The sequence below is a fragment of the Oncorhynchus keta genome, chromosome 1 (genome assembly GCF_023373465.1).
Source record: "Oncorhynchus keta strain PuntledgeMale-10-30-2019 chromosome 1, Oket_V2, whole genome shotgun sequence".
In the NCBI taxonomy this organism is placed as follows: domain Eukaryota; kingdom Metazoa; phylum Chordata; class Actinopteri; order Salmoniformes; family Salmonidae; genus Oncorhynchus; species Oncorhynchus keta.
In genome coordinates, this window is record NC_068421.1 from 29,989,263 (window position 1) to 30,119,262 (window position 130,000).

Consider the following 130,000-nt stretch of genomic DNA (forward strand, 5'->3'; position numbering starts at 1 on the left):
TGCTATCAAACCTCCAAACGAGCTTCAATGCCATACAGCACTCCTTCCGTGGCCTCCAACTGCTCTTAAACGCGAGTAAAACCAAATGCATGCTTTTCAACCGATCGCTGCCTGCACCCGCATGCCCGACTAGCATCACCACCCTGGATGGTTCCGACCTTGAATATGTGGACATCTATAAGTACCTAGGTGTCTGGCTAGACTGCAAACTCTCCTTCCAGACTCACATCAAACATCTCCAATCAAAAATCAAATCCAGAGTCGGCTTTCTATTCCGCAACAAAGCCTCCTTCACTCACGCTGCCAAGCTTACCCTAGTAAAACTGACTATCCTACCGATCCTCGACTTCGGCGATGTCATCTACAAAATGGCTTCCAACACTCTACTCAGCAAACTGGATGCAGTCTATCACAGTGCCATCCGTTTTGTCACTAAAGCACCTTATACCACCCACCACTGCGACTTGTATGCTCTAGTCGGCTGGCCCTCACTACATATTAGTTGGAGGCTTTTATCTCCCTCACCAATTTCAAACATCAACTATCCGAGCAGCTAACCGATCGCTGCAGCTGTACATAGTCTATAGGTAAATAGCTCACCCTTTTTCACCTACCTCATTCCCATACTGTTTTTATACTGTTTTTATTTATTTACTTTTCTGCTCTTTTGCACACCAATATCTCTACCTGTACATGCCCATCTGATCATTTATCACTCCAGTGTTAATCTGCAAAATTGTATTATTCGCCTACCTCCTCATGCCTTTTGCACACATTGTATATAGACTGCCCATTTTTTTCTACTGTGTTATTGACTTGCTAATTGTTTACTCCATGTGTAACTCTGTGTTGTCTGTTCACACTGCTATGCTTTATCATGGCCAGGTCGCAGTTGCAAATGAGAACTTGTTCTCAACTAGCCTACCTGGTTAAATAAAGGTGAAATAAAAAAAATAAAAAAATAAATAAATACGTCATTGAGAGCATACGTCATTGAGAGCATACGTCCATTGAGAGCATACGTCCATTGAGAGCATACGTCATTGAGAGCATACGTCATTGAGAGCATACGTCATTGACAGAAAAACATGATTTGATGCATCTTGTTGTTTTGTCCTCCGGTCGCTAGCTTACCAACTAGCTAAAATTGAACCTTTCCTAAATTAGCTATGGAGGGAGATAGGGATTTGGACTTGTGGTTTTACTTAATTCTCCATACTGGCCAATGATTATAATGACTAATAATTATAATTCTGATCCAACCATTATTTCATACACTTGTGTCCCCCTGGTCTGAGATGGAAGTTCACTATGTAGCTAGATGTAGAAGGCTAATGTTAACTAGCTAACGTTGCCCATGAATGGAAATTAGCAAGCATTTTAGCCAGGTAGCCTAATATAACAAAAAATACAAGTGTATACTGTATGACAGAATCATATACATTTTCGTCAACATGAAAGAAAATGAGGATGGCATTTGGCGTTTCTCTACAAGTAGGGTGAGTCAACATGTTTTCTACCTGAACCCCACAGAAAGAAATCAAAACCATGGACAGCCACATCATATTTAGCTTACATTGATTGGACTACATTTTGTTGGCTTCCCCAGTGATTTTACCCACGCACCGGTACTGCAAGCAGACCCAGATGCCAGCGAAAATGAAAAATCTGCTGTGGGGACTGTGGACTTTGACCGCTTGTCCTCGATGCAATTGGTGCATTTTCCCACAGCCATAGACAGCCGTGCCCTGGTGGAGATGACCACCAGGGCACGGGGGGCTGTAGGTCCTAAGGTAGTGCCAGCATGGAGTCGAAGACCTTACACGACATTTGCCCCGTACTCTCTACCACGCACTTAACCAAAAGGACAATCACAGTATATGTGCTGTGACAATGTTGTTGCCAATAAACGCGATCACTTTCCAAAGGGAAGCGCACAGATAAGAATGTATCCAAATCATCCGGTCACGCTGAGGCTAATGCCCAGAATTTGCGAACAAGCTGAAGGCATAGTAGGCTACTTCTAAATGGTGTTACAATGGCAACAGTGGTTACCTTTATAAAAGTGTGTAGCCTATGATTGTACCTGTCGACCATGCCATGGCAAAGCGGTTTGTATGCACCTGTGGGATCTAGATGAACCACACTTGATTACAATTGTCTGGTGCTGTGCGGATTGGCCCGTTGGTGTGATAGGCGAATCAGTAGGTCTGACTGAAACCTAATGTAATAGGCCTAACAATCCCAGTAGGCGACAGATGCTTTAGAGGTAGAATTTGCACAGGCAGCCCATTTCTGATCTTTTTTCACTAATTGGTATTTTGGTCCATCGGATCAGCTCTGAAAAGATCTGATGCAAAATGATCTGATGTGATTTGGCAATTAGTGGAAAACATATCAGAATTGGGCTGCCTGTGTAAATCTCTTATTGTTTTATGGTCAAGTCAACATGCATCTCTGGTTGTTATCAAGCATCTCACAAGTCATTCTAATAGGTCAAGGTTTACCCACCAAGCAGAGCAGAGCAAATAGGGGTGTATGTACTGGTACTGGCTCAAATGTTTTACCACAACAGAGAGATAATTCTCCTCACTAAAACTCCAGTCAAAGTACACATTTGAGGGATTAATTGTTGCACTTTCATATATAAATGGATAATACAGACTGATTAAATTGTACTGTTTATTTACACTGATCACAGGAACAATGTTAAAACAGTGCCAAAATGGAGACATAACTCAACTGATATATTCCTAACCTAATGGATTTTTATTTTACATTAATGGATATAAACAGGGTACTTTAGTGGTTGAGAAAATAGGTGTTTAAAAAACAAAAATAGTACACTTATAAAATAACTCACAACATTATTACTTTTAAATCAGCAAACCCATTCAAGTTCTTTGTGATTACAACACTCACTGTTTTCGGTATAAGAAATGCCAGACAAGTCCTTTGAGCACAGTGTCCTAATTTAAATTGAATTTAATTAAGTGGATCTTTAACATTACACTGACATGAACAACCTCTCAGACATTATGGCACACATGCAGTTAACAAAAATATATGGAAATGTCTGCTCAAAATTACAACCAACTAATTACAGCATTATCGCAAAAAATGGAAGAGCCAAGTGGAAGGGGGAGAAAGTGAGGAACATGTCTGTCGGCCCTGCATTAAAGACCAAAATTGGTTAAAGAAAATTGTGATGAATAAAAAAGTATACCAGTTTCATTTAAGTTGTGCCATATGGATTGGAAAGAGTAGTCACATGGTTTATGAACTGACACAAAACTACGCTGGATTCAAAACTTCGACTTTTCTATTTAAATTATTATACAAAATTCTTGCAACCAATAGAATTCTATATATATGGGGGATACAACCATCCCAGCTGTGCAGATTTTGTTTTTCGAAGAGACAGAATCATTAGATCATTTCTCTTGGTACTGTCCATATGTCGTTTTTGGTCGCAGGTTCAGGAATGGCTGAAGAATTGCAACATTTACCTGGATCAAACTCTGCAAATAGCACTGCTGGGTGATTAAAAAAAGTCATAGTCAATTGATCAATAATATAATAATTTTCTTAGTTTCATGATTAACTTTCATTTACAATATGCAGAAATTATGAGAATAGAAAGGTTCAGAACTTTTGTGAAACATCCCAGCACAGTTGAAAAATATATGTCAAATACGAATCAAAACGGGATGGTATTCAGAGATAGATGGGAGGTGTCGAGTAGAGCTGAAGGATGGGACTGAATGGTATTCAGAGACAGATGGGAGGTGTCGAGCAGAGCTGAAGGATGGGACTGGATGGTATTCAGAGATAGATGGGAGGTGTCGAGTAGAGCTGAAGGATGGGACTGGTTGGTATAGATGGGAGGTGTCGAGTAGAGCTGAAGGATGGGACTGGTTGGTATTCAGAGATAGATGGGAGGTGTCGAGTAGAGCTGAAGGATGGGACTGGATGGTATTCAGAGATAGATGGAAGGTGTCGAGTAGAGCTGAAGGATGGGACTGGTTGGTATTCAGAGATAGATGGGAGGTGTCGAGTAGAGCTGAAGGATGGGACTGGATGGTATTCAGAGATAGATGGGAGGTGTCGAGTAGAGCTGAAGGATGGGAATGGATGATATTCAGAGATAGATGGGAGGTGTCGAGTAGAGCTGAAGGATGGGACTGGATGGTATTCAGAGATAGATGGGAGGTGTCGAGTAGAGCTGAAGGATGGGACTGGATGGTATTCAGAGATAGATGGGAGGTGTCGAGTAGAGCTGAAGGATGGGACTGGATGGTATTCAGAGATAGATGGGAGGTGTCGAGTAGAGCTGAAGGATGGGACTGGATGATATTCAGAGATAGATGGGAGGTGTCGAGTAGAGCTGAAGGATGGGACTGGATGGTGTTCAGAGATAGATGCGAGGTGTCGAGTAGAGCTAAAGGATGGGACTGGATGATATTCAGAGATAGATGGGAGGTGTCGAGTAGAGCTGAAGGATGGGACTGGATGGTGTTCAGAGATAGATGGGAGGTGTCGAGTAGAGCTGAAGGATGAGACTGGTTGGTATTCAGAGATAGATGGGAGGTGTCGAGTAGAGCTGAAGGATGGGACTGGATGGTGTTCAGAGATAGATGGGAGGTGTCGAGTAGAGCTGAAGGATGGGACTGGATGGTATTCAGAGATAGATGGGAGGTGTCGAGTAGAGCTGAAGGATGGGACTGGATGATATTCAGAGATAGATGGGAGCTGTTGAGTAGAGCTGAAGGATGGGCCCAAAAACAAACAAAAGATAACTATTGTAAAATATACTGTGTCTGTGAAATGTATATAGTATGTATAAACTGGAAGTAGGAGCTTAAGTGTTGTTGTCTATTAGTATACTACAATTAGGGGAGGGCTGGTAGGGTTAGGGGAAAATAATAAAGGAAAATATATACAATAAAATGTATATTTTATATACAGTCAATAGTTTGGACACACCTACTCATTCAAGGGTTTTTCTTTATTGTTACTATTTTCTACATTGTAGAATAATAGTGAAGACATCAAACCTATTTATTTAAATTTCACCTTCATTAACCTAGGCAAGTCAGTTAAGAACATATTCTTATTTTCAATGACAGCCTTGGAACAGTGGGTTAACTGCATGTTCAGGGGCAGAATGACAGTTTTGTACCTTGTCAGCTCGGGGATTTGAACTTGCAACCTTTCGGTTACTAGTCCAACTCTCTAACCACTAGGCTACCCTGCCTCCCCATTAAATAACGCATATGGAATCATGTAGTAAACCATTTTTTTTAAAACAAATCCTAATTTTATATTTGAGATTTTTAAAAGTAGCCAGCCACCCTTTGCCTTGATGACAGCTTTGCACACTCTTGGCATTATCTCAACCAGCTTCGTGAGGTAGTCACCTGGAATGCATTTCAGTTAACAGGTGTGCATTGTTAAAAGTTAATTTGTGGAATTTCTTTCCTTAATGCGTTTGAGCCAATCAGTTGTGTTGTGACAAGGTATGGGATGGTATACAGAAGATAGCCCTGTTTGGTAAAAGACCAAGTCCATATTATGTCAAGAACAGCTCAAATAAGCAAAGAGAAACGACAGTCCATCATTACTTTAAGACAGGTCGGTCAATATGGAAAATTTCAAGAACATTGAAAGTTTCTTCAAGTGCAGTCACAAAAACCATCAAACACTTTGATGAAACTAGCTCCCATGGGGACCGCCACAGGATAGGAAGACCCAGAGGTACCTCTGCTGCAGAGGATAAGTTCATTAGAATTACCAGCCTCAGAAATTCCAGCCCAAGTTTCACAGAAGAAACTTGCTTAGGCCAAGAAAGACGAGCAATGGCCATTAGACTGGTGGAAATCTGTCCTTTGGTCTGATGAGTCCAAATTTTAGATGTTTGGTTCCAAATGTTCCAACTGTCTTTGTGGGATGCAGAGTAGGTGAACGAATGATCTCCGCATGTGTGGTTCCCACTGTGAAGCATGGAGGAGGTGTGATGGTGTGGGGGTGCTTTACTGGTGACACTGTTGGTGATTTTTTTAGAATTCAAGGAACACTTAACCAGCATGTCTACCACAGCATTCTGCAGCGATACGCCATGGTTGGCGCTTAGTGGTACTATAATTTGTTTTTCAACAGGACAATGACCCAACACACCTCCAGGCTGTGTAAGGTCTATTTGATCAAGAAGGAGATTGATGGAGTGCTGCATCAGATGACCTGGCCTCCACAATCACCCGACCACAACCCAATTGAGATGGTTTGGGATGAGTTGGACTGCAGAGTGAAGGAAAAGCAGCCAACAAGTGCTCAGCATATGTGGGAACTCTTTCAAGACTGTTGGAAAAGCATTCTGGGTGAAGCTGGTTGAGAGAATGCCAATAGTGTGCAAAGCTGTCATCAAGGAAAAGGGTGGCTACATTGATTTGTTTAACACTTCTTTGGTTACTACATGCGTTATTTCATTGTTTTGATATTTAACTAGGCATGTCAGTTAAGAACTAATTCTTATTTACAATGAAGGCCTAGGAACAGTGGGTTAACGGCCTTGTTTCAGGGGCAGAGTGACAGATTTTTACCTTGTCAGCTCGGGGATTCAATCTAGCAACCTTTCGATACTGGCACAACGCTCTAATCACTAGGCTACCTGCCGCCACAAATAGTGATGTCTTCACTTTTATTCTACAATGTGGAAAATAGTCCAAATAAATAAAAATCCTTGAGTAGTTGTGTCCAAACTTTTGACTGGTTCTGTATATATTTACATACAAATATCTGGGGGATTAGAAATGACATAGATGGAAACCACAATCTCTCTGCAATATTAAAGCTGATCAGCCCCCTATTCTTTTTTATATATATAACATGAAATATACACTACAATTCAAACATTTTGGGTCACAATTTTTTTCTGATAAAAATGATCAGAAATACAGTAACATTGTTAATTTTGTAAATTACTATTGTAGCTGGAAACTGCTGATTTTTTATGGAATATCTACATATGCGTACGGAGGCCGATTATCAGCAACCATCACTCCTGGGTTCCAATGGCACATTGTGTTAGCTAATCCAAGTTTATCATTTTAAAAGAATAATTGATCATTAGAAAACCCTTTTGCAATCATGTTAACACAGCTGAAAACTGTTGTTTTGATTAAATAAGCAATAAAACTGGCCTTCTTTAGACTAGTTGAGTATCTTGAAGCATCAGCATTTGTGGGTTCGATTACAGGCTCAAAATGGCCAGAAACAAATAATTTTCTTCTGAAACTCATCAGTCTATTCTTGTTCTGAGAAATGAAGGCTATTCCATGCAAGAAATTGCCAAGAAAGTGAAGATCTCGTACAACACTGTGTACTACCCTCTTCACAGAACAGCGCAATCTGGCTCTAATCAGAATAGATAGAGGAGTGGGAGGCCCCGGTGCACAACTGAGCAAGAGGACAAGTACATTAGAGTGTTTATTTTGAGAAACAGACGCCTCACAAGTCCTCAACTGGCAGCTTCATTAAATAGTACCCGCAAAACACCCGTCTCAACGTCAACAGTGAATAAGCAACTCCGGGTTGCTGAACTTCTAGGCAGAGTTGCAAAGAAAAAGCAGTATCTCAGACTGGCCAATAAAAATAAAATATTAAGATGGGCAAAAGAACACAGACACTGGACAGAGGAACTCTGCCTAGAAGACCAGCATCCCAGAATCACCTCTTCACTGTTGACGTTGAGATCCCTCCTCTGCTGTGCAGTTGGTGCATTTCCCTCCAGCGATCGACAGGCAGATGCCGACGATACTGGTCAGGACGGAGATGATGATCATGGCTCTGGCGGCCTGGAGATGCTGGGGTAGTGCCAGAATGGATTCGTAGACCGTACACTGCATCTGGCCCATGCTCTGCACCACACAGGTCATCCACATTCCCTCCCAGATGGTTTGTGCTGTGACAATGTTGGCTCCGATGAAGGCTGTGACCTTCCACATAGGCAGGGCACACACGATGATGACCGTCAAACAGTCGATCAACGACATGACTATTCCCATGACCGGGATCCCCTGGGAAACCATCTTGACTAAATAGTTCCTCTCACACACACACTGTCAACTGATTGTTCCTGACCTCACACACTCCAACCTGAGTACGGACAGATCCCGAGGAGTCCAGTTATTCCCAAAGAGTTCAAAGATGGTTCACACAAAAGAAAACAGTATTTTTAGAATTGTGTTGTAGAAAGTAGTTTGTAATGTGTTAAAAACAGAGATATGATGCAGGTATGTGTTACTAAAATTCCCTGCTCTGTTCCCATTTGCTGAGAGATGTTTATACACAAAGAGAACCCCAATAACCTCTAACAGTGCTGACCTAAGAGAAAAGAGCAGCTTCACAGTCATATAGCCACTTGACGCAAAAACAAAACAGCTATTCCTTCTGACTCACTACTATGTGACTGATATCAAATAATGACTTGGAAACTGACTATGGAGATTTAACAAGAAGGCTGTGAAGAAAGAGTTGGGTTATTAGGAAATGTGTTATTTGGAGGTGTTTAAAAAACTATCGTTTTTTTATGACTGCACACTGATGTACACTCCTATCAGGACACAGTGTTTTCACGGAGACTGCCAAAATACTAAATGAAGTGGGGTGTAGTTAGCAGTGATGGGGACCATGTAACTGAATGTTGTTTTTACTTCTTATGAGGATGTTCTATGTTTCTATTCCTATAGGGGGCATCATTGGACAATGAAGGTTTCTCAAGATGCTATGGGAACTTCAAAGGTGAGTCATCCTACTTGAAATTCTAGTGTAGACTAAAGTAACAGCCCCATTCCAAAGGCAAAGCATTTCTCAACCTCAGGTCTTATCTAGCCATCCATCCGTTTTTTCTTCCTCTTATGTACTTATGTTAAATGTACCAATTTTGGTGCTTGTTATCAAACTGGGCTATTGTAGGAAATGTTAGGCCTACATTTCAGCATTGCTAGAGGTTATATATGGTATATATTTAAAAGAGAATAGAGATGTTTACTCTTAAGGTGAAATTGTCTACTAAATAGTAGTCTAATCTATCTACTCTGTGATTTCTCAATGAAATAGTCTGTTTGACGGTTGGTGTGGGGTGTGGCTGAAGAGCTAAGAATAAGCATGACCGTGCTGAGGGGTAAAGATTTGTTCATTTGATATATGATCAAAGGTTGTTGCTCATGTTCAGTCAAAGAAAACATGAGACAGTGCATTTGAAGTTGAAAAAAAATATTTATAGTTTTATCACCATTGAAATTCACATTTTCTGAATCACACACATTTAAAAAATATATTTAGTCAAAATGTTAAATGAAATGTATGCATTCAATGCAAACGTTATGGGAAACCCATTCAGATCATTCTGAAATATTTTATACATGTTTTCAAATAATAGCTTTGGCTAGTTCTTATTCTGTGTATTGTGAATATACGTCAGAAGGGGTATTAGCTGACAATGTCCATCCACACCCTTTTCTGGGTGCGTTACATGCCATCATGTCATTTCTTACTTATACAAGTGCCACTGTCTGGAAGTCTTTCTTTAATGAAATACATTAGAATTTTGTCATTTAGCAGTGGAAACAAGCTGTGATATCATACAAACATGATTGAACAATCACAAAATCACAATGTGAGACAGTAAGGATCACACTGCACAGCACCTGTATAAATATACATAGTCTCGTTCTGTCTTTTATAATCTCTCTTACTTTTCTTTCTCTTCTTTCTCTCTCGGGCATTTCTCCCACTCAAACATAGTCCTTGGGTGCTGTGGACCTGGCAGCTGAGTACTTAGTGGGGTAATTGTCCTCTTTAGGGGGACAGTTGGCACAGAGGAATCCTCCTCCCATGATCATGAGGGCCGCGGCCCCCCATCCGATGTAGAGCGCAGCCCCCAGCTCCATCTTCTGAGAGCTCATCAGCATGGGGTTGTAAAAGTCCCTGATGATGGTGTTGGCCGACCAGCAGACAGGGATGAGACACAGGATGCCAGCGATGATGAAAACTACACCCGAGCCCAGGCCTATTCTGGATTTGGCCCTCTCATCCTCCACGCAGTTGGTGCACTTGCCCCCGGCCACGGCGAGCAGGATGCCCACCAGGCCCATCATGATAGAGATGATGATGAGAGCACGAGCGGCCTGGAGGTCCTGGGGTAGTGCCAGCATGGAGTCGTATACCTTACACTGCATCTGACCTGTACTCTGGACCACACAGTTCATCCAGATGCCTTGCCAAGTGGTTTGGGCTGTGATTATGTTCTCGCCGATGAAGGCTGTGACCTTCCATTGAGGAAGAGCACAGACCACGATGGCCCCGATCCAGCCAATGATGCCCAGGGCTATGCCCAACATCTGAAACCCAGCAGATGCCATCTTTTCTTCTTCTTTAAGTCCTGGAGGAGTCAATGAAGGAAATCTGCCAAAAATGAGTGTCTTCTTAGAAATCAGTTGCTTGGTGTGTCTTGCTTGAAAAATATCCAAGTGTCATTGTTTAAGCCATACTGGGAGCATGTGCTTTTATACACCTGACTTGGGAGGGGCTTGGCACACAAACATTCCAACACACCTTTGACATGACTTGCTGCTTCCCCCTCAAGGCATATGTCGTAATTCCGTTTTTTGTCTTCTCTTGTCAATTAAATGGTACAAGTGGAACAGTCTCATTGTGACTCACCATTGTTCAAACGGTTTTAGCCAAACTAAAGAGGAACCGTGTGTGCCAACACCCTTAAAATATAAACTCAGTATCATGGTATCAGTATTCTCTTCTCTCTTTGCCAGTTTTATGCTGACACTACACTCTGTGGAATGAAACTAATAGAAAAACATATGTTCATGTCTGAGAAAATCTGTGAATAAGGATTTTCTACTTTTACATCAAACTCAAATATCAAAATTAGACAGGTATAATTATAATCTGACATTTACACAATTATATTGAAATGAGTTCCAACCTCTTTCCTCTTAATATGAACAGAGCCCTTTAATTGCTCAAATGAAAGGGTTGGCTCTATATAGAGCTGAAGATTATAGAGGTTTAACAAAATGTTATTTTACTTTGGTTATCTATTACTTGACATTCACTCTTCACCTTTGAACGAATGGCTAACCTTTGCAGCTCTGGGACTCCCATCAGATCATATTGACTTGAAACAATGCCAGATTACACCAAGATATTCACTTATTTAGTTACGTGAAAAACCGATGTATCATCCTACAGATCCCCTTGAATACATAGGCCTACTGTAATTTATTATTTTCCTACTTGACTTTACAATCCCTCACATAGAATATCTTAGAAGACTGCAAGAACAGTAAATATGTAAGGTGCTCTTTGGTTTCCCAGGCTTGTGACATTGTCAAAAGAATGAAGACATGTTCCCTTTCCAAGAGATAATCTCTTTTCCCTTACAGAAACGGTACAACTACTAAAACTAAAGTTTCATTTCAGCAGGGGTGTAAGGGCTGCAGGAGCACAAGGAAGCAGAGCTCCCTCACTTTTTTCAATTTGAGAATACACGGAGCTAGTAAAAATATTTATTGAAAATTATTAAGTTGAATCAATTACTAGCCAGATCGCATAATGATGAATTAGTATTTTAAATAACATAACCGAATATAGTAGCATAGAATTGTAGGCCTTTAACACCTCCTCATTTGTAGTGAGATTTTAGGATGGTTAGCTGAAGCTGAATAATCACATTTCTTTTCTCATGCAGCCAAAAGTCAACAGTGGATGCCACTAGGCAGGATTTACAGTATGCTTTGATTGAAACAAAATGCAAGAAAGACTAATTGTTTGTTAACACCCTCTGTTCTAATTCACTCACAAAACAGTCATTCAAGAAAATGTAAATGCATATTCCAATGAAACTGATTGAGAGCTTGCAGATGCAGCTTGGACATTTCACCGGTAAAATGTGAAAAATGATCATTCATGATTGACAGTGATGATGGCCTATTTTGACATTAGGTAAGCCTAACTTGGTGTTTGAGGGTATAAAAAAATAAACATTTTCTTGTGTGTGGGCATAGGCAGACGTTGCATTTGGAGGATGCATTTTAGCATATTCTATAATAATATTCAATAGGCTACATCTGTCGGTACAAACGTTGATTTAGAAATGATGACGTAATTAAACATTTTGGGGGCGATCCCGCACCAAAAAAATTGCGTATTGAGTCAGTGAACGATTGTCCTGTTACTCTACTCATTCTCAAGAGAGAGAAAGTGAAGTCCCCTCCAGCCATGTCTGTTAAAGTATCAATCAACCAACCAATCAAATCATTCTTTATGTCACCTGAGCAGTTGATAGATTCACAGCTGGCAAGTCATTCAGTTCATCCACCATTTTGTAAAGAGGCAAGACAAAAAAAGAATACTTGAAAGCTGACCTTGCAAGGTGACGTCAGTCCTTGGGGGTTGGAGGGCTATAGACTGTCGTTCTTCCGTTCGCCTGGAGGACGTGTCTGCTTTGACGGACGAGGAGTTTGACTGGTTAGTTCTGTGGACGGGTCTCTCTTCAACGTGCCACAAACAACACCAAGGTGATCACAGTTGTCGGACTGTAAAGAAAATGGGGGGGAGAAAGAGAGAGAGAGAGAGATACAGATTGTTTCCATATATGAAAGATGCCACTGTTAGCGAGCTAAAATTACCTTTAGCAACAATGCCTCTATTTTACCCAGGCAGGTAGCATGTTAAAGATACCCTGGCATGGAGCAACCCAAGGAGATTGAGTACCACACTCAGGTACTACGCATTGAGGAGGAGAGATTGTTTTGGAGCATATCGCCTTCAAACTGAGATTATACTCCCAGCACTGGGAATCAGATAGGCCTATTTTAGGATCAGGAATCCTACACCAGATCATGTAGTCAAACACTCAAACATCAGCTGTACTGCTTCAAACAGCATACATCTGGTTCTATGGTGTAATGTTGATCTCATTGTTGTGGAACTAATAAAGAGGCAGCTGAAACAGAATAGTAGTATTTCCAGACATTGTCATTGTTGTTCTGGGTGTGACAAATAAAGGCTTGTTGAGACACATGCAGTTAAAATAATGGGCACACACTACTCCCAGGATCACATGATGTTGGTCACAAAGACACAAAAACAACTACTACTCTTGTCTAAACCAGGGTTGTTCAATGTCGGTCCTGGATGGCCAAAACACTTCTGGTTTCATCCTCTCCTTCTAATAAGAGACTAGTTAAGACCTGGGACACCAGGTGAGAGCAATTAACTACCAAAACAGAACTATTTCGGCCCTCCAGAACCGGAATTTAACAGCCCTGGTCTAACCTGTACCTTTAGTACCTTTCACACCACAGAAAGTGCTGAAAATGTGCTTGAAATTAAACTCATTTTGGCATGTGAAAATAGTTTTTGAGCTAAATTCCAGCGGTTTTTACAGCGATGTCGCAGATTAAGTAGAAAATTGACACTGTGAATGAAACAGTTTGGCACTAAAGCTAAGTTATTTCACATTACAGGTAGTTCAATCCACCTGTGCGTAAGTCTTGGGGGGAGGGGGAGGGGGGTAATACATGACAAGTGTCAACAGGAACAGAGGGCAGGCCGGGGCCTCATACCTGGGCCTCTCACACTCTAACGGATGCTGGCTTTGGAGTATAAAAGTACAACCAAGTAAACTGGCTGGGTCACTATGGCTGTGTTTACACAGGCAGCCCAATTCTGATATTTTTTCCCACAAATTGGTATTTTGACCAATCACATCAGATCTTTTCACATCAGATATTTTTCAGAACTGATCTGATTGGTCAAAAGACCAATTATAAAAAGATCAGACTTCGGCTGCCTGTGTAAACACAACCTAAGTGTAGTGCTCATAGAACTATAACTCCTGGGGTTGGATAGTCTAACATCGTTACTGTACCTTTTTGAATGAGTGATTCAGAGATCAAGGCTTATTTTATATAATACTAGGTGGTATCACCCAACCACACATTTTATAATTCTTAAAAGTGTGAATGAGCTTATATAGAGGCTCACAAGTACTATGTTTAGATATTGTTATTGTTGTGGATGTGAACTAAAGGTTAGAAGGCATGTTGCACCCCCCTGATGCTACTATGGGAGAATTTGGTATCAGTATAATGGTTGATAAAACTGGGATGTGTGATTTTCTCCTACAAATATGGATATCTGTGTGTGTATCTGTGTGGGTGGTTGGGCAGGAGTTAGGGGTAGGTTGTTGTGTGTTATCTATGATGTATTATTCCGTGCCCAAGAGTCATGCTCAAGGGGACGGAGTCACAGTTTCAGTGGATTAACCAAGCATGCAACAAAGATCTCACGTTACCTAGAAACCATTAGAAGCACGGGACATTCAATGACTCATGTGGTTCTGGATTGACATGCATCATAACATGCATCATGACATGTAAATTTAATCAAAGGGGATTCAGGTGTAATAAGAGTTGTTATAATACTTTATTTCTTATCATGAGAATTTTTACCATTCTCAGAAGATTTAGGTGACTATCCTCCAGACTCAGTCAACTCACAAGTTCCTTTAAACTCACATGCTGAATGTAACCCCCTGTAATTTCATATTTTTTAATAAGGGATCAATTTAGAGGCAGTGATCACTTTTTTCTTTTTTTTTTTAATGCTGAGAGATGTGCCGTAGTGTAGCACATCTCACCAACAGTTACAGCCTGGATTGTGCAAAGGTAGGGAGTGACAGGGAGAGAGAGGAATTCTGCCTCCAGGGATTTTCTGTTATTTATTTTCTGGAACCTTACCTTAACTGTGAATGTACTAGAGTACAGGAACGTCAGAGAAATACATTTCTCGCAAAGTTCTCTCTCTGTTTACTTTTGGTTGTTTCATTATTTCAGATACTAGAAGAAAAATAGTCACCAAATAAAGTTTAAAATTGAAGAATTTCCCTTCCTACACTCCCGACACTCTTCAGCTGTCCCCATAGGAGAACCCTTTGAAGAACCCTTTCCACAGAGGGCTCTACTTGGAACCCAAAAGAGTTCTACCTGGAACCAACAAGAATTATCCTATAGGGACAGCCAGAGAACCCTTGTGGAACCCTGTTTTCTAACAGTGTACCTTCCACCCTCCCTTCCTCCCGCTCGTAGTTCCCAGAAGGCTGTTCCCAGAAGGCGAGTCTCTACTTAAGCAATAAGGCCAGAGGAGGTGTGGTACATGGCCAATATACCACGGCCAAGAGCTGTTCTAATGCACGACGCAACGCGGAGTGCCTGGACACAGCCCTTAGCTGTGGTATATTGGCCATATATCACAAACCCCCTAGGTGCCTTATTGGTCACCAACGTAATTAGAACAGTAAAAATACATGTTTTGTCATACACATGGTATACAGTCTGATATACCACGGCTGTCAGCCAATCAGCATTCAGGGCTCGAACCATCCAGTTTATAATTGTTAGTTATTAATGTAAGGCAGGCACCTGCCTGGTGTGTATAGTGTAGTGTATCTGTACATGGGCAGGAGGTAGTGACGATCTAGCCAGGCACCTGCCTGGTGTGTATAGTGTAGTGTATCTGTACATGGGCAGGAGGTAGTGACGATCTAGCCAGGCACCTGCCTGGTGTGTATAGTGTAGTGTATCTGTACATGGGCAGGAGGTAGTGACGCTCCAGCCAGGCACCTGTAACCCTGGAAACCGGTCTAACCTGCTCCCGTTCCCATGGCAGGTGAACAACTGGGAAGGTGTTTGTGCTTGTTCCCTTCCCAGGGAGAACTCTTACCAAATACCTGCTTCAAACCTGATGACTCCCTAAATTATACAAATAGTAAACATTTAATTTCAACAGAAATAAATGTGTTGGTTAGTCGCACCTAAATGGTCAGAAAAGAACTTGTATCCTAGAGTACCGGATCTCAAACAACTGCATAGTCATAGTCAACAGCTAACTTCCTCCACCACATGGTGTCTCCTTCAGTTGCAGTCTGTTGGGGTAGGTTGCACCAACATGGATTAACTCCTAAACTGGGTTAAATCAAGGTTTATCTATGAATCTTGTTGCACCAAATGTTTAACCTAGTTCTAAATTAATCCTAGTTAAATTAAATCCTTCCTCTAATCTAAGTTTAATTTTCACTCTAAACCAAGATTACATTTAAGCCTGTTGCTCAATAAAAAAAAAAAAATGAAGATACATTTAGATTGGAATGTAATTCTAAACTGCCACTTGAGTTTGCTTAACTGATAAAATGGCAGCATATCTACTGTGCAGAGACGAAAGTGACAGAGTTGAATCCTATTGAGTTTTATGATAGTGAACAGTTTTCAAGGAGTTACCACTTCTCCAAGGACTCTGTAATGCAACTGGAAAGAAAGGCTGCGCCAACCTGTCACACCCTGGCCATAGAGAGGTTTTTATTCTCTATTTTGGTTAGACCAGGGTGTGACTAGGGTGGGCATTCTAGATTCTTTATTTCTATGTTGGTGTAGTTCCCAAGCAGCTGTCTATCATTGTCTCTGATTGGGGATCATATATAAGTTGTCCTTTTTCGTTTGGGTTTGGTGGGTAGTTGTTTTCTGTTTAGTGTCTGCACTTGACAGGACTGTTTCGGGCTTGTTTGTTTGTTTGTTTGTTTGTTTGTTTGTTTGTTTGTTTGTTTGTTTGTTTGTTTGTTTGTTTGTTTGTTTGTTTGTTTGTTTGTTTGTTTGAGTGTTTTGAGTATTAAATTTACCATGAACACTTACCACGCTGCGTTTTGGTCCACTCCTTCATACGATGATCTCAACACAACCATTAAGCATGGGAGTGACGGCTGAACCCTAACTACTTCAGCTCCAGATGGTGGATGGGGATCTTTGTTCTCCACAAGTAATTTTATAAGGAACATCAACTTTGTGGCCTCATTTGTCAAGTAGGCCAGCTACTTCGTTTCAACTCATGAAATACCTCTCATATTGGTGTACCATGTCACTAATCATAGTTTAAAAACGTTAATCATAGTTTTACTGATCCAGATTTAAAATGAAGTGGTGCAATACATCTCCAATTAATTATAGAACTAGATTTACAAAATCTAGATCAGCTCTAATCCTAGATTAATTTAACCATGTTGGTGCAACCCACACTTAGGTTTAACTTGGATTAATTTAAAACTAGGTTAAACATTTGGTGCAACAAGATTCATCGATAAACCTTGATTTAACCCAGTTTAGGAGTTAATCCATGTTGGTGCAACCTACCTAACAGACTGCAACTGAAGGAGACACCATGTGGTGGAGGAAGTTAGCTGTTGACTATGACTATGCAGTTGTTTGAGATCCGGTACTCTAGGATACAAGTTATTTTCTGACCATTTAGGTGCGACTAACCAACACATTTATTTCTGTTGAAATTAAATGTTTACTATTGGTATAATTTAGGCAGTCATCAGGTTTGAAGCAGGTATTTGGTAAGAGTTCTCCCTGGGAAGGGAACAAGCACAAACACTTCCCAGTTGTTCACCTGCCATGGGAACGGGAGCAGGTTAGACCAGTTTCCAGGAGGTGTTCTGTCTGTGGGGACCCTTCTCTAGCTGTTCCTGGACATGTTTTTTGTATTGTAATATGGGTCTAGAATTATAGCCAGTCTCCCTAACGCTACCACAGACTGGTACAGGGCTGCTGCCAATTGTTAGGAAAATAGGCATTTTGCAACAACGAAACTATGCATTTCTGATTCATTTTTAGTCACAAAGCTGCTCACACATATTTTGTTTGCGAATATTATAGTAACTACAGTAACAGGAGCTAATATATACAACATAATTATGTTGAACTTAATCGTAGCTTCAGTTTTCATGACAAGGCTTGTATTATTGAGGCTTATCCTCACACAGCACTGAAGGCTTCAGTAAACAGAGATCAATTGTCTATTTTTACCCCTCAGTTCCCCTTCGTATTAGGAAGTAACCACTGAGATCTTTGAATGTTTAGTTGACACTTTTTAAGTTATTTTTGTAGTTTGCATTTAACACCACATTTAATGAGCTTTATACAATGTGCTGGAGGCAAAACTGCAATAGGGTCAACCTGAGATCCGGTGTAAACCAGATCCTCTTTGGACCATTTCGACAGACAGACAGCTATTCAGTAAGACACTCACGGGATGATAATGTTCAGTACAGTTTAACTGTACCAGTACTTCACGTTGCTCCCTCTGGCTGTAAAAACATTATACACACCCATAAACAACTCTGGCTGCAACCTCCACGTTCTGATCTGAATAGGACATTCTGCATCTCACAAAAAACAGAGAGTTCATAAGGTATTTGGTAATTCAGTGATGATAATGTTCTAGCCTTCCAACAACCTGTAGTGGAGATCATCCAAGTGAGATGGTACGTGTTCTTGGGTGTTGATTTCACTATCAGGTGGGTGGTATGAGAAAGCAATGACCCCTGTTTTGACCTATGACCCCAATGATGACCCCTGTTAGTGAGACAATGGCCTATAATGGGCTATAGATCACATAGAGCTGCCCAAACTAGAGTTCCTGTTCAGGCCACATGTTTTTATGGTTTAAGACTAACTTTATTGAACAAAACATGCACATGTTCAGAGACACATGTTCAGTGCCAGGCCTGTTCTGAACAGAGCAGTTTTACCCAAGAGGTATAATGTGTCTGTCTAACTGACTGAACAAAGCCTGTAATTTTCTCTCGTTTGCATTCAGCGTTTGGTGTTATTTGAATGTAAACTGACTCCACCTTACAGTCTTCTTAGCAGTATAAAGAAAGGAATAATCGGTTTATCCCACTCTTCTTCTCTTTCCCCTCTCTCGATAACTGACTAAAGTATTATCCAGGACATTCTGAGCCAAGGAGATCTGATATCGTCTTTAGAGGGCTGTGCTCTGAGACACAGAGCACCTTCTATCCAGACCAGACCTGAGAGACCTAGGGATAGGGAGTGACTGCTGCAGCCCAACACCAACCCAGAGAACCAAGGGACCCAGAGAGACAACAGCCCAGCACCAGGGGACAAGGGGAGACTACGACAGCCCAGAATCAGGGACAGACCACTGCCCCAGATCAAAGCACCAAGGACAAAGAGAGACGACAGCCACAGACCAGCACCAGAGCACCTAGGGACAGGGAGAGACTAGTTCCAGAGATGGCCTCGGCCGGCCTGGAGATCCTGGGTATGATCCTTTGTGTGTCAGGCTGGCTAGGGGTCATGGTGGCTTGTGGCCTGCCAATGTGGAGAATAGCTGCCTACATTGGCCAGAACATCGTCATCTCTCAAGTGATCTGGGAGGGCCTGTGGATGAACTGTTCTGTCCAGAGCACGGGCCAGATGCACTGCAAAGTCCACGACTCCATGCTTGGACTCCCTGTGGACCTACAGGCGGCCCGTGCCCTGGTCATCGTCTCTATGGTGCTGTGCATCATGGGCATCGGCCTGTCTGTAGCCGGGGCCAAGTGCACCAACTGCAGCTCAGACACAGGCAGCAAGCCTCGCATGGTGCTGGGGGCCGGAGTGACCTTCATCGTGGCAGGGCTGTTGCTGCTGACGGCCGTATCGTGGACGGCTAACACCATCGTCTTGGATTTCTATGACCCAATGATGGAGGAGACAGGGAAGAGGGAGTTTGGGAACTCACTGTATTTTGGATGGGCTGCCTCCTGTCTGCTTCTCCTAGGGGGAGCTCTGCTCTGCTGCTCCTGTCCCCTGAAAGCACCCCAGGGTGTTAGCGGGGTTGGGTCTGGACCCAACAGGGTGATGAACTACTCTGCGGTCAAATACCCCATGTCTGTCAATGGATATGTGAGGAGGGACTATGTGTGAGAGAGAGTGTGTTCAATGGCTTTAGTATAGAGACAGCCCCTTGAGACTGATGGGACTAAGGGGATAACTAGTGTTATAGCGCCCCCCTTTCCTGACTGGGTTAGCGAAGAATAAATGCAGTATGAACGATTGGCGATTAATGCTAGATTGTGTTTTACATATATGATTTCTGTAGAGTTGGAGACATGCATTTATAGACAATTCAAGTAAATGTAGATGGTAGCATTAGAGAAATATCTTATTCATGTTTTGCTGTTCGGAAATAGTTTTTGTACTAGATTTCACATGAATGTTACTCAGTGATGACGATGTAGATCATGAAATGTTTTATTTAGTTAAAAAAATAAAAAATAACATTTCCATTTAACCTTAAGTCATTTTTGCACACTCAGAATTATCTTGCACATGGTGATACAAAATTAAGATAAGTTCACCCTTGATTTCATAATGTGAGGAAATCATGCATTGCGTTAACTAATGTTTGTATACAAGCAACTTCTTTTTCTTTGCTTAATTGGCTTATAGCAGGGCCATTCCCATCTGAAAGTAAGGTCTTATCACAGAGGATGTCACCACAGGAATGTTATGTGAGTGAGGAGAGGTAGCCTTGCCTACGTTTAAGGACAAATCTAGCTTAATAAGGTCAGGGTACCAACAGAACACTGAGACAGGACAGGACATCCCATCGAAGACACAGGGTCTAAAGAAATAGACCAAAATATGGGGCAGGAATGCCTGCAGGTCCATATCACCTGAAATCTAGAAAACTCAGCCCCTCTACCCCGCACAATGCGGTTTATGATTTCAATGCAAATGTGAGTAGCAACATTGACCCTTTTGTTTCATTTGGGAGAGTGAAACTGAGCACGACAAAAAGCAGCCATTTTGATAAGGAGGAGTGTAGGTAACCCACACTGTAATCATAGGGTGAACCAATTACTTTCACAATCCTCCCATTTATTAAAGATAAGACAATGGCTTTATTTACATTCTAGTCTAAGAACAAGATAAGGGAAACTACTTTTAAGACATTCTTATAGCATAGACTTAAAGTACTTCCTAGGGAAGTTTGAGTGTCGTACAAACAAACATAGCCTCCAATTGTGATAGTCAATCTGTTCACTTGTGGAGTATAAGTACTCATCTATAACCAAGTAAAGTGCCTGTGTGTGGAACTTCTTGTGCTGATAGACATGTTTCTAACTTTGATCCCTTCTCACTTTTTGTCATCAATCTTCAAATGGCAGTCAGAAACAAGATATCATTTACTATGAAATTCAGGCTTGTCTGTTTCCTGAATCATGGCAATGGGAAACAATGAGCAAATGCAGATTTGCATTAATTCATTGTGCAATGTCATCTCCAAAAATGATGTTATCTGGTACCAGAGAGAGCATTCATTGGCTCCTGACCCAGGTCAGTTCATTTTGAAAGAAACGGATTCAAGAAAGAGCCCTGCTGCTGGGGTTGGAAACCAGATGAAACAATATTAAGCAACCTTTTCTATAGGTCAATGGAAGTTTGTTTAAAAATATATTGATTATTAAAACCAATGCAATGCATCTTATGCCTTCATCAGGGTATTTGGGTTGGAAACTAGCCAATAGTGCTTGTATACAGTAGGCTGCCACAGATGTTCCTAGAGCAGCTCTCTCTCAGGGTTAGCAGTAAGACACAGAGGTTAACGCTCCATAGAGAGCTAAATATTTATTTTGACCTGAAAATAACTGTACACTGGTAGACACTTGTTGAATGAACACATTTGTAAATGTTATTCCCAATTCCTCCACGTGTAACTATTAACTTGTCTATTCTTAACCTGTTCGTTATCCTTTAACTATTTAGTATTGGTACTTTGGCCATTTATTGACCTTCCCCCTCAGCCCAAACAGTGGGGGAACAACCATGGCTCAACCATTCAATCATTAATCTGTGCAGCCAGGCCATTCACATGGGGTTTGTTGAGAAGAAAGAAAAGAAAAGACATTTGAAAACCTCCTTAGCCAATGCCCATGAGACTCTACCTTCTGTTTGTGGAGTGCTATAAAGATAGCTCTGAGTATACAGACGGTGAGAATTCCAAAGCAGAACCCAGACAGTGAAACCCTTTTGTGTGTGAAGTTGAGACAGTTAAGAGAGTGAAGACACATGTAGACTTACTTACAAAGGAAGGTAAAACAACAAAATGGCTGTGTTGGGACTAGAGATCTTGGGAATGATCCTGGCTGTCCTGGGTTGGATATTAAGCATCGTGTCCTGCGCCCTGCCCATGTGGAGGGTGTCTGCTTTCATCGGGGTCAACATCATCACAGCTCAGACCATGTGGGAGGGCATCTGGATGACCTGTGTGGTGCAGAGCACGGGCCAAATGCAGTGTAAGGTCTACGACTCCATGCTAGCCCTCAGCTCCGACCTGCAGGCAGCCCGAGCCCTCACAATCATCTCTATAGTTGTGGGCATCATGGGGGTGCTGGTGGCCGTGGTGGGGGCTAAGTGTACCAACTGTGTTGAGGACGAGACGGCCAAGGCCCAGGTGATGATCGCAGCCAGGGTGGCCTTCATCGTAGCATCCCTGACCCAGCTGATCCCTGTGTCCTGGTCAGCCAACAGAATCATCATGGATTTCTATAGTCCCATCACTCCTGAGGCTCAGAAAAGGGAGATTGGAGGGGCTCTCTACCTGGGCTGGGCAGCAGCCGCATTACTCCTCATCGGGGGGGGGGATCCTGTGCTGTAGTTGCCCCCCACAGCCTGAGAAGAGGTATGCAGGGCCACCCTCACGGATGGTGTACTCCCCAATCAGGTCTGTGGCCCCCAGCGGCTATGACAAAAGAGACAATGTCTGAACTGACCTGCGTATCTGGCAGCAGCTTTCTGCTCACGTTTTTCCCACAGTCGATGAAGGACATCTGATACCAACTTTTGAATTCCAGAACATATCAAATGGGGGTGATTTCTACTGAAACTATTTTGTTATATGTTTTGACATGAAGAAAATACTGCTTTTTAGTGGATCATTTTTGATGGTGCTCTGTTGAAGAGAAACAACATCAAACTGGACTTGATGTACTTGGATTTCATACTGTATGTCTATTTAAAACATACATAGGTGTTGTAAATATTGTTTTGGAATCTTACTATTGAAATGAGTTTAATTAAAACCATCTGCATTGTTAGATTTTATATTCTATAGACTGAATGAATAACAGCTTATCTTGTGCATATGTTGGATAACAATGTGCCAAATTCTGACAGTTTAGCATCTTTCGTTAAGTGTGAAAATATGAATGATTTTGATGTTTAAAGTGTGTCAATTTCACAATAAAAACTGTTTCATAATACTTGCATTTTTTCTTAAAATATTTTAATACGATGACAGAAAAATACATTGTTGCAATAAGTTACTTTATACAGTACATTTAATTAACATTAGTAAATGCTTTGCTACATGAGAAGTGCCACTAAGTCCTGTGGTACTAGCTATGCAGTTTATAAGAAAAAATATGTTTGAATCTGCTGCCAAAAAAAGACGTAGGCTAAGGCTAACTGCCTCTGTGTCATTCATTCTGCCCAGATCAGGATATAACAGGCATTTTCCTTCACTGATCCTTGGGTATCTATGGTAATGATGTGTTGAGTTGGATTGTCTTTCATAGCTGCTATCTACCTTGGCTGACTCTCATATCTGTTGGCCCTTAGATAACAAGAAGCCTTGCTTTGTCAGCCCCCCACTATTCAGCCATTCCAAAATGGCCCCCAGAACAATGGGTCCGTTTCATAGCACGATGGAGGTCAGAGTGAGTTATCACTGGGGCATGAAATGTTGGGGGGAAAGACTTATTATCCCAGTTTCTGGGGCATAATTAGGCATAAACCACCACCCATAATTAGACACTCCAGTTGTAAGGAATTCAAGGGCACTGGAGTCAGTGACAGACAGACATGGCCGTTAGACCACATCAAATAGAGTGAACAAGATAGCTTATTGCAAAGGAACTGAGGTCAGGCATTCTTCTTTTACAAGCTGCTTCAAATAATGTTGTGAGAGAGTGATTGATCTGAGGAGACTAGATTAGGGCTAATCTATTAATGAGTAAAGGGCAATTCCACCACTCTTCAACCTCATTTTCATTATGTCCAGCACATTATGTAAAAACTGTGCATTTATTTAAAAGGTTAATCGGTTCTACCCAATGACAACATCATCAAAACTTAAAACATTTTAAAAACAGTGATTTTCAAACACTATGAGATTTGCAGTGATGTGGGGAGCAAGATAATACCCTCCCTCTGGCTAGAAAACTCCCTGCAGGTTTTGAAAATCACTATTGTTTTTTTACTTTTAATCCCACACTGTGATGTCACAGATAAGCATTTTTGGGGGGATCTTCCAGGGCTCCTCCCTTCAGCTGATCTGGGATATAAAGGATACCAGAACATCACACATCACACACTCACAGGTACTCAGGCTAAATCAATTGGTGTTATTGTCTCTGGCTCTGTCTGGTCTCCTTCTTTCTCACAGATCCTCTGACAGATCCTCTCAGGTCTCTCAGGTGTGACGGAACACGGAGCACTGAAAGGAACACAGAAGGAGCTCCAGCAACAACAGAATTACCACCATGTCTGCAGGGTTGGAGTTAGTGGGGATCGCTCTGTGCGTATTAGGATGGATCATTGCCATCGTGTCCTGCACCCTGCCCATGTGGCGAGTAACAGCCTTCATCGGCAGCAACATCGTCACGGCTCAGATCATCTGGGAGGGTCTGTGGATGACCTGTGTGGTCCAGAGCACAGGCCAGATGCAGTGTAAGGTCTATGACTCCATGCTGGCTCTCTCCCAGGACCTCCAGGCCGCCAGGGCTCTCACAGTCATCTCCATCCTCCTGGCCATCCTGGCCGTGCTCATCGCCATCGCCGGCGCCAAGTGCACCAACTGCATCGAGGACGAGGCATCCAAAGCTAAAGTCATGATAATCTCTGGGGTGTTCTTCATCGTGTCAGGAGTCATGCAGCTGATCCCAGTGTCCTGGTCGGCCAACACTATCATCCGGGACTTTTACAACCCGCTGCTGACTGATGCACAGCGCAGAGAGCTAGGGGCAGCGCTCTACATTGGCTGGGGGGCCTCAGCCCTCATGATCCTCGGGGGAAGCCTCCTCTGCTACTCCTGTCCCCCTAGGAAGTACAAGCCCTCACAGATGGCATACTCTGCCCCAGGCTCTGCCCCAGGTGGGCCTGGGTTCCAGAGAAAATACTATGTGTGATGGGACAATGGATGGGACAAGGACTATTTATGTAACAACCAAAAATGTTATTCTACACCTGTTTCTAATGGTGTGTCTAAGAAAGGGCTTCATGAATGAAGGAGACTCCGTGATGAAGGGATGTGTTTTATCATTGTTTTGTTGGATTTGTCTATGTGTGTACAGTATTTGTCTCTGTATTATCTCTTCTGAAAGGAAAGCATAGAAGTTCTGTCTGTGTCAGAAAACATTTGAGAAGGATCATGTACTTTCCATTTGGGTTTAGTGAGAACAAAGGAAATTAAGAATAAGATCAGTAGTTATTAAATGTTTTAAGTATTAAAAAGTTTTAAGTGTTGAATTATTGGTGAGCTATGCATATTCATTGAAATTATATCAAGCTCATTTAAAAACATTCACAAGCCTCATATAAATATTTACATAATGTTTGTACTTTAATGAATATTTGTCTCTAAGATGTTAGTCATTGAGTCCATTTATATATTAAATCACTAACACTGAATTATTTTCCTAGCTTCAGGCAACTACGCTACATCAAATAATACCTTGTAGAATATTCATTCATTATCTTCTCATTGACATTTCTCTATGTTTTTGGCTCATATAAATGAGGCACTGCTTAGGCTTCAGAAACTAAGGAACACTGTTAAAAAGACAACATTTGACTGATGCTTTCACAAAAGATAGGTTTTTCTTTTACTGCAAGAATACAGTAGAGTACAAAATCAGTATGTACACATCGTTTTTTAAGGAGCTATGTTTGTTTTTATGTAGGATTTTTTTTATGTTGGGAAATGTTGTACATTTTTTCCCAAATAATTTGTGAGTGAGATGCATTCGTTTGATGGTGATGTTCTATCATCAGTGTTAAGGGTGTGATTGTGTGATGTACTCAACTGTTTGGACCCCAGCAAGAGTAGCGGCTGCCTAGGCAGCAGCTAATTGGGATCCAAATAAAATACTAAATACTACTAACATACAGAGTACTGTATCTGTACTGAATTCTGTCACCTGAACTCCCGACAGATGACAGATGTATTAAACAGAGTGTGGCTAGCAGTGCACAGAGGGAATGGGGAACAGTTTGGGAGCAGACAAACTGAAGGCCTCTGTGTTTTGGGGCAATGAGGAGTAATGGGGGCATTGGAGTATATGTCATCTTCAATTAAGGAAATAGACATTTGCAATTGTTTCTATAAGTAATGTCAAGTCTGTTTCCTGCATTCTGGCTGTGACTTTAAGACTTCCAGTCTCATGTTTAAAACACATCTTGTAGCACCTTACAAAAGCCTCTATGTGAAATATTGATTAGGATCTCATAGTAAATATGGGAGAGAAAAGTTCCTGGAGACTGGAGTCTCACCTTACCAGCACTTTATCAACCAACTGTTGAGTCTCTTCCTCTACATATCAATATGACTCTAACAAAAGATCTATAAAATCATTTGACATGTAGCCACCAAGACTGGATCCATTGATATTAACTACTGTACAGTTTCAGCTAGCATACAGTCCATTGTTCAGATTATTTCCTCCAAATAGGGGGATAAAATGTACATTAAAAGCTAAGATATTCATATGAATAGAATAAGCATCTCTATGGTTATTGATGCATGGTGTTCATACATTTTTCAGTTGACTATTCAATTTACTTTTTCAACTGAGTCAAATGCAGCCTTTTGAAATTGCAACAAGCGTTCAACATTTCAGTACAGTTGAAAAACAAAACCACTGTATTTGTAATTTGTGTTGTTTTGGTTGGCTGACTGATGGTCCTACTAAATGAAAGTTAGGATAATGGGATATAATTTATATTTCTAAGAGGGTTGGATATCTTGGAAGTGTGATGCCCAAAAGCTTCAGTTTCACCATATGTAGAGCTGGCGAGAGACTATTATTAAACTGACCATGTTCAGTGATACCTGCTACATATGAAGTTCAGATGGCTTTCCCTTTATAAGACAGGCAGTATAGTGTGTTTGAAGGGTGTTAATCGTTGATCCCACCTCAGGGTTATTTCAGCAGTATTACCATGGAGGAATGGAGATCTCTATGCCTCATAAAGTACATTTGGTTTGGGGGTTATACAGCAGTTAGTGCAACATATTACATTGAAAGGACTAAGGAAAGTAATGTTGACATGGTAAACAAGGCACAAGTCATAAAATTGGAGTTCAGAGGTGGCGAGAGACTATTATTAGACCGATCACGTTTAGTGGTACCTGCTGTGTTACATATGCAGTTTAGATGTCTCTCTCTCTCTCTCTCTCTCTCTGCTGGCTCTGGACAGCGAAACCCTGGCTGATCACATGACCGATACTGAGCTATGTGAAGGATGGAACAGAGAGAGAAGTTGCTAGTCTGCAGGAGTTGTCAGGGAAAAGGCCTTCCTTTATCTAGGTCCGTCCACACACAGCCAATCATTCTAGATCTATTTTGTGGTGGTTTCACAAATGTCTTAAAGGTCCAATCAGCAGTTGAAACAATACTAAAGAGTACTCCCTGCCATTGTTTCGGGAAAAAGCTGAGGGATGGTCCACTCTCAAATTCATAGACAGAGCTATGGATGCAAGGACTGACCATCCATGATATAAAAATGATAGTTTTAACCATGTTTTGAGGCCATAAAGTGTTTGTTAATATTTACTTTGTTTACAAACATTGGAGTGAAAAAAGCTTATATTTTGGGTTCTGATGGGGTACGACAGTTAAACTAAGCTCACAAGGCATTTACAAGTTATATTCTTCAAGAATCAATGGGTACATATAATTCAATAATATTGCTGATTGCCCCTTTAGGTCCACTCCTGGGGAGTTGATATCCAAGCAGACCCTCTGCCAATAGCCTCACCTAAGGACGGTCAGAGACAGAGAGCACGGCCTGTACCTGACACCCATCTTTAATAAACAACAGTTGCCACATATCAGTGGTTTTCTTGTTGCTATTAACCTCCCTACATTCCTGTGTTCTGTCTTCCAACTGACTTAATCTATGAAAATAGCAAACAAGGCCTGAGATTGAAGCCCAACCACACAGCCAGAATTTTACTGCCTATCATGTTCCTGTCTAAACACCTCGTTATTCTGAGAGAGATGCCCCATTAGCTGCATACCAGAACATTGAAGCTACACTCTAAAAATAAAAAGTTCCTGGAGTATCCTTTAAGGGTTCTTCCAATTGAAACTGTGAGAGAACCCCTATAAGTTCTTTGAAGAACCCTTTAAAAGGATCCTTGAGTAACCTTTTGTGGTTCATTTTTGAACTACACCCACTCCATTATTATTATAAATGTTTTAGTTGTCAGTGTTTATGATTTTAGTGACAAAGCAGAATAAAAAAAATCCAAATATGAGGTAAGCTCCCAGCAGAGCCCCAAGTCCATTGGGTATATCCTCTGGCGTGTTGATGTTAATGTGTTGATGTTCTCTGTATCCATAGCCAGAATGATTTTGCAGTGCATAGTGATCAAACAGGTTTCCTGTTATATTCATCAGAGGTGTAGGGAGGGGGAAGTCTGTGAATTAAAAAAAAAAGTACTTATACAGATGATTAACAAAAAATGCACATGACAGTATTCATACCTTGTTTTCTGTGGTGAATGTGAATGAAAAACACTCTTTTGATAATGGTTTTCTTCCACATACCTTGTCCATAATGTAGAGGCCTATGGGATATTCATTGACGAGGTAAGGGAGGAGGATGGTAAATGTGATCTGCATAACATCTGCAAAAATGGGAACTGCATTTGTATGCCTCCTCAATCTGTACACCTGCAGACACAGACACAAAAGTGAGCAGCTCAGTCATCTGCACCCAATACAGCTCGTCTTCAAAATATTCTTATAGCCTACATATTCTTATCTCTTTGTTGATTGATATCCATTGAATTTTGTTCATTTTCTGTTTTAGAAAGATTTGCACAAATATGAAAAGATAGATGGTATCATCATAAAAAACTATACATTTAGATCATACAAGGGACAACCCTTATCTTAAATTGAGACCTTTGCATTTATCAGTTATGTGCCTGCACCTGCTGTCCTTTCAAATTCAAATCTAAATGTTTCAGTTGGTTAGCTAGGTTCCTGCAAGAACCCCCACCAACTAAGGAGGTTCCTCGAATAACATTTTGAGGGCAATTTTCAGTGCCTTGAACCTTAAGGTTCTTCAAAGAACCCTTGGTGAACCCCACATTTTTTGAATGTATAGTCTGCGATTCGAAAAACAACCCAACAACATCCCCGAGACATGTTTTGGTATTCAGCTGAGGGATGGTGCTGGAGAAATGTTTAACGCCTTTCAAATTCTTTAGGTTGTGATGAAGACATGTGTGCTAACCTCATAAGGCATTCCTAAGTCATTTTCTTCAAGAATCAACAGGTAAATATCAAGAATTGAAATGACCATTGAACAGATTCCCAGATCCCAGACTATTTCAGGTGAAACTGTGAACAATATGAAATCTGTTGTAAGGATCAGTGGTGGTGTCGGAACAGAATAGAACAAGACTTATAGATCCAGATAGTTTGGCACTGGCAAACCAAGCGTAATACACACCCTTATTATGAGCCTGGCCAGGCCAGAGGGGTATAATTCAAAGCAGGATCAAGAATTAGCCAGCCAACTTTTATAAGCAACCAGAAATAACTATTGATTTTCTGGGTCATTAAGAAAGTTAAACTTAGATATATGTTTTTGGTTGTTGAGTCAATTAGACCATGCTCACTTCAAGTTTATCTTCCCAAAAAAGTTATTTCAGAATATTTAGCAGATGGGTCTTACCGGTATGCAGTGCCGATGAAATAAAAAACTTCCAAATCTGAATACTTCTACAGTACATTTCTTACATATAGCAGATATAGTTTTGAGAAAATCGAATGTGTTACAATATTATGTTTTAAAATGTATTCTTGATCTTTCAAGTTTGACCTGAAATGATTGAATGTTTTTTCAAGGTGAAGATGCTTCTATATGGAGTTAATGTGGATAACCAGCTTTATCTTGTAGGCCTATGTGATGTATGCAACAAAGTATTTTATGCAAACTATCAATCAAAGGCATTAGCATATTAAGTACTGTATGAAACATGACTTTATTTTCAGTGTAAAGGACATTCTGTGTTCACTAATTAAAAAAAAAAATTTAAGTATAGATTTTTTGTTTATTTAACTAGGCAAGTCACTTACTATTTACATAAACACCATCTACATACAGAATACATAAACTACATACATGATGATACACAACAACATGCATGGACTTTGATAACATTCATATATTACAACAATAAGTCATATGAATCTAGACGTTTCAGTCATTCAAATCAACATTGTCCTGTGTTTTTTACTAAATCAAATCATCTGAGGACATTCTGATTCTGTCAATAAAAACATAAATTAAAATAAACAATTAGCAAATGTTGATGAACAACAGGACCAACTTACATCATGTATTGACAGCCTATTGCATGCATTCGGTCCATTGGATTATTCTGGTACTTTGATCAAAATACCTTATATGACCTTATATGACCTGACCATCCTAGTTAGAGTTGATCTATATCGTTGATCTATATTGATCTATATTGCACCCTCCCCCCAAAATGTCCCCTTCAGTAGTGTGGCAAAAACTAAGGCACATAAGGTAAGAATGCAATGCAAGAAATGCATTTTGGACATATTTCATAATGTATCTAGTTCCCACAACATTTCATGACATTCTGTAGATGATTGGTTTATTTATGAGCACCAATTCTGTATTTGGTTATGTTCTACTAAGGCCTGTTTTCTATGAATACATAATGGGAAACATTTTGCATCGACAGCAGGCAACATTTAATCTTATTACATCTTTTGAAAAGACTGTAGTGAGTGGAATATCACTTAGATCTGGATCCTCTGTGTTTCTAAAAACCTAAATATTTACAACATTCATTATGTGTTATGATTGGAGTCCAGTCACTCTATCAACTTGCTTGGATGAAATAATTAGTCTGAGCAAATACTGTCAGTATTCTTTCAAACATTGACATTCACACATACATTTACAATCTCGAGCATCAATGACTTCATTATAAGGCAGAAGACGGGCACAACTTCTAAACATCTTTCGTTGTCGTAACTCACCATCCTAGTGTGTGACTCCCTGGCCATGCTAGCAGTTACTATCCTAGTGTGTGACTCCCTGGCCATGCTAGCAGTTACTATCCTAGTGTGTGACTCCCTGGCCATGCTAGCAGTTACTATCCTAGTGTGTGACTCCCTGGCCATGCTAGCAGTTACTATCCTAGTGTGTGACTCCCTGGCCATGCTAGCAGTTACTATCCTAGTGTGTGACTCCCTGGCCATGCTAGCAGTTACTATCCTAGTGTGTGACTGGCCATTGTAGTTACTATCCTAGTGTGTGACTCCCTGGTCAGTAGTTACTATCCTAGTGTGTGACTCCCTGGTCATGCTAGCAGTTACTATCCTAGTGTGTGACTCCCTGGCCATGCTAGCAATTACTATCCTAGTGTGTGACTCCCTGGCCATGCTAGCAATTACTATCCTAGTGTGTGACTCCCTGGCCATGCTAGCAGTTACTATCCTAGTGTGTGACTCCCTGGCCATGCTAGCAATTACTATCTTAGTGTGTGACTCCCTGGCCATGCTAGCAATTACTATCCTAGTGTGTGACTCCCTGGCCATGCTAGCAATTACTATCCTAGTGTGTGACTCCCTGGCCATTCTAGCATTTACCATGCTAGAGGCTTTTTAACCTGCTCTAACATGCTTTGAATGTTATTAGGTTATTTTCAGTGACAGTGGGGAAACTACTGTCTACTTACTGAGAACTCTTTGTCCATTAGGGCTCTTATCTGGTCCTTGTTTCCAACACACCATGGTCTTGAATTCTAATACTCTACTGAAGTCTACTATATAACATTACTGAGTGTTCAGCCTGTCCTGTTTTGCTTGGTACTCTTATCTACCAAGACTGATAGACTGATAGTTCTTGCCTTGATGACTCAACTCGCCTTCTTCAATGGCCAGCTGGTCAAGACATTTCTGTGCTATGTGCCAGTCCTCCAAGGTGAAGCAACAGACATTCCAGCATACTATTTGCCTGGCTGTGTCGCCTTGCCCCGTCGAAGCCAGTTTCTCCAGGGGGACTGGGGCTTCTCTTGCCCAGCTTCTGAGGTCCAGGAAGCGGGGAAGGAGGAGGGCCGGCGGGGCCTGGTGGAGGAAGCTGTGCTGGGTCTCCTCCAGAAGGACATGGGGTTAGAGGCAGGCTTCTTCTCGACCTGCTCCAACTGCTGCTGGGTCCTCAGCTGCTGGTTGATGATGATCTGGATATCGTCCTGTAGAAAATAAGTAAGAACATTACACCTCTGTTGATAATTTGTATTTATTTATTTCACCTTTATTTAACCAGGTAGGCTAGTTGAGAATAAGTTCTCATTTGCAACTGCGACCTGGCCAAGATAAAGCGTAGCAATTCGACACATACAACAACATAGTTACACATGGAATAAACAAAACATACAGTCAATAAATAATACAGTAGAACAAAAGAGCCTGATTACACTTTACATACATTTTAAATGCAAAAGCTGGATATAACAAGAGATTAAATACGATTCTAATAGCATGAGGTTGAAATTGTGGGAAAGTTTCAATCGTCTTTATTGAACTGGTCAGTTACAGTGAATGTGTTGCCATGTCTTCATATGACCACTAGAGGGAAGTAGTCACCAAGCAGATGGCCTGGCACTAGCACCATGACTCAGCAGTAGACTAGAGTAGTAGAGGGACTCTTCTAGTCTTGGCCACCTGTCGTTTTGTTCAGATCCCTTCACTCCAACTTAGAGGGCTGTTTAAAGGTTGCTGTGTCCCTAACATCAGTGAGGATACTACAGTTAAAGAGCAGTCTCTATGGAACACTAGAGTTCTGACTCTGTGACCAGCGATTAGATTACATTGAGACTATAGGAGGTGCCCTAAAGATAATAGGCTTAATAATATTTTCACAGAGCTTATGAAAGTGCCCTAATGTGTTACGAGAGTGCAAGAGAAGAGCAGAGGAAGGGAGAGACAGAAATAGGATAAAGAGAAATCCAGAGATGGAGAGAGAGAGAAAGAGAGACAGAGAGAGAGTGGGGGGGTGACAGAAACAGAGACAGACAGAGAGGCCGTGGAAACCCACCTGCCAGGCCTCTAGCTCCTGAGACAGCTCCAACTTGCGTTGTATAGCCTCCAGCAACTGGTTGTTCAGACACATCATGTCATTCTTACTCCTCACCAGCTCCGCCTCCATCAGGTTCTTCCTGCCATGATGTAACAGTGGGACAAACACATGTTAGGTCACAGTGACATCATCATAGATTCATAGCAAACAAATATGGCAATTTTCCAACGACAACCCAGCACAGGGACATATCTTACACTTACACATAAAATAGCATGAACTACGTATAAATGCAACATGTCATTTTAAGAATGACAAATGCTGTGTGAAAGTTACATTGACGGAAATTACAAAGAGTGAAAATAATTCAATGATAAAGACAGAAAATAACTAAACGATAAAGGCAAAACCACACCTACTTAGCTATGGCTTCATCTCTATCTCTGATGGCCTGTTGGGCCACCTCTTCTTCATCCTGTCTGTTTCCGAGCCTCAGCCTCAGCTCAGCATTCTCTTCCTGGAGCTGGGAGATTTTAAAGGAGGGGAGAGGACAAGAGAGAATATAGTGAACTGAAACCAGAGTCCAATATAAGCAACTCCAATGTCTTGGGTTCAACTCCTGCTGTATCAAGAACTCATAACCAAAATGACCACAAGGTGGTGCACAAACCACACACACTGAGATGAGCCAATGTAAGCACGACTAAAACAGAGTATTCAGTGTCTGTGGTACTTATTTATGTCCAAATTAGGTTAACATTACATTAGAGGGCATAGTTTCTAGCCTGGGGTGTTCTATTGACCTGCCACTCTATGAGTGAACACACAGGACAGGTGGGTGTTGTGTTATAAAACAGAAGCTCATGGTATTTATTGGACAGTCAGAACTGTAGACTGACTGTCATTGTACCGAAAACCCCCTCTCACTCTCACTCCAGCCCAGTCCCCAGCTCCTAGAGCCCCACACAAATAGTCCAGCAACACAGAAACTCATTTCAATCAGTGGTGGAAAAAGTTCCTAATTGTTATGCTTATACCTTAATAGAAAATGATCCAAGTATAAGTGAGTCACCCAGTAAAATACTACTTGAGTAAAAGTCTAAAAGTATTTGGTTTAAAATATACTTAAGTATCAAAAGTAAATGTAATTGCTCAAATATACTTAAGTATCAAAAGCAAACGTAAAAGTATAAATGAATTAATTACTTATATTAAGCAAAACAGGCGGCACAATTTCTTGTTTTTGTTATTTATCGATAACCAGCGGGACACTCCAACACTCAGACATGATTTAAAAACAAGCATTTGTGTTTAGTGAGTCCACCAGATCAGAGGCAGTATAGAAGACCAGGGATGTTCTCTTGATAAGTGCATGAATTGGACCATTTTCCTGTCCTGCTAAGCATTCAAAATGTAACGAGCACTTTTGGGTGTCAGGGAAATTGTATGGCGTAAAAAGTACATTATTTTCTTTATGAATGTCAAAAATATAAATAAAGTACAGTACAGATAAAAAAACTACTTAAGTAGTCCTTTCAAGTATTTTTACTTAAGTACTTTACACCACTGCTTTTATTGTGTCTAAATCTAAATCTCCATGGAACGCAGGCTTGACTGATACCTGATCTCTGTGTTAATGTCTCTGTCTCCGAGGGGATGAATCAGGACTTTGTTGTCAGGGCCGGCAATCCATGTGAGAAGCCAGGCACTGCACTGAGGACTCTGAACAATGAGCCCTCGTGTGCTGGGCTGAGCAGACTGTAAGAGGTGGAGGTGATTTAGTATTATCTATGTATCAGTGTTGACCTCGTTGCTGTACCTGTTGTCCATCTCAAATTCAGCTCAGTTCTCCTGTAGATGATGTTCATTTTCATCTTCTGTTAGTGCTTTTCGTTTCATCCTTTGGTTATTTTCCTTTTTTGTCTGATATTAGCATGATTTCACCAGTCTCGTTTCCCTTTCCCTCTCTATGACCAGTGTAGGCACTAAAACTAGGGGAAACAACACTTGCATTGTTTTGACAGGCACTTTCCTGGAAAAGTGGGGTTCCCAGTGGGAATAATAAACCTGCTGTGATCTGTGAAGCATTCAACATTCCAAACCACTCCTCTCCCAGATCGCAGCCACAGGCTTCTAACAACAATGTCTCAACAGAGACGCAAACCAAAAACCACAGCACTGACATAACTCCAACGTCATCTGTCCTTATACCGGTTGGTCCATAGTATTGTATGACACAAACACAATAGCACCTTACAGGTAAGGTAGACTGTGGTGTTTCTGTCTTTCAACGTAGAATGCGTAGAATGTATGCACACATGACTGACTGTAAGTCGCTTTGGATAAAAGCGTCTGCTAAATGGCATATATTATATATTATATATTATATATTATTATATATTATATTATATATTTCAACCTCTAACAACAGAGCATATATTAATTAAGTGGGGAAATGAATAAAGGCTTTGCATTTAGGCCAGAAAGTGTATTTCTTTGCTGTGTATTTTTGCAGTGCCTTGTTGCAGTGCCTTGTTGCAGTGCCTTGTTGCATACAGGATGTTTTGGACTATTTGTATTCTTCTTTGCACTCTGTTATTCTGGTCATTATTGCAAAGTCACTAAACTGAGGATGGATCAACAACATTGTTCTCCCATCACAGCCATTGGACTCTGTTTTAAAATCACCAATGACATCATGTTGACATCACTGAGCAGTTTCCTTCTTGTCCTGCAGCTCAGTTCAGAAAGATGACTAACGTTGATGTGTCTGGGTGGTTTAATACATCATCCAGAGCATAATTATTAACTTGACCATGCTTAAATAGTTATTCAATGTCTGATTTGCTATTGTTACCCATCTACCAATTACTGCCTTTCTTTATGAGGCATTTGAAAAGCTCCCTGGTCTTTGCAGTTGAATCTTACAATTCTATACTTGACTGGGGACCTTACTGATGTTGTATGTATGGGGGACAGAGGAAGGAGCAGTTATTCAAAAATAAAGTCAACCCCTACTACTTGCATGAGATTTTTTTAAATGTATTTATTTTTTAACTTTATTTAACCAGGCAAGTCAGTTAAGAACATATTCTTATTTTCAATGACGGCCTGGGAACAGTGGGTTAACTGCCTGTTCAGGGGCAGAACGACAGATTTGTACCTTGTCAGCTCGGGGGTTTGAACTCGCAACCTTCTGGTTACTAGTCCAACTCACTAACCACTAGGCTACGCTGCTGCCGCCCCCTGCGTATTGTATTAATGGTTCTTGTATTGCTTCTTGTATCCCCCCCAAATGGATTTGAATGGATGGGACGGTAGGCACAGATCGACAAGAGCTTTTGATGCAGTTTTAGCACATTTGGGGATTTTAAGCATAACAACCTTTAGACAACAGCTTTTTTTATTCTATTAAAAAAAGCTACCCTGCCTACGAGGGCTGCACATCACTGGCCTATTGTTAGAGTTAGTTAGCTTGCCCTGGTTAGTGGCTTGGTTTCAAGGAAGACATCTCACCTGTGGGATGTGGGTGTGGTTGGCCAGTTTCTGAGCTAAACCCTTTAACTGTAGGAGCATGGCCTGCAGATCTCCTTCCTCCTGACCTATAAACTCTGACCTCTCTGGAGTCTTCACTACCCGGGTCAGGGGTCGCAGGAGCTCCAGGATGGACAGAACCTCCTGGGTCATCTATTGGAGAGAGAACAGAGAGAAAGAGAGAGCGAAACAGAGAGATGAGATTCAAATTTAAACTAAATCAAATTGTATTGGATAGCGTTTACAACAAAAACATTTTAACCCAGGTAAACCGGCCTAAACCTGTCCGCCTATAACAAGCAGTAGCACCGTGGCAAGGAGAAAACGCATGTGAAAGATAATAAGACTAATGATGTGACTATGGTGTGTTAGGTCAATAAGTTCGGTGTTATTTTAACACTACAGTATGAATGTGTAGCTCAAGACCACTGCATTATGTTCAGCCTAAATTATGACTAGTCTTCTTTCCTTTCAAAAGTGTCAAACTCATTCCTGAGGAGAAAAGGTAAAAGAATAGTAAAAGTGGGTTAACAATATTAAAAAGTTGGTGATCCCATTTTCTTGAAATGTACACTTCTTAGGCTTAGATGACATCAGAGGAAGGAACATTGTTCAGGGCTGTGTTAATTATTTATATAACACAATGGTTGAGTCATATACAGTGCCTTCGGAAAGAATTAAGATCCCTTGACTTTTTCCACATTTTGTTACGTTACATACTTATTCTAAAATTGATTACATTTTTTAAAAAATCCTCAGCAATCTATACACAATACCCCTTAATGACAAAGCCAAAATTGATTTATATAATTTTTTTGCAAAACAAAAAATAAATACTTTATTTACATAAATATGACATTCAAAAAATTTAGCTCAGGTGCATCCTGTTTCCATTGATCATTCTTGAGATGTTTCTACAACTAGATTGGAGTCCACCTATGGTACATTCAACTGATTCGACATGATTTTGTCTATATAACGTCCCACAGTTGAAAGTGCATGTCAGAGCAAAAACCAAGCCATGAGGTTGACAGAATTGTCCGTAGAGATGCGAAACAGCATTGTGTCGAGGCACCGATCTGGGGAAGGGTACCAAAACAATTCTGCAGCATTGAAGGTCCTCAAGAACACAGTGGCCTCCATCATTCTTAAATTCTTAGAGCTGGTCGCCAGGCCAAACAGAGCAATCGGTGGAGTAGGGCCTTGGTCAGGGAAGTGACCAAGAACCCGATGGTCACTCTGACAGAGCTCTCTGTCAGAGAGCTTCGGGACAAGTCTGTGAATGTCCTTGAGTGGCCCAGCCAGAGCCCAGACTTGAACCTGAACATCTCTGGAGAGACCTGAAAATAGCTGTGCAGCCACGCTCCCCATCCAACTTGACAGCGCTTGAGAGGATGTGCAGAGAAGAATGGGAGAAATTCCCCAAATACAACGCTTGTAGTCTCGTACACAACAAGTATCGATGCTGTAATCACTGCCAAAGGTGCTACAACAAAGTACTTAGTAAAGGGTATGAATACTTCAGTAAATGCAATATTTTCGTTTTTTATTGTTTATAAATTAGCAAAAACAATTAAATGTTTTTTTGCTTCGTCATTATGGGTTATTGTGTGTAGATTGATGAGTTGGGAAAAACAAACAATTTAATCAATTATAGAAAAAGGCTGTAACAACAAAATGTGGAAAAGGTAAAGGGGTCTGAATACTTTCCGAAGGCACTACACCTCACCTCACTACCTAATCGCGCTTTTATGAGTCTAAGATCACAGTTTCTTTCTTTGAGACTACTGAGTTCTATAGGAAAAAACCTTCCATGGGTATAACCCCTTTAACACAAAACCTGACTGAATGTGTGTGCTCTCTGACAGTAAGCGGTGGAAAGATCCATCTAGCTTATGTGGTTCAACTAAACAGGAAATGTAGGCTAGCGAATGACTCATGGGTGCACTAAAACATCAGTTTCCTGGTATGGAACAAAACAAATTGAAATAATGACAGAATCAGGCAGGCAAAATGTGGTATAATTTGTCTCTTTCTTTCTTACCTTTTATGCTTGGTTTCAAGCATTCATTATCACAATGTTTTCTACTAATTGTACCCTGTACTCAGGAGCTGTATTACACCTCAGTAGCTAGCGGCAAAGCTCTTGCAAGAGGTAGGTACTGTACCATCACACAGAGTCACCAAGAACATAGCCAGAATGTTATGTTGCTATGTATCATTCTTCCATTACAGTGTAGTGGGAATATTTAAGTGATCAACACAAAATAATTTGCATAGAGATTCTGTAATACACGTAATTTCCAGTGTTCAATTTGTGACACTCAAGGTGCAGACTGACGGTCACTAGACTTGATGCTGAATATTATGGATTATTCTCATATCTGTCGATAGTGATTGACGCCAGACTGGAGGTACAAGGGCAGAGGACACACGGATTGTTCACTATTGTATTGATGACATTCTATGGACACTGTGCGATTCTGTAGAAGCTGACAAAGTTACTGCCTTTTTGTTTTGACTTCCTACAATTAGGATATAAAGAGCCTGTGTCCAAGAGGCTGGTGTTTAAAGAACATTTGGTGCTGTCTGTCTGATGAGGATATAAAGGCCAGTTAGACATGTTCTCTGCTTCTGTGCTGGTTGGTGTCCTTCTGTAGCATCTTGTAATCAACCAGATAGATTTTTGAAAGACTGCTATCCTTTTTGTTCACCTGGAAATTCCTTTTACATACTGTGAATGGACTTTGACTCTCTTTATCTTTCTAACACCTCATACTGTATACACTTTTTAGAAAAAAAAGGGTTCCAAAAGGGTTCTTTGTCTGTCCCCAAAGGAGAACCCTTTTGGGTTCCATGTTAACCCTCTGTGGAAAGGGTTCCACATGGAACCTAAAAGGGTTTAACCTGGAACCAAAAAGGGTTCTCCTATATGTACCAAGTCTATGTATGTACCAAGAGTATTAACCCAGGATAAGTGTACTAAATCTTGCCTTTGTCCTAGGCACCCCGTCTCTTATGTCCGAAGAACTCTTTTAGGTTCTAGATAGCACCTTTTTTTCTAAGAGTGTATAGATACATATCATAACAATCTAGACATCTAACTCTGATACAGTGGGGCAAAAAAAGTATTTAGTCAGCCACCAATTGTGCAAGTTCTCCCACTTAAAAAGATGAGAGAGGCCTGTAATATTCATCATAGGTACACTTCAACTATGACAGACAAAATGAGAAAAAAAATCCAGAAAATCGCATTGTAGGATTTTTTATGAATTTATTTGCAAATTATGGTGGAAAATATGTATTTGGTCACCTACAAACAAGCAAGATTTCTGGCTCTCACAGACCTGTAACTTCTTCTTTAAGAGGCTCCTCTGTCCTCCACTCGTTACCTGTATTAATGGCACCTGTTTGAACTTGTTATCAGTATAAAACACACCTGTCCACAACCTCAAACAGTCACACTCCAAACTCCACTATGGCCAAGACCAAAGAGCTGTCAAAGGACACCAGAAACAAAATTGTAGACCTGCACCAGGCTGGGAAGACTGAATCTGCAATAGGTAAGCAGCTTGGTTTGAAGAAATCAACTGTGGGAGCGATTATTAGGAAATGGAAGACATACAAGACCACTGATAATCTCCCTCGATCTGGGGCTCCACTCACCCCGTGGGGTCAAAATGATCACAAGAACGGTGAGCAGAAATCCAAGAACCACACGGGGGGACCTAGTGAATGACCTGCAGAGAGCTGGGACCAAAGTAACAAAGCTTACCATCAGTAACACACTACGCCGCCAGGGACTCAAATCCTGCAGTGCCAGAGGTGTCCCCCTGCTTAAGCCAGTACATGGCCAGGCCCGTCTGAAGTTTGCTAGAGAGCATTTGGATGATCCAGAAGAAGATTGGGAGAATGTCATATGGTCAGATGAAACCAAAATATAACTTTTTGGTAAAAACTCAACTCGTCGTGTTTGGAGGACAAAGAATGCTGAGTTGTATCCAAAGAACACCATACCTACTGTGAAGCATGGGGGTGGAAACATCATGCTTTGGGGCTGTTTTTCTGCAAAGGGACCAGGACGACTGATCCGTTTAAAGGAAAGAATGAATGGGGCCATGTATTGTGAGATTTTGAGTGAAAACCTCCTTCCATCAGCAAGGGCATTGAAGATGAAACGTGGCTGGGTCTTTCAGCATGACAATGATCCCAAACACACCGCCCGGGCAACAAAGGAGTGGCTTCGTAAGAAGCATTTCAAGGTCCTGGAGTGGCCGAGCCAGTCTCCAGATCTCAACCCCATAGAAAATCTTTGGAGGGAGTTGAAAGTCCGTGTTGCCCAGCAACAGCCCCAAAACATCACTGCTCTAGAGGAGATCTGCATTGAGGAATGGGCCAAAATACCAGCAACAGTGTGTGACAACCTTGTGAAGACTTACAGAAAACGTTTGACCTCTGTCATTGCCAACAAAGGGTATATAACAAAGTATTCAGATAAACTTTTGTTATTGACCAAATACTTATTTTCCACCATAATTTGCAAATAAATTCATTAAAAATCTTACAATGTGATTTTCTGGATTTTTTTTTCTCATTTTGTCTGTCATAGTTGTAGTGTACCTATGATGAAAAGTACAGGCCTCTCTCATCTTTTTAAGTGGGAGAACTTGCACAATTGGTGGCTGACTAAATACTTTTTTGCCCAACTGTTTGTACTAAGATTATGTATGCACCAAAGGGTATTAAACCCAGGATAAGTGTGCTAACCATTGCCTTTGTCTTATGTCTCTTATGTCCTATGCCCCCTGTCTCTTATATCCGTGGTCCTCTGTCTCTTATGCCCCAGGTCCCATGTCTCCTAGTTTCAATAGTGTTACCTGTTCTCTGTCATGGCCCAAGCCCATGGTGTCCAGACTGGTCTCCAGCTCAGACAGTAGGGATGTGTTTCCATGGCTACTCCTGTACTGCAGAGAGACCTCCTCCTGCAGCTCCTCCACCTGGACCTGAAGCTGCTGGGAACGCCCCCTCGCAGCCGCAGCCTCCTGCCATGCCTCGGTCAGCTACCCACACACAGAGAGGGGCACACACACACACACACACAGAAAAACACACAGAGGGAAACACACACAAAGAGAGATACATAAGGTCTGGTCAGTGTGATCTAAAATCAACCACATTATTCAAACACAATGAGATTCAGACCCCATCAGTCTGAGTATTGCAAAGCAGATCTAGCTCTAGAAACACATAAGTATACATAACATGCAAATGTCATCCATAAATCACATATTAGACAACATGTGCACAATATCAACATACAGTGCTATTGTAAAGTTGTGTAAACTGACATGCCAGAGTCCAGCCTGGTGCAGAAACTCCACTATGGCCCGTGTGGAATCCAGCATTGCAAGTTGAAATGACATGTGACAATGGGAGGGATGAGTCTATTGTAAAGCAAAGTTTTCCGTAGATCAGAGGTTCCCAAACTTTTTATCCCCGGCCCCCCTTTCGTGCACCACGTCTATTTCAAAGGCACAAGCACTGTTCATGACACAAACTGTTCACACCCCTCTTGTGGGCAGAGAGAACATTTTGCAGGTTTAAAACTTATTTACTGCAATTCTACACATTTTGTCATGGGGTGCAAAGAAAATGTTGCCGTTTTAAAGCAAATGTTCTTGTAATTTTACACATCTTTTACACATCACTCTGTTGTTAAACCCCAATTACCAACAGTGTATCCCAGGGTCACAGTCACTTAGACAAGTGTGCACAAAGATACCAAAACTAAATTATGTGTGTATACCTGTTGGCTCTGCTGCTGGTTTTGTTGGTCCTGTAGAGCGGAGTGTGTGTGTAGGGAGGCCAGTCTGTCCCGTAGGTCTGCGTTCTCCTGACACACACTCTCCAGCTGCTCCTCTAGAGACTGACCCCTCTGGGACAGACGCACCACCTGGACACACACAAGGAGCGAGACAAAGTGTGTGTGTGTGTGTGTGTGTGTGTGTGTGTGTGTGTGTGTGTGTGTGTGTGTGTGTGTGTGTGTGTGTGTGTGTGTGTGTGTGTGTGTGTGTGTGTGTGTGTGTGTGTGTGTGTGTGTGTGTGTGTGTGTGTGTGTGTGTTTTTGTTTAACAATCCTTGTGGAGACCAGAAGTCTAGAGAAAATAGGATTTTGGATGGGAATCAATTATTTGGCTCTGCAAAACTGTGTGTGTACGTGTGTGCGTGTGCGTAGCCTACCTGCTCACTCATGGCACTGAGCAGCTCCTCATCCTGTGGTCTGTTATGGTGGCCTCTCTGACGGAGCTCCAGTTTCATGGTCTGCAGTTGACTGGTCATTGCCCTCTCCACCTCCATCGCCTAGACCGCAGCACAGACAGACACCAGAGACAGGTATTAGATATACATAGAGAGACAGGGGAGGCAAGAGAAACAGGCACCAGGTTTAGGAGACATGAGATACCTGAGACTAAAATAGTATACATTTAAGTCACTAGATATTAGATCCAGAGATAAATATCTAAAATATAGACATAATACGAGGAAGTGCAATTTTAAATAAGTTAATCTGTATTATTGGTTGCTGTTAGCTACGCTGCAAATGGAAAACTAAGATCACATACTACAGTCAAAGGAATGGTTCTTGCCTCCAGCACATGTGCTTATGTTTTTGTTATAACAAAATAACTATAAACATCTCTCTGTGGGACCAGTGTTCCATTAACTACCAGATGGCATAGTAAGCTATTATTGACATATGCCTAAACAAAAGGTACTATCTAGATTCTAGAACCTAAAACTGTACTTTGGTTGTCCCCATAGGGGAACCCTTTGAATAACCATTTTTGGATTCAGGTAGAACCCTTTTGAGTTCCATGCAGATCCCTTAACATAGATGGTTCAAAATGGAACCCAAAATAGTTCTACCTGGAACCAAAAAGAAGAATAACCCTTTTGGAACCCTATTTTCTAAGAGTGTACCAAGAAAAGTGTACCAAGAGAGTTGAGGAAAGTAAAAGTTCTCCTTTGTAAAAAGGTTATATGCCATAGGTTCCAGTGTAGAACTCATTTTGTGTAGTTGAATGAGCACCGACGGACAGAAACAAAAACAGGGGACATGTAGACACACACTATAGGGGGAGTGGCAAGGATGCATGCTTGTGTCAGTCAGCCCCAGAGTCCCGTCAGCGGCTTATCTTGGAACGAATACGGACAATGGGGCAAGCGGCCCACTAGGAATCCACAGAGGGATGCTCCATTTTTTAGGGACACAAAATCAAATACAATACCCCCTACTGAGCTACAAGACTTGGCCTTCCCTTGTCTAAACTATGATGCACATAGAAGCTGATTCCTACTGCAGTAGTAGACCCCCAAGAGCCCTCTCAGAGTGGTGGGACAAAGCATTCCCCTGGGATGGGAGGACTCATAGATAACATTAGCACACGCATCATGGGAGTAAACCCCTCAATGGAAAGAGTGATATATGTATATCTTCTCCAATGATAGATCTTCCTGGCGCTTCCCTCTCTACACGGCGTGACGCTGTCTGAGTCAAAGGTCAAAAAAGGGGGCCTCAAATTGCGTGTCTAATTCTACATAAACGTAAATCAGGAGTGAGGGATATAACAGGTGCCATCACTATGGAAATCAAAGTATATCCTGTTGGCAAAATCCCAAAGAAAAGTGCAGGTGTTTCAGGTTACAGAATAATTTTATTGGTGTCTAAATCTAAAGTTGAAAACCTTCGCTAAACCCTTTTAGGTTGAATGTCTTTTTCACCTGTAGAATGGCATGATTCATCACACCAGTGATCAAAAGTAATCTTATTCACTTCCTTGTTTGAGACATGTGCATTTGTTTCTTTCCTTATGTTGGTAAAAATAAATGATTTCCTTGAAGGCCTTTTCCTGTAAGTTAGATTGGACAATAACGTCATTTCTGAAAAGGTACTAACAAACAGAGATATTTAATCAACCAAGAGTTGTTCTCATTTCCAGCTTATCAAACCGCAAACATACTCCCTTCAGAGTAACGTGTTCCTTCACCAAACGTATGTGTACATCATGTTATTTCAATGCAAGTGTTTGACTTGAGCTTCCACAGAACATCTGTATGAAGTACACTAGAACCAACAGAAGTGAATGCTACACTCTGAGTGAAGCATTGTTCACAGAGGAATACGGATTAGGTATTCTGTGGAACAGTGAGGCCAAGATCCATCAATACTTTTGTATCATGTCCATGTTCACATTCAAAACTGCTGACAGGATAGAGAATGTAAAAAAAACAATGACACTGCCAGGCAGTCACAGATGTCTAAATACTAATTTCCTCTCACACTCAAATGTTTGAATAACCTTCATAGATGCAGCAAAACCTGATAACGAACCAGTTTCTGACTGGCAAAGATCAACATAGTTTTCGCACTTCCTTTACAACTGAGGTGAACAGCAACAGTAAGCATATCTAGTGGTCTCTAGAGATAATTATTAGCTGAAAGGGATTTCTGTTTTCCTGGTAGTGTGACCATCGGTTGTTTTATGGATGTTAGTTTAATACCTGGTAGTCAAGGTGATATATCGAAGCTCTTTGAGTGGTAACCTCCCTCCCCCTGATTCCTGTCATGCTCTGTCTAATTTCTCACACTACAGTTACTACAAACCACCATTCAGATATTAAACACATCGATGCCACCCCCCTCTCTCTCTCACATACACACTCACCGTGCCAGGCAGTGCTGCACACCTGGAGAGAGGGGCACCACCACCGTTCACTACCACGTCCGGTAAGAAGACGTCAGCGACCGGACCGAGAGAAACACTCTTCAAACCTTTCCTCTTCACAACAACAGCTTCTGAAGTACTACTCTCTAGCTGTTCTTTCACTTTAAAATGTCCAGAGAACTCAGAGTCATCCATGGTGGAAGCCAGTCAGCAGAATGAACCCACTTCTCTCCACGTCCTCCTCCTCCAGAACCCAGATAGAGAGCTCCTGCAAATATAACGTTTTCTGCCCCTTTTGGAATTCTGGAAGGCTGTGAGTGATAAATAGAAAATACGTCCTCTACATCTTCTGACCACAGGGTGGTGACGATCATGGTTCCTCTATCTGAACTGAAGAATACTGAGCAGACAAAGGGAGGTTGTGCTTTTTTCCATTGACTTATGTCCATGCACTGGAATGAAGTTAGATATTCAACTTCCACACTTAAGACAAGCACAGAGTCCAGGTGGTTAGTCATGTGTTTCACTAACTGTAAGTTTACGTCACAATCATAAAATTAAACGATGCCAAACAACATCCTTGTTGTTAGTTGGCAGAGAACTAGTCTAGCGGCCCACTCAAGGTTGCTAGCCTAGTACACAATTGCCTGTTATTTAGCCAATCAGTTCTTCTACTGTACCTACAAAACTGATAAGAGACTATAAAATACCTAATTGACTGCAACGAAAAGCTTCCAGTCTTAGGTATTATGGTTTTCACCTACACAGCATTTATAGGGATAACCCAGGACCTCACCTTTACAAAACAAAAGTGTTGTAGGGTTAGTATTAGGTATCATTGTGGATATAGTTATAATAAAGTAAACATGAGTCACATTGAAGCATGAGTACACAGCCTGACAGCTGTGGTTTTCCAATCACGTGGTCTAGGTCTTCTACAGCTCAGAGCCACATGGCTCAGTATACAATTAATTCCAGTGATGACAGATACAACTCATAGACCAATTTCAGATATGAGACTTTTCCCAAGGTCCACTGATGTCTCCCTGCTCTGAAGACCTAGACCACATTCAAATTGAGCTGATATTCTTTCAGTCCCACTCCCTACTCCTCTTTATAAAATGTTGGCATCCACTCCAATAGCCTCCCATCTAGATGGGTTGCCTTTAGACAATGTACCTTAATGACATTCATGTAGTAAGATCCTGACCTATCACCAGATCCTGAACTGTTGAAGTGGTTTCACTTAATCACAGGTTCATTTTTTATCTACATTTTATTGCTTATATGTACAGTCTGTGTATTACTTAGCTACTACTACTATGTATTACCTCATATCTGTGGCCTTGCTTTATACAGCGGTAGTCTTAGTACAGTACATTTATTTTCAGTAGGTAGATTGGGTAACACCCCACCTGATCGCTGTTGGCTCTATCCCCAGGCATAGAGTGGTTAGGTTTCACTAAGGTTAATGTGTTACTACAATGACTGGCTTTTATTTACTTTAATAGAGAAATATTTTCACATGTCACTTTATATGACCAAAATAATAAAGGGTCTTATATACAGCATTCTTTCTTTTATTTAACCTTTATTTAACTAGGCATGTCAGTTAAGAACAGATTTGTATTTACGATGACGGCCTACCAAAAGGCAAAAGGCCTCCTGCGGGGATGGGGGCTGGGGTAAAAAAAAAATATATATATATAGGACAAAACACACATCACAATAAGAGAGACAACACTACATAAAAAGAGACCTAAGACAACAACATAGCATGGCAGCAACACAACATGACAACAACATGGTAGCAGCACAAAAAATGGTACAAACATTATTGGGCACAGACAACAGCACATAGGGCAAAAAGGTTGAGGCAGTAATACATCACACAAAGCAGCCACAACTGTCAGTAAGAGTGTCCATGATTGAGACTTTGAATTAAGAGATTGAGATAAAAGGTTAGCCTTCCTTGCTGGGCTTATTGCTAGCGAATGAAATAAATGTAGTTTCAGTCTGTTTACGTCCATTTGGTGCTTAATGAACATGACCCAGGTGTGAAGGGGTGGTAGGTACTCACGATGCTGAGCTGTTCTCTGAGGCGCTGGGTGTGTTCTGCGTCTTCCTCCTGGGCCCTGGTCTTGTCCCTCTCTGCGTCGGTCAGGGCCTGGGTCAGCCTGGCCACCTGGCCACTCAGATCCCTCATGTCTCTCTCCAGGTCCCCAACCTGGCTCACCCACCCAGACTGGCAACCCTCCAGCTTCAACCGCAGATCATGCCTGCTCTGCTCCAACTCCTATGGGCAACACATAACAAACAGATGGGCACAGTGAATGCGTGCCAATGGGGGTCTCTTTGGTCTGTGATTAGGAGACTGATACCACTGCTATTTCATTCTAATCCATGATATTACTGAAAGAGAACATTAAGAGTATTTGTACAGTAGCTATTGCTGTGTTATTACTGTGTACTTATTGAAGATAGGTGATGCATAATTGGTATTTCAAAAGTCTGGTACACCTCTGTTATCTTTTTATTGTACCTATAAACTCTACAGAGCTCACAGCATTGAAGACCAGACATGACATAATGACAAGTGTGTAATATACTTTCTGTAATAGAAACTATAATTATTTCATAATAGTAAACCAATAAATCAGTTTGGTGACTGGTCTATATAATATTCCATGTTTTTGCCCCTCTGATGCCTAGACAGCCCTACATTAGATCTATCCATCCACACAGACAGCAGTAAAACTGTCTCTGAAACATCTCCTAATGTGGATTCATCCCTGGCTGTTAAAGACACGTATTGGATCTAGGAAAGCTACAGCCCTCTCTGGGAAGCTTATAAAATTCCAGCATTGCAGTAAGAGAAACATTGTAAATCTGAGAGACTGGGTGACAACCGTAACTACATTACTTCATGGGGGGGGGGCAATTGTTATTTTTCCACTCATACAGGAGCAATAAAGGCCTAGTTCACAAATTTTGTGATTATTATGACTTATTTTATTTAGATTTATCAGGGGGTGCCGCAGCAGCCTCAGCACCCCTACTTCCCACGGCTATTTATGAATTAATACTCTCCAGATACAGACAGGGCATCATATGTTTCCGGTGGTGTTTACTACATGGTCAGGCCTAATGGGAATGAGGGTGCAACAAACTGCAGATGGCTCGAACTAGATCTGTCAAGGACTCAACAAGTACAGAAGGTGCACAAACAACAGAATGTGCTTGTTTTGTTCCTGAGAAGCTAGACAGACATTTGAGGAAGATGCAGACTGCAGGTCTAACACCTTTCCCTACCTGATGTTGGATTCAAGTTATATGCTTTTCCTCACATGGAGTGAGCAATTTATTGAATAAATCTCTGTGCTGTTTTAATGAGATGTCCATATTAATTAGCAACCCAGTGAGGGGGAAATGGTGTGTGGAACTCAGGCTTATCACACAAACACAAAAGAGCTATTCAGAGAGCAGAGAAAGAGTGCAGTGTTATAACATTGGCCTTTGTTTTACGGGGAAGCTCAGACTCAGTACATTCTTATGACATCTCCTTTGAAGAGGGAAGTGCTAGCCTCCTTAGAGGATGGTCTTATTGGCTGTAGACCCCTAAGAATACTAGATCCATCCATCCACATTTTGTGAATATTTTCAAAGGCCTTCCTAAAAACCTTTCATTCCTTCTCAAGCCACAGGTGAACCCGAAGTTTAATAATTTGGGTGAAATTGCGCTGCTTTATAATTGCCTATTTATACATTGTATTATAAAGACTTGCATGATGTAAAGACTGTGAGGGAAAATGTTACATTTGTGCTTTTCTAATAACCAATTCGATTGGGTTTATGCAAGTGACTGATTGATCGTGCCTGGGAGGAATTTTCACTATTGTAAAAGTAATTTGGCAGTACGCCCAGAACATTGCTTTGAGAAACGAAAGGGGTATCTCAGTTTCAAGGTCTCAGCTTGGAGAGAAGAAGTCTTGAGGTATTGGTCGGTCACAGACAGGAACCAAACGTTAACGGTGAATTAATGATGAATAAGGAATAATGTAAATCACGCAAATATAACTTGTCCGTGTAAGCAGTATATAAGAGAACTAACTGAACTGCCCCGGCAGAGCTCCCGACCGACGTGTACTATGGTGCATTAAGATTGTTGGAACCTCTCCAGCATGCTGATAATAAATAATTATTCATTTAAGACTGACTTCAGGTGTCCCTGCTGGTAATTTCCACAACTATTTGTTTGTTGTTGTTTACCTTGAATGATATGTCAACACATAGCAAATAAAATACAATTTTATTGGCCATGTACACTCTTAGAAAAAGGGGTTCCAAAACTGTTCTCCGGCTGTCCCTATAGGAGAACCCTTTTTGGTTCCAGGTTGAACCCTTTTGGGTTCCATGTAGAACAATCTGTGAGAAAGGGGTTCTACCTGACACCAAAAAGGATTCTTCAAAGTTTTTTTATTTTATTTTTTCATTTCACCTTTATTTAACCAGGTAGGCCAGTTGAGAACAAGTTCTCATTTACAACTGCGACCTGGCCAAGATAAAGCAAAGCAGTGCACAAAAACAATGACACAGATTTACACATGGGATTAACAAAGATACAGTCAACAACACAATAGAAAAATCTGTATACATTGTGTGCAAATTAAGTAAGGGGGTAAGGCAATAAATAGGCCAATAGTGGCGAAGTAATTACAATTTACACTGGAGTGATATATGTGCAGATGAGGATGTGCAAGTAGAAATACTGGTGTGCAAAAGAGCAGAAAAGCTAAAACAAATATGTGGATGAGGTAGGTAGTTGGTTGGATGGGCTATTTACAGATGGGCTGTGTACAGCTGCAGTGACCAGTAAACGGCTCTGACAGTTGACGCTTGAAGTTATTGAGGGAGATATAAGTCTTCAACTTCAGTATTTTTTAAAATTCGTTCCAGTCATTGGCAGCAGAGAGGAGAACCCTTTGAACCCCCTCTTCAAATGGTTCTCCTGAGGAGACAGCCGAAGAACCCTTTTAGGTTCTAGATAGGGTATTTTTTTCAAAGAATGTACACATATTTTGCAGCTGTTGTAGTGTAACTGATGTGAAACGGCTAGCTAGTTAGCGGTGGTGCACGCTAAATAGAGTTTCAATCGGTGACGTCACTTGCTCTGAGACCTTGAAGTAGTGGTTCGCCGCGCCATGCTTCGAGGGTGATTGTTGACGTGTGCAGAGCGAGGGGACCGACGAGGGGACGGATGTAAAGTCTATACTGTTACAGGTTCAGCGAAATGCACATTCTATCAATGGCTGTTAACATAGTCAAAACATTGGTTGATACTCTGCCTGGAATGGTTAGGGAAGGTAGAAACCAGTATCCTACTTAACTATTATGTTATATTTCTCCCAGTGATGAATTACATTTGTTGTCACATAGTCGGATGAGAAATGTAAATAAAAATGAGTAAAAAAACCTACCCTAAATATTGTTTTTAATAAACCCTATCAAAATAAATATTGAACAATAGTTTATAAATTGACTCATTTCATAGGCCTACTTTTCAAGATCTAAATTAAGATGCGCTTTGTGAATCATGTTTTCATTAAATTTAAGATACGAACAAGCGCGCATATTACACTTTCACTGGAGCGACCACAACAACCTTCATCATCTCGTACAACACATAGGGCTGCTTTTAACACTTCTCTCTTACCTCAAGTTTGTATGCATACTGTTCATTAAGTTTGTCGCTTTGTTCTTTCAACTGCCGATTTTCCAAAAGCAATGCATTTCCCAGCTGGGCCGCCAAAAGGACTTCTTCCTCCTTTTGTTTCAAAGCAGCTAAAAGTTGATTGGGGTCTTGATAATCAGATATTTCTCCCGCATCATAATCAAAATAAAAACCATCCTCCAATTCCACTTTCATCTTCTTCGGTTTGAAACTCCATTCACCAAGTCGATCCATAGCTCCTGATTTAATGGAAATAGCCACATAATAATATATTACATTTCAAATCTAAAAAACTAAAATGGTGGCATATTTGTCAACTCAGTCATTCAGATCCATTCCAATAACTATTTAGCAGTTACCTATGCCCCAGTGCGCAGCCTGTGCGCGAATGAACCTGACAAGGCGGTCTCCAATATGATGCGAGTGAAAGTAGGCTGGTCCCCAGAGAATCCATTGCACCTACTTAAACCTGTGCGTCTGATGCGTCGCTGTGCAACAGTTACCTCCCCGAAGTCTGTTTGTACCACCCTAAACATATACATTTGACAATTAAAATCAGTTACTGCCCCTTGCAATAAAAGTGCGCTAGCCTAACATCTTCCTCCAAATTAGAAAATGGTTTATTATTGTTCAATGACTGACTAAATCAAATTGCTGTTCAATTGGCCTAACTGTGGAAGAGTAGCCTATTAGATACAGAGTATTAGATATTTGTTGACCTTCCCTCTCCCACTTCTTCATGCCTCTGTCTTATGTATGTTCTCTTTCATGCCAGTGAGGCAGTCCTTGAACAAATGGCACCCTGTGTGGACAGATCCAGAGTCCCAGCCTAGGCTGGGTTGCAGCCCTGCCTGTGTCTGCATGTGGAATGTGTCCCGTTCCTTTGTATAGGCGCTACCCTTGGGTAGCCACAAGGCTGCAATAGCCACAAGGCTTCAGGGAACAGGGGCCAGCAGCACCACAATAAAAGACACAGCATCCTGAAGTATTGGAACTGCCATTGTTCCAGGGCATCTGTATATATGGCAGGGCTCCTAAAGGGGGTGTGCCGAAAGCATGACAGGATGCCACACATGGGCCCTAAGCACTAAATTTGGGGACTCAAGAACTAGGCTATACAGAGAGGTATCACAATATGAGGTCAACAAGGACACACTTATCCTTGCCTACTCAGAGTCAATGGTCTCTATAATAGACAGCACAATCACATTGTTTTTTTAATCCATTACTTTAACGTTAATTTAAAAGCTAATGCATCTCTGTGGGGTCTCTGATAATTGCTGATTGCTGATCAGTCTAACTAGGCGGCAGGGTAGCCTAGTGGTTAGAGAGTTGGACTAGTAACCGGAAGGTTGCAAGTTCAAACCCCCGAGCTGACAAGGTACAAATCTGTCGTTCTGTCCCCTCTAGATCAATACATTATAAAAATGTAATTGTGGAACCAATACAAATACTCACTTCCTACCAATAGCCTACCTGATAACCTCAGTTAACCATAAGCATAAAAAACATCTGTAAACATTCCCATTTCAAATGTGAAACTAATTACAGTCAGCTCCACCCAGCCTGGTCTAATACACTAGACGTTCGTAATTACATAGTAAACGGTTGTGTGTTCTCATCTCATCATGGACAACTTTCGTATTTGAGCTAATTAGCAACTTTAACCTCCTAACATTAACCCCTCGCCTAGCTAAAGTTAGCATTAGCCACCTCGCCACAACAAATTGCAATTCGTAACATATCACACGAACTGGAATTCATAACATATCATACAAAATGGATGATGAACATCCACTAATTAATATACCATAAGAAACATAACATATCATACTAGTTTGAGTATCTCAGATGTACATTTTCTATGTTATGTCTACACCTGAGTCCAGGTTGCTCCACCACCAACTCTTCCACCACCATTAGGATTCAATGCTTTATTTAATTGACTTAAAAACAAATATTGGCCTATGTAGGCTAGAATAAATAAATTAATATGCTAATGCTAATAATAATAATACTTCTTCCATGTCAAGTCTTTGACATTGAAAATACAAATGCACTGTTAACTCCCCACCAAAAAGTTTCACACTTGCATAAACGGAAATTCAATGTCCAAGGGCAACATCTCGTGGAAAGATAGAAAAACTGCATTTCCAGAACTTCACTGGGCACTGGAGATTAGATTTTTTTCAGCACTCGAAAATTTAATATGCTAAACCACAAAATATATATCAGAGAATACTTAGCGTCATGAGCTAGCCTTACATACGTAACGTTTTTTTTGGCACGGAGTCATGATTATGAAAGGCTACATATTACAACAGATTACAAAAGATTCACCGGAAGTTACACGTACAAAATATGACGTGACACTTAGAAACTTCCGGAACAGCAGTCCTTTTTAGTCCTACGAAGGTCGATTAGACACAGACACATTAGCTACTGTACTGAGTTGCTTTCTTCAAATACGAAGTACTTTTCTTGTTATATTTGACTAGCTCGCTATCTTTATAAAAAATGCCAAGAGGAAGTAGAAGCCGGACGTCAAGGATGGCCCCTCCAGCCCGGTATGAAAATTGACAAAGTCATGACATTAACAACGCATTGCCAGCTAGCTAACGTGATGCTAAATTTACTAACGCTAGTTGCCTGATTTTACTTGCTCGCAAGGCTTGTATAATTTCCCTAGTCTATATTTCATGTGGTGTCTGTATTTCAAATGTGTTATAATAGTCATCTAACGTTAGCAAGATAACAAATATAGTAGTTAGATATAAATATGGTATTTTGGGCTAGCTAGCTAGGCAGCTGGCACAACTACTAGCTAGCTTGCTAGACACTGCTGGTGACGTTAGGTGAAACTGATAATAATAATACGACAAGTAACTAAATGTACTGAATAAATATCTGGTAGGCTAATGTTTACACTACCCTAATTTAATTTGATCTATGTTACTGAATTGGCCCAGAATAATTTACTGAGGTTGATGCTGTTCATGGACTTAATTCAAGTTCTTCAGTGAGTGTTGTCACTTGATTGCTCATGTAATGAACGCACTCTCTTAAAAAACAGGATGGCTCCACCGCCACCCCCCATGGCCAGGGCTGCACCACCATCCTACGCCCCAGCGCCTGCCCATGCCCCCCCGTCCGCCATGGCTGCCCCAGCCGCTGTTGCCCCCCGGCAGCCAGGCATGTTTGCGCAGATGGCCACCACAGCCGCTGGGGTAGCCGTTGGCTCAGCCGCAGGGCACATGATCGGCCACGCAATGACTGGAGGAATGGGTGGGGGCGGAGGAAGCCAAGAGGCTGCCAAGCCTGATGTCACCTACCAGGTAGGTGATCACTGCTTAGTCACTGTGAGTGACAGGGCCATGGGATTGAAGTGGCTTTGTGTCATGTAGCCCAGTTAGTAGTGATGAGTATGAGTGAGTCAGAGAGAGGATAAGCCATTTAGGATTATACCCTGTGCCAGGCCTTAAAGAGCATCTAAATAGTTGAGAATAACATCAACACTAACCTCCAATGCTTTGTTTCTCAGGAGCAGCCCCAGCAGTACCAGCAGCAGTACCAACAGCCAACTCCCATGTACCAGCCAGCCCAGTATCAGCAGCAGCCCCAGTCCATGTTCCAGCAGGAGCCTGCACCACAGCATGGATCCTGCTCATATGAGCTCAAGCAGTTTATTGAGTGTGCTCAGAACCAGAGCGACCTGAAACTCTGTGAGGGCTTCAGCGAGGTGCTCAAGCAGTGCAAGTTCTCAAATGGTGAGTCTAAAAGTGTGTGTTAATACAATCTTAGCTGTTACTGGACATATTTGTGAAAAAGAGGGTGCTTTTATATATCCCTGAAAGTTTTAAATAGTGATGTTCTATCATGACCATTTTATGCATTCATTAGATTTGATCAACTGACTTGTTGCCTATTGCTTGCCTTACCTGGTGTCACTGTCACCTTTTGGAATAGGATTAATAAACTCAGCAAAAAAATAAACATCCCTTTTTCAGGACCCCGTCTTTCAAAGATAATTGGTAAAATTCCAAAACTTCACAGATCTTCATTGTAAAGGATTTAAACCATGTTTCCCATGTTTGTTCAATGAACCATAAACAATTAATGAACATGCACCTGTGGAACAGCTTACATACAGTAGGCAATTAAGGTCACAGTTATGAAAACTAGGACACTAAAGAGGCCTTTCTACGGACTCAGAAAAACATCAAAATAAAGATGCCCAGGGTCCCTGCTCATCTGCGTGAACGTGCCTTAGGCATGCTGCAAGGAGGCATGAGGACTGCAGATGTGGCCAGGGTAATAAATTGAAATGTCTGTACTGTGAGACGCCTAAGACAGGACAGACAGCTGATCGTCCTCGCAGTGGCAGACCACGTGTAACAACACCTGCACAGGATGGGGACATCCGAACATCACACCTGTGGTACAGGTACAGGATGGGAACAACAACTGCCCTAGTTACACCAGGAACGCACAATCCCTCCATCAGTGCTCAGCCTGTCCGCAGTAGGCTGAGAGAGGCTGGACTGACGGCTTCTAGACCTGTTGTAAGGCAGGTCCTCACCAGACATCACCGGCAAAAATGTCACTTATGGGCACAAACCCACCGTCGCTGGACCAGACAGGACTGGAAAAAGTGCTCTTCACTGACGAGTCGCGTTATTTTTCTCACCAGGGGTTATGGTCGGATTTGCGTTTATCGTCGAAGGAATGAGTGTTACACTGAGGCCTGTTCTCTGGAGTGGGATTGATTTGGAGGTGGAGGGTCCGTCATGGTCTGGGGTGTTGTGTCACAGCATCATCGGACTGAGCTTGTCATTGCAGGCAATCTCAACACTGTTACAGGGAAGACATCCTCCTCCCTCAATTGGTACCCTTCCTGCAGGCTCATCCTTACATGACCCTCCAGCATGACAATGCCACCAGCCATACTGCTCGTTCTGTGTGTGATTTCCTGCAAGACGGGAATGTCAGTGTTCTGCCATGGGCAGCTAAGAGCTCGGATCTTAATCCCATTGAGCACATCTGGGACCTGTTGGCTTGGAGGGTGAGGGCTAGGGCCATTCCCCCCCAGAAATGTCCAGGAACTTTCAGGTGCCTTGGTGGAAGAGTGGGGTAACATCTCACAGCAAGAACTGGCAAATCTGGTGCAGTCCATGAGGAGGAGATGCGCTTGAAAGTACTTAATGTTACTTTTGATTTTGACCCACCACCCCCTTTGTTCAGGGACAAATTGTTCCATTTCTGTTAGTCACATGTCTGTGGAACTTGTTCAGTTTGTCTGTTGTTGAATCTTATGTAAATACAAATATTTAGTTTGCTGAAAATAAATGCAGTTGACAGTGAGGATGTTTCTTTTTTTGCTGAATTTATAAAGTTATGGCAGCGACTGTTCTTTATCGAGGAACCAGACTAGTGTTCTGTAGGTGTCAGGTATTCATTTTATTAAGACTGACTTGAGTCAACTGACCTCATTTGTTGAACACCACTCAAACTGTACCTAGGCCCACTAATGTATTTTGTCATAGTTACAAGGTCCCACTTAATATTCTTGGCCCAAGAGCTTTAACCACAAATATATGCAATACACTGAGTGGCCACAGGGTGATGCAGAACTATGGGACATTAAATCATGAAATGTGTAGGTGCTCATGCCAGGCTCTCACATTTGATTTCACTGTGAGTAAGGACTGTCCTCCATTCCCAGTTAGGGAGTTACTATTTATTTCACAATTTTTCTTTAATGTTGATCTTGGTTGTGCTTCTGCCATGCATTGCCTCTGGAATCCTCTTATCAATAAAAATGACAATGTACAATTTCCCTAATGTAATTTTGTATTTTTCCTCCACAGGGATGTCCTGAGAGACAAACAACCCCAGCAACGCTGGACATACACACACAATACTATTAAAGAAGTAATTTACAAACACTTGATAGACTTTGCTTTGTTTTGGCACTTGATCAAATAACTGTTAATCATATATGGACAATTTAAAAACATTCTTCTAGGGTTGATGCTGAAGCTTGTAAGTCATTTCAAATGAAAACATGCAAAAAAATAAACTACACGTTTGATTGTCTTTAATGCTTAAACATGGGGTGTATTCATTGCGTATTGTAACAAACTGTTTACCTTTATGAACCAACCAGAGCAAACGGAATGTAACGGGACCTACCTGAATTTATCTAATAGAAACTTGTTTTCGTTGCAAAACGTTTTCCTTTGGGAGTAAACGCTTTTGGTTGTAAAACGTTTTGTAACCGACCATGTTTTGCTACAGAATCGTAATGAATACACACGCCTGTTGTCAATAAGTCTGGTCCCTAGTCTCAGCCGGCTGGGGACAAGATTAGTTGTAAAATCTACCTGATGTATTTTAACAGTAATATTCCCTCATAGCCTGGTTAAAGCAGACTGAAAGTAGTGTGTGAAATCCGTTCGGATGCCAGGCTAACTCCCTCACAGATCACAATGTAAACTTAATTGTTGGTAGATATTCCCTTGGTCCACCCATTTCCTTATCTGGATTAGGGTTGTACAGTCGCAATTTGCTTGTAACAAGTTTAGGATCTAATAAAGCTCTTCACATTAAAGACACTTCTGAATCACATTCTCCTATCCCTGATAATGTGATGCAGTGTTAAATAAATTGGATCATCAATCATTGTGGAACATTTGTCTTAAGTAACGCTAGGCTACAGCAAGAAGAACATGCAGTTATTTTTATTGGAGGTTTACTACTACAGTACGTCTATTTATGTGCCAGTTGGTATGCCCAGTTTTATACGATTGTTGCATGCAAACTGAAGGGGATCGAGCAGAGAGGAATCTTTTTTGGGGGGGGGGGGGCTGTCACAGGTGAGAATGTAAACCCGTGTGTTATTTCATCAAGAAGATGTGTACACGCGTTGAGTGCCTTTGCTCTTGATACGGTAAGTGTTGATCGTAAGAATGTCGTGTTTGTTCAACTTGACAAGATTGCTATTTAAAATGGCAAATGTTGATAGGAGCCAAATGTAAGACAGCAATTATGGCTGATTTGTTTCTCCAAAATGACTTGATGTTCAGTCGGTTAGCCTAATTTCTATCAACGTGTGACAAAGACTGACGATGCTCACTGACGGAACAATATTGTCTCGTCGTGTATCCCACAGAATGCAACGCTCGCTTGCATGATGACAACTCCTATCTACTAATGGTTACATTTATCAGTCCATATAATATATTACAAATATTATTTCTGAAATATATTGGACACTTTTGGAATATTTTTAACTAACATGTAATCATTATATAATGCCGATTTAATTCACGTGCTAGTCGGAACTAAGAAATTCAGACATGTCCGACTTGTTAACTGGTTTAAGCGACACGTGTATAACTGCAACCAGTTTAGCTAGTCGAACATTACCAGTATCCTAGTTTCGGCATAACGCGTGAACGAAATCAATGTTTATTTTTTATATTGTCATGGGTTTATGAATTACCTAGTGTGAAATAGCATAGATATGTCTACATTCTGTCACACGTTCTTTCCCTCTTCATGGCTACCCGCGGGGGGCGCTTCGAAATGTCAGTACATAGACAGCATTTACACCAGTTCAACATGGCATCTGCATCTCTATCCCGGGTCTCCAACCTAGCTATTGTTTATTAGACCTATATCCAGACCCAATCATTAAAGGGTCCATTTGACGTTTGCAAATGCCTCCTGTGTGTTTATTTTATACAACCATTGTTTTCAAAACAATAGGGCTACTGTCATCAAAAACCTACATCAAATTGTCTCCTATGTGCTTACTTATATTGCTGTTAAAGAGTTCGGAATGGAATTATTTTTGGGGAATTACATTTTTACTTAATGTTAAACATTTCACTTTGTTAGCTTTGATAAATGTATTACATGTTTTGTTAAAAGGGCAAACAACTTCACACATGCAGCTCAGTTCAATGATAAAGTGACTTTGCCCTGTATATTACCTGCTGTGTTTTTTCTTCAGCTTGTGGGCAGCAGCATCAGTACAGTAGTCTAGTAGCCCTAGATAACCAGTCACGCCAACATGACCAAAGAGGACGAGATCCCGGATCTGGTGGGAGCTCAGGAGTTCTATGGCAAATATGAACCCAATGAGATCCGGGAAGGTATGGTATCATTTGTATGTCATATGGGATTGTTGACATGAACCTCGCAGGAGGTAAAAAGAGCATGAACCCATTTTCTATTCATTCACTGCATAGAAATAGCCTGGCTCCAGATCTGTTTGTGTTGCACACCCGTAACAAACTTGCATGTCAACTCAACAATGTTTGGCAATGCATCACAATGACCATATTATCTGGGACCAGACTAGAACATAAATAATCTCCACAGAAATGAAACTCTAAACAAAATAACCAATTCAATGAGATGTCCAACTCTAAACACACACTAACCTCACCTCAGTCTAGACTGGTTATGGAAGAGAGTTTGGGGTTCTGTGAACTCACTAGTAAAGCCTGTCATCAGTGACATCCTTTATGTCACTGTGTGCAGTTTGTTAGTCGAGCGGTATGCCATTACGTAACTAAACTGCATTGTTGAGCCGGGCAGTGTTCATTTGAACATGTTTTAGGACCAAGGTCTTGGCACTGAACACTACCAGTCATTGGTCAGCTAGTAGAGACATGTCATCCCACTCGGATTCACACAACAATTCACAAAAATGTAACAAAGACAGGACAGATCAGAGGAGACAATTCATTGTAGTGTTATGTACATAAAAAAACACATGCAGTATGTGGGCCACATGGGAATAAAACACACCATAACCCTGGTGTTGCCAACACCATACTCCAACGAACCGAGCCATTCTACCCATGTCAGCACAAGCTAACCATTTGCCTTTACGAAAACCTTGATGATAAACCTCAAATCCAGATCCCATCACGAGATAATGTATTATAGTATGTACAGTACTCCAACCTAGCTATTGTATGTGCACTTTATGTCCTTAGAGTGTTGTTTTGAAGTGGACACACCCCCTAACCATGGGTGTGTGTGAATAAGTTAGCCATTACTCCTGGTGACACACTATACCACTGTTCTGATTGGGCCAGTGGGCTCTGACATGGTCACACAAAAGCGCACCGTATAGTATTGCATAACATACACATCCCTTGTATTATCATGTCAGTTTCCTGCACACTGAGAGAACACCTGCATTTCAATATGCTGAGAGGTATTTGCTTTTGTGGCCTAATGCAGCTTTGTCATTATATGGTGTAGGCCTACATTAGAAGAGGTTTCTCAAAAAGAAAATGGTAAGGATGAACATGTTGTAGAGGCTACCTTAATATATAAAGCTGTGCTTCAAATATTTAAATATCTATCTGACAGGGATAGACAATCAGTCTCAGCCTTGTGAGATTTTAGCTCAAGTAAATGTTCTGCATTAGATACACATTGTGTCCTGTATTGGTTTACTTAGGTTTGTATTACGTCCTATATAATCTCGTGGACAGATGCTACTACCATGTGTTATGTGCATCTGTCGACAGACTGGAATTCGACGACTAATGAGAACTTGGTTCTGGTACGCAGATTATTTGTCGCTTATCATTTGGACAAATCATGATTTTGCATTTTTGAAATTCGGGAAGGGGACATTTTGCCTATAGACTGGCCCAAAACTGACAGAGTATCAATTTAGAGAGATTGAGACTTCGCTAGTTTCGTCAGTACATTTTCTAACACGTTTACCCTCTAATTATAGTACCTCCATGCTCCCCCCAGAATTTAATAGTGACTGACGCAATTACACAAGATTTTAGTTCTGGGTGTCTGAGATTACATCCTATAAAGTGAATAGAGTGATGATCAGAGGGTTGTCGGTTCAAATCCCTGGAGGGGCACATTGCCATTGTTTCTTTGTTCTGGAACACATCTAATAAGTGCAGTTCCACTTAAGTATTCATCTGTACAAATAAAATCAGAACGTGAAATATGAGTGATGTAACTTACTACCTTTAGATAAGATTCTGTTTGTTGACGTTTGTTTTTCCTGTCCTTGAGCCTCAGGACTATGCAGTCAAGATCATCGACATCACTCCTTCTGACAAGATCTCGGCTGCAGAGATCGAGGAGATCAAAGTGGCCACAGTGAAGGAGATTGATATTCTCAAAAGACGTCTATGGAATGGACAACATCAGTAAGCAAAATAACACCATAATACAAACATTATTGTCCCTTTAATGGACTTAAGATACAGTTGAAGTCGGAAGTTTACATACACTTAGGTTAGTCATTAAAACTCGCTTTTAAACCACTCCACAAATTTCTTGTTAATTAACAAACTATAGTTTTGGCAAGTTGGTTAGGGCATCTTCTTTGTGCATGACACAAGTAATTTTTCCAACAATTGTTTAGACATTATTTCACTGTATCACAATTCCAGTGGGTCAGAAGTTTACATACACTAAGTTGACTGTGCCTTTAAACAGCTTGGAAAATTCCAGGAAATGGTGTCATGGCATTAGAAGCTTCTGATAGGCTAATTGACATCATTTGAGTCAATTGGAGGTGTACCTGTGGATGTTTTTCAAGGCCTAACTTCAAACTCAGTGCCTCTTTGCTTGACATCATGGGAAAATCAATATAAATCAGCAAAGACCCCAGAAAAAAAATTGTAGACCTCCACAAGGTTGGTTCATCCTTGGGAGCAATTTCAAAACGCCTGAAGGTACCACATTCATCTGTACAGACAATAGTACGCAAGTACAAACACCATGGGACCACGCAGCCATCATACCGCTCAGAAATGATAGTCTGTCTCCTAGAGATGAATGTACTTTGGTACGAAAAGTGCAAATCAATCCCAGAACAGCAAAGAACCTTGTGAAGATGCTGGCGGAAACCGGTACAAAAGTATCTATATCCACAGTAAAACAAATCCTATATCAACATAACCTGAATGTCCGCTCAGCAAGGAAGAAACCACTGCTCCAAAACAGTCATAAAAAAGCCAGACTACGGTTTGCAACTGCACATGGGGACAAAGATCGTACTCTTTGGAGAAATGTCCTCTGGTCTGATGAAACAAAAATAGAACTGTTTGGCCATAATGACCATTGTTATGTTTGGAGCAAAAAGGGGGAGGCTGGGTCTGAAAATCCATGCCAATGGATTGCAGCTATTTGTCGCTTGACTGGTATGTCTTTAAAACCAGTGGTTCTTAAACCTCTCCTTGGGGACTCTAAGCAGTTTCATATATTTGATCTATTCCAGAGCTTGCACACCTGATTCAATTCATCACTAATCATCAATGCCTTATATAGGTGAATCAGGTGAGCTAGTTTAGAGCTACAACAAAATTGTTAAACTTCTGGGCATCCCAGAGTAGAGGTTTGAGAACCACCATTTTAAACAATAGATTAATTATAACGAAGACGTGAGAAATGTCCTAGAACTATAACCTCCAAGACCTGCACTGAGGAATATTGGTCCGCTGTGTTTAGTACAGAGCAAGTAGCTAGATAACATCCACAGTGAAATATCCATTTATAGCAATCACTTATACCCTCAACTCTGGACCTCAAAGCCAGTGATACTGCATTGATAAAGAATGGTGTCCATTCTATTATATAGATTTCTGTGTTCTGAAATATTGCACCCTACTGAATTATTCCGAGATGGGAAGTGTGTTCTTTCTTCTTCTCAGCAATTCAACCATGAAGGCCTGATTCCTGCAGTCTCCTAATTGAACTCTGAAACATTTGAGGTGCAGTTAACTAATAAACTTATCCTCTGCAGCAGAGGTAACTCTGGATCTTCCTTTCCGGTCCTCATGAGAGCCAGTTTCATCATAGCGCCTAATGGTTTTTGCAACTGCACTTGAAGAAATTTTCCAGACTGACCAGGTCTTAAAGTAATGATGGAATGTTGTTTCTCTTTGACTATTTTAGCTGTTCTTTACATATGGACTTTGCCCTATTTGGTAAAAGACCAACTTCTGTTTACCCCCCTACCTTGTCAGAACACAACTGATTGGCTCCAATGCATAAAGAGATTTCATCAATTAACTTAAGGCACACCTGTTAATTGAATTACATTCCAGGTCATGAAGCTGGTTGAGTGCGCAACTCTGTCAAGGCAAAGCGTGGCTACTTTGAAGAATCTCAAATGGAAAATATATTTGGATTTGTTTACGTTACTTCATAGTTTGAGGTCTTCACTATTCTATAATGTAGAAATAAAGAAACTTGACTGGTACTGTACATTGTAGGTTATACTGCAAACTGCTTAAGGGAGTGTTAGAACACTTAAATTGTGTGCTAATTTTTGGATGAATTTTATTTATTATAAATCTGAAATTGATGCATCCTAAATTGTGCAAATGTATGACTAAATAGACGGATTATAATGAGCTGCAAACTCAACATCACAGAGCCAAGCTACAGGTTTATTACATACTAAGAGTGGGGTTTATACACATTCTTGGTATGATCCATAGCAAAAAACAAAACAAGAACACATTTTTGGGTGGGAAATTAACTCATTTGTGGGATGAAATGGAGTGTCCATGTATAATATGACAGAAGGGACATATCAACAAGCAGGGGAACAAGAGCATTCTCCATTCATCACCTATGAGAACCTAATACTGGTCCATTTATTCCCCTAGTTATTCTACGAGGCTGCTCTAATAACTAGAATCTTAAGCGGTGGTCATCCACAAGAGGTCATCGGTTCTGACCTTAGCCCTTCAGGGATGACATGCCTGCTCTCATGATCTCATCCACCAACAGGATGTTGCTGGCTATTACCGTGCTGTGTACAGAAAAAAAAAAAAAAAGTTTAATCCAAAGGGTCATTGATTCTTAAATCTACAGGGTAATACTGATTTGAGACTTTAAAAGGGTGTGTTCTGCTTACCATGAATGAAGGAGTTGTTTCTTTACACTGTAGTTATCCCAAACCCCAGCTTCTGAAGCGACCATTGGTTCACCTAAAGAAAGGTAATGCGTCAATTTTAATAGTTTTTTTTTATTTGACATAGGAAATGGGTATGATGTGAAATAAAGCCATATATACACCCAATTTGAGCTTTTAGGGAAAAAAAACATTCCATACCAGAGCTCAGGTCCACTCCAACCAGCTGACCACTCTCTTTGTACTCAGTCTGGAGTTTGACCAGGGTCTCCATTGGATCATACCCAGAGTTCTGGGCTAGTACCTGGAGAGAAAGAAACAGTCGATTAGCAGTAGACAGCAAGACTTTTCTTAAAGGGTTACTTCAGGATTTTGTCACTGAGGCCCTTATGTACTTCCCCAGAGCCAGATGAACTCGTGGATACCATTTTTGTCTCGGTGTCCAGTATGAAGGAAGTTAAGAGGTAGTTTCACAATCCAATGCTTGCTAACACTACTTAACAATTGCGCTAGCTACCAACTTTCTTCAAACTGCACGCAGAAACATAAGTTCATCAGACTCTTGGGAAGTAGATAAAGGGTCTAATTGTCAAAATCCTAAAGCATCCCTTAATCTAAAAGCTAGATATCCTTAATTGCCAGTGTTTTATCAATAGAATGTCAAAGCATGGAAGGCATTGACAAAGAAAACTTTAAACCTTTGTTTTAAGACTCATTACATACCTTAGGGATGATGAGGAGGGCATCCGCGAAAGCCTGCACACCCAGCTGAGCCCGGCCCTTCACTAACAGTTTATGCTTTATCAGAGCATCATGCACAGCTACCTCAAAGGCCCCAGCCCCTGACACCACGCAGCCTGCAAAGTCAACACTGGGGTCAGTCTCTGAACAACAGCTGATAAGCAGTACTGAAGAGCTCAGTCAGACACATAGACAAACACAATAAAGTGATTTGAGGCTAAGTTTGAAGATGTGAATGGATGCTATCTGACCAGACTAATCAACATTCTTTTGGGTCTTGACAGTGGGACATAACCTGAAATTTGTGTATGCACTAAAACTAGCTACTTCGAGAGCATAGGACTATAAGGTTCTATCTGCAAAAATATGACTGAGATAATTGGCTTTAAAGTTCCGAACCCTCATTGGTTTGAATGGTATCAGCAATTCCTATCTTGTATTCTTTTGAACTTAACCACATGAATTGAGGTATTTAAAGTATATACATAAGTAGAGAACATTGAACAGAACAAGGCTATGGCAATAAAATAAGTTAGAACCTTATAGTCCCAAGCTTGACTTGTATTCACTCCTCTATTGAGTAGGTGAGGCACAGGACAGCACTCACTCTTAGTAAAGAAATGAAAGGATGCTTTTGCATGGTGTCTGACTGCATCCACTACTGACAGAGTGACACAGAATTCATCCATGCCTACAAATCTATTTCAGCAATCATCATTTACAGAATCAGCCACATCTTGATAAAATCAAAGACTCCCCCACTCAATCTATCATCTTATGGTAAAGCCTAAAGGAGCAGGATTAAAATAGTTTCGGATTAATCCTGCCCGGAGTGCCAGATGAACAGGGTTTGAACTTCCATTGCAGCGTTACGTACCGTCCTCGATGGCGTTCTTGACGGCCCTGAGCCCATCCCTGACTGCGTCTTTGATCTGGGTCAGGGTGTGTTTGTTGGGTCCCTTTACCAGCAGGGTCACTGACCGGGGGTTCCCACACTTCTCTATGAATGTGTACTTCTCCTCACCCTGTATGGGGGAGAAACCACTACATATTTAACTTCATGATAATCCACAACATTACATCTTTCACCACCATGATATCTTATACACATTTTTACAAAATCATAGATTTTCATAGTATTGGAAAGAAGGGACAAGGCAAGCTGATAGGCCCCTTTAGTATCCTTACTCAGTGTGGTGAATTTGGACAGTGATTCCACACACAACAGGAGGAATTCTGTACCAACTGTTTGGGAAGCAGACTGGTATAGATTATTTATGACTACTTGTTCTGGTCATGAGGTAAAGAACCAGCATGTTAACTCACCAGTGTGTGTTCATAGACCAGACCAGCCTGGCCCAGGCATTCTGGAGTGAGGTCTTCAAAAGAGTTCATGGCGATACCTCCACAGGCCAGGGTGAGTCTGAGGGGAGGGGAAGAGACCGGGGGCAGACAGGTCAACAAAAAGTAAATAATTCAAAAGTAGTAACAGACATATTGTATTCACTCCTCCACTGAGTAGGTGAGGCACAGGACTGCACTCACATTTAGTAAAGTAGCAGTGAAAATATGCTTTTGCATTGTATCGGACTGATTTTACCACTGACAAGAGTAACATAATTAATTGGTCCAAGCCTAAGAAGTGTACCTCAGCAAAATGCACTGTTTAAGCTTGTAAACAAACAAAGGAGGCGGGCTATATTTATTTTACCTTTCCATGTTCCTCCTCTTGGTCCTACGCAGAGCTACAATGCCCTCTTTAGCCAGAGCATCCAGGGAATATGGGTCAATTCCCTGTGAGGAAAATACAGTTGGGTTCATTAAATATCAAAAATATAATTCCAATCAATACAACTTTAATATGGTGCAACACTGAATGCATTTGTCTGCTGAATACATGTGAAGGAGAATGCAGCTCAAAGAAAGCACACAGGGATGTTCATTGTACCGATGTGAGTCTTCAAATAATTTCCTTGAAAGATCACAGTCCACATTTCCAAAATAATTTCTTCACTGGTGAAAAAAGCAACTTCCTGGTCATACCTTCTGGTTGAGGACCACAAAGCCTTTGTTGTTATCAGCACACACTGCATTCTTGAGCTCGATTATCTTCTTCACGCGCTCCTCAATGAACTTCCTCTCAGCAGCCACCAGCTTCTCCCTCTCACCAGCACTCTTGTAGAAGAAGCCAGAGTTCACCTCGCTGAAAGTAAAGCAGGGGTTTATGTGAATTGACAGTTTATAAACTCATGCATGTTCTTTTCACAAACTGCTGAGGACACTCCATTGGGAAAGTATACAACATAGGCGGACACACCACAAGCCCCCTTATTGTAGTAGGTACATCCTATAAATAGTGACTTTCCAATTACCAAAATTCACTGCTGCTTAAAAAGAGTGTTGCCTCATCTCTTAAATTAACTCAACTGCTGTACTTGTATTAACTTCTCCATGCAGTAGGTGAGGCACAAGACAGCACTCACCTTAGTAAAGATGTGAAAGGATGCTTTTGCATGTTGTCTGAATGCATCTACTACTGAGAGTAACACAGAATGTGCCCATGCCTACAAATATATTCCAGGTAGTAAAAGGCAAAGCTAGCTGCGCCAACATTATACTGACGTTTTCTCATATTCCAAAGAGGCGTTGCAAGTGAGCACAAAGGCATCCTCCACCCGTTTCTTCATGTCAGGATGACGGGCACCGTGGTCCAACACCAGGCCTCGTATCAGCCTAGGGAGGGGACACAAAAGTCACAATGTTGGACAGAATTTGAATGTACTCCGTGTCAGTGACTGTCATGTGAGTGTGTATGAGAGAGATGTACACTCACTGTGTGTCGCTGTCAGTCTTATGCTTCATCTCCATGATCTCCACCATGAACAGGTCAATAGGCTCGTTGGGTCTGTGGATAGCCAGTACAGCATCCACCACAGCCTGCAAAATATCCACAAAGTGAGGGGGTGAAGTTAGATGTACTTATCATTCAATCAGATGACAAGTACATCAATTACAGTATTGCTTGATTGAGCTTGTCCAGAGTGTAAATGTAAAAATCGCAACATAAAAAGTGGCCTAGCCCTAGCGTCATGCCCGGACGCTTGTTCACGTTTGCTAAACGTTCTCCAAAAACATGTCACTGAAATTCACACTTCTACTCAATACAACACACACATTGAATGGGAGGAAGGAATATACATCAGTGGAGGCTGCTGAAGGGAGGATGGCTCATAATAATGGCTGGAACGGCACAAATGGAAAGGCATCAAACACATAGAAACTAAAGATGCACGATATATCGGTGAACATATCGAAATCGGACGATATTAGCTAAAAATGCCAACATCGGTATCGGCCCGATGTCTAGTTTAATGACGATGTGCAAAACCGATGTCAAAGTTGATGTGCATACCTATATAATGTACGCAAATGACGTAATGACGCTACGGAAAATTTTGCGCAACACGGCATTCCTAACCTAACCCACAATTTCTGCTGTGTGGATCGAGCAGTCATTTGAAAGAAAATTTCCGCGAGACAACTCAAAAGGCGAAATCCATAAAAAAACAGCAAGATAATAGAATTCATTGCCCTTAACAAGCAACCGTTTTCTGTCGTGGGTGATGTTGGCTTTCGCGACTGGTCGAGCACCGGTACACACTAACGTTATCAAGTGCGTTATTTTCCAGATGTTGCCCTATCGGAGTACCACAGTAATAGCATCACTGCTATTAGCTTCACAACATACTATGGAACGCCGTTTGGGTCTGCGTGTCAAATTATACACGTCAAACACTATTTGACGCATTAAATAGGTGGTTAATTTGACATGTCAAATGACAGTTCTATTCTAGAATGTTGTGTGTTCTGAATTTGCACATGCAAGCCAAGCGCCACCACTACCATCAGTAGCACTGCCATACACAAGGTCTTGTGGCATTTTTTGGTTAAACTATCCCCAATTCAATCGAATTGCAACCCTCTGCATGCACAGTGCATTCTTCCATCACACGTGCAGTGCACCCTTACATCACATGTACAGGTGATTCTCAAGATCTTGTACACTAATGAGATGCTATTGAACCCACACTACTACACTGTCTGAGCCAAGGACTGCATGCTCTCTGGTATGTTTTGATTACAATAAAAACTGGGTGGGGAGAAAATATTTTATGACATACATGATTTTTTTGTTGACTAGTAAATAGAAGCCTACAGCAAAGTGTGTTTAAATCATTTCTAACTTGTTAACCATTTCTGCTAGTTAGTTTTTGCTACCAAATGGGTTTTTAGCTTGCTTGAACCTGCTAACTGGGGTGTGTTAATTCACCTTTACCATACATGTTTCATTTTAAAACATGTATCTTAATTTTTACAGGAAAATGCCACGGGCATTATCTGATGCGTGGTACATTTCACTGCAGCTAATGTAGAAGGAAAAGTTGTGTACATTTGCAAATACTGTGCCAAATTATATGTGAAGAATGCAACAAAGATGCAGAATCATCTGGCCAAGTGCATAATGTTCCCTCGGTGCTCACAAGAAGCAATCTCTGACAAAAGTCCCTCTACTTCTATTTGAGGTGAAAACTATAAATCAGACACATTATCGATAGCAACAGCTCATGGTTCTCCTGGAATCAGAATGTTTTTTGACCAAATGGAGGAACGTAGTCAGAAATGCTGATGAATGTCTTGCTCGAGCTGTGTATGCAACTTGTTCACCTCTGATGATCACAGGCACTGTGTATTGGAAGAGATTTATGAATGTTCTTCGCCCAGCATACACTCCCAACAAGACATGCTTTATCTACTCATTTGCTGGATGCAGAGTTCAAGTGAAGGTCACGCAAATAATCTCTGATGGGTGGTCGCATGTTCGTGGGCAAGGAATAATTAGCTACATCATCTCCACCCCTCAACCAGTATTCTACAACAGCACAGACAAGGGAAAACAGACACACCGGTCTCTACATTGCAGATGAGTTGAAGGCAGCCATCAATGACCTTGGACACAGAAGGTATTTGCACTAGTGACAGACAATGCTGCATACATGAAGGCTGCTTGGTTTAAAGTGGAGGAGTCCTACCCTCACATCACACCCATTGGCTGTGCGGCTCATGCATTGAATCTGCTCCTCAAGGACATCATGGCACTGAAAACAATGGACACTACAAGAAAGCCAAGGAAATGGTTAGGTATGTGAATGGTCATCAAGTTATAGCAGCAACCTACCTCACCAGGAAAAGTGAGAAGAATAAGAAGACCACATAGAAGCTGCCCAGCAACACCCTTTTGGGGTGTTGACAGTCTCCTGGAGAGGAAGGAGACTCTCCGAGAAATGGCCATATCACAGTTTGCCGATGTGGACAGCCCCATCAAGAGGATCCTCATGGATGATATATTTGGGAGAGTGGTAAGCAGCCAGAAACCTATAGCAGTAGACATTGCATGGATTGAGGAAGACAATGCCATCCTGTCTGATGTTTAGACTCTGCTTGCAGATGTAAGAGAAGAAATCCGTACTGCCCTGCCCACTAACTGTTGCTCCAAGCAGAGGAAACTGCAGTTCTGAAATATATCAAAAAGCATGAAGACGTCTGCCTGAAGCCCATACATGCCGCAGCGTACATGTTGGACCCCAAGCATGCTGGCAAGAGCAGCCTGTATGGTGCAGAGATCAATTTGAGGCTTTTTGAGCTTGACAACGATCCATCCTCAACAAGGTTGGAAAGTGACAGTGAAGATGAGGCCTCAGCATCTGAGGTTCAATAGGTGGACATTGAAGAGGTTCAGTGAGAAGGCATGAAAGCCTGTGAGGAAGACAACCAAAACTTTAGTTTCTGGACTATCATTTTACTCACGTTCAAAACATTTTTGGGAGATGCGATGGATCATTGGGGATCATTCAATATTCCCTTTATGTTGTTCCATAAAATCATCCCATGTGAAGAGTGAACTAATTTAATTAAAACTAAATTGTTTTTATTTCTATTGGAAGGATTTAATCATTTGCAATTATGTCTACGTATGATAAGGTAAAAAGGTTTATGTTTGTCTCCATATGATAAATATATCCAATGCAAAAAACATTATATTTAAATGGTATTAATATTAATTTGCATACATTTGTTAATTCCCATGGAAAGTTTCCACGTCTGAATAATCCCCAAAATGTGCAGCCCTACCAACCACCATTAATCAGATAAGAACAGTCTTCTAAATTAGGGTTATTTTAGATGATACCTACCTATATAGTTAGCTAGCTAACTATATACAGTGGGGCAAAAAAGTATTTAGTCAGCCACCAATTGTACAAGTTCTCCCACTTAAAAATATGAGGCCCTTAATTTTCATCATAGGTACACTTCAACTATGACAGACAAAATGAGGAAAAAGAATCCAGAAATCATATTGTAGTATTTTTAATGAATTTATTTGCAAATTATGGTGGGAAAAAAGTATCTCAATACTTTGTTATATACCCTTTGTTGGCAATGACAGAGGTCAAACGTTTTCTGTAAGTCTTCACAAGGTTCACACACTGTTGCTGGTATTTTGGCCCATTCCTCCATGCAGATCTCCTCTAGAGCAGTGATGTTTTGGGGCTGTTGCTGGGAAACACGGACTTTCAACACCCTCCAAAGATTTTCTATGGGATTGAGACCTGGAGACTGGCTAGGCCACTCCAGGACCTTGAAATGCTTCTTACGAAGCCACTCCTTCGTTGCCCGGGCGGTGTGTTTGGGATCATTGTCATGCTGAAAGACCCAGCCACGTTTCATCTTCAATGCCCTTGCTGATGGAAGGAGGTTTTTACTCTAAATCTCACGATACATGGCCCCATTCATTCTTTCCTTTACACGGATCAGTCGTCCTGTTCCCTTTGCAGAAAAACAGCCCCAAAGCATGATGTTTCCACCCCCATGCTTCACAGTAGGTATGGTGTTCTTTGGATACAACTCAGCATTCTTTGTCCTCCAAACACAACGAGTTGAGTTTACCAAAAAGTTATATTTTGGTTTCATCTGACCATATGACATTCTCCCAATCTTCTTCTGGATCATCCAAATGCTCTCTAGCAAACTTCAGACGGGCCTGGCCATGTACTGGCTTAAGCAGGGGGACACGTCTGGCACTGCAGGATTTGAGTCCCTGGCGGCGTAGTGTGTTACTGATGGTAGGCTTTGTTACTTTGGTCCCAGCTCTCTGCAGGTCATTCACTAGGTCCCCCCGTGTGGTTCTGGGATTTTTGCTCACCGTTCTTGTGATCATTTTGACCCCACGGGGTGAGATCTTGCGTGGAGCCCCAGATCGAGGGAGATTATCAGTGGTCTTGTATGTCTTCCATTTCCTAATAATTGCTCCCACAGTTGATTTCTTCAAACCAAGCTGCTTACCTATTGCAGATTCAGTCTTCCCAGCCTGTTGCAGGTCTACAATTGTTTCTGGTGTCCTTTGACAGCTCTTTGGTCTTGGCCATAGTGGAGTTTGGAGTGTGACTGTTTGTGGACAGGTGTCTTTTATACTGATAACAAGTTCAAACAGGTACCATTAAAACAGGTAACAAGTGGAGGACAGAGGAGCCTCTTAACCTCTTGAAGCTATGGGGGCGCTATATCATTATTGGATAAAAAAACATGCCCGTTTTAAGCGCAATATTTTGTCACAAAAAGATGCTCGACTATGCATATAATTGCCAGCGTTGGAAAGAAAACACTGACGTTTTCAAAACTGCAAAGATATTATCTGTGAGTGCCCCAGAACTGATCTTACAGGCGAAACCAAGATGAAACTTCAAACAGGAAATGATCAGGATTTTTGACGCTCTGTTTTACTAACGTCTCCTTATATGGCTGTGAATATGCTGTGAACGAGCTTATGCGCTCTGCAGTTCGTCCAAGATGTCTGCAACATTGTGACGTATTTGTAGGCATATCATTGGAAGATTGGCCATAAGAGACTACATTTGCCAGGGGGCCGTCCGGTGTCCTTTGTCTAAGTCGGTGCGTAATTCCCAGTGGCAATCCTTGTACCATGCGATACAGAAGGAGACTCATACTTCCAGGAACGATACACACCTTGAGGATTGGTTCTAAACAACGTGTGCCATGTTTCAGTCGATATTATGGAGTTAATTTGGAAAAAAGTTTGGCGTTTGGATAACTGAATTTTCGTTTTTTTTTTGGTAGCCAAAACGTGACGCACCAAACGGACCGATTTCTCCTGCACAAAAAATCTTTCAGGAAAAACTGAACATTTGCTATCTAACTGAGAGTTTCCTCATTGAAAACATCAGAAGTTCTTCAAAGGTAAATGATTTATTGAATGTTTTTACTGGTTTTTGTGAAAATGTTGCCTGCTAAAGCTAACGCTAAATGCTAATGCTAAATACTAACGCTAAATGCTAGTTTGCTATGGTAGAGAAGCATATTTTTGAAAATCTGAGATGACAGTGTTGTTAACAAAAGGCTAAGCTTGAGAGCTAGCATATTAATTTCATTTCATTTGCGATTTTCATGAATAGTTAACGTTGCGTTATGGTATTGAGCTTGAGGCTATGATTACGCTACCGGATCCGGCATGGCTCGACGCAAGAAGTTAAAGAAGAAGTTACAGGTCTGTGAGAGCCAGAAATCTTGCTTGTTTGTAGGCGACCAAATACTTATTTTCCACCATAATTTGCAAATAAATTCATTAAAAAAAATCCTACAATGTGACTTTCTGCATTTTTTTCTCATTTTGTCTTTTATAGTTGAAGCGTACCTATGATGAAAATTACAGGCCTCATCTTTTTAAGTGGGAGAACTTGCACAATTGGTGGCTGACAATACTTTTTTGCCCCACTGTTGCTACTGAAACAGATGTCGTTTTGCTATGTTTTTGGGGAAGAACATTGTTTGCATCCATGAGCAAGCTAGCTTTTTTATTTTATTTTTATGACTAGCACTGTAGGTGCGCGAGACAACTCTACCAGCATCATAGCATACGTATTGATGAATGAATCGTTGTGACATGAAATATGATTGATAGTTATTACACATTGATTACGCTATGTAAAAGATGTATGAACGTGTTAAATTATTATGTGATGTGCAGTCATATTCGGGTCCTGATTGCGTGTCAAATAACACTATTTGACCAAAGACCCAAACTGCATTTTATAGAAATCCTGGTGGAGAATGAAACGACAAAATTAACAACGAAACAGCACAGTGAAAGAAATCTGTTTTGATTATGTTTTATTGGTAATGGGTACATATGGTAATGGGGACATATGTAAATGCCAACAAAATAACTTTTTGGTCATCTTTATTTAACTAGACAAGTTAGTTAAGAACAAAATCTTATTTACAATGATGGCCAAACCCAGACGACGCTGGGCCAATTGTGCGCCGCCCTATGGGACTCCCAATCAAGGCCGGATGTGATGCAGCCTGGATTCGAACCAAGGACTGTAGTGACGCCTATTGCACTGAGTTGCAGTGCCTTAGACCGCTGCGTCCATGTGTGTGTGATAAGCATTCTAGTACAGTTAAGTGGTTAAAAGGTCGCAAAATCAGCGCATCACTAATAGAAACCATGTGTTTGACACCAATCCACCAAATGCGCTCCAGCCATTACCACGAGCCCGTCCTCCCCTGATAAAGCTGCCACCAACCGCCTGTGATATACATGCATAATGATCTGCATGTCATTGTGTCAGTAAGGGGAAAACACTGCATGAAACCTTCACTATTCAGTTAACATGCACTCTTAAACACACACCACTCTCCCACAAACACACATACTCCCAACTTTTAAAACATTACATGCCGTCTAGACCGGGCACAGAACTTATGCAGCAGGCAAAGCCCCCGAGGACTAACTTCAGATTTTTTTTTCTTCTTTTTTGCCTCTGACCGTTCCCTCTGTTGTCTTTGCCAAGGGATATTTGATAGGGACCATTTTACAGTTCCTACCACTTCCACTGGATGTCACCAGTCTTTGGAATTTGGTTGATGTTATTCATTTGTGCAAAGAAGAAGAAGCACATCCTGGAACAAGCACATCCTGTTACCCTATTGAGAGTTGCGCAAGATGTAAAAAGGAGCATGGTTTGTGCAGCGAGTCGGAGTCAGAGGCCGAGTCTTCTCTGGTCTCTACTCCTCCCATTACGGGGTCTGAGACGCCGAAGCTTCCCACCATTAGCTCGGACAAATTGAAAACTCTAGTCATTGGCGACTCCATGACCTGCAGTTTTAGACTTAAAACGAATCATCCAGCGATCATACACTGTTTACCAGGGGGCAGGGCTACCGACGTTAAGGCTAATCTGAAGATGATGCTGGCTAAAGCTAAAACTGGCGAGTGTAGAGAGTATAGAGATATTGAGATATCGGCCAACAAGGCAGAGTTCATCTCAGCCTATGCCTCCCTCCAGTCCCTCGACTTCTTGGCACTGACGGAAACATGGATCACCACAGATAACACTGCTACTCCTACTGCTCTCTCTTCGTCCGCCCACGTGTTCTCGCACACCCCGAGAGCTTCTGGTCAGCGGGGTGGTGGCACCGGGATCCTCATCTCTCCCAAGTGGTCATTCTCTCTTTCTCCCCTTACCCATCTGTCTATCGCCTCCTTTGAATTCCATGCTGTCACATTTACCAGCCCTTTCAAGCTTAACATCCTTATCATTTATCGCCCTGCAGGTTCCTCGGAGAGTTCATCAATGAGCTTGATGCCTTGATAAGCTCCTTTCCTGAGGACGGCTCACCTCTCACAGTTCTGGGCGACTTTAACCTCCCCACGTCTACCTTTGACTCATTCCTCTCTGCCTCCTTTCCACTCCTCTCCTCTTTTGACCTCACCCTCTCACCTTCCCCCTACTCACAAGGTAGGCAATACGCTCGACCTCATCTTTACTAGATGCTGTTCTTCCACTAACCTCATTGCAACTCCTCCAAGTCTCCGACCACTACCTTGTATCCTTTTCCCTCTCGCTCTCATCCAACACTTCCCACACTGCCCCTACTCGGATGGTATCGCGCCGTCCCAACCTTCGCTCTCTCTCCCCCGCTACTCTCTCCTCTTCCATCCTATCATCTCTTCCCTCTGCTCAAACCTTCTCCAACCTATCTCCTGATTCTGCCTCCTCAACCCTCCTCTCCTCCCTTTCTGCATCCTTTGACTCTCTATGTCCCCCATCCTCCAGGCCGGCTCGGCCCTCCCCTCCCGCTCCGTGGCTCGACGACTCATTGCGAGCTCACAGAACAGGGCTCCGGGCAGCAGAGCGGAAATGGAGGAAAACTCGCCTCCCTGCGGACCTGGCATCCTTTCACTCCCTCCTCTCTACATTTTCCTCCTCTGTCTCTGCTGCTAAAGCCACTTTCTACCACTCTAAATTCCAAGCATCTGCCTCTAACCCTAGGAAGCTCTTTGCCACCTTCTCCTCCCTCCTGAATCCTCCTCCCCCCTCCTCCCTCTCTGCAGATGACTTCGTCAACCATTTTGAAAAGAAGGTCGACGACATCCGATCCTTGTTTGCTAAGTCAAACGACACCGCTGGTTCTGCTCACACTGCCCTACCCTGTGCTCTGACCTCTTTCTCCCCTCTCTCTCCAGATGAAATCTCGCGTCTTGTGACGGCCGGCCGCCCAACAACCTGCCCGCTTCACCCTATCCCCTCCTCTCTTCTCCAGACCATTTCCGGAGACCTTCTCCCTTACCTCACCCCGCTCATCAACTCATCCCTGACCGCTGGCTACGTCCCTTCCGTCTTCAAGAGAGTGAGAGTTGCACCCCTTCTGAAAAAACCTACACTCGATCCCTCCGATGTCAACAACTACAGACCAGTATCCCTTCTTTCTTTTCTCTCCAAAACTCTTGAACGTGCCGTCCTTGGCCAGCTCTCCCGCTCTCTCTCTCAGAATGACCTTCTTGATCCAAATCAGTCAGGTTTCAAGACTAGTCATTCAACTGAGACTGCTCTTCTCTGTATCACGGAGGCGCTCCGCACTGCTAAAGCTAACTCTCTCTCCTCTGCTCTCATCCTTCTAGACCTATCGGCTGCCTTCGATACTGTGAACCATCAGATCCTCCTCTCCACCCTCTCCGAGTTGGGCATCTCCGGCGCGGCCCACGCTTGGATTGCGTCCTACCTGACAGGTCGCTCCTACCAGGTGGCGTGGCGAGAATCTGTCTCCTCACCACGCGCTCTCACCACTGATGTCCCCCAGGGCTCTGTTCTAGGCCCTCTCCTATTCTCGCTATACACCAAGTCACTTGGCTCTGTCATAACCTCACATGGTCTCTCCTATCATTGCTATGCAGACGACACACAATTAATCTTCTCCTTTCCCCCTTCTGATGACCAGGTGGCGAATCGCATCTCTGCATGTCTGGCAGACATATCAGTGTGGATGACGGATCACCACCTCAAGCTGAACCTCGGCAAGACGGAGCTGCTCTTCCTCCCGGGGAAGGACTGCCCGTTCCATGATCTCGCCATCACGGTTGACAACTCCATTGTGTCCTCCTCCCAGAGCGCTAAGAACCTTGGCGTGATCCTGGACAACACCCTGTCATTCTCAACTAACATCAAGGCGGTGGCCCGTTCCTGTAGGTTCATGCTCTACAACATCCGCAGAGTACGACGCTGCCTCACACAGGAAGCGGCGCAGGTCCTAATCCAGGCACTTGTCATCTCCCGTCTGGATTACTGCAACTCGCTGGGCTCCCTGCCTGTGCCATTAAACCCCTACAACTCATCCAGAACGCCGCAGCCCGTCTGGTGTTCAACCTTCCCAAGTTCTCTCACGTCACCCCGCTCCTCCGCTCCCTCCACTGGCTTCCAGTTGAAGCTCGCATCCGCTACAAGACCATGGTGCTTGCCTACGGAGCTGTGAGGGGAACGGCACCTCAGTACCTCCAGGCTCTGATCAGGCCCTACACCCAAACAAGGGCACTGCGTTCATCCACCTCTGGCCTGCTCGCCTCCCTACCACTGAGGAAGTACAGTTCCCGCTCAGCCCAGTCAAAACTGTTCGCTGCTCTGGCCCCCCAATGGTGGAACAAACTCCCTCACGACGCCAGGACAGCGGAGTCAATCACCACCTTCCGGAGACACCTGAAACCCCACCTCTTTAAGGAATACCTAGGATAGGATAAAGTCATCCTTCTCACCCCCCCCCCCCTTAAAAGATTTAGATGCACTATTGTAAAGTGGCTGTTCAACTGGATGTCATAAGGTGAATGCACCAATTTGTAAGTCGCTCTGGATAAGAGCGTCTGCTAAATGACTTAAATGTAAATGTTATCCACGTCGGCACCAACGATGTTAGGATGAAACAGTCAGAGATCACCAAGCGCAACATAGCTTCTGCGTGTAAATCAGCTAGAAAGATGTGTTGGCATCAAGTAATTGTCTCTGGCCCCCTCCCAATTAAGGGGAGTGATGAGCTCTACAGCAGAGTCTCACAACTCAATCGCTGGTTGAAAACTGTTTTCTGCCCCTCCCAAAAGATAGAATTTGTAGATAATTGGCCCTCTTTCTGGGACTCACCCACAAACAGGACTAAGCCTGACTTGCTGAGGAGTGACGGACTCCATCCTAGCTGGAGGGGTGCTCTCATCTTATCTACCAACATAGACATGGCTCTAACTCCTCTAGTTCCACAATGAAATAGGGTGCAGGCCAAGCAGCAGGCTGTTAGCCAGCCTGCCAGCATAGTAGAGTCTGCCACTAGCACAGTCACAGTCACACAGTGTAGTCAGCTCAGCTATCACCATTGAGACCGTGTCTGTGCCTCGACCTAGGTTGGGCAAAACTAAACATGGCGGTGTTCGCCTTAGCAATCTCACTAGGATAAAGACCACCTCCATTCCTGTCATTATTGAAAGAGATCATGATACCTCACATCTCAAAATAGGGCTACTTAATGTTAGATCCCTTACTTCAAAGGCAATTATAGTCAATGAACTAATTACTGATCATAATCTTGATGTGATTGGCCTGACTGAAACATGGCTTAAGCCTGATGAATTTACTGTGTTAAATGAGGCCTCACCTCCTGGCTACACGAGTGACCATATCCCCCGTGCATCTAGCAAAGGTCTGAGGTTTTGCTAACATTTACGATAGCTAATTTCAATTTACAAAAAAAAAGAAGACGTTTTCGTCTTTTGAGCTTCTAGTCTTGAAATCTATGCAGCCTACTCAATCACTATTTACAGCTACTGTTTACAGGCCTCCTGGGCCATATACAGTGTTCCTCACTGAGTTCCTATCGGACCTTGTAGTCATAGCAGATAATATTCTAATCTTTGGTGACTTTAATATTCACATGGAAATGTCCACAGACCCACTCCAAAAGGCTTTCGGAGCCATCATCGACTCAGTGGGTTTTGTCCAACATGTCTCTGGACCCACTCACTGTCACAGTCATACGCTGGACCTAGTTTTGTCCCATGGAATAAATGTTGTGGATCTTAATGTTTTTCCTCATAATCCTGGACTATCGGACCACCATTTTATTACGTTTGCAATTGCAACAAATAATCTGCTCAGACCCCAACCAAGGAACATCAAAAGTCGTGCTATAAATTCACAGACAACACAAAGATTCCTTGATGTCCTTCCAGATTCCCTCTGTCTACCCAAGGACGCCAGAGGACAAAAATCAGTTAACCACCTAACTGAGGAACTCAATTTAACCTTGCGCAATACCCTAGATGCAGTTGCACCCCTAAAAACTAAAAACATTTCTCATGAGAAACTAGCTCCCTGGTACACAGAAAATACCCGAGCTCTGAAGCAAGCTTCCAGAAAATTGGAACGGGAATGGTGCCACACCAAACTGGAAGTCTTCCGACTAGCTTGGCAAGACAGTACCGAAGAGCCCTTACTGCTGCTCGATCATCCTATTTTTCTAACTTAATTGAGGAAAATAAGAACAATCCGAAATTCCTTTTTGATACTGTCGCAAAGCGAACTAAAAAGCAGCATTCCCCAAGAGAGGATGACTTTCACTTTAGCAGTGATAAATTCATGAACTTCTTTGAGGAAAAGATTATCATTATTAGAAAGCAAATTACAGACTCCTCTTTAAATCTGCGTATTCCTTCAAAGCTCAGTTGTCCTGAGTCTGCACAACTCTGCCAGGACCTAGGATCAAGAGAGACGCTCAAGTGTTTTAGTACTATATCTCTTGACACAATGATGAAAATAATCATGGCCTCTAAACCTTCAAGCTGCATACTGGACCCTATTCCAACTAAACTACTGAAAGAGCTGCTTCCTGTGCTTGGCCCTCCTATGTTGAACATAATAAAATGGCTCTCTATCCACCGGATGTGTACCAAACTCACTAAAAGTGGCAGTAATAAAGCCTCTCTTGAAAAAGCCAAACCTTGACCCAGAAAATATGAAAAACTATCGGCCTATATCGAATCTTCCATTCCTCTCAATTTTTAGAAAAGGCTGTTGCGCAGCAACTCACTGCCTTCCTGAAGACAATCAATGTATACGAAATGGTTCAGTCTGGTTTTAGACCCCATCATAGCACTGAGACTGCACTTGTGAAGGTGGTAAATTACATTTTAATGGCATCGGACCGAGGCTCTGCATCTGTCCTCGTGCTCCTAGACCTTAGTGCTGCTTTTGATACCATCGATCACCACATTCTTTTGGAGAGATTGGAAACCCAAATTGGTCTACACGGACAAGTTCTGGCCTGGTTTAGATCTTATCTGTCGGAAAGATATGTTTGTCTCTGTGAATGGTTTGTCCTCTGACAAATCAACTGTACATGTCGGTGTTCCTCAAGGGTCCGTTTTAGGACCACTATTGTTTTCACTATATATTTTACCTCTTGGGGATGTCATTCGAAAACATGTTAACTTTCACTGCTATGCGGATGACACACAGCTGTACATTTCAATGAAACATGGTGAAGCCCCAAAATTGCCCTTGCTAGAAGCATGCGTTTCAGACATAAGGAAGTGGATGGCTGCAAACTTTCTACTTTTAAATCCGGACAAAACAGAGATGCTTGTTCTAGGTCCCAAGAAACAAAGAGATCTTCTGTTGAATCTGACAATTAATCTTAATGGTTGTACAGTCGTCTCAAATAAAACTGAAGGACCTCGCCGTTACTCTGGACCCTGATCTCTCTTTTGAAGAACATATCAAGACCATTTCAAGGACAGCTTTTTTCCCATCTACTTAACATTGGAAAAATCAGAAACTTTGTCCAAAAATTATGCAGAAAAATTAATCCATGCTTTTGTTACTTCTAGGTTAGACTACTGCAATGCTCTACTGTCCGGCTACCCGGAGAAAGCACTAAATAAACTTCAGTTAGTGCTAAATACGGCTGCTAGAATCCTGACTAGAACCAAAAAATTTGATCATATTACTCCAGTGCTAGCCTCTCTACACTGGCTTCCTGTCAAAGCAAGGGCTGATTTCAAGGTTTTACTGCTAACCTACAAAGCATTACATGGGCTTGCTCCTACCTATCTCTGATTTGGTCCTGCCGTACATACCTACACGTACGCTACGGTCACAAGACGCAGGCCTCCTAATTGTCCCTAGAATTTCTAAGCAAACAGCTGGAGGCAGGGCTTTCTCCTATAGAGCTCAATTTTTATGGAACGGTCTGCCTACCCATGTCAGAGACGCAAACTCGGTCTCAACCTTTAAGTCTTTACTGAAGACTCATCTCTTCAGTGGGTCATATGATTGAGTGTAGTCTGGCCCAGGAGTGGGAAGGTGAACGGAAAGGCTCTGGAGCAACGAACCGCCCTTGCTGTCTCTGCCTGGCCGGTTCCCCTCTTTCCACTGGGATTCTCTGCCTCTAACCCTATTACAGGGGCTGAGTCACTGGCTTGCTGGGGCTCTCTCATGCCGTCCCTGGAAGGGGTGCGTCACCTGAGTGGGTTGATTCACTGATGTGGTCATCCTGTCTGGGTTGGCGCCCCCCCTTGGGTTGTGCAATGGCGGAGATCTTTGTGGGCTATACTCAGCCTCGTCTCAGGATAGTAAGTTGGTGGTTGAAGATATCCCTCTAGTGGTGTGGGGGCTGTGCTTTGGAAAAGTGGGTGGGGTTATATCCTTCCTGTTTGGCCCTGTCCGGGGGTGTCCTCGGATGGGGCCACAGTGTCTCCTGACCCCTCCTGTCTCAGCCTCCAGTATTTATGCTGCAGTAGTTTACGTGTCGGGGGGCTGGGGTCAGTTTGTTATATCTGGAGTACTTCTCCTGTCCTATTCGGTGTCCTGTGTGAATCTAAGTGTGCGTTCTCTAATTCTCTCCTTCATTCTCTCTTTCTCAGAGGACCTGAGCCCTGTGACCATGCCCCAGGACTACCTGACATTGCTGTCCCCTTGCTGTCCCCAGTCCACCTGACCGTGCTGCTGCTCCAGTTTCAACTGTTCTGCCTTATTATTATTCGACCATGCTGGTCATTTATGAACATTTGAACATCTTGGCCATGTTCTGTTATAATCTCCACCCGGCACAGCCAGAAGAGGACTGGCCACCCCACACAGCCTGGTTCCTCTCTAGGTTTCGGCCTGTCTAAGGAGTTTTTCCTAGCCACCGTGCTTCTACACCTGCATTGCTTGCTGTTTGGGGTTTTAGGCTGGGTTTCTGTACAGCACTTTGAGATATCAGCTGATGTACAAAGGTCTATATAAATAAAATTGATTTGATTGATTTGATTTGTTTGCTTGCTGTATTGAATACAGATTGCCCCATCTTCAATTTGATCGATTATTAACGTTTAAAAATACCTAAAGTTGTATTACAAAAGTAGTTTGAAATATTTTGGCAAAGTTTATAGGCAACTTTCGAAATGTTTTATAGTGATGTTCTGTTTTTGTAAGCTGTTTTTTTCTGGATCAAACGTGCTTTATAAATGGACATTTTGGGTATATATGGACGGAATTAATCGAGAAAAAAAAGGACCAATTGTGATGTTTATGGGACATATTGAGGTGCCAACAAAAGAAGCTCGTCAAAGGTAATGCATGTTTTATATTTTATTTCAGCGTTTTGTGTAGCGCCTGTAGGTTTGAAATATGCTACCCTCTTTATTGACAGTGCTATCATCAGATAATAACTTCTTAATGCTTTCGCCGCAAAGCTTTTTAAAATCCGACATGTTGGCTGGATTCACAACGAGTGTAGCTTTAATTGAGTATCTTACATGTGTGATTTAATGAATGTTTGATTTTATATCCTTTTTTGAATTTGCCGCGCTGCATTTCCCCTGTTTTTTCCCCCAAGTGAGACGCAAGCGTGCCCTATACCATAAGTTAAATTCACCTATATTTAAACAAAACTGACTTTATAAACATTTTGTCAACAGTTGCCATCAGGGTCTTTAGAACGGTAGGGCTAAAAAAGTAAATAGTATCATATGAAACGTTACTACGGTATTCTAAAATGTTGGTATCATAAGCATTATGACGTTTTGGTACTGGTAGACAGTGCAACAGCACCTGACTCAAGTAAATCATCTAAAATGAATATCATGATGATGATGTTGGGGAAGAAGTGTGACATCACTCCGTCCCCCACGGACTGGAGTTACCCATCCCTGCTCGAAGTATTTGAAAGATTTCAAATCGTTTGAACACAGATCCAGACAAGTGCTTGCTTGACAAGCAATAAAGTAATGTAAGCCAGATTAATGAACTCTCCAACCCACCACTCACAACAAACAGTCAAACACACACTCCTACCTCTGTGAGGAGATCAGCCAGCTCAGCATGGACCTTGGTTCTGAGGGAGGTGCGGGCCACGTGGATGAGGGTCTCTCTGTCCATCTCTCTGGTCACCTTCATCTCCTCCAGCACCTCCAGAGCCTTATCCTTGGCTGCCTCAAAACCTTCTGCTATTATCCGTGGGTGGAGACCCTTTTTGGTGGGGGAAAAAAATCACAAAACCGGTTAGGGGAAAAAAACACAGGAATAGGGGGTTAACCAATGGTACTGGGATGCAGATTCTGCAATCTGCTTTAGTTACACCGATTCTACATGTATCAATTAACTATCACACAACCTTGCTAAAAATTTAATTCTTCATCAAAATACCTTCTTTCAACAATGAAACTACCAGTGTTGAAAAGGGTATTTCAATGACATGTTGGAGGCTTCTCCCAAGCCAAATCTCACCTCTGACACATACAGGTCTGCTTGTTTCAGGAGCTCCCCAATGATGAGCACATTGGATGTTGTACCGTCACCTGTGATGTCATCCTGTGCCGTAGCCACTTTGGCAATCAAGGATGCCGTCGGATGCTGGATTTGCTGATTGAAGAAAAGACATAAGTGTCAAAGCAAGAATATAAAGCAATCTATCTCACACTTAGTAAGGTTACAGCTGTTAGATGAAATGTACTAGTCTGTTGAATACATGTGGAGGAGAATGCAACTCCTCCAATAGAGGTTACAGACCAAACTTTACTCTAGCACTGAGTAAAATCCAGGGGAGATAAAAAAATAAGCAGACACGGGTGTTCACTGTGCATCAAACTCATGGGAACATTTTTCTTACCATTTCGTGCAACAAGACATTACCATCTTTGGTCAACTTTATGTCACCAGCCCCTGATACAAGCCTGCAAGTAAGCACACAAAAATCATTTGTTAGAGAGTCATGTTTGCATATTTAATACATTACTAGATGCATTGTAGGCTTATGTCTCTAATCATGTGAGTATAGCTAGAAGGCAATAAGACTAGTTGTATATAAACTATGATACAGTCAGCTTTTAAGTTAGTCTCTAAAGTAGAAGTCGACCGATTATGATTTTTCACCGCCGATACCGATTATTGGAGGACCAAAAAAAACTGATACCGATTAAATCAACCATTTTTTTTATTTGTAATAATGACAATTACAACAATACTGAATGAACACTTATTTTAACTTAATACATCAATAAATCAATTTAGCCTCAAGTAAATAATGAAACATGTTAAATTTGGTTTAAATAAGTTTTGGAGAAGAAAGAAAAAGTGCAATATGTGCAATGTAAGAAAGCTAACGTTTGAGTTCCTTGCTCAGAACATGAGAACATATGAAAGCTGGTGGTTCCTTTTAACATGAGTTTTCAATATTCCCAGGTAAGAAGTTTTAGGTTGTAGTTATTATTATAGGACTATTTCTCTCTATACCATTTGTATTTCATTAACCTTTGACTATTGGATGTTCTTATAGGCACTTTAGTATTGCCAGTGTAACAGTATAGCTTCCATCCCTCTCCTCACTCCTCCCTCGCCTCGAACCAGCAATACAACGACAATTAGCGGGCGCTAACTAGCTGGCCATTTCACTTCGGTTACACAAGCCTCATCTCGGGAGTTGAAAGGCTTGAAGTCATAAAAAGCGCAATGCTTGACGCACAACGAAGAGCTGCTGGCAAAACGCACTAAAGTGCTGTTTGAATGAATGTTTACGCGCCTGCTTCTGCCTACCAGTCAGATAGCTAGATACTCAGTCAGATACTTAGATACTTGTATGCTCAGTCAGATTATATGCAACGCAGGACACGCTAGATAATATCTAGTAATATCATCAACCATGTGTAGTTAACTAGTGATTATAATTGTTGTTTATAAAATAAGTTTAACCTGTTAAGTCGAACCCTCTACTTTTTCGAACATTCTGTTAAAAATCGCGCAACATTTCAGCACCCTGCCACTCAGGCCAGGAATATAGTATATGCATATGATTAGTATGTGTGGATAGAAAACACTCAGACGTTTATAGAACTGGTTAAATCACGGCTGTGACTATAACAGAACGTGCGTTTCATCGAAAAGTGCAGGAAAATCTGATCACTGAAAATGGAAATAAATATCCATGCGCGACTTCAAGGAATTGTTCAAAGTGAACCGAATTAAATGAGGCCGAGGTTGCAGTGCCTACAGCTTCCACACGTTGTCTAGAGTCTTGTCATTTGATTCAGCTTTGATTCTTGGTCATACCGAATCAAGGGAACCGATTCCCTCCGGTCTCCGACCGGATGTTTTGGTCGAGCTCTCTCCAGACATTTTTTTGAGACAGACACCTATAGAATTGACATCGCCTCCTGATGAATTTTATCGCTTATTAACGTGTACTAATACCTAAAGTTGCATTACAAAAGTATTTTGAAGTGTTTTGTGAAAGTTTATCGTCGACTTTTTGAATTTTAAAAAATGACGTTACGTTATGAAACGCTATTTTTTTCCGTTTATCACACAGTCTTCATAGATCGATATCTAGGCTATATATGGACCGATTTAATCGGAAAAAAAGACCCAATAGTGATTATGGGACGTCTAGGAGTGCCAACAAAGAAGATGGTCAAAGGTAATGAATGTTTTATATTTTAAATGTGCGGTTTGTGTAGCGACGACTATGCTAATTATTTTGTTTACGTCCCCTGCGGGTCTTTTGGGGTGTTACATGCTATCAGATAATAGCTTCTCATGCTTTCGCCGAAAGGCATTTTAAAAATCTGACTTGTTGCCTGGATTCACAACGAGTGTAGCTTTAATTCAATACCCTGCATGTGTATTTTAATGAACGTTTGAGTTTTAACTAATACTATTAGCATTTAGCGTAGCGCATTTGCATTTCCAGAGCTCTAGATGGGACGCCTGCGTGCCAGGTAGGAGCAAGAGGTTAATGCTAGCTAGCAACTTACCTTGGCTTACTGCATTCGCCTAACAAGCAGTCTCCTTGTGGAGTGCAACGAGAGAGAGGCAGGTCGTTATTGCGTTGGTCTAGTAACTGTAAGGTTACCCCCGAGCTGACAAGGTGAAAATCTGTCATTCTGCCTCTGAACAAGGCAGTTAACCCACCGTTCCTAGGCTGTCATTGAAAATAAGTACGTGTTCTTAACCGACTTGCCTAGTTAAATAAAGGTATAACAAATTATAACAATAAAATTCATATAAATATATATTTTATTATTATTCATTTTTTTTATTTTTTTTTTTTAATCGGCAAATCAACGCCCAAAAATATCTATTTCCAATTGTTATAAAAACTTGAAATCGGCCCTAATTAATCGGCCATTCCGATTAATCGGTCCACCTCTAATTGTGATGTTGAACAATAAACTGGGATTAGAACGTTCGGAAGGCGAGTTGATGCCACAGTGCTCAACAGAACTAATAGGAGCTGGCAGGGTGAAAAAATGCCCTAAAATAAGGCCGTTTTTTTCATGATTACTTAAACTATGGCAGGCAGCTGGGCCATATGGTAATACTATGAAACTGGGCTCCAGCACAGATGCAATGAACTAGTTTTTATTAGAGAAAAGCGTTACAAATGTCATGTGTCCAGCCTACTAGGGGTTAGATTATGGTTAAAGATAAACTTCATCCATTTTTTATGTTATATTGTTTTTGTGCATCTGAGCGATGTTCTATCGATTCCCAGGGTCATTTCATGTTTTCATGTGTATCTGAGTTATTGGAGTTCAAGCAGGCAGAAATCCAGCCAGTATGTAGCATTGTGATAAGAGTTTGCAAAGCTGTCATGAAGGCAAAGGGTGGCTACTTGTAAGAACCTCAAAATATATTTTGATTTGTTACTACACGATTCCATGTGTCATTTCATAGTTTGTCTTCACTCCATTTCTACAATGTAGAAAATAATAAAAAAAATATTTTTTAAACCATGGAATGAGTAGGTGCCCAAACTTTCGACTGGTACCGTGTGTGTGATATATATATATATTTTTAAATAGTTCCCGCGGCTATGCTCAGACTTTTAGTGACTGTTCTAATGCTAGTGCATTGTTCAATTGTGCTAGTTAGCAACTTCCTTCAAACTGCACGCAGAGACAAACATGGTATCCACGAGTTTAACGTTACCCAAATTTGGAGAAGTATATTAAGGCCCTCATTACCAAAATCCTGAAGTATCCCTGTAAGAAGTACTACTGTACTAGTAACGGTAGGTTCCTATTAGTACATATTCGGCTAGCTAAATCAAAGCTAACTAACAGTAACGTTAGTTAAAACAAGTATTTTGGTGTTGGCTAGGAAATCCACTATCTAGCCAGATGAGTTTCTTAGAAACTACTGCCTACAATGGATCTGACAAAAGAAACATGTTTCATACCATAAATGGCCTACTGGCTGCCAGGCTACCACGATGCTAGCTAAAGCTAGCAGCAGTAGTAGTAGCATGCTAGCTAGCATGACCAGTCGCACTCACATTTTCATTGTTCCTTTTGGTCCCAAATTACTTTTGAGCACATCCTGAAGACCACGCGCAGCGCTGATATTTACTGCAAGCGCGGCTTGAGCACGGGCCACCTCAGCTTTCGGGTTTAATGCCTTTATTGCAGTCATGGTGTAAGCATGAGCTATTCAGTTAATCCACACCGTATAATTTACAGTAACGGCTAAACTAACAGAGGCCGGTTTCTGGAACTTTCTGGGCTTCACGTGCGGAAATTGACAGTGGTCCCGCCTTACTGTATTTCATTGGCCAGCTGTTAGACGGAAATCCAAATTACCCTGATTGGTGGAACAACAGCTCACTCAAATATCGAAAGAAAGGAGTCAAACCTGTTTGTTCACGAGATTCAATTTGGCGCTGAACGGGACATAATAAAAATAAAAATCTGTTCAAACTGGGCTGTTTATAAAATGTATGTGATTTATAAATCAATTACAAAGTGCACTCACTGCGCCTTTCTAAGCTCTACCATCATGAGCAACAACTTTGTATTGCACATGTGTAAAATGAAATGCTATGAGTATGAACATAAAAAGCAAATGTAGATGCAAAAAGAGATGTCATTGGTCACACTGTCAAAAAGACGACGCAATTGGAGGCGCTATACCGATCGTGGCATTAGGCCACCACTGCGTAGTGGGTGAACTGACGTTTACGTAAAAGGAAAAAGTAGTGGGCGGTCTCACGTACCGGCTTTCATTTGATTCGCGCAGCTTTCTCTTCCTCACCAGTGAACCTATTGAATGCATCTGGGAAGTCGGGCGATACTGAAACCGGGGACAGTGCTATATCAACACTTTAGCAACCAAGAACATTTTACACAAAATTGTTTTCTTATTGAATAAATTAGACTTAGCTTGCAGGTCCAGCACATGCCAAAAGATACATGAAGAGTACCATTTAACACCATTAAGGACACTTTGTACAGGTAATGCAGATTCATAAATTGATACATTATGTAACGCATTGCATGATTTCAAATGAACTATTGTTTTGCTCTGTGATGCCAACCGTGCACAAATGTATTGCACTGAAAACGCAATCTGGCAATGGCATTCATTACCTTTTGCGCGCATGCAATTCATTTTTCTCGAGGAGAGTGTTACACAACAGTTCAATTGCGGGATAGTTTTCTCCAGGGGCAGGGTGCTGTTGTGCTCTTTGTTTCTACTGCCAGCGCCTAGAACTAAACGTTGCACCAACAGACTTGGTTATTTCGATGAAATTTTTAACTATAGAAAATGAAAGGTAAAGTTGTTAAATTCAGTGGTTGAAAAAGTACCCAATTGTCATACTTGAGTAAAAGTAAAGATACCTTATTAGAAAAGGACTCAAGTAAATGTCACACAGTACAATCCTGGTTGAGTAAAAGTCTAAACGTATTTGGTTTTAAATATACTTAAGTATCATAAATGAAAATGTAATTGCTAAAATATACTTAAGTGTCAATTAAAAGTTTAAATAAATTTCAAATTCCTTATATTAAGCAAAACCAGGCGGCACCATTTTTTTTAAAATATATTTTTATTTTCGGATAGCCCAGGGCACGCTTCAACGCTCATAATTTACAAACGAAGCATGTGCTTGAATCCGCCAGATTAGAAGCAGTAGGGATGACCAGGGATGTTCTCTTGATAAATGTGTGAATTAGACCATTTCTGTCCTGCTAAGCATTCAAAATGTAACGAGTACTTTTGGGTGTCAGGAAAAATGTAGGTAGTAAAAAGTACATACTATTCTTCAGGAATATAGTGAAGTAGAAATGGTAAAGTAATGTACAGATACTCCCCCAAAAAACTAATTAAGTAGTACTTTCAAGTATTTTTACACCACTGGTTAAATCATCAGATTGTTGCACTGCATCTGTTGATCAATCATGTATGGTACAGATACTATGGCATGCTTGAGCTGATCACATCATTTTATTTTTCATGTTGTCGCCAAATGTTCAGCCTGGTCGCATAGACATAACATGGTAAATGCAAACTCTGGACACTGAAATCAGTACGGTATGTTATGTTTGGTATGGTTACAAAAGACAGAAGGTTACTTAAGGCAAAAACGAAAGGAGGGGGATTGGTCGGGATGGGTGGGCATTTTAATGCGAATGTCTAGCAACTCAACAGTTGTGTGTTTGAATCTCATCACAGACAATATTAGCTAATTAGCAACTATATTGAACAAAAATATGAACGCCAAGTGTTGGTCCCATGTTTACTTAGCTGAAATGAATCTTACAGGTAGCTAAACACTAACCAACTAGGTTCAAAGTTAGCTAACATTAGGCTACAACTAGCAACGCAAATGGCTCTGAGATACGAATACCATTTTTTTTTTTACAAAATTAGAAATGCAGAATATCTGAAAATGTAGCTAGCTAGACTCTCTTACCTGAATACATGGATGAACGCTTCTCCGTTTCTGTCACGGATGCCATGGTTGCCCTTAGTTTGAAGATGTAATCCGGAGACTGGAGATATTTTATACAACAACCTTCTGTGTTCTCTTTTTGACTCCCTCCGCATTTGCAATCAAACATCTGAATTTTCTCCATCTCATTAGCTATAATACTCTGCTTCCATGGGGCATTGAGTCCTCCAGAAAGTGGAGAGCTATCTTTTTTTTTTTAAAGCTGTGTTAGTAAAGATTATCCACTGAGCAGCTCATTATAGACAGAAGCGTGATACATGGCAGACCAATCCAAACTCATCTCTCGGCATGTCCAGCCCATCCATTATCTCATCCAATCATGGCTAGTGGGAAGGTTCATGCCGTTTTCAGTGGCTAAACCAAGTAAGCTCTTAAATTAACAATTTTATTCGTATTTACAAATGGCATACACAGTTGTTATTAAGGCACAAAAAACATCCTGTGAAGTAGTGATGTGCAACATATACATTTTATTTTTGTATTTTTTTTTAACCTTCATTTAACTATGCAAGTCAGTTAAGAACAAATTCTTATTTTCAATGACGGCCTAGGAACAGTGGGTTAACTGCCTGTTCAGGGCCAGAATGACAGATTTGTACCTTGTGAGCTCGGGGGTTTGAACAACCTTCCGGTTACTAGTCCAACGCTCTGGAGGAGTGTGCTCTTAACGGATTAATCATGGTTTCAACTACTTGTCACATGGCAGACAGCATCTTATGGTGTCATGTGGGCAAGTTGTTTGCTGATGTCAACATTGTGAACAGAGTGCCCCATGGTGGAGTTATGGTATGGGCAGGCATACGCTACGGACAACAAACACAATTCAATTTAATCCATGGCCATTTGAATGCACAGAGATACAGTGAAGAGATCCCGAGGCCCATCGTCATGCCATTCATCCGCCACCATCACCTCATGTTTCATAATGATAATGTCCCATGTAGCAAGGATCTTTGCACAATTCCTGGAAGCTGAGAATGTCCCAGTTCTTCCATTGCCTGCATATTCACCAGACACATCACCCTTTGAGCATGTTTGGGATGCTCTTGATCGATGTGTATGACAGGTGCTCCACTTCCAGCCAATATCCAGAAACGTCGCACTGCCATTGATGAGGAGTCGGACAACATTCCAAACGCCACGATCAACAGTCTGATCAACTCTATGTGAAGGAGATGATGATGGTCACACCAGATACTGACTGGTTTTCTGAGCCACGCCCCTACCTCTTTTTAGTATTTTTGACCAACAAAAGCAAATATGTATTCCCAGTCATGTGAAATCCATAGGTTAGGGCCTAATGAATTTATTATAATTGACTGATTTCCTTATAAACAGTATTTCAGTAAAATATTTGAAATTGTTGCATGTTGTGTTTATTTTTGTTCAGTGTACATAGGGGAAGGGTTAGCTAACATGCTATCTTTAACTGAACTCCTAACCCTAACCACTAGCCTAGCTAACGTTAGCAGCCTAGCTAACGTTAGCAGCCTAGCTAACGTTAGCAGTCTAGCTAACGTTAGCAGTCTAGCTAACGTTAGCAGTCTAGCTAACGTTAGCTGCCTAGCTAACGTTAGCTGCCTTGCTAACGTTAGCTGCCTAGCTAACGTTAGCTGCCTAGCTAACGTTAGCATTAGCCACCTAGCTAACGTCAGCCACAACAAATTGGGTGTTTTTTAACATATCATACGTATTGCAAATTGTTAACATATTGGGGCGGCAGGGTAGCCTAGTGGTTAGAGCGTTGGACTATATGTCGTTCTGCCCCTGTTCCTAGGCCTTCTTTGAAAATAAGAATTTGTTCTTAACTGACTTGCCTTAAATAAAGGTAAAAAATCTAATTAAAATACGAATTGTATTTTTACAATAAGATATTGTAATTCGTAACATATACGAAATAGATGATGGACATCCACAAATTAATACATACCATACAAAACAACGTATCATACTGAGGGAGACAGATTTATGTTTACTAAGTACAGGTTGAAATGTTAGCTAAATGTCAAAGAAAGTGTAATTGATTTAGGCATTCAATAATATATATTTTCAGTATCAACCATTGTTATTGCATGCATATTAGTATGCATATAGCACCGAGAGTAGAAGCAGTGTAAAAAAAATAGGGGGGGGGGCTGGCGGGGACAATGCAAACAGTCCGGGTAGCAATTTGATTAGCTGTTCAGGAATCTTATGGCTTGGGGGTAGAAGCTGTTAAGAAGCCTTTTGGACCTAGACTTGGTGCTCTGGTACCGCTTGCCATGCGGTAACAGAGAGAACAGTCTATGGCTAGGTTGGCCGTACACACTACTCTTTGTAGTGCCTTGCGATCGGAGGCCGAGCAATTGCCATACCAGGCGGTCTTGGATGGCAGGAAGCTTGGCCCTGGTGATGCACTGGGCCGTACACACTACTCTTTGTAGTGCCTTGCGATCGGAGGCCGAGCAATTGCCATACCAGGCGGTGATGCAACCATGCTCTTGATGGTGCAGCTGTAGAACTTTTTGAGGATCCGAGGAGCCATGCCAAATCTTTTCAGTCTCCTGAGGGGGAATAGGCATTGTCGTGCCCTCTTCACGGACCATGATAGTTCGTTGGTGATGTGGACACCAAGGAACTTAAACCTCTAAACCTGCTCCACTACAGCCCCATCGATGAGAATGGGGGCGTGCTTGGTCCTCCTTTTCCTGTAGTCCACAATCATCTCCTTTGTCTTGGTCACGTTGAGTGAGAGGTTGTTATCCTGGCACCACACCGCCAGGTCTCTGACCTCCTCCCTACAGGCTGTCTCATCCTTGACGGTATTGTGTCATCTGCAAACTTAATGATGGTGTTGGAATCGTGCTTTGCCATGCAGTCATGGGTCAACAGGGAGTATAGGAGGGGACTGAGCACGCACCCCTGAGGGGCCTCCGTGTTGAGGATCAGCGTGGCAGATGTGTTGTTACCTACCCTTACCACCTGGGGGGCGGCCCGTCAGGAAGTCCAGGATCCAGTTGCAGAGGGAGGTGTTTAGTCCCAGGGTCCTTAGCTTAGTGATGAGCTTTGAGGGCACTATGGGGTTGAATGCTGAGCTGTAGTCAATGAATAGCATTCTCACGTAGGTGTTCCTTTTGTCCAGGTGGGAAAGGGCAGTGTGGAGTGCAGTAGAAATTGCATCATCTGTGGTTCTGTTGGAGTGGTGTGCAAATTGGAGTGGGTCTAGGGTTTCTGGGGTAATGGTGTTGATGTGAGCCATGACCAGCCTTTCAAAGCACTTCATGGCTACAGAGATGAGTGCTACGAGTCGGTAGTCATTTAGGCAGTTTGCCTTGGTGTTCTTGGGCACAGGGACTATGGTGGTCTGCTTGAAACATGTTGGTATTACAGCATCGGTCAGGGACAAGTTGGTCAGCGCATTCTCTGAGTACACGTCCTGGTAATCCATCTGGTCCTGTGGCCTTGTGAATGTTGACCTGTTTAAAGGTTTTACTCACATCGGCTACGGAGAGCGTGATTACACAGTCATCGGAACAGCTGATGCTCTCATGCATGCTTCATGCATGCTCAAGTAGTTAAGGCTTTGCTTTCCCTTCTCATGACCTCTGTAACTGTCTACTATTGACAAATTGAATTACTTGTTATCTGATGCACTTCCAATGTACTGTCCTGTTCAAATAGAAATTACCACTGTCAGTTAAACAATCAATTATGTTTTTGTCTATCCTGCATGCTTTTGTTTCAGCATAATGACAACTTTATCACAGACAAAGGAAATCTTCCGGAGAGCAGACGCTGTGTGCTTTGATGTTGACAGCACTATTATCAGAGAAGAAGGCATTGATGAGCTAGCCAAATTCTGTGGGGTTGGAGATGCTGTCACAGAAATGTATGTTGTGTAGCAATTCATAATGATTTTAAGATGAAAAGCATGTGCTTTCTTCTCTCGTTTATCTAGGCCCATCTACATATCTCTGTGAAATAATTTTCTACATGTTATGTTCTAAATGTTTCATTCTCAACATATTTGTTGAGTACATTGAGTTTCTCTCATTTCAGGACTCGCAAGGCCATGGGGGGGTCAGTGACTTTTAAAACCGCTCTGACAGAGCGCCTGTCAATCATCCGATGCTCGAGGGAACAAGTGAACAAACTGATAACTGACCACCCTCCCCAGTTGACGACAGGTATTAAGTAAGTGGTTGCTGATTTCAATTGGTCAATGTTTTTCCATTCAACACTATTTAATTATTAGCAGAGGCTATTGTAATTTTATCGTCATTCGCACATAAAATGGTTGAACTTCCAGTAGTCTCTTCAAGCTGAGTGTCTAACCTCAAGTTGCACAATTGCCTATGAAACATGTACTAATTTCTGCATGTTGTAGAATAAGTGGACACAATTCCATCCATTGTCCAGGGAGCTTGTTGATACTCTGCACCAGCGCAACGTGAAGGTGTTCCTGGTCACTGGCGGTTTCTGCTGTATCGTGGAGCATGTTGCCACTCAACTCAACATTCCCCTCCATCACGTGTATGCCAACCGCCTCAAGTTCTACTTCAATGGTAAGAGCAGATCAGAGCAGCATCAGAATCACCTCACACTGTTGCAGGGATGACCTGTAGTTGATTACTGTATGATCATTAATGTTGGAATATTATGGGTTATTTTGGTTTGACGACTTGAAGCAAAAACAGGTGGCCATCTTCTCACTCCAGTATCGCTGTACATTTGGTATTGGCACTGACCCTGCATATATAATTATTGTGTTTTCTTTATTATATACAGTACCAGTCAAAAGTTTGGACCCACCTACTCATTCAAGGGTTTTTCTTTATTTTTATATTTTCTACATTGTAGAATAATAGTGAAGACATCACAACTATGAAATAACACATATGGAATTATGTAGTAACCAAAAAAGTGCGAAACAAATCAAAATATATTTGAGGTTCTACAAAGTAGCCACCCTTTGCCTTGATGACAGCTTTGCACACTCTTGGCATTCTCTCAACCAGCTTCACCTGGAATGCTTTTTCAATAATATATAATATATGCCATTTAGCAGACGCTTTTATCCAAAGCGACTTACAGTCACGTGTGCATACAACCATCTTAAAGGAGTTCCCACATATGCTGAGCACTTGTTGGCTGCTTTTCCTTCACTCTGCGGTCCAACTAATCCCAAACCATCTCAATTGGGTTGAGGTCAGGTGATTGTGGAGGCCAGGTCATCTGATACAGCACTCCATCACTCTCCTTATTGGTCAAATAGCCCTTACACAGCCTGGAGGTGTGTTGTGTCATTGTGCTGTTGAAAAACAAATGATAGTTCTTCTAAGCGCAAATCAGATGGGATGGTGTATCCCTGCAGAATGCTGTGGTAGCCATTCTGGTTAAGTGTGCCTTGAATTCGAAATAAATCACAGTCAGTGAAACCAGCAAAACACCCACACACCGTCACACCTCCATGCTTCACAGTGGGAACCACACATGCAGAGATCATCCGTTCACCTACTCTGTGTCTCACAAAGACACGCTGTTGGAACCATAAATCTCAAATTTGGACTCATCAGAACAAAGGACAGATGTCCACCAGTCTAATGTCCATTGCTTGTGGTTTTTGGCCCAAGCAAGTCTCTTCTTTTATTGGTGTCCTTTAGTAGTGGTTTCTTGGCAATTTGACCATGAAGGCCTGATTCACAGTCTCCTCTGAACAGTTGATGTTGAGATGTGTCTATTACTTGAACTCTGTGGAGCATTTATTTGGACTGCAATTTCTGAGGCAGGTATCTCTAATGAACTTATTCTCTGCAGCAGAGGTAACTCTGGGTCTTCCTTTCCTGTGGCAGTCCTCGTGAGAGCCAGTTTCATCATAGTGCTTTATGGTTTTTGCGACTGCACTTGTAGAAACTTTCAAAGTTCTTGACATTTTCCATATTGACTGACCTTCATGTCTTAAAATAATTATGGACTGTTGTTTCTCTTTGCTTATTTGAGCTGTTCTTGCCATAAAATGGACTTGGTCTTTTAGCAAATAGGGCTACCTTCTGTATACCACCCCTACATTGTCACAACACAACTGATTGGCTCAAATCCATTAAGAAGGAAATACATTCCACAAATTAACTTTTAGCAAGGCACACCTGTAATTGAAATTCATTCCAAGTGGCTACCTCATGAAACTGGTTGAGAGAATGCCAAGAGTGTGCAAAACTGTCATCAAGACAAAGGGTAGCTACTTTGAATAATCTAAAATTATAACATTTTCATGTTTAACACTTTTTGGGTTATGTGTTGTGTTATTTCAGTGTTGATGTCTTCACTATTATTCTACAATGTAGAAATGTTGAAAAATAAAGAAACCCTTGAATGAGTAGGTGTCCAACATTTTAACTGGTCTGTGTATTTATTTATTTTTTTTGCATTAGTTATACTATTTTGATATTGATTACTGCACTGTTGGGGTAGCGCTTGCAAGTGAAGCATTTTACTGTACTTAATAAAACTTGAACTGAACTTCAGAGGGCTGGTTACAGCCAAGCAAGCAGTAGATTGGCCTCTACAGGGAGGAATTCTTTACTAATTCAAACCATATTTTCCTCCTAGGTGAGTATGCTGGCTTTGACGAGACCCAGCCCACATCTGAGAGTAATGGGAAGGGGAAGGTGATCAGCATGCTCAAGGAGAAGCACGGCTTCAAGAACGTGGTGATGATTGGCGATGGAGCTACAGACCTGGAGGCCTGTCCCCCTGCAGTAAGTGTTTTGTCAATACACTTAAAGACAGGTGACAAGCTAGTATTTAAAGCTGTTATTTATGTAATCTCTGGCTTTCTGTCATAGAATACTTCATTATCCATCTTGAGAAGGAAATGTGTATATTTGTCTCTGCTCCCAACACTCCTAGACACCACAGAAACACACACACAACACATTTTAGGGGGAGCAGTGTTAACAGCAGAGCAGTGCCTGTGGAGGAGTTAATTATTAAGTGCCTTTTTCAAAGACACAATTACAGGGGTGTATTCACTGGGAACCAAACAGAAGCAAACGGAACGAACCGGGGAGGAACCTACCTGAATTTGTCCAATAGAAACTCAAGTTTGCATTGCAAAACGTTTTGCTATGGTCTGCGACTAATGAATACACCCCAGTACCAGATTGTCAGGTGTTAAAGGCAGCTATAATGTAAAGTTACACTGGAATAATGGACACTGGTTGCCTTTTAAGCAATTTTCCTCAGCACACTGTTTTGTTTTTCAGAATGCATTCATTGGATTTGGTGGAAATGTGGTAAGGCAGCAAGTAAAGGAGAAAAGTTTGTGGTACGTCACAAGTTTTGGAGAGCTGCTAAAAGAACTGGAGAAGATTTAACAAAGAAATACCATACAAACCTGAAACCTCTTACTAGTGTTACTAATGCTAACATCAGTGTTTTTTCACCTAATGGTGTGCCTTTTATGGTTTTATCCAATGCACACTTTTTTCCCAGTCAATTTTTAAAAAATTGTTTTAATTAAAATGTTTCCACAACAATAGTGTCTTCTTGGGTTTGACCCTTAATTTTTCTACTAGAGAATATAATTCAGGTTAACCAAATGTTATTATTTTTGGAGGGATTGGAGTCAATTCCATTTCAATTCAGCATTTGTTTAATTCGGGAATAATTGAATTGACCCCAAGCCTGGATGTTTTAAACTGCACTTTTGTGGTTTTGTCCTCATTTCAATGCTTTAGTGGTCAGGAAAATACAACTACTGCATTGTACAATATGTGCCATCAAATGTGCATTTATAGATGTTTTAATTTTGCTATTGACACTAATAATAGTAAAGTGTAAAATGCAGTTCTGAGTGTGCGTGGTCATTTAATTGCTTGTTTTGTTTGTGTCAGACTCATGGTACCATCCACTAAACAATGACAAACACATCCATATTGTATTGGCTAGCGCACAGCCTGGCAACAAAGGGCAGCCGTTTCCAGTTACCAGTTTCTCTTTGAATAACTTTGTGCTGACAATTCTTGCCACCTTTCATAAATACCCTGTAAATCAGGGAATAAAACTAGTATGATGCATGCTACTATCAACCCTTAAACATCTTTTAATAATAATAATAATATGCCATTTAGCAGACGCTTTTATCCAAAGCGACTTAGTCATGTGTGCATACATTCTACGTATGGGTGGTCTCGGGGATCGAACCCACTACCCTGGCGTTACAAGCGCCATGCTCTACCAACTGAGCTACAGAAGGACAAGTTTTAAAATCATAACGAGTAGCAGCATGACTCCACAATTAAACTTTCATTTCAGTACATTGGTAGTTGCACCTGGGCACAAATGTTCCATGATAATATTAGACTTGTGGTTTAACGCAGAACAGATTATTCATTATGCCTAACCAAAAACATGTTAAAGCTGATCAAACTGGGCAATATCTTCTCCATAAGGTTAAAACAAGCCATGTGCACTAAACAAGTACAATAACATCAAGCTTATTGCAGATGGGAAAGAAATAGGGAGAGAATGCCCACGATTGCAATCAATACATGCGCTTGAAAAAATTCCCAGAAGACATTTTGGGTTAAAATAGGCATGGGCTTTAGCTCTGTATTCATCATACCAGTTCTCAAATAAATCCAAGTTTATTTTTCACATACACAGATTAGCAGATGTTAAAGTTGGTGCAGCGAAATGCTTGTGTTTCTAGCTCCAGCAGTGCAGTAAATGTCTAACAGTACAATACTAATACACAAATTATCCCAAGAAGAAATTATCCCGCTCAGTGCCTTCACTTCAAAGTTACATAATTGACCATTAAGTAGATATTCTCTGACAAAATACAGTAACAATGCACTTGCCATTTGGACTGTCTTTCTAGCACTCCGTTTTAATCAGTAACAGCATTTCTTAGATCAGATTTCAGCCAAAAGTAATTTTGCAATGCAACAATGTGATTCATATATTTACATTAAATAAACAATAACCGCTAAATCACACATTGTGCATCTATAGTGATTTTTTTTTTGTCAAGTTGTGCCCCAGTTGCCCAATTCTTCACTGCAAACAGAACACACTGCTAGGCTAGCCTTCTTTCCAAAGCAGCACTTTGGTTGGTTCTAAAAAAAATATATACTAGATCTGCTGTGGCCAAGTGACCAGTGTTAATATGACCCAATATGTTGGACATCAGTTCTCCACCCAACCACTATCAGGAGGTTTCAATATGCTGATTTTGCACTGTTGAGCTCTCGTGCCATTGCCTTAGAGTTCTTCCAATTATAGAAAGAGTATTTTAGTCAGTTTCCAGATGGGATACAATATTTTAACCTCCTGTGTCTCAGTGATGTTTTTTGAGTACCAAATATTGCTTGCGGGTGCAAAGTCAGAAATGGGTAAAGTAAAAGAAAGCAAATCAGAGGGGGGTTGGTTGGCAACATTAACTAGAGATTGAGACCACGGCAGTGAGATTTTTTACTTTGTTACATTTAAAAACAGGTGAGGTTTGGCATTCGGCCTTCTGTGTTCTCTCATAGGTTACTGCAGCGGGGAAGACTTCATTGGGATCATGATTCTGGAGTCCATGTGCTGAATGAGAGGAACTGAAACAGATACATGGTCAGATGAGAGTTCAAAGTAATTCATATTATTTTTCATTTAAAAAGTGTGCACACTATGTGAAAGTACACTTCATAACTGATTTTGCTGACCTGTATAATACACAACCTCATCCCAACCCTCATGTTGCCAAGCTGCGTTCCTTGTGGCTTCTCTGGCCTCAAGGTCTTTGTAAGCTGAAATCAACAATGAAACACTGTATTATAAAATTAATGTTTGTCTTCTTTTAGAAAAAGAATAACACCTTTGTATATAAGATGTACTAGGCTTTTAGGCTGAGAGGCTACAAGAATGTTAGATCTGTGTGAATGAACGAGGGGAAAGGAGAGAGGAGCGATACAGCTGGTCTGCCTGGCCTCACCCCAGAGGTGGTGCACCATGTAGAGGTTTCCGATCTGGGAGAAGAACCCTCCGACAGCCTCACTATTGTGCTGGCGGTAGCCAATAGCTCTGGCCCTTGGGAAAACATGGCAATCACAGCATCAGTCACAACACTTCCCCACAACCAATGCTTCATCTTCACATTTGCTCAATGCCATCCCATGCAGATTATAATTGTTATATCTATTTAACCTTACTTTATACAAGTATTCAATTAAGAACATATTCTTATTTGTCATGATGACCTGTCAAAGAGGCGAGCACAGCAGCCATATACAATTATAATGGGCTACTGTGCATGTGGTGTCAACCAATGTTGACTGTTTGGACACTCATTTGACTACTCATACGGTTTGATTGAACTTGCTTGAAAACCATCATTCCAGTTTGGCAGAACCAGTTGGCTATACAGACAGTTGGATTGGACGTACTCATGCATTGAGACTGTTAACTGTATGGTGTGGGGTTGGAGACATTTCATTATTGGCTCTGAAGCAGTCCTATTAGTCATCGTATATACAACCATATCAATACCAATCATGTACAGTAATTTTAATTAGCCAAATCATACTGACTTAATTCATGTTGCTTTAACAATGTGGCATTACTTTTTTAAAATTTTATTACATTTCCCCCAATTAGAATTGATAACTCTGATCAATTACTGAATCAAATAAATCAGAGTACGCAAAATCACAAATTAAACTTATTTTGGCAGACAAGTTTGAATAATTCAGGACAATTAATTAACATTGAAATATTGAATATTTGTCATAAACAAACAAATGTTTTCAACATAAACCTGAGAGAATGGAGGCATCCAGGCTCATAGGCTCCTGTTGAATGTAAACAACTAAATTCAATCTGAAAATAGCAAGGACAATAGTATAATCTCCCTTTAAATCCTGTGCACTCTAGGATCTAACAGAGTATCAAAATAGTGTCTCTCTGGAATAGCTTTAATTAAGGAGAAAGTGTTAACCAGAAAAATAAAACTATATGCTGAAAGTAAAGATGATGAGTAGTTCAAATGTCATCAGATTGCCTTACCAGTAATTACCCCACTCAATCATGGTGCCAGGCTGGAAAAAGGAAACATGAGAAAAAAGGTTTTGTATTTTACAGGAATATCAAAGTGTGTGACACAATTTCCTCCACGATTCAAAATTAATCATAAAGTCCCTTTCACCTGGATTGCAATATAGGCCTACATTTATGAGCATGTTTCCACAGAGCATACACAAACTCTCCAAACTTTATGTCAACAATTGCCCACCTTTTGCATTATCTCATGGTGATTCATATTTGTTCAGAAATATAGCACCATCCTAAACTAAAGTCCTAGTAGTACTATGGTTAAGAGGTTCAGTCACCAAGTACTCACTCTGAGCTGGTAGGACCTGAGCTCGTAGATGTTGGGTCCCTTCCTGGGGATGGGCTCATTCCAGAAGCTGAACTCCAGGAGCAGTTGGTTCCTACGAGACAACAGCATCTTTCCTCTCTCCTCCCGGTACTTCATGAACTCCTATGGATGACCGTCAATCTGGGTGTCAACCTCATATCAATAAGCACATATGATACCGCACTGTCTATATAGAGAGGGGTTCTTTAGCTGTAGATTATAAGACATGGGTTATAGTAGGGCTGGAGCAAAAGCCAGCACACCCAGTAGCTCTTCAGAAGGAAGGTTGGCCACCCAGTATATGAGTTAATGTGACAGGCAACATCAGACAATACTAGCATATGAAGCTATATTCTAGAATACTATATTCAAAGTGAAGGCTTGTAGATGCTGCCGGGGAGGAATTGACAGTCATGCAACAGTTTGTTACCTTGTTCTGCCTAAGTTTGCTCATGACCTCAGTCAGAGCTGGGTATCCTCCTCTATACCGCCACATATGGACTGGAAAAACACACAACAGCAATTACTTTGCAAAGCAATAATAAGCATATTCAGAGACATATCCATAATCCTTCTGATAAGTGTAAGGGCATTATTTCAGCAATGCAAAACCAACAGCCAGGTAACTACGGACAACATGTGTAGACATTACATGGGTAGGCTGGGGTTAGGCAACACTGGTCCTGGAAAGGTAGATGTCTGCAGGTGCTGAGCAATTAGTGCTTTTTGAGGTCGCTTTGGTTTCGGTTCGACTATAAAAACTATAATCACAGTTTTCAAATATAAAGGTTGATTGCTGTAACACAGAATAAAACAATTAATACAAGTCCCATGATGGTTGTGACTGCCCATTACTTTTTATTACTTAATAACCATTAATTGATAAGCAGGTAGTGACATTACTTTACGTGAATACATTATTTCAGTTGTGTATATAACATTTGTTTTGTTTGATTACTTTATTATTTAATTCCAAGTCAACATCTCATCTCTATAGAGCTAGCTTTCTGACAAAATCAGTATTTTGTAGTTCTTCAAAGTAAATAAGTCATACTTTTATGACTGCTGAATACCAACTATTAATCACTTATATCATGTATTTTGAGGTAACAGCTGCTCTCTATATCACCTCACGATTGCACATTCTTCTCATCTGTAGCAGGCGTAAAAGAAACACAGACCGGCCAAGTATATGCACAATGGATTATGGTCATTGTAGGTAAATGCCACGTTTTATGTGCTAAACTATGTAGAATATTGGCCTGTTGGAAACTACAACTCCCTACTACATTGCACAGTTCATGCTGGATTTGATTTAACTCTAGAGAACCTGTGCAATGTGCGCATTGAGCTCACAGAAAAAAGCTAATGAAATGGTATTCAAATAATTGAACCAACATTCGTCAATTAGTTGCACAGGGGGCTGCTGAGGGGAGAATTGCTCATAATAATGGCTGGAAAGGAGCAAATCGAATGGCATTAAACACCTGTACATCATGTGTTTGATACCATGCCACATACTATGCTCCAGTCATTAACACGAACCCGTTCTCCCCAATTAAGGTGCCACCAACCTCCTGTGATTATTTGTTTAAAAAACAAAAAAATCACCAACATTTCGGTTAAATGCTCAGCACTATTTGCAGGCTTTGTTATTATTGCCAAGTGGGTGTAACTCCAACTTAATTGAATCATCATATCACTACGAATATGTGCGAGACTGGTTCAATGAAGGCCATTTCTCCTGAACTAAGGTTGCATATCCCTACAGGTGTGCCAATTCCAGAGAATGTGCAGTTCAACTAGACTAGAAAGTGGAGGAGGGTGTACTCTGCTGCCAGCATTCTTACCAGCCTGGTCCTGCTCTCCATACCAGGTGTTCCAGGTACCCACCAGCTCACATGGATAGTACTTATCATTATGGATAGATGGCAGGGTCTCCTCACTGTCAAGGGAAAACAATAACAAACAGATTCTACCAGGGAGCCTAGCAGTTAAGAGCGTCGGGCCAGTAACCGAAAGGTCGGTGGTTCGAATCCCTGAGCCAGCAAGCTGGGAAAATCTGCCGTTCAGCCTTTGACCAAGGCAGTTAACAACCACTGCCCCCCGGGTGCTGATGACATGCAAGTCGATTAAAGCAGCCCCCCGCACCTCTGATTCAGAGGGGTTGGGTTAAATGCCGAAGACAGATTTTGGTTGAATACCTTCAGTTGTGCAACTGACTAGGTTCCCCTTATAATAATAATTGTTTGATATATAATACAAAAATGTGACTTATTATGACTATAACAGATTAACTGTTATTATTGATGCCTGGATGCAATAATTTGATGTTAGCACAGACCCCACTGCAGCTTTCTTGTCAGGTTTCTCTTAGGACTTCAACATACACTTCCCAGCTAAATAGAATGCTCTATAACAATCCCCATCCCAAATGTTTAAAATATGCATTTTGGCGGTGTCATCTGTGTATAAACCAGTTGTGCAGATTATACGATAAGTAAAAGGTTATTATGACTTAGTCATCTTAAGTATAAGCATAGATAAATTATTCTACACACTGTTGCCATGCCACTGAATCAATTGCATCACAGGAATAAAACTGAAAACATTTTTGGCTAAACTCTGCCCTTACGGAAAAACCACATGAATTTCACGTGATCTTATGTGACGTTAATTTGATAACATGTGGCAACATGTGTTCCAAAGACACGTTTTCACGTCATGTGATTTTCCACACATGAAAGCATGTTTTTTTCTGTAAGGGTGCACACCCACTAGTGACACCCACAGTCATAATATCCCAGCTACTACTACCGTTTACCTTATATTTCACACATACTCAACAACCAAATTAAACAACCATTTGCGACAGTACTACCCTCAGTATGGCTACTACTTGAGCGGCTTCAGGTATAAAGGCCTAGACTGAACAAGGTCCATTTTACTTACCAAAGCTGGTTGTAGGCATCCAGGCACTCTGGTTTCACGTTATGGACTGTAACAGAACAAGCTCTATTAGACATAGTGCCCTCTGTGTTTGAAGGGGTTAAATTGGTCACACTTTACATTACAGTCAAGGTCTGTAAGTACAGTGAAACAAGTATTGTAATTACACATTTCTACATTATGCTTATGGTTATTACACTGCACTCAAAACTCTGAAATATAAAAAAGTAATTAAAGTGAACAAGTTACAGTAAAGCACAACTTACACTGGATTTTGTAGAGGTTGCTTTCCTCATTCTTGGTAAGCAAGTGGGAGTGGGCATCCTTTCTGGGATCAACTTTACGCACAAATAGCGACTTGAACCAGCTGTCTTCACGACTCCTATGGTTTGACGCTGACAACCCCCTGGAGAAAAAAAATACAGATGGTGGTGTTAATACACATGTGAACGGAGACATCTTATGAAGTTACTGACTCATCTATTCCTGCAGCAAAGGATTTCACTGCTGAGTAGTGAGTTGGAAGTCAGATCTGACCGTGCATGTATTCCACATTTTTCTACAGGTGAATGACAGCAAGGTCTATTTAAGAATAATAACAGTAACACATGCACTGTATGATGTTGATGCCCAAGCTGCCGACACACAATGTTTGAGAAAATGCACAGTAGTTTCCTACATGTCGTACCATTTCTTGCATGTCTCTGGCTGTTTCCAAAGTAAACAACAAGCATTGACAGTTACAGCTTGCCACAGACTACCACTGTTGCACATACAGTACACACGCGCAATCATGGTGCTTATGCACTAAAAATTCTTCAAATAAAAACGATGCATCACTGACTAGTTGACATAAGGTAAAGAAATGCTGATGTAGTAACAGTCAATTAATGTAATGCAACATGCAGTAAGCTACACTATATATACACACACAAATGTGGATAACCCTTCAAATTAGTGGATTCGGCTATTTCATCCACACCAGTTGCTGACAGGTGTATAAAATCTAGCACACAGCCATGCAATCTCCATACACAAACATTGGCAGTAGAATGGCCTTACTGAAGAGCTCAGTGACTTTCAACCTGGTACCGTCATAGGATGCCACCTTTCCAACAAGTGAGTTTGTCAAATTTATGTCCTGCTTGACCTGCCCCGGTCAACTTTAAGTGGTGTTATTGTGAAGCGGAAACTTCTATGAGCAACGCGGGCACACAAGCTCACAGAACGGGACTGCTGAAGCGTGTAGCATGTAAAAATCATCTGCGCTCAGTTGCAAATTGCATCTGGAAGCAACTTCAGCACAAGAACTGTTCCTCTGGGTGATTCATGAAATGGGCTTCCATGGCCGAGCAGCCACACACAAGCCTAAGATCACCATGCACAATGCCAAGCGTGTAAAGTTTTTGCCGCCACTGGACTCTGTAGCAGTGGAAACGCGTTCTCTCGAGTGATGAATCACGCTTCACCATCTGGTAGTCCAACGGACAAATCTGGGTTTGGCAGATGCCAGGATAACAATATCTGCCCCAATGCATAGTGCGAACTGTAAAGTTTAGTGGAGGAGAAATAATGGTCTGAGGCTGTTTTTCATGGTCCAGGCTAGGCCCCTTAGTGCCAGTGAAGGGAAATCTTAACGCTACAGCATATACTGACATTCTAGACGATTCTGTGCTTCCAACTTTGTGGCAACAGTTTCAGGAAGGTCCTTTCCTGTTTCAGCATGACAATGCCCCTGTGCATAAAGCGAGGTCCATACAGAAACCGTTTGTCAAGATCGGTGTGGAAGAACTTGACTGGCCTGCACAGAGCCCTGATATCAACCCCATCGTACCCCTATGGGATGAATTTGAACGCCGACTGCGAGCCAAGGCCTAAACGGCCAACATCAGTCCCAGCCCTCATTAATTATCTTGTGGCTGAATTGAAGCAAGTCCCAGCAGCAACGTTCCAACATCTAGTGGAAAGCCTTCCCAGAAGAGTGGAGGATGTTATAGCTGCAAAGGGGGGGGACCAACTCCATATTAATGCCCATGATTTTGGAATGAGATCTTCGATGAGCAGCTGTCCACATACTTTTGTATATCCACAACAGTAGCCCTACCTTTATAATAATGACCTTGAGCATGTGTGATAATAATTCACTGTTAGACAGACACATACACTAGTAACTGGGTATGCCGTGCATTAACTTCAAGAATGTAACCATTTTAGAATAGCTCAAATTAGAAGATGCACTAATTAGTAGCTTATCAAATAGACGACAGGCCAATAGTTGACTGGCTAGCTATTTATGCTAGCTTGCTAGCAGTCATTTGTTCAGGTTCACTCCTGCACACTTGCAGCATAGACGAGTCAGTGGGAGCCTCTATTCTCCTAAATCGTCAATGGAACAAAAGTCAGAACCCAAACGCTTTAAATCCTAAACGTGAAAAGTAATAATAGTCACACCTGGATAAAACGACGGTCTGTCCTGTTGACTGGGCCGTGTTTTTTGCCTGACTCAGGCCATTGCCAAATCTCTGAAGGACTCGCGTCGCCATCTTCCATTGATCACGCTGGAGCGTGTTCATTACGCCGAATCGGTTGCAAAACATTTCTTAAACGGAAGCAAACGGAACAAATGGGGCGGGACCTAGCTGAATTTGTCCAATAGAAGTTCTCGTTTTGTTCTGTTTGCTTCCGTTTGGTTCTTAAACGATAAACAGTTTCCGTAATGAATACACCTCCGTCTTAAAACACTATTATTACTTTGTCTACAATGTAGCCACCAGGTGGTAGTAAAACACAAACAAATGAATGGTGTGACCAGGGGAGGACCACCTGTCCTCGGTACTACCGTATGTTACTGTTTTTACATACACACTTATAAAGGAGACTGGTGTGTGTGTTCCTCTTCTTTGTAGACTTAATTTCTTTCTTTTTTGCTTGACTGAATATATCTACTGTATTTTCTATGATTGGGGATAAATGGAAGACTTTATTCATGCATTCTAAAATCTTTGATGATGTGCCTGTTCTAAAATCCCCGGCCTCCAGGACAGTCTACATCAGGTGACTGGAATGATATACTCTTTTTTTATGTACTCTTCCAGCCGACGCTTGACTGACCTTCATGTCTTAAAGTAATGATGGACTGTCGTTTCTCTTTGCTTATTTGAGCTGTTCTTGCCATAATATGGACTTGGTCTTTACCAAATAAGGCTACCTTCTGTATACCACCCCTACCTTGTCACAACACAACTGATCGACTCAAACGCATTAAGAAGGAAAGAAATTCCACAAATGTACTTTTGGCAAGGCATACCTGTTAATTGAAATTCATTCCAACTGACTACCTCATGAAGCTGGTTGAAAGAATGCCAAGAGTGTGTAAAACTGTCATCGAGGCAAAGGGTGGCTACTTTGAAGAATCTCAAATACTTTTTTGGTTACTACACGATTCCATATGTGTAATTTCATAGTTTTGATGTCTTCACTATTATTCTACAATGTAGAAAATAGCAAAAATACAGAAAAACCCTTGAATGAGTAGGTGTGTCCAAACTTTTGATAGGTACTGTATACACACTACATGACCAAATCACCTGCTCATCAAACATCTAATTCCAAAATCATGGGCATTAATATCCAGAGTCCAATGGCGGCAAGCTTCACACCATTCCAGCCGACACTTGGCATTGCGCATAGGTATCTCAGGCTTGTGTGCGGCTGCTCGACCATGGAAACCCATTTCATGAACCTCCCGACGAACAGTTCTTGTGCTGCAGAGGTAGTTTGAAACTCGGTACTGAGTGCTGCAACCGAGGACAGACGATTTTTACGCACTACGCACTGTCCCGTTCTGTGAGATTTTGTGGCCTACCACTTGGCGGCTGAGCCGTTGTTGCTCCTAGACGTTTCCACTTTAACAATGAGAGCACTTACAGTTGATCGGGGCAGCTCTAGCAGGGCAGAAATTTGACGAACTGACTTGTTGGAAAGGTGGCATTCTATGACAGTGCCACGTCATAGGATCACTGAGCTCTTCAGTAAGGGTCATTCTACTGCCGATGTTTGTCTATGGAGATTGCATGGCTGTGTGCTCTATTTTATACACCTGTCAGTAACGGGTGTGGCTGAAATAGCCGAATCCACTCATTTGTAGTGGTGTCCACATACTTCTGGACATGTAGTGTGTACAGTGCCTTCGGAAAGTATTCAGACTCCGATACTTTTTCCACATTTTGTTATGTTACAGCATTTTCCTCATCAATAGTGGAGCAGGTTGAGAGCTTCAAGTTCCTTGGTGTCCACATCACCAACAACCTAGAATGGTCCAAATACACCAAGACAGTCGTGAAGAGGGCATGACAAAGCCTATTCCCCCTCGGGAAGCTAAAAAGATTTGGCATGGGTCCTCAGATCCTCAGGTTCTACAGCTGCAACATCGAGAGCATCCTCACTGGTACGGCAATTGCTCGGCCTCTGACCGCAAGGCACTACAGAGGGTAGTGCATATTGCCCAGTACATCACTGGGGCTCAGCTGCCTGCCATTCAGGACCTCTACACCAGGCGGTGTCAGAGAAAGGCCCTAAAAATTGTCAGAGACCCCAGCCACACCAGTCATAGACTGTTCTCTCTGCTACCGCATGGCAAGCGGTGCCGGAGTGCCAAGTCTCGGACAAAAACGTTTCTCAACAGTTTTTACCCCCAAGCGATAAGACTCCTGAGCAGATAATCAAATGGCTACCCAGACTATTTGCATTGTGTGACCCCCCGCAACCCCTCTTTTACACTGCTACTACTCTCTGTTTATCATACATGCATAGTCACTTTAACTATACATTCATGCACATACTACCCGAAAAAGCCTTGGTTTCATGCATGTCAACATCAGAAGCCTCCTCCCTAAGTTTGTTTTACTCACTGCTTTAGCACACTCTGCTAACCCTGATGTCCTTGCCGTGTCTGAATCCTGGCTCAGGAAGGCCACCAAAAATTCAGAGATTTCCATACCCAACTATAACATCTTCCGTCAAGATAGAACTGCCAAAGGGGGAGGAGTTGCAGTCTACTGCAGAGATAGCCTGCAAAGTAATGTCATACTTTCCAGGTCCATACCCAAACAGTTCGAACTACTAATTTAGAAAATGACTCTCTCCAGAAATAAGTCTCTCACTGTTGCCGGCTGCTACCGACCCCCCTCAGCTCCCAGCTGTGCCCTGGACACCATTTGTGAATTGATCGCCCCCCATCTAGCTTCAGAGTTTGTTCTGTTAGGTGACCTAAACTGGGATATGCTTAACACCCCGGCAGTCCTACAATCTAAGCTAGATGCCCTCAATCTCACACAAATCATCAAGGAACCCACCAGGTACAACCCTAACTCCGTAAACAAGGGTACCCTCATAGACGTCATCCTGACCAACTGGCCCTCCAAATACACCTCCGCTGTCTTAAACCAGGATCTCAGCGATCACTGCCTCATTGCCTGTATCCGCCACGGAGCCGCTGTCAAACGACCACCCCTCATCACTGTCAAACGCTCCCTAAAACACTTCTGTGAGCAGGCCTTTCTAATCGACCTGGCCCGGGTATCCTGGAAGGACATTGACCTCATCCCGTCAGTTGAGGATGCCTGGTCATTCTTTAAAAGTAACTTCCTCACCATTTTAGATAAGCATGCTCCGTTCAAAAAATGCAGAACCAAGAACAGATACAGCCCTTGGTTCACTACAGACCTGACTGCCCTCGACCAGCACAAAAACATCCTGTGGCGGACTGCAATAGCATCGAACAGTCCCCGCGATATGCAACTGTTCAGGGAAGTCACGCAGTCAGTAAGGAAAGCTAAGGCCAGCTACTTCAGGCAGAAGTTTGCATCCTGTAGCTCCAACTCCAAAAAGTTCTGGGACACTGTGAAGTCCATGGAGAACAAGAGCACCTCCTCCCAGCTGCCCACTGCACTGAGGCTAGGTAACACGGTCACCACCGATAAATCCATGATTATCGAAAACTTCAATAAGCATTTCTCAACGGCTGGCCATGCCTTCCGCCTGGCTACCCCAACCTCGGCCAACAGCTCCGCCCCCCCCGCAGCTCCTCGCCCAAGCCTCTCCAGGTTCTCCTTTACCCAAATCCAGATAGCAGATGTTCTGAAAGAGCTGCAAAACCTGGACCCGTACAAATCATCTGGGCTTGACAATCTGGACCCTCTATTTCTGAAACTATCCGCCGCCATTGTCGCAACCCCTATTACCAGCCTGTTCAACCTCTCTTTCATATCGTCTGAGATCCCCAAGGATTGGAAAGCTGCCGCAGTCATCCCCCTCTTCAAAGGGGGAGACACCCTGGACCCAAACTGTTACAGACCTATATCCATCCTGCCCTGCCTATCTAAGGTCTTCGAAAGCCAAGTCAACAAACAGGTCACTGACCACCTCGAATCCCACCGTACCTTCTCCGCTGTGCAATCTGGTTTCCGAGCCGGTCACGGGTGCACCTCAGCCACACTCAAGGTACTAAACGATATCATAACCGCCATCGATAAAAGACAGTACTTCTACTCTGTCAATCACCATATTCTTATCGGCAGACTCAATAGCCTCGGTTTTTCGGATGACTGCCTTGCCTGGTTCACCAATTACTTTGCCGATCGCTGCAGCTGTACATAGTCTATTGGTAAATAGCCCACCCATTTTCACCTACCTCATTCTCATACTGTTTTTATACTGTTTTTATTTATTTACTTTTCTGCTCTTTTGCACACCAATATCTCTACCTGTACATGACCATCTGATCATTTATCACTCCAGTGCTAATCTGCAAAATTGTAATTATTCGCCTACCTCATGCCTTTTGCACACATTGTATATAGACTCACCCTTTTTTCTACTGTGTTATTGACTTGTTAATTGTTTACTCCATGTGTAACTCTGTGTTGTCTGTTCACACTGCTATGCTTTATCTTGGCCAGGTCGCAGTTGCAAATGAGAACTTGTTCTCAACTAGCCTACCTGGTTAAATAAAGGTGAAATAAAAAAATAAAAATAAAAAACCTCAATTGGGCCGATCAACCAGTGCCCCCGCACAGTGGCTAACCGGGCTATCTGCATTGTGTCCCGCCACCCGCCACCCACCACCCACCAACCCCTCTTTTCTGCTACTGCTACTCTCTGTTCATCATATATGCATAGTCACTTTAACCAAATCTACATGTACATACTACCTCAATCAGCCCGACTAACCGGTGCCTGTACAGTATATAGCCTCGCAACTGTATATAGCCTCGCAACTGTATATAGTCTCGCAACTGTATATAGCCTCGCAACTGTATGTAGCCTCGCTACTATTATTTTCCACAGTTTTTTTTACTGTTGTTTTTATTTCTTTACCTACCTATTGTCCACCTAATACCTTTTTTGCACTGTTGGTTAGAGCCTGTAAGTAAGCATTGCACTGTACTGTTGTATTCGGCACACATGACAAATAAACTTTGATTTGATTTGAATCTACACCCAATACCCCATAATGACAAAGCCAAAATAGGTTTTTAGAAATGTTTGCAAAAACAGAAATACCTGATTTACATAAGTATTCAGACAATTTGCTATGAGACTCAAAATTGAGCTCAAGTGCATCCATCCTGTTTCCATTGGTCATCCTTGAGATTTTTCTGCAACTTGACTGGAGTCCACCTGTTTTAAATTCAATTGATTGGACATGATTTGGAAAGGAACACACCTGTCTATATAAGGTCCCACAGTTGACAGTGGATGTCAGAGCAAAATTGTCTGTAGAGTTCCGAGACAGGATTGTGTCGAGACACAGATCTGGGGAAGGGTACCAAAATATTTATGCAGCATTGAAGGTCCCCAAGAACATACTGGCCTCCATCATTCTTAAATGGAAGAAGTTTGGAACCACCTAGAGCTGGTCACCCGGCCAAACTGAGCAATTGGGGAAGAAGGACCATGGTCAGAGAGGTGACAAAGATCCCAATGGTCACTCTGATAGAGTTCCTCTGTGGCGAAGGGAGAAACTTTCAGAAGGACAACCATCTCTGCAGCACTCCACCAATTCGGCCATTATGGTAAAGTGGTCAGACAGAAACCACTCCTCAGTAAAAGGCTCATGACAGCCCACTTGGACTTTGCCAAAAGGTACCTAAAGACTCTTAGTCCATGAGAAATAAGATTCTCTGGTCTGATGAAACCAAGATTGAACTCTTTGGCCTGAATGCCAAGTGTCACGTCTGGAGGAAACTTGGCACCATCCCTACGGTGAAGCATGGTGGTCATAGCATCATGCTGTGAGAAGGTTTTTCAGAGGCAGGGACTTAGAAACTAGTCAGGATCGAGGGAAAGATGAACGGAGTGAAGTACAGAGAGATCCTTGATGAAAACCTGCACCAGAGTGCTCAGGACCTCAGTCTGGGGCGAAGGTTCACCTTCCAACAGGACAACGACCTTAAGCATACAGCCAAGATAGTGCAGGAGTAGCCTAGGGACAAGTCTCTGAATGTCCTTGAGTGGCCCAGCCAGAGCCCGGAATTGAACCAGATCTAACATCTCTGGAGAGACCTGAAAATAGCTGTGCAGCAACGCTCCCCATCCAACCATACAGCACTTGAGGGGATCTGCAGAGAAGAATGGGAGAAACTCCGCAAATACAGGTGTGCCAGGCTTGTAGCGTCATACCCAAGAAGACTTGAGGCTGTAATCACTGCCAAAGCTGCTTCAACTAAACACTGAGTAAAGGGTCTGAATACTTATGTAAATGTGATATTTCAGTTTTTTATTTGTAATACATTTGCAAATATTTTTGGTTATTCTGGTGTATTGTGTGTGTGGATTGTAGATTGACTTCGCTTATAGCTAAATCCGCCACTGGATAAGGCTTTGGTTGTATTTTCTGTGCGTCCATTTCCGCCTAGCCCAACCTACACTTTTACCTGTGCAGACGTGTGTGCTGGAACATTGTTAATGTGGGAGGCAACCTGTCTGCCTAGGGATACTACGTTTGTCCCAGGTGAGTTTTTAGGAAATATGCCTTCACTTCTTCAACTGTGTAGTGAACAGTTTAGACTCCTGAGCATTAAAAAATATATGTAATAATTCTTTATTTTGGTTCTTTCGAATGAGTGTCCACCTTTTTATGGTCAGTTGGTGTGTGGAATTAACTGAAGGAATGGGAGGTGTTCAAGTACAGGCTTTCTGGCGGTTGTAATTCTTGGCACATAGTACCAACGGCCTCAATCATGGTTTCTTAACAAGCCTGGGAACAGCTAGTCCTAGGCTACCTCTTCCCCCGAGTGGAATATGTTTTCAGTATCCAGAGTGAAACGCTCTCAATGCAGTAAAAATAACACAAAAATAGAAATGATTTAATTTGAATAAAAATGATTGCAGTTTGTATTTCTTCTTCCATTCATTTTATGGTGGATAGTAATGGTCTAATATCACCTTTTTAAATATCTATTGTTTTGGGTGGCTGTGGGAGACATGCAAAACAGACCCTGTAGTCTGACTGTGAACTCTATTAGGAAACTGGATCAGAAGATGGGTTCTTCTCCTACGTTGTGGTTACTTTGAGGAACTGCAGTGATGGACTTTCAAGTTCACTCTAGCCTTGGTTCTGGCAGTAAATCTTAGCTGATGGTTGTGTTTTCAAATCGCACAACTGTACACCGCAAATGATGGAGAACTCTATCATAATCATATATGATTCAGCTTTACAATGCCAAGAGGAAATGAGTAATGAATTGTTAAGACTGAAAACGGAAAGTGAGATGGTGTCATGGTCATGTAAACATTCAGCACACATTTTTTTAAATGTTTCAGAGTATTTTACCTTCCCAAAACACTAAACAGCTTTCAAATGGAGCTGTAGAGGGTGTTAGATGCATTTCTGCTTATGGTTTTCTTTCTCTCTCAGAGATTTGATCTGGATTCTAGAATGCATGTCTGTTATTCTGTTCTTTGATGGTTTTTGGGGTGTCTTGTGAGTAAGATCAGGGATATTGGCCTTCACTTCCTGGATAGGAAACAGTTTTTCCCCTTTGTTGCATGTCTTGTGTTCAAATGTTGACTTGTATAGAATGGAGTAATGACTGTACACTGCACAAATCAAAAGGGGAAGGTGCTGAGACACTGGCCAAATTGATTTGATGATGATGCATGATGCATTTATAGGGCATTGTTTATTTTTTTTAAATGTGTGAGTGAAAGTAGTTCACTCTTTATTTAGTTTTATGTTACATGTAGACCTATGCTAGTTTAAAAAAATGAAATTTCTGCAGCAATTTGATCATTATGCCATTGTTTTGTTTTAGGGCAGTTTTTTTGTATTAATCTCATGATGTATAGACATATGTGGTGAATTACAATAATCAATATTGTACATGAAAAAAAATACTGGTTTCTGTAAACTGCTGCCATCGTCTTTCTGGATGTGCCTTGAAATAAACTGACCTAAATCCATGTTCTCTTGTTGATGGGGTCTTGTAGTAATACTTCATATGGATATCAGCACAGGAGTCCATTGCAAAATGTAGACTAGGGAGGTGAATTAAAATGTTCCCAGAACCTATTGCTATATGTACATTAGGCCTATCCCTATAGAGAATCCCAATGTTAGCATCTCAAGCTTATGGGCTTAAGCTGAAACGCTGAAAGCCATTATGCTCTCTGAAATGTGACAGAACATTATGGAAAATTCATCTGACAGTGTCCCTGACAGCAATATAGCCAATAATACTGGTTTGGAAGGGGATCTTTATAAAATTGTTAATGAAAGTCAACCCACTTTCTCCCTTATTCAAATTTGCTTTCACAAATGACAGAGACTTATATCTTGGTTAGGCAGCAGCATTCAGCAGCACACAAACTAAGTTCAAAGCTGGCCATTCCACTGCATTATTGGATTATAACAGAACGAAAAGCCCAGGCCGGGCAGTAGATACACATTCCAGTTGAGTTTCCTTTCCTCTGTGAGGAGATGCAGAGAGAACCTTACACTGAGATGAGGTATATTCAGTCAGACATGCTGCATTCTGGGAAACCATATTTTTGTTTGTTTGGTATCAGCTGCTTCTACAGTACATCCTTTTCTGGAGGTGATGGTTGAAAAGCCTTGTTACAATTTGTGTAGATAAGGGTAAATAAAGGGGGACAGATTGGAGTGGGTATCGCATGGGTGGTGGAAAAGTATGGATGGATGAACCAGATTAATTCATCATATGAAGAAAGACAGAAAAATGAGGGCCAGGAGAATAAGGTGAAGATTTTGTGTTCTCTGATTTAGAAGAATGCTTATCATTCCTGGAATTCAGCATGACTCTTTAGGAGGATTTGTTTTTAATCCAGAGATATGCATTATAAGTGAATGCATCAAAGGCAGACTTTTTGTCCAGAGCTGCCTCAGTTGAGACAAAATATGTAAATGTATGGACGTAAACAGAAGATTGGGCTGATTGGCTAACATATTGCTAACAGTTGCCTGGAACCTAAGTTTAGGCGTTCTTTTAATCACTTGTGGTCGTTAATTTTGTAGTCAAACATTCGCAAACAGTAAATGTCTGTCGGATCAATAATTTACAATGTTATTGCAGTTGCCTGGTTCTGTACTTGAAGACACTACCCAGACAGAAATATGTGACCTTGCAGCAGCTTTCATGTTACAAGGGCACCAGAGTGGTGTACTAAAAATCTATATATAGGTCTACTCTGAGTTCAACTCGGGATAACCGGTGACACGAAAGTGGCTCAACCTTTAGCCAGGTACATTTATATGGTAACGAATCTTTCAGAACTAACCTGTTCTGGTGCAGGCTAACTCAGGGTTAACTCCATTTATCTTGATTGAAGTGTCTGAGATGCAAGTTGAGGACCAATCAAACTAGATTCCTTCCCTCTCGCAAAGAGTGCATCATCATCCCTTCATCCCCCAGACCATATTTTAGGAAGATGACAGATTTAAAAAAAAATGTATTAATAAAATGTTCTTTTGTGTTAAAAATAGTATTATTAAAATATACTGAACAAAAATATATACGCAACTGTCACGACTTCTGCCGAAGTCGGCGTACGGCGTTCCATTTGTTTTGTCTTGTTCCCCGCATACCTGATTTACATTCCCTAATCAACTGCATATATATATTCCTCTTCCCCCATGTCTTTGTGTGGGATTGTTTAGTTAAGTTTTTTGTATTGACCTGCCTAGCTGGTTTTTCCCCGGGTACTATGTTTCAACCCGGAGTATGTTTAATTGTTAAACATTTTTGCTTATTTGTGACTTTGTCGCGCTTTGCACTTCTGCCTTGGGCTGGAGGTTTGTTGGACACTGTTGCATCCGTCTGTTGTTTGCTTCTGCCGAATAAAGTGTGCGCCTGATCACAACTCTCTGCTCTCCTGCACCTGACTTCAACACCAGTAGCGCATACGCTGGCAGAATCCCACACCCACCCATGGAGTCAGCAGGAGCAGGTACCCTGGTTAGAGGAGTTGAGGAACGCGCCCGAGAACACTCAGCAATGCTGCAACATCTCGGCGCCACGATGGATCGCGTTGTCCAGACCATGAACCGCTGGGAGAGACAGGGAGCCTCGACCAGCACAACCAGGGGTACCTATACCCGTCCCCCCAATATCCGGTCCCAGTGGGATGCGTCTCTCCCTTCCCAGGGAGTATGATGGGACGGCAGCACGGTGCCAGGGGTTCCTATTAAAGTTGGCCCTATACCTGGCCACTGTTCACCCAGCTCCCTCTGGAAGCGGCTCTTCCACCTGAGGCAGGGGACGAGGAGCGCCCAGGAGTTCGTCCCAGAATTCAGGACCTTGGCAGCCGAGCAGGATGGAATGACAGGGCCCTTATCGACCACTACCGATGCAGCCTGCACGAGGACGTCCGGCGGGAGTTGGCCTGCAAGGATGCCACCATACCTTTGACCAACTGGTCGATCTGTCCATCCGGTTGGATAACCTGTTGGTCACTAGCGGACGTCCAGAGAGGGCTCTATCGGTTCCGTCTTCCAGCACCCATGGAGCTGGGATGGGCTGTGCTTAGGGAGGCTGGAGGAGGGGCCTTCATGTGCACCATCTGTGGCCGCAGAGGGCACACTGCCAGTCGGTGCCGGGTTGGTCCCTCTGGGAGTCGAGGCAGCAGGCAGGGCTCTCTGGCGTCACCCCGGGTGAGTCTGCACCACTCTCATCCAGAGCACTCTGCTGACCACCTGTTTGTGCATGTTTGTTTTCCTGAGTTTTCCTCACATTCCCAGCATAAGGCACTCATCGATTCAGGTGCGGCTGGGAATTTCATTGACAGCGCGTTCGCCCTTAGTTTAGGGATTCACATTATTCCTGTGGTTAGACTTTTCCCGGTACACGCTCTGGATAGTCGACCATTAGGGTCCGGGTTAATTAGGGAAGTAACCATCTCCCTGGCCATGATGACGCAGGGGAGTCACGAGGAGAGAATCAGTCTCTTCCTCATTGACTCTACTGCATTTCTCATGGTACTAGGCCTTCCCTGGTTGGCTAGTCATGACCCCACCATTTCATGGCAACAGAGGGCTCGAACGGGGTGATCGCGTGAGTGCTCGGGGAGGTGTGTAGGGTTTTCCGTTAGTGCTACCATGGTGGAGAGTCCAGACCAGGTCTCCACTGTGCACATCCCCCCAGAATATGCAGATTTGGCTTTCGCCTTCTGTAAGAAGAAGGCGACTCAATTACCACCCCGTCGACGGGGGGATTGTGCGATAAATCTCCTGGTAGACGCTGCACTTCCCAGGAGTCACGTGTATCCCCTGTCGCAAGCGGAGACGGCAGCTATGGAGACATATGTCTCTGAATCCCTGCATCAGGGGTACATTCGGCCTTCCATTTCACCCACCTCCTCAAGTTTCTATTTCGTGAAGAAGAAGGAGGGAGGTCTGCGCCCGTGCATTGACTATCGAGGTCACAATCAAATCGCGGTGAGGTACAGTTACCCGCTACCTCTCATCGCCATGGCGATTGAGTCAATGCACAGGGCGCGCTTCTTCACTAAACTGGATCTCAGGAGCGCTTACAACCTGGTGTGTATCCGTTAGGGGGACGAGTGGAAGACGGCGTTCAGTACCACCTCAGGGCATTATGAGTACCTCGTCATGCCGTATAGGTTGATGAATGCCCCATCAGTCTTCCAATCTTTTGTAGACACGATTTTCAGGGACCTGCACGGGCAGGGTGGAGTGGTGTATATCGATGACATTCTGATATACTCCGCTACACGCGCCGAGCATGTGTCCTTGGTGCGCAGGGTGCTTGGACGACTGTTGGAGCATGACCTGTCCGTTTCGGCCAGTGGCTGCTCCAATTACCTCACTGCTGAAGGGGGGTGCTGTACATTTGCAGTGGTCGGCTGAGGCGGACAGGGCTTTTGGGCACCTAAGGGCTCTGTTTACCTCAGCTCCCATGCTGGCCCATCCGGATCCCTATTTGGCGTTCATAGTGGAGGTGGACGAGTCTGAGCCTGGGATAGGAGCCGTGCTCTCTCAGCGCTCAGGCACGCCACCGAAGTGCCGCCCCTGTGCATTCTCCTCGAAGAAGCTCAACCCAACGGAGCGGAACTATGATGTGGGAGACCTGGAGCTGTTAAAGCTTTGAAGGCGTGGAGACATTTGCTTGAGGGGGCTAAACACCCTTTCCTCATCTGGACTGACCACCGCAACCTGGAGTACATCCGGGCAGCTAGGAGACTGAATCCTCGTCAGGCAAGGTGGGCCATGTTCTTTCCCCGTTTTGTGTTTACCCTGTCCTACAGACCAGGTTCCCAAAATGTTAAGGCAGACGCACTGTCCTGGCTGGTAGCACTTTTGCCTTTGGCTGGAGGTTTGTTGGACACTGTTGCATCCATCTATTGTTTGCTTCTGTCAAATAAAGTGTGTGCCTGATCACAACTCTCTGCTCTCCTGCACCTGACTTCAACACCAGTAGTGCATATGCTGACAGCACCATGCAACAATTTCATGGATTTTACTGAGTTACAGTTCATATAAGGAAATCAGACAATTTAAAATAGATAGATTAGGGACTAAATTATGGTTTCACATGACTGGGAATACCTGCAGGACTCTGAGCTAAGCCAGATGAGCACAGTAGTGCAGTCAGACCATGAAGGGATCTGCCCCAGGGGCACAGACAGCTCCTTCAATTCTGCCCCAGTGAGAGCTGCACTCAGCTTGGGGCGTGGAATGGTGATTGTTGTGTGTGTGTGTATGTGTGTGTGTCTGTATGTGTGGCCTTGCTCATCCATGACACACAGGTAGGCCACAGAGCCGTAGGACCTCTCGAAGGCATCACAAAAAAGAAGATTGGCAGGGGTAATATCCAAGTCGACACTGAGGGGTGTGTAGCAGTGTGGCATGGTAATATCCATCAGGTGGGGAAGTAGCTCTTTGACCTGGCCTCCGTGGGCATGTGGACCATGACCTTTGGAACATTGCTATCCCACTGCCTGATCTCAAAGTCGCCCTTGGCCAGCAGGGCTCTCATTTTGTCCAGCAGCTACCGGGCCTGCTCTGGAGAGGAGAGGGACTATAGACAGTTGTCCACATACAACGCCCTTTCCACTGAATCCAGCACGTCCTCGTTGCCTTGCTGTTGAAACACAGGAGAAGCTGATACCGAGGGAGGTGTTGCACTCGGTGGAACATCTCCACAGATAGCCACCCGGCGCTCCCGGAGACACAGCAAGACCCCCAAGAGATAGGGTTCCAGCTTAGGCCACGGCAGCAGCTGGTCATTCAGGTTACCCCCTCTGCTGAGCAATTGAAAACCAGGCGGCTCTTACAGTCATGGAAAACAACGTGGTGGGGGATGTACCAGTTCTGCTTGGCACTTCTCATATCCTCCGGTGACAGCTTCACCACGTAGCCAGCCTGTTCTAGCTTGCGACCATTCTGGCTATGCACATGAGCTGACGCAGGGTTCTTATCCAGGCACACTCTGTCTATATAAGGTCCCACAGTTGACAGTGCATGTCAGAGCAAAAACCAAACCATATGTCCATAGAGCTCCAAGACAGGATTGTGTCGAGGCACAGAAGGGTACCAAATAATTCTGCAGCATTGAAGGTCCCCAAGAACACAGTGGACTCCATCATTCTTAAATGAAAGAAGTTTGTAACCAACAACCCTCTTCTTCGAGCTGTCCGCCCGTCAAACTGAGCAATCAGGGAAAAAGGGCCTTGGTCAGGGAGGTGGCCAAGAACCCGATGATCACTCTGACAGAGCTCCAGACTTCCTCTGCGGAGATGGAAGAACCTTTCAGAAGGACAACCATCTCTGCAACACTCCACCAATCAGGCCATTATGGTACAGTGGCCAGACAGAAACCACTCCTTAGTAAAGGCACATGACAGTCTGCTTAGAGTTTGCCAAAAGGCACAAAAAAGGACTCTCAGACCATGAGAAACAACATTATCTGGTCTGATGAAACCAAGATTGAACTCTTTGGCCTGAATGCCAAGCGTCACGTCTGGAGGAAACCTGGCACCATCCCTACGGTGAAGCATGGTGGTGGCAGAATCATGCTGTGGGGATGTTTTTTAGCAGCAGGGTCTGGGTGACTAGTCAGGATCGAGGGAAAGATTAAAGGAGCATAGTACAAAGATATCCTTGATGAAAACCTGCTCCAGAGCGCTCAGGACCTCAAACTGGGGTGATGGTTCACCTTCCAACAAGACTACGACCTTAAGTACACTGCCAAGACAATGCAGGAGTGGTTTTGGGACATGTCTCTGAATGTCCTTGAGTGGCCCAGCCAGAGCCCAGACTGAAACTGATCGAACATCTCTGGAGAGACCTGAAAATAACTGTGCAGAGACGCTCCCCATCAAATCTGATAGCGCTTGAGAGGATCTGCAGAGAAGAATGGGAGAAGCTTCCCAAATAGAGGTGTGCCAAGCTTGTCGCATCATACTCAAGAAGACTCGAGGCTGTAATCGCTGCCAAAGGTGCGTCAACCAAGTACTTAGTAAAGGGTCTGAATACTAATGTAAATGCAATATTTTTTTTAAAAATGGGAGGGGAGGCTTTAATTGTTGCAATTTTATCCCCTGTTTCTCCCCAATTTTGTGATTACGATCTTGTCTCATCACTGCAACTCCCCGACGGGCTCGGGAGGGGCAAGGGTCGAGTCATGTGTCCTCCGAAACATGACCCGCCAAACCTGGGATTGAACCCTAGGCTGTAGTGGGATTGAACCCTATGTTGTAGTGATGCAGCAACACTGCGATGCAGTGCCTTAGACCACTGAGCCACTCGGCAGACCCCCAGTTTTTTTTATTTTCAATTCATTTGCAAACATTTCTAAGAACCTGTTTTTGCTGTTTCATTATGGGGTATTGTGTGTAGATGGATGAGGGGGGGAAATTATTTAATCCATTTTAGAAAATGTGGAAAAAGTCAAGGGCTAAATACTTTCTATATGCACTGTAACTATGGCTGGCCGGCCGTCCAGAGAGGTAGGTCTGGCCAGATAGGAAGGTCATGAGTCATGAATGCAGTAAAATTCTAAGTGACTGTTTAGTCACGATAATTAGGCTCCTTCAAGCTCTGATGCTGTTGATGGTCATTAATAGCCTACCAACTTCCTAACTCCCTGGTATTCAGAACTCTATTGTCCCTCTAATCACGCTGACATCAATGCAAATGTAATCGATAATCTAATCAAACACTTCATGAGAACCGATGAGCTCATGTTGCGCAACATTTCTATAGGCTATGCAATTGCGCAAGAAAACAGAGTGATGGCCTATATTAAAGAGAGGAAGAGGGGCTGCTGTTTACATTGAGACCCAACCACTGGCCACTTTAATAAATGGATCACTAGTCACTTTATACAACGCCACTCTAAATAATGCCACTTTAATAATGTTGACATATTTTACATTACTCATATCACATGTATATACTGTATTTTATTTATCATGTTTACATATCTTACATTACTCATATCACATGTATATACTGTATTTTATATAATCTATTGCACCTTGCCTATGCCGCTCGGCCATCGCTCATCCATTTACTTGCATGTACATATTCTCATTCACCCCTTTAGAATTGTGTGTATTAGGTAGTTGTTGGGGATTGTTAGATTACTTGTTAGATATTACTACACTGTCGGAACTAGAAGCACAAGCATTTCGCTACACTCGCATTAACATCTGCTAACCATGTGTATGTGACAAATAAAATGTGACTCTATTTGATTTATAGGCCTAATATATTTATTTCTCAAATTTGTTAAAATATTAAGCACATTGCTTATCTTTACAACAGGATCCTTCTGAGAAGCCGGAGGCGACCATGCAAACTCCAAATGTCTTCCATTCTCCTTGCTAATGTGCAATCGTTGGAAAATAAAACTGATGACCTACTATTAAGATTATCCTACCAACGGGACATTAAAAACTGTAACATCTTATGTTTCACCGAGACGTGGCTGAACGAAGAAACTGACAGGCGGTATTTTCCATGCACTGGCAGAACAGAGACGCTAGGGTGGGGGTGTGTGTCTTTTTGTTAATAACAGCTGGTGCGCGATGTCTAATATTAAAGACGTCTCGAGGTATTGCTCATACCTTATGATAAGCTGTCAACCACACTATCTACCAAGAGAGTTATCATCTGTATTATTCGTAAGTCGTCTATTTACCACCACAAAGCGAAGCTGGCACTAAGACTGCTCTCAACCAACTCTCTAAGGTCATAAGCAAAGAAGAGAATGCTCACCCAGAAGCTGCGCTCCTAGTGGCCGGGGACTTTAATGCAGGCAAACTTAAATCAGTTTTACCAAAGTTTTACCAGCATGTCACATGTACAACCCGGCGAAAAACAATCCTAGACCACCTTTACTCCACACACAGAGATGCATACAAAGCTCTCCCTCACCCTCCATTTGGCAAATATGACCATACTTCTATCCTCCTGATTCCTGCTTACAAGCAAAAACTAAAGCAGGAAGTACCTACCAGTGACTCGCTCAATACGGAAGTGGTCAGATGACGCGGATGCTACGCTACAGTACTGTTTTGCTAGCACAGACTGGAATATGTTCCGGGATTCATCCAATGACATTGAGGAATACACTACCTCAGTCATCGGCTTCATCAATAAGTGCATCGATGACATCGTCCCCAAAGTGGCTGTACGTACATATCCCAACCACAAGCAATAGATGACAGGCAACATCCACATCGAGCTAAAGGCTGCCGCTTTCAAGGAACGGGAGACTAATCCGGACGCTTATAAGAAATCCCGCGTCAATACAGGATTAAGATTGAATCCTACTACAGTGGTTCCTCCATTAAAAGTTGTGAGCTTGCACCACGGGACTTAGAGGTACCCAGCGTCACGGCTTCATTGCTCCAGATGATTTTCACTATGCAATAGACTAGAAACATGATTGATTTGTAATTCATATATACAGAGAACAAAATATGCACATCTAACTCCCTTCATCTGCATTAATCTGAGGACACAGGATAGTATTTAAATTAGATACTTAATTTCAACCAGTGGAGAATGTGAAAAGCTTTATTGAGAGAAGTTCATTATCCAGGTGTTATAAATACATAAATGCATTATAAGTATAATAATTGTAATATTATAAATACAAGTTCAATCTGTAATTCAATGCCCATATGGTGTGCATTATGAAACGAGGAAGACGAGGTGGGGAGAGAGGTGTAGAAGACAGAAAAGGAAAGAGGTAAGAACAGCGACAGACAGCATATGATTCATGAATTACAGTGCTACCCTAATATTCTCTCAGTTCATCACAATTATGGTGTCTCCTAACCAGCCTTGGGCCCCCAATTGGCCCGAAGGTTATCTTAAGAGCGGGTGAGTTGGCGATGACGGGACTGGCTTCCTCTCTCACATCAAAGCATACCTGCAGACGAGTGACAAATGGATAGAGAGATAGCATGAGTAAGCCTTGTTTTTTCTAAGTAAGCCTTGTTTTTCTATTCTATCAGGAGGTGAAATGCAAAACTGACCTTGGATCATTAACTCTGGGACTACTACATCTCTGTCTGTATTTCAATGTAAAGGATCTCTTTAATAATACTTCCCGTTGACCCTCTGTGTCAGCCAGTTCAGATGTGGGAAGGGTTCACCAAAACAGTTGATATAACCTAGAGGATTTAGGGAGAAGGTGGAGAGAGATGAAGTGAAGAAGAGAGACTGTTATTGTGTGTGTGTGGTCTCACCTGGTGTCCACACTAAGTGGCTACATAGTACTTTATGCTGAAAAACAGACACATGAGGACAAAAAATAGAAGATACTGTCAATAGAAGATACTGTATGTGACGCTGACACCTATCGGAGTGTACCTGAAACATTTAAATATAGAGGGCTATGTGTCTCACCACTTGGTTCTTGCAAGACTAACCCCCAGGGAAATCATGACTTGGCAGCAACATTTAGTCCAGTGAAAATGGCTGTGTTTATGTGGTGTAAATCTGAAAACTAGCAGCTGACATCTTAAGGGTTTTTTAATTAATGCATGTGAGACAGGTTCCATGTACAACAAGACAGGCAGAGATGGAGAAAAAGAACACAGAACAGTTTAATTACCTCTGGTTATGGACACTTTTGCCGGCAATAAATCTTCCATGGCCTGTTCCTCGGACAGTGAACATCTGGCAATATCTACATGTTCAACCCCTTTGTCAGCTCACTCTCTGAAAGTAAAGAAAACAGCTTATTTTTAATAGATATGAAAACAATAACTGAGATATGACCGTTAAATCTAAGGCAGCAGATGTCATTTTTAGGACATGTCAATACAGCCCAGTGCTGCTTACCTGAGATGCCATCTTCGTAGGTGTCTGCAGAATTCTTGATGCACAAACGAAGATGCTGCCATATCCTGCCAGCACGCCCACAAGCGAGCCACTCAGGAGCAGAATGATGACGCGTGGAAGAGGGAAAGGAATGAGGTGGGAACAGCAATTTGTTGCAAGTTGGGGAAGAGGGCTAATAGCTGAACAATAGACCATACAACGTTTACTGAAGAATAGTCTAATAGCCGAGCTAGGTGTGAAGAAGAAAAACTCCTATCACAGACCAGATTTTCCCTAACGACCAAGGGGTAGCTTGCTACTTAAAGTAATGACCTTTCAAATAAGTTACCTTACACGTTATGTTGGCTGACAATTTGTTTGCTACGCTGTCTTTACGAACCACATAGCAGATCATTATAGCAGTATGTACTGGTATGTTAGCTAGCTAGTAGTTATACAACAAACTTGCCAGAATTTTAACTTAAGGCTATCTAACTACCCAACGTTTATTGACTTGATTATTCTCGTCATTCTAAGCTTAGCTAAATGGTATAGTCGTTGTGCTTTCTCAATGGACATTCGGGTGCTTTCCTAAATTCGCTCTGGCTATCTATAGGCTGGACAATAGAACAAGTCAAAATTCACCCAAGGCTGAAAAGCGACACCGGCTCTGACGCTAGTCGGCTGTGGCAGGGCTTGAAAACTATTACGGACTACAAAGGGAAACCCAGACACAAGCTGCCCAGTGACTCGACCTTACCATTTGAGCTAAATGCCTTTTATGCTCACTTCGAGGCAAGCTACACTGAAGTATGCACAAGAGCACCAGCTGTTCTGGATGACTGTGTGATAACGCTCTTGGTAGCCAATGTGAACAAAACCTTTAAACAGATCAACATTCACAAAGCCGTTGGGCCAGACGGATCACCAGGATGTGTCAAAGCATGTGCGGACCAACTGTCAAGTGTCTTCACTGACATTTTCAACCTCTCCCTGACTAAATCTGTAATACCTACATGTTTCAAGCAGACCACCATTGTCTCTGTGTCCAAGGAAGCGAAGGTAACCTGCCTAAATGATTTCCGCCCGTGGCACTCACGGCGGTACCCATGAAGTGTTTTGAAAGGCTGGTCATGGCTCACATCAACAGCATCCTCCCGGACACCCTAGACCCACTCCAATTTGCATACCGCCCCAACAGATCCACAGATGACGCAATCTCAATCGCACTGCACACTGACCCATCTTACCTGGACAAAAGGAACACCTATGTGAGAATGCTGTTCATTGATTGCAGCTCAGCGTTCAAAACCATAGTGCCCACGAAGCTCATCACTAAGCTAAGGATCCTAGGACTAAACACCTCCCTCTTCAACTGGATCCTGGACTTCCTGATGGGCCGCCCCCAGGTGGTAAGAGTAGGCAACAACACGTCTGCCAACAACACGCTTGTCCTTAACACTGGGGCCCCACAAGGGTGTGTACTTAGTCCCCTCCTGTATTCCCTGTTCACCCACAACTGCGTGGCAAAACACAACTCCAACACCATCATTAAGTTTGCTGATGACACAACAGTGGTAGAACTAGTTCGTCGTAAAGATGAGACCAAGGTGCAGCGTGGTATGCTTACATTCGCTATTTATTAAATGAACGCTGAACAAAAACAATAAAGAACAAACGAAACGTGAAGCTATCCAAACTAGTGCTGACAGGCAACTAAACATAGACAAGATCCGACAAACACCAAAGGGAAATGGCTACCTAAATATGATCCCCAATCAGAGACAACGATAAACAGCTGCCTCTGATTGGGATCGATATCAGGCCACCATAGACATACAAATCACCTAGACCTACAAAAACCCTAGACATACAAAAAACCCTAGACAATAAAAACTAGCTTACCCACCCTAGTCACACCCTGACCTAACCAAAATATAAAGAAAACAGAGATATCTCAGGTCAGGGCGTGAACAGTGTTATCCTCAAAGCGGGCAAAGAAAGTGTTTAGCTTGTCGACATGGCTGGTTTTCCCTTTGTAGTCCGTGATTGTCTGTAGACCCTGCCACATACGTCTCGTGTCTGAGCCGTAGAATTGTGACTCCACTTTGTCTCTATACTGATGTTTTGCCTGTTTGATTGCCTTACGGAGGGAATAACTACACTGTTTGTGCTCGGCCATATTCTCAGTCACCTTGGCATGGTTAAATGTAATATTTTACGCTTTCATTTTTGCACGAATGCTGCCATCTATCCACGGTTTCTGTTTTGGGTAGGTTTTAATAGTCACTGTGGGTACAACATCTCCTATACACTTCCTAATGAACTCAGTCACCGTATCAGTGTATTTGTCAATATTATTCTCAGAGGCTACGCGGAACATATCCCAGTCCGCGTGATCAAAACAATCTTGAAGCGTGGAGTTGGATTGGTCAGACCAGCATTGAATAGTCCTTGGCACGACCAGCATTGAATAGTCCTTGGCACGGGTACTTCTTGTAAGAGTTTCTGCCTATAGGAAGGGAGGAGCAAAACGGAGTCGTGATCAGATTTGCCAAAGGGAGGGCGGGGGATGGCCTTGTAGGAATCCCGGAAGTTGGAGTAGCAGTGGTCGAGTGTGTCAGCAGTGTGAGGACTACAGTCAACGTGTTGATAGAACTTCGGCTGCATTTTCCTCAAATTTGCTTTGTTAAAATCACCAGATACAATAAATGCGGTCTCAGGATATGTGTTTTCAGTTTGCATAAAGTCCAATGAAATATTCTTGGGAGGTAATACGGTTGGCATTTTATTGTGAGGTATTCTAGGTCAGGTAAACAAAAGGACTTGAGTTTGTGTATGTTATCACAATCACACCATGAGCAGTTAATCATGAAACATACACCCCCGCCCTTCTTCTTCCCAGAGAGATATTTATTCCTGTCTGCGTGATGAACTGAGAACCCAACTGGCTGTACGGACTCAGACAATATAGAGCCATGTTTTCGTTAAACAGAGTATGTTACAATTCCTGATGTCTCTCTGGAAGTAAATCCTCGACCTGAGCTCGTCAACTTTATTATCCAGAGACTGAACATTAGTGAGTAATATTTGGAAGGGGTGGGTGGTGTGCGCTCCTCCTGTGTCGGACTAAAAGAGCACTCCGAGTACCTCTACTCTGCCGGCGGTGTTTTGGGTCGGCCTCTGGAATCAGTTCAATTGCCCTGGGCGGTACGAACTAAGGATCCGATTCGGGGAAGTCATATTCCTGGTCGTAATGCTGGTAATGCTGGTGAGTTACCTCCGCTCTGATATCCAATAGTTATTCCCGGCTGTATGTAATAACACAAAACATTTTCTGGGCTATTAATGTAGGAAATAATACTTAAAAAACAAAATACTGCAAAGTTTGCTAAGAGCTAGATGCACGGCAGCCCTCTCTGTCGGCGCCATTCAACAAATACTAAGTGGCCTAAGTGACTTTCAGCGTGGTATGAGCATTGGTAAGAGGAGTGCTGGATCCAGTATCTCAGAAACGTCCACCCAACTGGGCATTTCACACATGACAGTGTCTAGCGTTTACCGAGAATGATATGAAAAACAAAACATCCGCAGTCCTGCGGGTGAAAACAACTCATTTGACGAGAGAGGTTGAAGGAGAATGGCAAGAATCTTGCAAGCTAACAGGCGGGCCACAAACAGACATGTAATTGTGCTGTACAACAGTGGTGTGCAGAACGACATCTCGGAACGCACAACTTGTTGATTGTCTCGGATGGTGCTATTGCAGCAGACGACCACCCCGGGTTCCACTCCTATCAGCTAAAAACAAGAAGAAGCGGACACGCGATCACCAACACTGGACAATTGGAGAGTGGAAAAAACATTGCCTGGTCCAACGAATCCCGGTTCCTGTTGCGTCATGCTGATGGCAGTCAGGATTTGGCTTGGTTTGAGTCCATGGACCCATCCTGCCTGGTGTTAACGCTACATGCTGGTGGCGGTGGTGTACCGGTGTGGTGAATATTTTCCCAGCGCACGTTAGGTCCCTTTATACCAATTGAGCAATAAAGATTTCCGACACCTTATAGTATCCATCACGTTATAGAATCCATTCTGGCTGTTCTGGAAACAAAGGGGGTACTAGATGGGTCTACCTAATCAACAAACCACTGAGTGTATTTCTAAGTTTAATCTAAGTAGTCTACTGATAACATGTGTCCAAACTTCAAGTGGCTAGTTGGACCTGTCCTTTGCTGAACTTGGTTTTC

At 42.1% G+C, this 130,000-nt stretch overlaps 8 protein-coding genes, 1 non-coding gene and 1 pseudogene across 11 annotated transcripts in view; 4 read left to right on the forward strand and 6 right to left on the reverse strand.

Moving 5' to 3' along the window:
- Positions 1–10,560, reverse strand: part of LOC118368180 (claudin-14-like) — a 20,308-nt pseudogene extending 9,748 nt beyond the window's left edge. The window contains exons 1-2 of the transcript XR_008139104.1: positions 9,936–10,560; positions 7,738–8,087 (exon numbers count right to left, since the gene is read on the reverse strand). The product of XR_008139104.1 is annotated as a claudin-14-like (transcript). The remainder of the gene's footprint in view (positions 1–7,737; positions 8,088–9,935) is intronic.
- Positions 1–12,830, reverse strand: part of cldnj (claudin j) — a 36,378-nt gene extending 23,548 nt beyond the window's left edge. Inside the window, exon 1 of the mRNA XM_035751735.2 lies at positions 12,444–12,830. The gene's annotated coding sequence lies outside the window, so the exon portion shown is untranslated. The remainder of the gene's footprint in view (positions 1–12,443) is intronic.
- Positions 12,831–18,835: 6,005 nt separating this feature from the next.
- Positions 18,836–20,214, forward strand: LOC118397413 (claudin-4). Its single transcript, XM_035792132.2, has one exon. The coding sequence runs from the start codon at positions 19,173–19,175 to the stop codon at positions 19,845–19,847; it is 675 nt and encodes a 224-aa protein (XP_035648025.2). The 5' UTR covers positions 18,836–19,172; the 3' UTR covers positions 19,848–20,214.
- A 1,579-nt stretch (positions 20,215–21,793) lies between these two features.
- LOC118368296 (claudin-3-like) lies at positions 21,794–26,091 on the forward strand. The gene is made up of 2 exons (XM_035752333.2): positions 21,794–22,509; positions 24,458–26,091. The coding sequence occupies exons 1-2, from the start codon at positions 22,033–22,035 to the stop codon at positions 25,112–25,114; spliced, it is 1,134 nt and encodes a 377-aa protein (XP_035608226.2). The 5' UTR covers positions 21,794–22,032; the 3' UTR covers positions 25,115–26,091.
- Positions 26,092–31,530: 5,439 nt separating this feature from the next.
- On the reverse strand, positions 31,531–51,797 carry LOC118368365 (BICD family-like cargo adapter 1). Of its 2 annotated transcripts, XM_035752445.2 has the most exons (9): positions 51,255–51,797; positions 47,622–47,837; positions 43,056–43,175; positions 42,622–42,768; positions 41,693–41,875; positions 36,798–36,968; positions 33,701–33,804; positions 33,300–33,420; positions 31,531–32,454 (listed from the first exon to the last, which is right to left on the reverse strand). In XM_035752445.2, the coding sequence occupies exons 1-9, from the start codon at positions 51,504–51,506 to the stop codon at positions 32,212–32,214; spliced, it is 1,557 nt and encodes a 518-aa protein (XP_035608338.1). In that variant the 5' UTR covers positions 51,507–51,797; the 3' UTR covers positions 31,531–32,211. The 2 variants fall into 2 exon arrangements, with proteins under 2 accessions (XP_035608338.1, XP_052376982.1); XM_052521022.1 differs by lacking the exons at positions 47,622–47,837; positions 51,255–51,797 and adding an exon at positions 45,542–45,928.
- Positions 51,798–53,638: 1,841 nt separating this feature from the next.
- On the forward strand, positions 53,639–57,953 carry LOC118368623 (coiled-coil-helix-coiled-coil-helix domain-containing protein 2-like). The gene is made up of 4 exons (XM_035752925.2): positions 53,639–53,839; positions 54,346–54,607; positions 54,814–55,039; positions 57,140–57,953. The coding sequence occupies exons 1-4, from the start codon at positions 53,790–53,792 to the stop codon at positions 57,148–57,150; spliced, it is 549 nt and encodes a 182-aa protein (XP_035608818.1). The 5' UTR covers positions 53,639–53,789; the 3' UTR covers positions 57,151–57,953.
- A 5,753-nt stretch (positions 57,954–63,706) lies between these two features.
- LOC118368437 (T-complex protein 1 subunit zeta-like) lies at positions 63,707–88,388 on the reverse strand. Its single transcript, XM_035752570.2, has 14 exons — positions 88,144–88,388; positions 84,481–84,544; positions 84,099–84,233; positions 83,667–83,840; positions 67,772–67,875; positions 67,561–67,671; positions 66,982–67,141; positions 66,650–66,732; positions 66,265–66,361; positions 65,816–65,963; positions 64,921–65,054; positions 64,399–64,501; positions 64,201–64,273; positions 63,707–64,095 (listed from the first exon to the last, which is right to left on the reverse strand). Exons 1-14 carry the CDS (start codon positions 88,278–88,280, stop codon positions 64,023–64,025), a joined length of 1,596 nt encoding a protein of 531 aa, XP_035608463.1. The 5' UTR covers positions 88,281–88,388; the 3' UTR covers positions 63,707–64,022.
- LOC118396477 (small nucleolar RNA SNORA15) lies at positions 65,496–65,629 on the reverse strand. The gene has a single exon (XR_004828200.1). It is a non-coding gene; the product is annotated as a small nucleolar RNA SNORA15 (small nucleolar RNA).
- A 487-nt stretch (positions 88,389–88,875) lies between the features above and the next one.
- On the forward strand, positions 88,876–98,427 carry LOC118368565 (phosphoserine phosphatase-like). Its single transcript, XM_035752805.1, has 6 exons — positions 88,876–89,098; positions 94,325–94,468; positions 94,639–94,773; positions 94,999–95,144; positions 97,189–97,337; positions 97,845–98,427. The coding sequence occupies exons 2-6, from the start codon at positions 94,329–94,331 to the stop codon at positions 97,953–97,955; spliced, it is 681 nt and encodes a 226-aa protein (XP_035608698.1). The 5' UTR covers positions 88,876–89,098; positions 94,325–94,328; the 3' UTR covers positions 97,956–98,427.
- Positions 98,428–99,159: 732 nt separating this feature from the next.
- On the reverse strand, positions 99,160–107,551 carry LOC118368496 (protein NipSnap homolog 2-like). The gene is made up of 10 exons (XM_035752678.2): positions 107,384–107,551; positions 105,199–105,338; positions 104,936–104,981; positions 103,834–103,928; positions 102,414–102,484; positions 101,966–102,106; positions 101,632–101,663; positions 100,562–100,656; positions 100,293–100,376; positions 99,160–100,184 (listed from the first exon to the last, which is right to left on the reverse strand). The coding sequence occupies exons 1-10, from the start codon at positions 107,527–107,529 to the stop codon at positions 100,120–100,122; spliced, it is 915 nt and encodes a 304-aa protein (XP_035608571.1). The 5' UTR covers positions 107,530–107,551; the 3' UTR covers positions 99,160–100,119.
- Between the last annotated feature and the right edge of the window lie 22,449 nt (positions 107,552–130,000).

Excerpts from the sequence above, each read along its gene's own strand:
- LOC118368496 (XM_035752678.2), bottom strand. The coding sequence starts at position 107,529 with ATGTTTTGCAACCGATTCGGCGTAATGAACACGCTCCAGCGTGATCAA. Across the intron at positions 103,929-104,935 it reads GATGCCTACAACCAGCTTTG|TGAGGAGACCCTGCCATCTA; the intron begins GTAAGTAAAATG and ends TTCCCTTGACAG. Across the intron at positions 100,185-100,292 it reads TGAGGTTGTGTATTATACAG|TTCCTCTCATTCAGCACATG; the intron begins GTCAGCAAAATC and ends TATCTGTTTCAG.
- LOC118397413 (XM_035792132.2), top strand. The coding sequence starts at position 19,173 with ATGGCCTCGGCCGGCCTGGAGATCCTGGGTATGATCCTTTGTGTGTCA.
- LOC118368623 (XM_035752925.2), top strand. The coding sequence starts at position 53,790 with ATGCCAAGAGGAAGTAGAAGCCGGACGTCAAGGATGGCCCCTCCAGCC. Across the intron at positions 53,840-54,345 it reads AGGATGGCCCCTCCAGCCCG|GATGGCTCCACCGCCACCCC; the intron begins GTATGAAAATTG and ends CTTAAAAAACAG. Across the intron at positions 54,608-54,813 it reads AGCCTGATGTCACCTACCAG|GAGCAGCCCCAGCAGTACCA; the intron begins GTAGGTGATCAC and ends TTTGTTTCTCAG.
- LOC118368365 (XM_035752445.2), bottom strand. The coding sequence starts at position 51,506 with ATGGATCGACTTGGTGAATGGAGTTTCAAACCGAAGAAGATGAAAGTG. Across the intron at positions 41,876-42,621 it reads ACCAGCAGCAGAGCCAACAG|CTGACCGAGGCATGGCAGGA; the intron begins GTATACACACAT and ends GTGTGTGGGTAG. Across the intron at positions 33,421-33,700 it reads AGAGATGAAGCCATAGCTAA|GAAGAACCTGATGGAGGCGG; the intron begins GTAGGTGTGGTT and ends ACATCATGGCAG.
- LOC118368296 (XM_035752333.2), top strand. The coding sequence starts at position 22,033 with ATGGCTGTGTTGGGACTAGAGATCTTGGGAATGATCCTGGCTGTCCTG. Across the intron at positions 22,510-24,457 it reads CTGAGGCTCAGAAAAGGGAG|AGAATTACCACCATGTCTGC; the intron begins ATTGGAGGGGCT and ends TCCAGCAACAAC.
- LOC118368437 (XM_035752570.2), bottom strand. The coding sequence starts at position 88,280 with ATGACTGCAATAAAGGCATTAAACCCGAAAGCTGAGGTGGCCCGTGCT. Across the intron at positions 67,672-67,771 it reads AAGACTGACAGCGACACACA|GCTGATACGAGGCCTGGTGT; the intron begins GTGAGTGTACAT and ends TCCCCTCCCTAG. Across the intron at positions 66,733-66,981 it reads TTGTGGTCCTCAACCAGAAG|GGAATTGACCCATATTCCCT; the intron begins GTATGACCAGGA and ends TTTTCCTCACAG.
- LOC118368565 (XM_035752805.1), top strand. The coding sequence starts at position 94,329 with ATGACAACTTTATCACAGACAAAGGAAATCTTCCGGAGAGCAGACGCT. Across the intron at positions 94,469-94,638 it reads GGAGATGCTGTCACAGAAAT|GACTCGCAAGGCCATGGGGG; the intron begins GTATGTTGTGTA and ends CTCTCATTTCAG. Across the intron at positions 95,145-97,188 it reads CCTCAAGTTCTACTTCAATG|GTGAGTATGCTGGCTTTGAC; the intron begins GTAAGAGCAGAT and ends TTTTCCTCCTAG.